The sequence below is a fragment of the Haemorhous mexicanus genome, chromosome 1 (assembly GCF_027477595.1).
Source record: "Haemorhous mexicanus isolate bHaeMex1 chromosome 1, bHaeMex1.pri, whole genome shotgun sequence".
Taxonomy (NCBI): Eukaryota; Metazoa; Chordata; class Aves; order Passeriformes; family Fringillidae; genus Haemorhous; species Haemorhous mexicanus.
In genome coordinates this window covers 99,381,373-99,525,551 of record NC_082341.1, presented here as the reverse complement: position 1 = coordinate 99,525,551, position 144,179 = coordinate 99,381,373, and the positions used below count along the sequence as shown (strand labels likewise).

The 144,179-nt window shown below is 41.8% G+C and overlaps 1 protein-coding gene across 3 annotated transcripts; it reads right to left on the bottom strand.

Moving 5' to 3' along the window:
- Positions 1-29,589: 29,589 nt before the first annotated feature.
- Positions 29,590-131,161, bottom strand: ZNF516 (zinc finger protein 516). Of its 3 annotated transcripts, XM_059857204.1 has the most exons (6): positions 131,025-131,161; positions 86,715-88,732; positions 45,015-46,481; positions 40,036-40,140; positions 39,060-39,127; positions 32,294-32,544 (listed from the first exon to the last, which is right to left on the bottom strand). In XM_059857204.1, the coding sequence occupies exons 2-6, from the start codon at positions 88,609-88,611 to the stop codon at positions 32,485-32,487; spliced, it is 3,597 nt and encodes a 1,198-aa protein (XP_059713187.1). In that variant the 5' UTR covers positions 88,612-88,732; positions 131,025-131,161; the 3' UTR covers positions 32,294-32,484. The 3 variants fall into 3 exon arrangements, with proteins under 3 accessions (XP_059713173.1, XP_059713178.1, XP_059713187.1); XM_059857190.1 differs by lacking the exon at positions 39,060-39,127 and having other exon boundaries at positions 29,590-32,544; XM_059857195.1 differs by lacking the exons at positions 39,060-39,127; positions 131,025-131,161 and adding an exon at positions 130,880-130,896 and having other exon boundaries at positions 29,590-32,544.
- Positions 131,162-144,179: the final 13,018 nt, after the last annotated feature.

Genomic DNA, 144,179 nt, shown 5'->3' with positions numbered 1-144,179 from the left:
TGCCATGCTCAGCAAGGAGAATAAGGCAGCTTAGGGAGGGACTTGATAAGTTTTGGTGCAACCCAAAAGTTTCAGAGTTCTCCAGTGCTCTTTAGGGCTGTACTAAGTGTTGGGGGGTAGGAGGCTGTGAACAAAACAGGGGAGGAAGAAAAGGCAGAGAACAACAAGCCACTGGATTAAGGGAGGAAAATTGGAGAAAGAAGGACTGCTCTACAACCCATAGCCATGGCTCCGGCTCAGGTTACCTAGATATCAGATGTAGATATGGTTATGGGTACTTCAGCTGTGTGTCTCCATTTTGAGCTACTTCTTAGTGTCCTTATAAATAAACTGTGGGTAAAAGCTCGTTCTGTAGTGGTATCAGATTGTCAGCCTAAAGAAAAGAATATTACTCCTCTTGGTACCAAGTGAGAGTTTTTCCTATTGTTTTGTTTGTTTGTTTGCTTGCTTCTGTGGGCAGTAATAGGAACCTCATTAAATTTTAATCAAAATCCATGGAAACTTAGATGGACTTCAGGTAAAAGCTTCAATGACAAAAATAAAGATAGATAGATAGATAGATAGATAGATAGATAGATAGATAGATAGACAGACAGACAGACAGTTATAGACAAAACAGGGGGTTTTATCTGTGTTTTGAACTTCCATTGTAGATGGTACGTACTTCCAGGTTAAACACATACACAAATGTCCTCCCCTCCTCCTTCCTCTGTGCAGCCCTCGGGATAGGGCATTAGCCTAACCTTACTCCAGTTTCTCTGTTTTCATCTGCTGAGGGACAGTGAACAGACCAGGAAGCCTGTTGTTCCAAATTTGAAATTCCAAGTGCATTACTTGTTCAAATTAAGCCATGTGATACTGTTTTAGTTCATTGATTTGACAACTGTGACATTTAAAACAATGTTTCTGATACAGAAACTGCTTAAAAAGCAAATGAAAAATGTCCCAGAAGCAAACTGTTGTGGAAAGTAAGCACAGCTGGACCCTAATTCTTTAATAAATTGGAATGAATATTCCCAGAACAAATTTTCAGTATTTTGCTGTGGTTTTAAATTGGGAGACTTCTGAACTTGCATGACACCTGGAAACCATACCATCCTCCCTCTCTCCACAAACTGAGTATTTCAGGAAATTTTCTTGTCTGTAAAAGGAAAAGCCTCGAAGTTCAAGCTGCTAATTTTTAGGCATAATGTTTAAAGCTACAATACACTGAGCTTTGAAATAATTTAAGCATCTAATGGTACAAATATGTGTTTACTGAGATGTTCAAAACTACCAAAGCTGCTTAAAACACCCAAAAGTATATGGATGTGTCACTTGGGGACATAGTTTAGCAGTGAACATGGTGATGCTGTGTTAGAGATTTATCATACTGATCTTAGAGGTCTTTTCCAACCTTAGCAATTCCACTACTGTATGAAAGTGACTTTAAAAATGTTGTTATCTGCTTGTACCTCTGCTTTCTGCCTTTCCATCTCCTGTCTTCTCTTGTCCCAGTGTCTCCACTGCCAGCCTTTTTTCCCTTACTTTCCTCCAAATGCCAGACTAAAAATACTTTCCTTCTGCTTTCTCCAGCTAGGTCTCAGCATGCTGACCATACCTTTGCCTTGATTCCCAAGACCATTAAAAGCAGTCTGTGAGGGATATTGCTGCACAGCTTGATCATGTAAGCAAAAATGCTCTAGTGTACCTGTAAGATGCAAAGGCACTGTAAAAATAGAGAGGGGAGGAAAGAAAAAAATGTTGTTCTCATTCTTCCCAAATGAAGTAAGAGGTTGTCATGGAAGCAGTTCCATGGAAGCTGTAGCTCTCTCCCTACCCAATTTTTTGGCCAGTCTGCTCCTCCTTCCCCACTCATCCATGAGGAGTTGAAAAGGGCAGAACCAAAAGCAGCACGAAATAGGAGTGAGACTTGTAAAGACAATGAAACAAAATGAATAGACATAAGTAAAATAATCCTAAAACAATGACAGCTCTCTTTATTGTAAAAACCGAGATGATAAAATGGATAGTAAAACTTTTAATCGCCTCTTTACTGCAGTGCAAGACTGCTGCTGTCAGAGTCCTGCAGTCAAGCCGTGGTGAGACTGAGCAGGTTTTTTAGAGTTTCATTCTTCATCTGCAGATTTCAGGAATGAAAGGATTGTTCCTAAGAGAGGAAGTTAAAATTTAAATTGCCCAATTTCTTCCTTAGGCTGGCATATATCAAAGGTATCAATTGAGTTACGCTGGTTGGGAAGAGATGAAAATCTGGTCTGCAATCTTTAAAAGAAAATGCATTTCTATTGCACATTATTAGAAAATTAATTTTTGTTGCCTCTATAAGACACCGATAAGAAAGAGAGGGAAAATAAAATGTTTTAAGCACTGTACTATGTCCCATGGACTCTTTTTGGAGTACCAGTCAATCATCAGTCCCAAAATAAGGTTCTCCAAGGCTGCAAGGGATTCCAGGTATGCAGGAATCCAAAATTTGTGGCCAGAAGCCTAGGGTCCCGACAACTGACCAGGAAAAAAAGGCAGACTTCCACTACAAATCTGTCAAACTTGAAACATTTCCAGGAAGCATTTCAAGTTAAACTAATCACACCTTTTTGAGTTTTGTCCTGGCTTTACTCAAGGGGCTTACAGTTGTGCCAAGTTTCTGTAAGAGAACGGGAAAGCCTGAATATAACCCATTCAGTTTTAGATAACGGTGATCTGCAAAGTCCTGTTCTGAGTCTGGCTTGAGGGATGTTCCAGCTCTTCCTTTACAGTTTATAGTTTTTCCCTTACATTTATTTCAAAACCACAATCTTCTCCTTTAGTCTTGGACTCATTTAATGAACTGAAGGCCATCTGCCACTCCTGATGACTGACTGATGAAGTCTGCTTCTGTTTCTAAAATAAAGCCAGGAGCAGACTAAAGCATGCCTGAGCCAGGCTAGGATGAGAGGGATGCTTGAATGAGTGGTATGGTTGCAGTAGAGAAGGTACAAGTCAGACATTTAGGCTCCGTGTGTCTTCTTGGGCTGGTGATTTAGGACAGACAACTTTGCCTCTTACCAATAAAATAGGAACAAAACTACCACTCTCCCTGCCGTTCTGCTGCTTTATGGCACAGAATGGGAGGAAAGAGAAGAATGTATTTGTTTGGAGCATCCATCCACCATTCAGATCCTGGAACCCACACGCCAGTGTTATGACCTGGCCACACTGCTACATCCCAGGAACATCCCTCCTGGGAGAACAGGGCGCTCCTGGCTGCTGCTGTATGTCTGACAGAGTTGGTAGGCAAACTAAGATGGATTTGAAACTTCTCCTCCTAGCACAGGAGCAAAAAATATTTAAACAAATGGGCAACAGGATGTCTAATGGTGCTAGTACAATCAATGGCAATAGCAGCTGTAATAGAGTCAGCCTTGAAGCGAGCTGCAGAGTGGTGATGTACTTTATTCTTTGTAATGATCATTGTTAACTAATATTTGTCTGCTGAATGCCCACAGGTCTTTGTCAAGGATCAGGCCCCCACTATGGCCGGCCCTGAATACAACCTAATAAAAAGCTGCTGTCCTCCAGAGCTTGAAATTGAGGCACGAGTCAAAAGACAATAAGTGAATTCTGCAAAGAAACAGGTGGACCCCAGGGTAACAATGAGACAAATGTGTCATGACATGGCCTGAAAGTGGCCAAACAGTTACATGCAAGAGCATGAGAAATGCTGCTATTTCTGTTAATTTGAAGAGTCTCTCGGACAGTCTATCTAAGTTAAAGTTGCCAGCTCTTTTGATGCCTTTTCAGAGTTGAAGTCCGCCTCCTGGTAAGCAGCTGTCAGCAAGGCAGGGAAGAGGTAGCCTCTCTCTCTCTCAAGGTGACATGAAGTGAACGTGGGAGCAGCAATGTTGATACCTAAGGCTAATTCTCTGCACACAGCCCATTTGAACTGCATCTTCCAGAAGCCAAACTGGACTTCCCAGGCAGCTAATAAAAGGGATTTGTCTTCTGTACAAACTGGCTGCTTCCAAATGGCCACTGCAGAGTGAGCAGCCAGTCCTTCCCCAGGCTCGCACTCTTCAGAAAATAATGATGGCTTTGCTGTCTCTGCTGACCAACTCTGCACCGAAATGGGAAAGGTTCCATACGTGTAATAGGAGCTCAGAGACCATGGTAATGAGTATGGTGTAAAAAATGATAGATAGGTGAATGGACAGATATCTCTTTATCATTTTTCTGAGCCATCCAATTTCCCCAGGCACAGAGTACACCCCGGAGATTTGGGTTTAAGGCAGAGAAAGCTTTACACGATGGATTGAGTGTTGTGTAAATATGTAAATAAAGAATAGCTCTTTAATTTTTTATGAGGAGTGCATTTTAAAGCCCTGCTTTGGTCTTCTTACTCGGGAAAAATTGCCACCTAACAAAATGGCAGTCATACCTGAACAAACATAATTTTGTTCTGCCCATAAAACACCTGTATTAAAAATTAACTAATGAAAAAATATTTGGATAATATTAAGAAAAGCAAAAAGTTTGTGCATCAGACAAAAGCTTCCTGGGGTATGAAGTGCATTTGGCTATCAAGATGCTCTATGTAGGCCACATGCTGCTTGCTGACATGCTTGAATCCTAAATAAACAGACTCTATACAGGGAAGCTAACAGGGTTCAGGGGCAAGTGGAATGTCACAGCCGCCCTACTGCCATGTGTGACGTGTCTAGAGGCAGTGTGTGCACAGCAGCGTGTAGTGGTGGCACCGTACAGGACTGAGCTGTTCAGCAGAAAGACTGGCACCTGAGCACCCAGAAGATGCCAGGCCCTTAATATGACTCCTGCAGGACTGTCAAGAAAGACTGCAATGGGATTTAAGCACACCAGCTCCCAGCCTGGAAGCTGGCAGAGGGAAGTGGAGGGCTAATCAGTGCCCTCTGCACCGTCTGAGCTAACTGTAGGGTGCTGGGTCCCAGGCAGGCACATCTGCACTCTGTGTCTCAACATACAGCCTGTGCTTCAGCAGCTGTGTCAGCTCAGGAACCCCTGATGCGACCCCAGTTTCTGTGGTTTCCTTTGTCCCCACGCAATCCCTCTGTCGGTGCTGCAGTAAGGAGACCTGCATGGCTCAGTTCCTAGCTGCACACAGGAACTGGCCTGCTCCTGCCTGCCTGCCTTCCCCTGTCCTGGTCTGCCCTTACACACCAAAAACAGGAAGGAATAGGAAGCGAGCCCCCAAAGCAATGCATTGCAAGTGGTTTACATTGAGAATGGCTAAGGCAAATCAATGTGTGCATCTGGGAACAATCCTGAGCTGGTAGGAGCACAGTCAGCACAGTCCAGTCACAATTGCTCTATTCTCCCTCCAGGATCTCCATCAAGATGGGAACAGTTTCAGCAATTGATCACCATCATTCAAAGGAAAAAAATAATTTTCTGGTTCTGCTGGCACGAAAGAAAAAAGTCTTAGAACTGTTTTACTGCTAGAAGTCCAAGTGTAAATATCATGCATGAGAACAGACTCTGCCATTAAAACCATCCTTGCTTTGTTCATACCACCAAAGACACAGTGTTCTGCCTAACTAAAGGTCACAAAACAGCAGAAATTTGAATGCTTCTATCAATGCTTCTAGCAATCCAGGAGATTTCACATAAAGCCTGTAATCCATCCAGTAAGGATATCTACATACATGCATATATACAGATATTTATATACACACACATATACACACAATGAAGGAGGAAATACTCCCTTTAATAGCATGACCTTGTTGTTTTGTACCACTGTTTAAGAAAGGGATTATTAATGAAGCCAGCAGAAGTGCAGAAGTGTTTGTTAAGGCATCAAAAACACCCATTCCTCCTCTTTTCAGCAGAACTGAAACCCTCACATACATCCAGACTCTTGCAGTGTTTAGGTGTAAATAACACCCGGTGTGTACAAAGCTCCCCCTTTCATATTCATTACTGTCATAGCTTTGAAAGGAAAAAAGCAGAGGTCATTTATTAGAGGTTACTTTTCATGCAAAACACCCTGTGGTTGCTGTCATTCAGAACTACTTAGTCTACGCCCTCAGTCATCTATTAGCAGGGCTTCAGGTCATAACCTTTAGTGGCATTTGGAATCCCAGAACCTCTGATTAGTGCAGGATTTACATATCCTTCAGTAAAAAATGCTCAGCTATAGAAATGCATGAAGTGTTGTAAATTTGTTTGGCCTTTTGTCTGGAATACATATGAACTCTGCATTCAAAGTAGGGTGCATTAAACTATATTTGTTTATCGTGTTGTAGCTCCTCTGTTAATGTGGCGTCCATTAACCCATTAAAGACAAACTGTCCTTTCAAAATGGGCTCATAATTGAGCACAAAGAGGAGGTAGACGCCAGTGCAATTAATAGGTTCAGATCCCACAAGCCAAATGTTGGTGCTTCTTTAGGCCTGTTCTGTTTTTCTCAGACAAGTAGCCCTGCCTGTACAAAGTTTGATTTAATGGTCTCTGCTGGGATCCATATCATGAAATTTTACTGGAAGGTGTGAAAGTACTACCGAGTTGCTGCCTTGACAGGTGGTAGCAAGGTGTAACCAATCACACATTTTTGAGCTTCAGTAGTGTAGAAACATCATTCATTTGCAATATAGGATCAATACATGTTGGGGCTTCGTGTTGCTAGAATTTAGAAACAGAGCCAAATTACACTGTTCTTCTAACAGAAATGCCATTAACAAGCATTAGCATGACTAATTGGCTGATTTAGCTCAGCAGAGAGGATTTGTCAAGCAATACTAAAGCCAGTTTCCCAGATATTTGAGTACTTGGGGTGCTCTTCTACATTCTGATGTATTTCAAAGAAGACCTTTTTAAAGGGTATAACATTCATGGCACACAGCTGGAATCAGTCATCTGTTTGTTTGAGAGGACCTCACCTGAACTGAAGTTCTCTAAGTCATACACAGTGAGAGACCAGCTGTGCTTTATTTAGGTTGGTTATGAATCTCTTTGTCTGGATGTGAATCCTAATAATAATAACAAAAGTGGTACCCTCTGCAGTGGGGGCTTCTCTGTATCACCACAGAGCTTCACCTGGACATTACAGCCTTTGAGTCAATGAAATTTCTGCCAGAAGTTCATTTAGCCTGTGATCTTCCTCCTTGGAAAGTTAATTCAGATGTCAGCTCCAGTGAGAGCACAGCAAACAGATTACTTGCCAGTAGTATTTTTAATATATGTATTATGACTTTGTGAGGTTATGTGTCCACTCTAGGTAAAGCTGGAAATATTTTCACCATAAATTTAACAATATAAATATTATTTATAAGTATTATTAATACCTCCTCGCACCAAATGAGTATATGACCTTGCATACAGGCTGGTGGACATCTCTGGCTCCCAGTTTCTTTCCATTTCCAATCCAACTGAGAGGTGACACTTATAGTCTCAAAATTCTTTGTTGAAAGAGCAAGTTCAGCTGCCTCTGCCAGATCCATCCTTATTTCTGCATGTTGTGGTGTTTCATACACTCAGATGTGAGAGGAGCTGCTTCATGCCCTCCAAAATCAATGGGAGCTACAGTCTGAAGGGATGCTCCCTGCATGGATAGAGTTTTGGCAGACTGATCTATGGTCAGCAAAGAAGATATCACCTTTGCATATATGTCACATGTCAACATCCAAATGCTGTCCAGTTCTGTAGCTACTCTTTGGTTTGCCTGCAAGTTGAGAATGTCAGAATGGCCTGGGCCCTGAGTATGAAACTACTTTTGAGGTCATATCTGTGCATTGCTTCATTCAAAGCTGTTATGTCTGGAGGAGTGAGGTCAGGTGTTTAAATGTATCTACTGGTTTAAATTAAACTCAGCGATAAGAGGCAGAGGGACCCCACATTTGGGTGATTTGATGCACTGGCTTGGAAGCAGCCCACCCCCCAGGGGAGCAGAAGGATACAAGCTCACCTTTAAATTGGCAGCAATGGGGAAAGACTGAACCTGTGAGCTGCATCTTGGGTGATTATAGTAAACCTGACTTTTTCCATTCAGGAAAGTATTTCAAGGCATACAGGCTGAAACTGAGAGCACAGATCTAGAAACAGCCCAAGAAGAAAACCTGGCCTTTTGTCTCTTTCTTACCACAGAGAAGCAATACCTTTTAAATTATAAGAGACATCACAAGGTCTATCTGTGACAGACAGAAGGCTAAAATACTTACCTAGAAAATGTCATTTTCCTCCAACGTCAGGTTCTGGCATGTATATCTTCACTGATCAGGCTTTCTAACTCCTCAAGGTTACCAAACTCTTCTGAGTGGAATCATGTGTGCCCATCTTACTTTACCTTTCATATTTCCAGGCAGAACCAGATGAAAGGCAGAGTGCCATTTTCCATTCTGCAGGATCAGAAAAGAGAATGACACAGAGCCTACAATTACGTGAGCTTATGAGCAAAGCTGAGGACGTTTCCTGTGGGAACATGCGGTGGAGAATGATCAACCCCAAGACACACTGAAAATAATATTAAGGATCCAGCCATGTCTTCCATTCATTTTTTTGAAAGCCTGAAACGCTACTGATTCTCCAACAGTCAGAAGTTGTAAGAGGCAGGATACTGCCAGGTGAACATGCCATCTGATACACCTGATTCACACAGAGAGAACCTGAAAAACACAGGAAAAGCTCTCTTACCTAGATGTGCTACAGCTCCAGTGCACATTAATACCTAGAGAAAACAACACATTAAAAAAGTTCACTGGTAGGTGTCAAGGTTGTTCTACAGGGACACACGTGAGAGATGGTTTTCTGAGCTTTCATGGGATTTCAGAAAAAAACTCATCAGTCAGCCCCTGATGACAAAAGGAGCTTCACGCATGGGACAGTGCTCACCACCCACAGAATAAGAGCCCTGGGGGACATATCAAGGGTAAGGAAGGATTAATAATGGGAAACTATGAAAAGTAATAGAGAATGGAAAGTAAGAAGCAATAAAAGAGATCGAGGAATGGGATCAAAGCAGTAAAATCACTTTGAAAGCAAACTTTCTCACATGGTCGGCTGAAAAGAACAGATGGCACATGGACTTAACTTATTACAGCTGCTTGTCAGCACAAGTAAGAAGGCAAGCCTACAGATACCTCTGAGCCCAATGACTTCAGCCTGCCCGTGGCTTGCACATTGATTCGAAGTTAAAATGGTTACAGTAGCACTCTGAAACAGAGATTGTTCTGGTAACATGAAGAAAGAAAACTGGAAACCTCTGTTCTGCAGTGATAAAAAAGAGACCAGCTCCAGCAATTTGTAAGAGAATTTGCTTTTTTCTACTATTTAAGCAGTTAATTTTCATTCATCAACGCTTTTACACCAACTTTTAGGTTGTTGAAAAACAACAGGACTCTAGCCCACCTTTAGTTAAGATGGAACACAAATATTTTGCTGAATTGACATCCAGGGAAACCATTGTTTACACAGAAGTCAGGGAATGCTTTGTGGCTACCTTCAGTGAAAGAAGACTGAATTCCATGTTGCGTGGTTACAAACTGTGTTTTAAAAAATGAGCTTAGAAATCATATCATTAAGATAAATACAATTTTTTCTCAAATAAATCCTCTATCCTTTGTTTTCCTCAAAACCTAATTATGTGAAAGTATAATATTCAAGAAAATATTTGAAGTACTGCTATTGTTTAAAGTGAAGATGATAAATAAATTCAAGTGTTGATCTGTCCCTGCTGCTGGACAGGAGGAGCTGCTGTTGAGGTCAGCACTGAGAAGAGTTGTCAGCAGATCCCTACCATGTCCCATCAGTTACCCATGCACTTTTGATGTACCAGACACCCACTGTGGTTTAGTTAAATTAGATGGGTTTAGCTTCTGTTAGACCTTGAATGTGAATCACATATTCTCTATTAAATAAGGAAATAAAATTAAATACAATTTTGGTCAAGCCTCTACCACAAGTGAAAGTTTTGTGTTTGTATATACAGATGCTTAAATCTCCATACATGAAGACAATTTTTAGTGAATTATTCCAATTGTCTGCCTTACAGATGCATCACATTTGCTGTGTTTAAGAACACTGTGACCTTCCCCTGCATGGGAGACTGTGACTGCAAGAGAAGACACATTCATATGTTCTCCCCTCTGCTTTTCCCTCCTCTGCTTCCATACTCCCCCACATCCTGACACTTGCTCAGACAAGAAGGTCTGATAATTTTCCCACTTCACAGGTTAACTCATTTCATTACTCCACCATTCTTCAAAATTCTCCACCTCTGCCCATGTTCGCAGTGCCTGTGCACTGCAGCACCTCCAAACAGAACTCTCCTCTGTCTTAGGGGCTTGTGCACTGACCTTATCAGCTTCTCTTGGAACAGCAGCCATAAACAGCACTTTAAACACCAGATTTATTTAAAAGCTAAGAGATCAGGAGAGCACAGCACAACCAGAACTCTGGGAATGTGTTTTTTCCTCTGGCTCTCCCACTGACTGGCTATTAAGACTTCAGGCAAGTTACTGAGTTCCTCTGTGCTTCAGTTCAGTGCTCAGACACTTCATGGTCTCAGAGACAAGGCCTGTCTTTTGCTACAGATTTGTAAAATGGCTGGCACAGTAAGGCCTTGTTAGTAACTGGGGTCTGTGGCCATCATGGCAATACCACAGATGCTGTTAACATTTCATAATCCAGTACTGCACTGCAAGTGCATTTAGCACCCAACAGTCAAATAAGGTAATAGGTCCCTGCCAAAATCAAGGTTAGGTTTCACTTAAAACAATAACACTAAAGAATTCATCTGAGTATGGAAACTGCAGCAGACTTGAGATACAGCCTCTGTGACATTTCCCTGGCTTACACAAGCATTTTCTGCCTTCCATCTGAGCTGCCAAGGCCTAACCTGTTTGCTCTTATAAGAGAAGGGGTGGTTGGCATAGGGTTGCAGTGGCCACAGGGCTTTTTGTCAGCCAAGCACGTGGGCAGCATGGGTGCTTCTGCCAGAAAAAGGTGTTGTGTAGATATATCCTTACTCAGGAGATGACTAAGATTGAAGCTGCTCAGCAGAACACAAGGTGAACAAATGGAAATGGAGGGGGGAGGAAATCACCGTGTCCTAAAGGACCCTGCAACATCCTATGCCCAGCCAGGACTCTGCTGTCCCCTCCTGCAAAGAGGAGGTTGCAGTAGCTATGCAAACATCTACTGACCTCACTGGAACACATGGCAGAGATGAAGTAGGTGACAGCAAAATCATGATTTCCTAGACAGCCATATTTATAATTTGTAGGCATACACGCACACACACTGTAGAGCAAAACTGGGACCTAAACAATTTGTGAGCATTGATTTTTGTACTAGACTCAAGCTGTTCAGTTCACCTCTAACATCTTTTGGCAGATTTTTTTTTTTAAACCAGCATGTGACACAAAGTGAAAAATCCCTGTTGAGCTGTCTCCATCACAAGTGTCTTCACCTCACTGAACTTTGCCAGTAAAGCATCCAGAACACACGATGATGCCACTTTTAGTCATTGTCTCATTTTCCAGCTGTTGGTAATGGACACACTGTGGCTTAGCCTGTAATGATAAAACTGAAAACACACTCTGTGTTTTATAGGCCTCTGCTCTTTTGAATTTGTGACATCTATGCTAAAATAGGTCTTTTTTGACTACAACTGGAAAAAGGCACCAATAAGCCGAAACACATCTTATTGCAAAGAGGTGAGAAGAATTATTTTTAAGAAATTTCATAAACAGAATGTTATATTTTTTTGATTTTTAAATACTAAAGATTTATAAAGAAAAACAAAATAACAGTTCTCTATTGGTTTTGTCTTTCTGTATCATAGAGAAAAATCCTTTGAAATGTTTTAGATGTAGATGCTGCTCAATGAAATGTCTCCTAAAGTGGTCAGGTTGAGGATTTTTTGGAGAGGTGCAAAGCCAGCAAATCCAGCCAGAACAATGTATTTATATTCTGTGTGTGAGCAAACCACAGTGAGCTGGGACTGAGACTGTCTGGTGAAAACTAAGAAAAAAGCTGTAGCCTGGAATAGGGACGTTCTCTCTCTGTTCCTGGGAGTCTTGTGCATTGCCATAAATGACCATCTGAAGGCTTTTCCAGAAAGACAAACAGACAGCTGAGGTAGCGGGTGGCATTTTAAAATCAGGGTGTGCTCCAGTCCCAGCTTGAGGGACTCCAGGGACCCCCCTGAGTGAGTGGGTCACACTTGGGACTACATTAAATTACAGCAGTAATGAACCCTCACAATGGGCTAAGATTTGAGGGACCTCAAAAAAATATAATGAAGTGGCCAGTGCTGTGCAGTCTCCTGCCCCAGGCTGCCAAATAGCCCTCAGGCTGGAATTCCCCAGCCAGCCAGAATCGTTTTCAAGGCGTGCTCTGCACCAGAATTACCCCCGTAAACACTGTCCTACATTTATCCCTCCTTCTCCCAGTACCCACAAGAGCAAATGCAATGCATGCAAAGGAAAACTTCCAGCTTCTATTCAGCAGCTACCAGTGATAATATCTAGGAGTTATTCCTTTTGTTTCCCCATTATTGTATGCATCGCAGGGGATAACCAGGAGGCGGGGATGGGAGAAGAGAGACCACCAGATGTTCCCAAAACTCCCAGCTGATCTATCTGGAAGATGTTTCACACCTGGGAGGGAAATTGTTGGTGTGTGAATGGTGGTTACTTAATCCCTGCACCCCTGGAGAACTGGAGGAGGGCACAAAGGCTGAGGAAGTTCTGCTTGTTCCTATAGCCAGCCCCTGTTTTAGCAGCACCATTTCCTCCTGACCTTGCCCCTCTCTCCACTCTCTCACCCCAATTTAAACTGGAAACCCGTCAAATGTTTTCCTTAGGCCTGCAAGTCTAGTTCTCCGTAGGTTTGAGTTCTTGGTTTGTGTTGGAGTTTTTTTCAAATGAAAATGCCTAGTTATGTGTAACGTATGGATTTTATAAAGGTGGCTATGTATTAAAGGTAAAACAGAAAAAGAAAGAACAAAGTTTATTATTTTACACAGTGGAGTAGACACCTCGTATGGCTAATTCTTGATTTAAATGAGTTTTCCAAGAAAATGTTTAGTCTTTCATTGAACAATTATTTTAAATACTCTGCCACCAAGAAGTAAAGCAGTGTAAGTTTTATGAACATATATTTTTTTTTCCTTTCACGGAAACATTTGCTTGACTGATCTCTTATAGTTCCAGAAACAAATACGAGTGCATTTGCTTAAAATAACAAAACCACACACAATACTTAACTCATTAGGGTGATTTAGCAGCGGTTCAGTATTTCTTTTGGCTGAGTGCTCTGGATGAAATCCCATGTACACAGCCTTGTATTTTACGCTAATACTTTTACTTCAGGTTATACAGTAATCTCTGTCAGGCGCTGTGCCCCAAGTACAGTATTAAAAGCTATCTGCTGGTGGAATGTCTCTGTCAAAAGGGCATGTGCAAAATAGATTCTAAAAATTAAACTTGTTTAATGCATTACACTTCATGGGTGTTAGAGTGGAGAATTAACTGAGATAGTAAACCCGTACTCCCCACCACTTAAAAGATAAACACAGTCACTGAGCAAGGGATATATTTGTAACTATGAGAAGAAAAATTGCCTCAGTTCTAGAAAAACTGTCTCAAACTGTCCTCTTTCCTTTTCATGCCTGACACATGTAGAAATTAAACCTGTTAAGTTGTAAATTTAATTAAAAGAAACCTCATAAAATATATTAATACAATCTCTAGGAGCACTCCTCTGTACAAAACTTTTATTGGCTTCTCTTTTTATATGCCAGAATAATCCTTTGTGAAATTTCTCCTTAAATATATTTAATTTATATCTCTCTGGTTGGTGACACTCGCACTTAACATCCCTGCAGTATGGGGGCAGCTGGCTGCACCCTACACAGTGTTTGGAGTGTGTGGCACAAGCTTTTCCAGCTGAAACTTGCCAAATGCTCTCCTGTGACCCCACATTTCACTGCCTGCTGCTCGTGACTATGTCAGTACCAAAAAGTTACTTTGAGGAAGGGTGACAGAATCTTGACCTAAAGAAGACCATGTATTTACAGGCACCATTCTGCCATCCTTCCACAGGTTTTTAATTTTTCTAGTTTCCTGCTGGCTTAATTAGAGCTGCAGGGGAGCTTCTAATTTTTCTGGTCACACTTTATTATCTTCTGATTACTAATCATTAGTCTTCAACTTTCTCAGGGCTTGGGTTTTTTGGATTTTTTTTTTTGTTTTTGGGGGGGTGGTGCTTTAGGGTTTCTTTGCTTTTTTATTTTATTTTTTTTTAACAGCCAGGAATAAGATATATATTGAAAATCAATTTCCTCTTGTCAAAGTAATTGCAAGCTGGGCATGATAATTTCTTTGTTCGGGGCAGATACAGAACTATTGTCTTGGCTTCCTAAATTGGTACGCCCTACCCCATGCTGTCTGCAAGCATGAGTGTGGAGCCATGCACAGTAGATGCTGAATATCCAATATAACGGTGGTGTCCCTGTCTAACAAAAACTAACTCCTTCTCCTTTTTTTCCTTTTTTTTTTTTAATGGAAGAGAAATAATGAGACAACCGCACAGCATTTTAGTCCACATTTCTCTATTTCCTTCTCATAAAAGGTCTCAAAGAAATGCAAAGCACCATTGAAGAGTTCAAAGACATACCTCAGAATGTGACTGCACATTCAAGGCACATTGACATATTCAGACTGGATAGCTCTATTGGAGGGGAAAAAAAAAAAAAAAGGGGAAAGAAAGAGGGAGAGAGAAAATAAAGAAAAAGGCTCAGCATACAAAACACAATACACAATATCTACTTCTACTGTGTGAAACTCACTGCATTCATTTTGCTCACTGAGCAAACTAGGTCCCAGAGTATAACACGCACAATAAATCGAGCCCTTTTTTTTTCCATAGGACCTGATTTCAAGAGAAGCTAAAAATTACCCAGTGTAAATGATGCAGAGGCTGATGCAGCTGAATTTATAAATTGGGTTGAAAAGTTTGACATGCTGAATTAGATTATACTATATAATGCATCACTAAGTAATTGATATGTACATTACATGCAAAGAAAGCCCCGCTAACTCATGTGTAACTTTCTTCTTTTTTTTTCCACATTATTGTGTAACTTGGCCATTGGCTCATTGTCAGTTGAACAAATTTTAAGAAGGTGATTTAGTCCCTTATGAGCTGAATAAAAATTTTGTTACATTCTGGCATTCTAAAAGTAGAATATAGGACAAAGATACATTTTTTTAAGTGGAAAATATATAGGAATGCATCAGAGCATGTAAAGCCTCTTTTGTGGCATTTTTCTATTTTCAGGGAAGTTTTCCTTACATTTGCTCAAGAAATGTAAAAGTCCAGATGAAAGATGTGCTGTACCAGCACCAACTGGAGAGGTCATCAGAAATTTAAGGGAGTGGGGAATATACCATTTCCTCAGCTAAAACCAAACAATGTAACACAGATTTCTGTCTTCTGGGAGTACACTAGAAATCTTTTTTCAAATCAGACCAGAGAGAAATCTCAGTTTGATAGTGGCTGTTCAGTATATTTACAGTCTTCTACTGGTGATCTGCATTTATTTCAAGAAGATGAGAGCATTTCCCCCTGCAATTACTAGCATATCTGCTCTGATCCAATGCTGATTGCAGCACAGGGCCTTAAATCTCTGTAATCTGTCTGAACTGTTATTAAATATTAGATTTCACTGTGATTTGTTTTCTTATCATTTTACTTGTAACTTTACTGCCATTCACCGCCAAGAGACCTTGAACTGGAGGCTATGGCTTTAATCTCAATTTGTTATACTAAAATGCAAAATTAAAGAAGAATGAAAAAAGTTGAATATTACCAAGGAATGTAATTGATAACACTGTGTCAGTTTTGAGTTTTAATATTATAAACTGAATTTTATGATACTCTACCCTAATAGTGACATATTTAACATTTTAAGACTGGATATAATAATTTTATGGGACAAAATGGCTATTGTTAGAAGGTTATACAGTAGTACTTTATCAAGTCCTTGTATATTAAATACCAAAACACTATGATAAAATAATAGTAAGTCTCACTTCTCCTTGGAGAAGAAAATCTGTTTTTAATGTCTCATCTCTGGTTCAAGACCTCCTGGAGGTCTCTGGTCAGGAAGCAGTGCAGGGCAGTATGTGCCACCAGAGCTCTGTGCACAGGGATATGGACAGACAGCATTTACAGAGTTCTGGCACATTTCTTTTGCAAATACAAAGTAGGGACATTTTTATATCCTGACAAATCCTGCTTTGCTTCCAGGAACTCCTAGTTTGGTAGGTGCCCAAAGGACATATACCAAAGGGAACAGGCATGAACATGCTTTCAGACAGTCCAGGAGCAGCCAGAAATGGATGATTTTGTTTTTCCTCCCCTGTTTGACCACTTCGCAAAACAGAAGTTCTCTCTTCCATATCCCCAGCCAGACTCAAACTTCCTTACATCCAAATCCTTCGAATGCACCTATGGCATGCTGATTATGATGCTTGTTGATTTGCATCACATTTTCCTTCCAAACTTCTCTTCCCCTGACCTCCATCTTCCTCCCTCCTAGCCCATCCTTAAACTGTGGAGAACTTGGGATACATATATATAAAAAGAACCATGTAGAAATCCAAATCCATGTTTCAAGTGAGCTACCAGAATGTGGCAGGATGTCATCATTTCTAACACTGGTACACATTTGTCATGGTAAAGAAAGGCAATTTTCTGGACTGGGTAAAGGGAATAATTCCCTCTTACCAGGAATCCGAAATTCAGACGACTTCCAAATGCAAAATAAAACAAAAAAAAAAAAAAAAAAAAAAAAAAATAAAAAAATAAAATTTAAAAAAAAAAAAATTGGTAGAAATATTAGATGTTAAGGCTGCAGTTGGCAGCAGCTCCAGAGATGGGTATCATATGTGAGGGTACAGATGTACAAAGAGGGAGCATAGCACAGGACTTTCAACCATGGAAATATCCAGATCAGGATACTAACCCAGCAGTTCCATTCTGCTTGGTCTGTCTGAATCACCCAAGCAATGTTCCTCCTTAACAGTCTATCCTTAAAGTGCATATAATAAAATGAGGCCACTGAGACTCGTACAGGGCTGGCTCTCTCCACTGATTTCAATTCACTAACTAGAAATGCTGCACAAGGTCAGTTTATGTGGAAAAATCTGTATCAGCAGAGGCTGGCATTGACCCTTCTTTCAGAAGAAAAGGATAGGATTTGAAATTGGGGTTTTATGTAGATTGGGAAAAGTGTCCACTGAAAAAAATGGTGATTGCAATTTTTTACAGACACATATAAAGGTTTTGAAGAGCTGTGCCATGCTTTTGTTAGTTATATGGGGCTCTTTCATGATGCACAAAGATCAAAACAATTGAAAGCTGTCAAGTAAAAGAAGTTTGGGGGCGGGGGAGGTTTCAAGGAGAAGGAAGGAAGTGGCAGAAGGAAGTGGCAGAAGGAAGGGCAGAAGGAAGTGGCGGAAGGAAGGAAGGAAGTGGCGGAAGTGGTGGAAGGAAGTGGCGGAAGGAAGGAAGTGGCGGAAGGAAGGAAGGAAGTGGCGGAAGGAAGGGGCGGAAGGAAGGAAGGAAGGGGTGGAAGGAAGGGGTGGAAGGAAGGGGCGGAAGGAAGGGGCGGAAGGAAGGAAGGAAGTGGCGGAAGGAAGGGGCGGAAGGAAGGAAGGAAGGGGTGGAAGGAAGGGGTGGAAGGAAGGGGTGGAAGGAAGGGGCGGAAGGAAGGGGCGGAAGGAAGGAAGGAAGGGGCGGAAGGAAGGGGCGGAAGGAAGGGGCGGAAGGAAGGAAGGAAGGGAGGGAGGGAGGGAGGGAGGGAGGGAGGGAGGGAGGGAGGGAGGAAGGAAGGAAGGAAGGAAGGAAGGAAGGAAGGAAGGAAGGAAGGAAGGAAGGAAGGAAGGAAGGAAGGAAGGAAGGAAGGAAGGAAGGAAGGAAGGAAGGAAGGAAGGAAGGAAGGAAGGAAGGAAGCTTATACTTTGGATATCACAAAATATGAAAAGACAATCTAGCTACATTTGATGTTCATGAATGGGTTAATATTGGGCTGTGGCTGCTCTGGAAAGTTCTGTCCAACAAGCTCAGGTGTCCCTGATGCAGAGCACCAAGCATAACACTTTATTGCTTATATTTGTCATCTCTTACTGCGACTGCGATTTAGGGACAGATTTAGGGACAGAATTCTTTTCCCAATTCATCCCCACAAAATACAGATCACCAAAGGTCTTGTTAGCTGCTGTAGTTTCATGGTTTGCTTTCAGATTCACATCACAGATGTGAATACCCTAACACTTGCACTGTCTTTGTCTCTCTCCTTCTTTGTGTGCATTTACACACAACATGAAACATTCTTCATTTTAGTCCATCAGAGATATATATTATTTTCAATTTTATTTTTTAATTCTAGCGTATCACAGAATTGGAAAATGTTAAGAGTAAAACAGGGATGGCTATCTATAGCAAGAGAAAGCCTACTAAAATTTTCAAAACCACAAAGGACAACATTCACCCAAAACAGGATCCAGCTAGATTCTGTCTCCATCCATGGACAGTCCTGGAAAGAAAGGTCATGATCATCTTCCCCTTGGAAGAAGATCACAAAATAATTTGTGGGATGTTAGTTTCAAACAGACATCAATCACTCTGCCTGCAACATTATCCCAGGGCTCAGTACAGAAGAGAAACATTTATTTAAACATGCCAGCTGTGTTCAAAGTGAAAGAAAATTCCCCTAAAAATACTTTCAAAACAGAAACGAACATCAATTTTAAAAAAAATTAAAATCAGCCCATATTTATAAAGCAAGAAGTGCACAAGAAAAGAAATAAAACCTTGTCTGATCGCACTGCAGAAGTATGTGCACGTTTTGTAGTACAAAGAAAGGAAGTGAAGCTGTAGCTGATTTTCTCTGAGTTTTGTTTCTTTTTTTTTTTCTCAGAAAAGAAAGAGACAAAAAAAAGTAAATAAAAAGTGAGTTCAAAAATGCACAGGGAAAAGGAAACCCTTGTTTCCATTCCCTCTAATTCCACCTTTGGAGATGTCAGCAAACATAAAAAGCTGTGCCGGCAGTGGGACAAGTCATTAAAAATATGAGGAGCCACATTTTGCACCAGGCTGAAGTCCCAGGGGAACTGTGACACCCAAGCAGGAGCAGCTGGCAACTCCCCCATGGCTTTTGTGCCTGGAGCCAGGAGGGCAGAGCTGGCACTGGAAGGGGCTGGATTGACTGCCCCAGCATCAGGGCACTGCAGCAAAAAGAAGGGCACTCTGTGTGCTTGCACACTGTGGGGTGCTGTTCTAAAAGTGACTCGTCCTGACACATGATTGCTGTGATTTGGCCCACTGCTCTATCAGAATAAAAAACCAAAATAACCCCCAAAACCCAATAAAGAAACAAACAAAACAAAAATTTTTGAAAAACTTTTATATCAACCTTCTAGAAAAATTCTGTTGACGTTCAACCTGTAGGCAAAAGCCGAAACACCCAAAGGCCAATCCCAGAGCCGCAGCACCCCAGCAATAATTAAAGGGAACATTTTTGTTTTATGGCACAATATAGTCATGGTGTTTGGACTTGTCAAAACAAACAAACCATATTCAGGGAAATCTGTGGTACAAAAGAACTAAGCAAATTGTGGGGTAGAGGCAAACATGGCCACACCATCAGCATTCAAGACCTGAAGAAAAGAGTGGAAACTTTCAGGGTCTGAAAGCGGGAGTGGAAAAGCTAATTGAGCACAAATGAAAGGATCTATTACGGCTGAAAGAATAAGTGAGAGTACAGGCAGGACAATACTCTCATTTATGATTCAAATATCCATGGATAGTGCAGTACAGCTTTAAATACAATTTACAGCCTTGATTACAAATGACTATGTGCATCAACTTGGAAGCAATGCAAAGACTGTGAGCGGGAGAAAGAGCCTGCCTTGTCAGAAAGGAAGGAGAAGGGGATAAGTGACGGCAGAGCTGGGCTGGACACTCAGAAGCAATTGGAATGTGCAGAATTATGAAATAGGGCTTTTAAAAACCTGAAGATGAACTGATTAGTGGGCAAGAAGGCTCACATTTAGAATAACTGAATTGCCCACTGATAAGATTATAAAGGGAGATTTATGTTAGATAATCACAGTGAGATCAGGGGCAAAGGAGTATCATTCTGTCCCTGTGTCTTCCAAAAGCAAAATATAAATATATGAATGTGGTAAAAATAATAAGTACTGGAAATGAAGAGCAAGGACAGGCTCTTATTTTTATGGAAAGCAGCAGCAGCTTTTTTTCTCAGCCTGCATGAGACCCAAAACTGACCTGAAACCACCCAAGTTGTGAATTACTTTCTACCCAGAAACTGCCTGTATCCTCACTGCCTTTTTTTTTTTAAGCTATGTTATGTTTTATGAACCAAACATTACTTATATTAAATTTCCAAGAGTTGGAAAAGTCTAAAAATCTTACAAAAAGCATAAAATTATTTGGACTGTGTAGCAACAAAATTAGCACTGAAGGGACATTGGCACCAAAGACAGTGCACCCTGAGGTTCCACAGGCTGTATATTTTCTGTGTATTTCCTCTATTCCACATCCATTCTGAGCTCCAGCCATTGAGTACCACAGCAGCTAACAAAAGTCAGGAAAATGCCATCAACCCTCCATAGGTCCCACTTTCCCAATTCTCCCAGAGCCTGTCTGAAAGCAGAAACTCACTAAAAAGCCAGTGGTGGGAGAAGACCTCAGTGACAAGGAGAAAAGCACAAGCAGAGGCAAACAGCTGGATGAAGGTGTGGCCATCACACCTGCAGGAGGACATCAGTAGCTGAGAGCTCAGCCCTGCCCCACCTTTCACTAGGACTGGCTAAACAACACAGGTTATTTCTTTGCATCTACCTCTTGTCAGAGACCTCATTTTCTTCCAAGTGGAAGTGCCTCACTCAGAGTGATCTGTGCATCCAGGACTGTCAGTCTTAATCATAGGCAGTGCACCATGTTCTCAGGAGTAAACCCCAAATTTAAAAAGCCTCCATGCCTCGTGCAATGTGTAGCAGTCCCTTGACTAAAGCAAATTAAGGGGTGGCTAAATGAAATAAGGAGAGTTATACATATATCCCTGCAACATCCCAACCCATTCCCACTGAACGCTTGTCAGAATCAGTTCTCAAAATGTACAAGTAGTGAGAACAACCAAACATCAGGAATTACCCCTCCCCTCATAACCAAAAGCCACAAACTCTGTAATTATGTGCACGGGAGACTGGAACTGTGTAATGAGTGTACTCTCTGTGTAATGAGGAGGAAGAAAAGGAGAGGCTTCTGGTGGTTGATTCAAGACAATGGAGCCCTCATCTCTGAGCCCAAAGAGAAACCACACAAAGGACAAACCCAAAGTCTTCTGTTTCCCTTGTCATAACCATTCACTGCAGAGCACAATAATGCTGGGGCAACTGTGTGTTATTTAACTTCTTTAGTAAGGGGTCGGGTGGCACCTTTCTTAAGCAAGGCAGCTAGCAGGAGTAGCCCAACACAGCACCCTTTCTCCACATTTTTTAAGGAGAAAAATTATTCATTTTTAAGGACACTGTTTTTGAAACAAAAAGAGAATGAAACTACATGGCATGCACTCCCAGTCTCAGATCAGGAGTGGAAGAAAATAATGGCCACACACTGCTACACAATTAGGTCTGTCTTGGAAAGAAATGATACTGATGTTTTTCTAAGCAATGCCAGGTGGTTTATTCACCAAATAATGAGACACTAAATGAATCTAAAGATTCTTGGCGACTGGTAAATACTTACCTTGGACTCCCTATTCCTCTCTTCAAGAAATGGTTTGCTTTTCCCAAGAGTTTTCTTAAGTAGCTCCTCAGCTGTGATTGAAAGTAAATAACGGTGGTCTGAAGGTTGGTTAACTTACACTTGTTTAATGATACAGCTCAAGGAACTGCAAGTGCACCTCAAATGCCTCGTTGATTTAGTAAACAGCTTCAGCCAACAGAAGACCTTGTTTTTAAAGTCCATAATTCACTTCCAGAAACAAAAAAAAAAATCCCAAACTGTTGTAGTTTACTTTTCTCTATGTGATCACTGCTCAAAATCCTATTAGGAAAAAAAGAAATTAAATCTTCTAAGCTTCATTATTTTTAAGAGCAACAAAAACATGGAATCTTCCCCCTGACACTGCAGAAGGAGGGAACATAAGCTTGGGAGCAGGAGGCGGCCATGTGTGGGCAGCAGCACAGCAAGGACTGGTGATGTCCACTGCCCAGCACAGAGGACCAAAGGAGCCAGGCTGCCTCCAGAGTCAAGCAAAGAATGGGGAGACTGTATGTCAACAGGCTTGTGCAGCCTCTGGGCTCCACATCCACCGTGGAGCAAACCTGCAGACAAAGAAGGACCCGAGTGCACCTGGCTCCAACACTTGCCCAAGTAAAAGCTGGTGGGACAGCCAAGGACCTCAGAGCCAACATAGCAGTAATTCCCAGAGTCATCTTGTGCCCCTGGAACCAGGGGCACAGGATGACCAGCTGAATGATCCCACTGATCACTGGGAAACTCGATGCTCCAACAAGAGCTCTGTCCTGTGATACAATCCCTGCCCTGTGCTGCTCCATCTTTGAGAACTAGACAGGGCTCCAGCTCCAAACAAAAGTGACCTGGGGACAGAGCCCCTCCTGTACAGGTACAAAGCAATTTAAATAAACCTGGGTCTGCTAAGGGCAGGCTTAGGTGCAGGCTGCTCACTTTTCCCCCTGCTGCACAGGCAGGGCTGGACACAGCCCGGTGGGCTGGGGTGGACACCAAGGTGGGCAGAAGCACCGGCACCCAGCAGGTGACAGCCCTGGGATGTCACTCAGGAAAAAGGCTTTAAGGGAACAAGCCATTTCAGAACTATCAGCAGACAGCAAATAGAGCAGCCAATAGATTTTGCTTCCCTTTCTTTTTGTCAATTTAGGGAGAGAAGCATATTATAAAAATATTAATAATGAAAAAAAATGCTGTGAATAATTCTTCGCTTATGGTTTCTCCTCCAGATATTCAGAATTAGTATTGCTTTGACCATCTTTGTCCGAAGATCGCTCCCATTTCAAAAGATGACTGTTCACAGCCAGAGATTCAGAATTTCATTTATGTGAATACAAATTGATATTTATGAAAAATCCTACACCTAAAGTACATCTGCTAGAGTAATTTTCTAGAATATTCCACAAAACTCTAAACATACTGAACATTGCAAGGCTTCCCAAGAAGAACTAATTACAATGCCCAAATTAATATTTGAAGAAAATCTTGAAGCAATGGCTCTGTTCTCATTTAAATATGTGACTACTCTCTTTATAATCTGCAAAGCATTATAATCATTTATATATGGTCGAAGTGATATATTACTGAGTTGAACCTAGATTCCCCTTCTTTTGTTCTGGGTTCATAACCTTGCAGTATTATCTTCCATAACTCTATAGCTTGCTAATGCATAATTCAAGCCTCTCTTATTGACAAAAGGCGGCAGAAAGAAAGAATATTTCAATGCCACTTTCCCACGTAGATAGTATTGCTTTCACTTCAGCTGGTATCATTTCCATACTAAAGCCAAATCTTTTAAAGTACATTAAGTATCATTTTCATAGTTTATTCGCAATTGATTCACTGGGACAACTACATCTGTTTACCTCCATCTTCTGAGATACTTTATTGCAAGTTTTTTGTTGGGTTTTATTGTTTTTTGGGGTTTTTTTTAAGTGGGTTTCTTGCCAAAAGAAGAAACTTTAGTTAAAATATTATGCACTAATGCATGACATCAGCTTCACACTAATCTCTTGATTTAACTAGAGCTTTGCTTTAGGACTGGTGTCACAGCTTCCCCAGATACAAGTGTGGAGCAGAACCATTTTGCCATCATCCTGCAAACCCTGTTCTAATCCCTTCCCTGTGTAAAGTAACTATAAACAGGCAAGTATCACGTTCCCATGCGTTTCTGAGTGGAGGCCACATTTGCCTTACAGTCAGCCATGCATCTATGCAAAAATCCCATGATGTTAGTGCAGTTCCTTCAAACACACACAGGTGGGAAGGAGAAGACAGTCCCATTTGGTTTTTTGCCCATTTTCCATGAGACATAATAATTAAAAACAATTAAAGGCTCCAAGAAATAGCCAAGTATCAACCTTTCCTCATCATTACCTGGGCGGGTTAAGACTGTCAAGTTCTTGTGTCTCCACAGACGCTCAGTTCAATGTCCTCTCATTAGAGCATTCTTTGGAAGCCTAAAAAAGGACACATCTTCCTTTACAGACAGCTGTAGGGCAGCGAGCAGCTACTCTCCCAGCAAAAAGAGATTGTCACCACGCCCTTCCCACAGTCCCTGCTGTGTGTGGCTCAGCACGCTGTGCTGTGCACGGAGCTGTGCGAGGTGAGGCTCCTCTGCAGCCTTCCTCCCTACCTGTGCTTTTACCTGAGCTGTGAAACCCTGCTCCCACCTCATCCAACCTGCCCTGGCAGGCAGCCTGGGCTCAGTCTGCACTGCCTACACATGCAGCATCCACCACGCAGCCACCTTGATTTGTGCCATCTCTTGGCTGCAGCAAGCGCAGTTTCAGGCAGGTCAGTGAATCCAGGAGTGCCAGGGCCCTTCCCCACAGCAGGTAGCACCGTGCATTGCACCTTGCTTCTCCAAGCTGCAACTCGTTTGCCTCACAGGCAGCTTAAAGGCATTCAAGCAGGTAAGTGCCGTGGTCAGAGGGGGAATTTGCCCCCGAGGCTGGTGCAGCATCACTTCTGCATGGCAGCTTTAGCATCAGAAAATGTCTCTTGCCATACAGCGCCCAGCAGAGATGGACACCTACCTAACAGGCCCTTTACATAATGAAGGAAACTGTAATTTTACAAATTATTCTGCCAAAAGTGGCATGAAAAATTATCAGAGGAGGCCCAACAAGGCACCTGGACTCTCTGGAATCATATTTACCAAACCAGCCTCGGGAATAACACCATCTAGCTAGGTTTACAGCTCTGGTGCTTCTCTCTGTGCCACCTCAGCCTGTTTCTTGCAAGTTCAGCTTCCTGAAGCATTCTGGCTACAGTCAAGATGATTTCTCTAAATTTAGGAGCTTGTTTATTTTTTTCTAAAAACTCTCAAAGACTCATTTTCTGCAGAATACTCAGAAAACACAGCTTGAGAAGCAAAATTCAGGTGGGTTTAATGGTGTCTCCAGCTGTGCCTCATTTTAAAGTCACTGTTTATTCAACAGAATGAACGCAAAGCAGAATTAACTTAAGCTACCAAATACTTTAAATGTCATGGTCTGAAAAAGTAGCAGTTTAGGAAAGCAACACTGCTGCCACTTGGACTGTTCCCCTTCTACTTGCCTCACCTTAAAAGCCATGGGATTTCTCATATCATATTCTGTCAGAGAAGACAAAATTACTTCTGTAACTTTGTAGGGAATTCTGTATGTTCCTAACCCTGAAAGCACTAGTACTTTAGGGGTAGGGTAGGAAATGGTGCTGTGACATAAATCAGGAGCCTCGCCAGTAACAAGGAAAAGGCCCATGTCATTTTTGACACTTGCTCACTGCCTGTCCTTCCCCCTGGAATTTCACTTGGGTCTGCCTCAATTTAATTCTAGCACTTGCACTCAACCTAGCTCAGGAAGTTCTGCAGTCCTCACTGAGATGTGAGAGAGCAGAGCAGAGAGCAGAGCTTCCCTTTTGTGGCTGTGAGCTGGGAAGCAAGCAGGTCAGGGGAGGGAGCCCAGGAAGAGCCCTGCACGTGTCACTGCTGGGCAAGCAGCAAGCACAGGTCCCCTTCAGCACCAGAGTGCCAGCCCAGGGCCAGTGGCTGCAGGAAGCCTTGCCCTCTCAAGGCACAGGAATGGTAGGCAACCAGAGACTGAGGACCTGAGCAAATGTCCACGTAATTCTACCTTCTTGTTAGCAAATTTTCAAATATCTGTCTTTGTAAAGAGCCCCTAGAATCTACCACTAGACCTATGGTTTCTACAGATAAAAACTGTGCTTCATGCCACACGTGCACCAAGCTTCCTCCTGTCCTTCTAACAATGCAGTCCAACACTCAATAACAAGGACACTCCAGTCTTGTCAATATTTTAAAAAAAATAATAATCTTGGGAAAAGCCAATCATTCCCATATCCATAGCAGGCTTATGCACACTATCGGGAGCATGGCCACACAACTGATTTGCCATCTGTCAGGACAAGCAGGTAGGAAACCCCAGCAGAGGGGACAGGACTAGGCAAGCTCCTGATGTGGACTTCTTGTAAACAGAAAACTCTTCCCAGCTTTGCAGCTTTTGAGGTGTCACCTCCTGTGTGGTGCAAGCAACCACCCACATCTATGTTCTGTGAAGCAGGAGAGGAACACAAGGAAGAAAAATTTGGGAAAGCAGCAGCCAGTAAACTGGTTATCATTTTATGTCCATGGTCTTCTGTGGGTGAGGCGACTGCTGTGACCTCCCACTGCTGGCTCCCATGGGGAAGAACAGGCCCAGTGTCCCAGCAGCAGCAGCATGACTCTTGTCAGAACTCATGGTAAAAGCAAGAAATGGTTTGGGTTTGTGACCTACCTTCACTAAGGGAAGTCCCTCACAGAAGAACCATGTTTATTGGAGCACTGCTCCAGCACTCTGTAACAACTAGTAGATCTCAGAAACCACCACTGGCTTGTGAATTGTTCCAGGCAAAGCACAACACTGCCCTGTCCCAGATAAGTAAGCTGAATTCTGGGAGTAAGATGAACTGGAGAGTCAGTGTCCCTTTTATTTTATGTCATAACAATGAATATTTAGAAGATACATAAATCATTTTTCTCTGCAGAGAAAAACCTTCTGATGTTCCTGTGGTATTTTGGGTTGATGATGATGAAAGATGACAAGCACAGCTTTTCACTTACAGAAAGGGAACATGGGCAACTCACATTTTCTAACTTCCTCACAAGTAACTCACCTGATGACACAGGAACAAACAAATCAAGCCATCTGCACCAATCTCACCTGAACAACTTGAATTTCAGGTACAAAGGATTTCACAAAGGAAAGAGCCAAGTGTCTGAAACCATTTTAGAGTTGGACATTTTTTCTTAACAGCTTTAAGCATCTCCAGCTCTTTCATCCAACATACTACAAGGCATCTTAAAACATTCTGCATTACAGAATGCTATCTGAACGTACCCTCTAGCATCCTCAAAGGATTGCTCCACTTCAGCATCTGCTTAAAACACTAAGCCTTCTTGCCTGCCTTTTTTTTCCCCCTTCCTGCTTAGGGCTAACCAGTCCACTTGTTTCTCTAGAAGAGCAATATGCTTCTCAGAATGCCTTAGGTACTGGAGAGACCCTTCAGTCCACCCTCAACTACTCATAATTATACTTCTACCTCTGATTCACTCATCAGTCAAGAAAGCAGAGATCAAAAAAGGCATTCCCTTATTTTCTGTCAGAACATCATTCAGCCTAAGAACATTTTTGCAGAATAAGATGATTCACTGAGATTAAATTATGTGCTTATTTTCAGAAGTTTCCAATCCATCTTCCCAGAAGCTGTCTGCACATTCCTCCTCTCTTTCATTTCAACAGAAGTCTTCTGCAATAGGCACACAACTCTTCTGGTTAGGTTTCAGAGTTTCTGCTCTATCTCCAAATTGTTGTCTTTGCCCTTTTTGGCAATATTTTCACTCAATGATGATTCCCCTCTGAACTTCTCGCTCCACTTCTGGCTTCTCCTTGGTCCTGTTCTCAGCTTCAGGCTTCCCCAGAGACTGCTTTCCATCTACTTCAATTTCAGATGGTCCAAACTTAGCCCCATACTGATCTTTAATGGGCTTTCTTCCTCTTTCTTACAGCCCTGTGAGCAACACCCACTGCATTATTCCAACCCACAGAGCTGGAAAGAAAACCAACCCCTGGTCTGTGCCTGCTTCCTACCCACAACATGCCCCTTCCTCTCTCACTAGCAAAAGCAACCCTTACTTTTATCAGTAGCTGGTGGTCACTTTGGAAGTACTTGCTTATAGCCAACATATATGGATTTATTTTTTCCATGTACTATTTACTCTGTGACTAGCAACCTCAAAAAAAGGGCATTTTTTTTCTAGTGTTTTGGGGTGGTTATGGTTTTCTTCCTCCCAAATGCAGTATTAATAAACCCAGGAGGGAAAAAAACCCAAAAATCCAAGCAAAAGTATCTTTGTAACAGCTCCTGTATACTTGGAGATTGCAAATGATGTCATCACATGGGTCCAGTCCCTCTTAAAATGCCAGCATTCCCAGAGTCCCATGGAAAGCAACTAACAGGGGACCATGACTATGCTTTCAATTATATTCAACTGCTTTACTCCACTTGCTGCTCCAGAAACAATTATTTCATAATTTGTAATACACAACTAAAGTGGAATTTTTTTCATGTATCAACACACTCCATTTCATTTGTGATACCCTCTAAACAGTGGGAGGGGCTGGTGTTCCCTACCTGCAAGCTCCCAGTGAATCCACTTGTGCTCTGTCTCTGACACTGGACTGCCCTGAAGTGTGGAGTCCTCAAACACAGCAGAAGAGAAAGGAGAGAGCACAGGTGGAGAAGACTCTGCAATTTGGTGCTTTGCACAGAAGTGCTGGCTTAAAAATAGTGGCTTGCAGGGAGGTTGTCATAAAATGCAACCTTTCCCCCAATAATCCAACATTCTTAAGTATTAAGAATCTAATGAAAAATTACCTCTTGCTTTGTTCCAGGCCTTGTGACACATTGGTTTTTCAAGGACAAATCCCCACCTATGTCAATGAATTCCAGCACTCCTGATGGAGCTGCTGAGATACACTTGAGGTAGCCCAGCATGGGAATACGGCAAGGAAGAACAAAACCAATCACAGGCCTGGTCAGGAACTCTATAGGTGTGAGAAGGAGTGAACAGGAGGGATGCACTCCCACTAGAAAAACAGGATTTTGTCGTTTTGTTGGCTCCAAACATCACCCACGCTCTGATGCCTCCAGTAGGATAAACAACACCACAAAGTTTCCCAAAGCAACACATTTACAGGGATTACCATGAAACCTGCAGGACATCAGTGCCTGGAAATCCCCCTAGGGAGAAATTTGTATCCTACAGTCAATAGCAAACCACTTTTTGCACCTATACCAACAGTATATGCTGTTTTCTAAAGGATAATACTCAAGTTGTTTTCACTAAAGCTCAGTCTTTGATAGGACAGAGCAGCAATTTATGCTAAGGTTTATCACTAAGGACTTTTAAAAGGTTTTAAAATACAAACCTAAAAACTGCCTTGGCCTTCCAAGTGGCTTAACTTTTTGTAGAATGCACCCATTTACACACAGCATTTCTGACAGAAGGAATTTCAAGAATGCAGGATGGTGGCAATGCAGCTGATTAGACCTGTGGAGAAAGTTTCTCCAAGTTGGACTTTTGGTCAGTGTACAACATTCAGGATACAAAAATACTCTGGTGGTCTTTCACTTCAGCCATAGTAAAAGAGATCTCCTACACTTTCGTTAAAATAAACCACACACAAACCAGAGAGAGAGGGAGAGAGAGAGAGAGAGAGAGATGGCAGATACACTGAGAATCTGCAGTGTAGATAATCAAACCCTTTATTGTCTAAGTTACATTAGACTTGCAACACCATAAAAACCTGTTAAGAAGAAGAAACAGTAGATTGGTAGAGGTAGTAGAAAGTCCCTGTAACAGTCATAAAAGGGCTTTACAGGAGTGTGTCATGCCAAAAAAACTTATCACGTTGCTTGAAAGAGCTGATCAAAGCCCATTTGACTAAATAAATAAGAACACAAATCATTTTAAATACTATGGTCTAACTAAAATAACAAATCAATACAATACAATGATAAAGGAAAAAACCTAGAAATCGTGGGGTTCACTTTCAAAACCAGATGGTCCTTAAGGTTGGTTTTCCCCCACCAACTCTTATTTCTTGTTTAATTAAGTGAAAATCTCACTTTTGTGCCATACACAGCATATAATTATTTAAACTGATTTCCCCTACTGTTGTTCTTCATGAAGCTAAATTATGATTGTAAACTTTGCTGATTAGTACCCTGGCAATGGCAGTGACAGTACTAGCTTCTCTGGCAAGAATTCGGGAAGAAAATTCCAGAAAGAAGATTTTGGCTCTAAATATTAACTCAGATTTTCTAGTTCAGCTTGCCAAAAAAACACAATTTAAAAAAAGAGAGAATTTACAAATGTACACTACACTTTTGTGCCATTTTGGGTATAGAAGAGTTTTTAATAACTAAACCACAAACAAACAGGTTAAGCAACTAGCTTTTTTGCATTCCTGAACTGTCACCATTACTTTCTCTCATGGAAAATATGACTCAGAAAAGCAACAAAACAAAAGAAAAAAAAGAAATTTCAAAAAAAAATCAAAAACAAAGAGAAAGCTAGTGCAAACCCAAAATGATAATCATTAAGCAACACAGCAAAATATTTAACTTTTCTTTTCTTTTTTTTTTGGTGTACAATGGAATGTGTCTATGCGACCTCCCTCAAAATGACTCCACAGAATAGTTAATTACAATCACTTTTAAGTACTTGCACAGACATTCCTAACTACACCGAGACTTACAGAGAATTCTGGTTTACATCTCGTGTAATAGCATAAGGAAAATCTAGTTTAAAAAAAAATAAGTAAGAAAGTTAATTTGCATTGTTGCAAGTGTTGCAAAGTAACAAAACTTGTCAAGTAATTCAAAACAAGTTACAAGTAGTATCCAGCCAAAATTACTGAGTAGATTTTTTTTTAAAAAGCAACCCCCCCTGCCCACCTGTTAGAACAGAACTGTTAGAACAGAAAGATCACGTTTTAAGGTTTTTTTCTGCCTTTTTTTTTTTTTTAAACAAATCTTTTGTCAGAAGCCCGTTTCTACAAAAACAGCACTATCCCATTACTGTATTAAGTAAACTGTGGTCTCAACTGTATTAAAGGTTAGCATCATTTCTGTACATGTAAAATTATTGCTTTTTTGAAAAATATATTTAGCATGCTAGTTGTTTTTTAACTCCATTTCCTGCCTTTACAAAATGTTACAATTTTAAAAAAAAAAACAAACTAGTAAAGCTTTTGCAAAATTTTTCACAGAACATTTTCTTTCAAGGCAGCAGTAACTTTTGATAATGCATAAAATTGTATGTGCAAAATCTGAAACTTTCAGAAATATTACTATCACACATAGTGTCACAGCAATAAGAAAAGAAAATATTTATATCTGTGGAATACACTTTAATTGCTTACACTGCATGGTTTAACAACCTGTTATGTGCCACAACCCCACCTTGAAACTTGCAGTTAAAGAGTTACTGTAGAAGAGGTATATAAAGATTTTTTTTTCTTTTTTTTTTTTTCCTAACACCACCAGTGATCACCAAGTACAAGACATGACACATTTATATGAACATTAACCTGCCACCACAAAAGAAGTTCCTCGTCTTTCCAGAACCTCAGTGGGCCCAAGGAGGAGCAGCAGCTGGTCTGCTGAACCAAAGGCAGGAGCAGAGAGCACCTTATGGCCCCAGGGCTGCCTGAATCCATTCAGTGACACCTTTTCTCTTCCAAACAGACAGATCAGCAGTGTTAGACAGCTGAATGCTTTATTTTCTCCTTTTTATTTTTCATTAAGTGAAGACTTCCTTTGTGACCAGGTTGAAGAAAGTAGCCCTGTTACAAAAAAAAGGTCCTGAGAGTAAAACACAGAAGCCTGGTTTTTTTCTTAGTGTTCAACTAGCTTTTCTTTTCCAAAGCAGAATAGAAGCATTTCTCGGGACGTGTTTCAATTTCCATATTCACATACTATTAATGGTGCACAGTCAAGAGCAAGAGCACTAGAAATGCAAGTGGTCCCCAAACTGTAATGAAACAAACCATTGCAGAATGACGGTCTTTCTCTTTAGTCCCTTTAATCCTTCATCAAGCATTGCTTTCTCAGCACCGAATGCCACCTTTTCCCTGCACCCCCCACTCTTCCTCTCACTGTTGTTTTTTTTTAAATTTGCTTTTCAGCATGGCAGGCAGTGGCAGTTTAATTAATTAATACTTCTCCAGCCCTCGAATCCACTGCTGTTTTTCAAATGTATCAAACAGTCATTGTGAGCATCAGGGAGGTTTTTGTTACAGTGCTTAACTTCTTCATGCTGTCCAAATCACATAAAGTTTAATTTTTCCAGTGTCTCAAACTTCTCTTGATTAATATAGATGCCTTGTGCCGCCACAGTGCTTGCCAACTCCACTGTTTATTATAAAGGAAATAAGGAACCATGGGACTGATTAGTACGTCAATTTATATATATCTTGTGTAGCATCTTCATTTGTTTTAAGATGATTAACAGCACGGAGGCACCCCCCTCCTGGCAGAGCGCTGCTCCCAGCCCCGCGCAGCCGCTCCGGGTGCGGCCGTGGCCGGCAGGGGGATGCTCTGGAGCGCGGGGGCTGACGGGGCTCCTCCGCCCGGGATCTAGGTTCCCTTCCGGAGATGCAGCATGTGGGTGACCTCTGCGCTGCCGTGGTCTCTGCCCTGCAAGAAGGACAACACGGGGAAAAGCTCATTCTCAGCCCCGCTCCCAGGCACGACCCTCCAGCAAGTTCTGCCGGCATTCGTTACCCTTTATTAGCATCATGTACATTCATCTTGACCCACCACGTGAGAACACTTTAGGGTTTGTGGTTTTTTTTAATGCATCTCCACCAAGAGCAAAGCGTGTCAGGCCCATATAAAGTCCCATATAAAGATGGACTAGAACAAGAAGTAACAGGACCTGGCGGAGCAGCCTAGAGAAGGCTGAGAACAAGAAGGGAAAGAAGGGGCCTCCAAAAAGTGGAAATTACATGCTAGCCAAAAAGGGATTCACAACTAGATCAGTGTTTCAAAAAAAAGGCTGAAGTTTGAGGTCACAGAGGCAGCTAAATGAAGAAAAACTTAATTCTTGTGCAGGTCTGTCAAATGCTAAGGTGGCTTTTTTTCCCCCTTGTCATCTTCCTTTTATTTTCTTAGACAATTTTCATGAATAATTACCACTTTGAAAAAAAAATAGCAGGGATATTCTAAAATCAAGTGAAATTAAAGATAACATCATGAATAAGTGGGAGCCTGCAGCTCCCAAGAAAAGCTTTAAAGTGACATTTAGAACATCACTGTTGGAACAATGCAGTTTACAATCCTGATCCTAAAACAACATGGCAAGATTAATCTTACATAAATGCATTATCCTTAAGCTAAAGTCTTGATGAAGTGAAACAGACCATTTTAAATTAATGCAACATAAAATACAGCACCCATGTAAAATCCAAGCAAGTTTCAAGCTGTGCCTATGGCAGCCCTTGAAATAGCTAAAGAAAGCCCAGCTCTGGTTGACATAATGTATTAAGTGCATCTCTTTTGTTAATAGATTTAGAAAATTCCTAATTAAACCTGGCCCGAGATTCATGACATTTACCAGTCAAAGTTTGGTTTTAAGTCGGAAAGATTTGCAACAAAATTAAAGAAAAAAAAAGCTGCTGTACAGACTGCAGTATATTTGAAATGTAGGAAACAGTAACTGAATGAGAGATGTGATAAAACTTCCTTAGTTGGATGCTGAATTTCCCGCAGTAAACTAAGAAAGATGCTTTACATTTTTGCGCGGCTGCATCATGCCTGAGAGACACAGCCACAATTCCGGCAGGAGGCATTCATCACCGGAACGCCTCGTGTCGAACCGGCTCCACGTACTCGGGGGAGCGCGGCAGAGCTTCACGGGGCTGGGGAGGAGGGAGGGAAGGGGAAGGGAGGGATGGTAGGGCCCTTGCCCCACTCTCCCTGGGCAGGAACTGAAAAAGGGGTGTAATTAGGGGCCCTCTTCTGGGATGGACAGCCTGCGAGGTGGTGAAGGCGCGCCCTGGATGTCATGGACCACACAGCAGTACAAGGGATCCAGGAGACGGACAATCCATCCTCCCCACACCTGCAAGGACAGCACAGAGGGGCTGGAGATGCTGTGTGGCTGGGCCCCTCTCAGGCACAGCTGTGCTCCCAGTTTCATTGGTGAACAGAACCTGAGCTTCACGCGTGCCAAAATCACGCAGGGGCTCACCCGCCTGTACTCCCACCACCCCAAAGTATGGTCACATTTTGAACCAACTGACACAGAGTTGGATTGAGTTCTTCCTGAAATAAAAAGGCTTTCCCTTTTAAAAAGTAGGCTTTTTTTCAGTGAAAAGCAGCAGATCTCTATGTGAAACCTACAGCTTCCATGACAAAAGCTGCTATCACAGCAACTTCCAGGGCTTTTCCCCAGTTAACAGGAAAAGCCCAGATTGTGTGCAGGTTAATATGCTGGAGACAGATCACGGCATGACATTGAAGTAAACTGCAAGGAGCACAGATACCACTGCAGTTTGCTGGCAAGGGACAATTGCTGGGACAAGAAGCACAGCTCCAAATCCTGTCTCTAATGCTCATAAAGTAACAGACATACAGCACATGCATATTACTCAGATGCCAGTACAGCAGCCTCCATGGTTCCTTGATTGTTTGCATTATAATCTCCATATGTATGAACGAGACAAATTAGGTTGCCATTTATTTGTTCATTATCTATTATTTTGATTAATGGAATTCTTGTTCTCAGAATAACTATTTAAAAATAACATTTGCAATAATGAGGACTGAACTATTAATCATGATCTTTGGAAGAAACTCTGCAAGGAACTGGGGCAAGACATTTCATAGGAACAAATGTCATAAATAGGACTTCTAACAGACAGTATTAGAATTTGAGTGCAAGAAAACCTAAACCAGCCAAACTCAGAAACCCATAGTTTAAATAACTTTTTAGTCTGGGTTATGTTTTTTTGCCTCCTCCCTTTCTCTGTAAAGTCGCTTTAGGACAAGCAGAGCCAGTGTTGCTGGACTATAAAAAAAATTACAGGTAACAGATGTCCCCAGGTTTTCCCCTAAGCTCCTTTACAACACACATATAGACATGTATATAGTGTTTTCTTGATGGATCATATAGTGTTTTCTTGATGGCTCTTTCCAATCTATACCCCAAGCTCCCAAGCTCCAGCTTTTCATATTTATGTGATTTCAAGTATTGAATGCTGCAAGAAATATTTTTAAATACCGGTAGTGGAGAAAATTAAGGTTTATGGACCCCTTAATGAAGGGTCATGCAGTACCCTTGTCACACAGTAGGTACAGGACCTACTGCACACCTATCTTTTCAGTGAATGAGGCCCAAAAAATGGGGTGTACAGAGCTGTTTCACAAAAAAGGCTGATCACAGCCTTCTGGTGTGGGAAAAGCTTCAGCCAGAGAACTCAGGATACCCAAAAACAGTCTGGGTTTTTTCCCTGGGCTGCACCTTCTAACTGATTTTCTGTAAATAAAAGACTGATTTTCTGGAGAGGACAAAGGTTGGAATTTTGGGGATTTTCCTTGTTTCACTCATGCAGAAGATGGAGAACTTGGTGTCTCTGCCTCCAGAGCTGCAAATATGGTTCACGCACATATACACTCAATTAGAGAGAGCTCTCCCTCATTGCTAACGAGGAAATCAGGCCTTTTGAAAACCTGATTTCTTGTCCCTTAAAATTTTTAGAGAGTATTGACTGACACTGAGAGAGCATAAACTACATTCCTAAAGCGGGCCACGTTTTTATACGGCTTTAAAAACGCAGAAGGAGTCAAAACGCACGGCGTACGCGTTAGAAACTGCCACCACTGCTGTCACCACGCTGAAAAAGCAGGCTCCAGACTGACTCCTGTACCTCTGGGAATTGGGCTTCTGGCTGCAGCATCAGGCAGTGCCTCTGAAATGACCCCACGCTTTAGGAGAGCCTTGCTTTGAGATACACACACGTGGTTGCAGGGCCCCTTCTGAAGGGGAGCCAGCTTTTGTCTTGCCGTGTATGTGCAATTGGAGTGTACTCCCCGAATTCATGCCTGCTAAATCGTGTCTCTGGATGTTGCTGAAGAGTATTCCAAATTAAGATACATATTCATTGTGGATAAGCAAGTTAAATTATGTATATACTGGGATATTTAGCATTTATAAAAATATTCAGAATATTCAATATGTTTAATATGGCAGCTTTTCAAGAGAATCTATGTGACTTAGCACAGATTGTATTGACTTGGGGTATGTAATGAGCATTTTTTGTCCTTTAGAAAAAGAGGAGTAGGAAATATTCCAAAGTTCATGGGAAATTAATTTTATGTAAAAATGTCATTTGGTTGGTTTTTTTGTTTAAAGCATTCAGGTAGAAATAAGAAACCACAATAAATAATGTTGTGAATGAACATCTTATTTCCTACATTTCATTTATATTTCATTGGTGCTGATAACAAAGCATGTAACACAGCCCAGTGCTAATAGTAGCAAAACTCTGTGTGTTTGATCTTTTTTTACACGCTCCTCTAGGTAACGTCCTTTTCACAGATGCTGAACACCTGCACCTCCTGTTGGTGGTTCACTACCCTAAAACAGGGTTCTTATTTATACACCTAAATATAGATTTAGCTGGTTCATTTTTGAAAAAGCCTGGCTGTAGAACCTATTTTTAACACGCAGAATTAGAATTATTCTGTGATAAAACCGCAATTCAACATAGCACTGCTATAAGCTACCATGCTGGGGGATTTTAAAAGCCCTACAGAACACTGTTTCCTGAAGGAAACCTTTAGAGATGATCTGGCTGACTAGAGAAGGGAATGGCGGAACCGTGAAATACTAATGTTAATATTTTTACTCTTCAGCAGACTACCCAGGGGAAGCTATTTTACCTGTGAGGTGGAAACATTATGTAAAGTGAATCATTTCCACTTGACATCAAAAAAAAAACCCTCTTCCCTTCTCAAACTACTATATAGGTAACTACTGTTTCTTGCTCCGAGCACGTGCACAGCACTTCTGTAACTTGAACTGACTTTACACCCTAAACTCTCATGAATAGATCTGTCCCCAATTAAGAAATGAAATGAAGACATGGAGTGACAACGTCTATAGTGGGAAATGGTAATGTTAACCGAATGCTGCAGGCGCCGTTCTCACTGAGAGCTCATTTCTGCGCTTCTAAAGGCCCCCACAGCTGCCTGTGGAAATGAGAGTATTCCCTCTGTAACGCCCAGGGACTGTGCAGGTGGAGTCTGCTGGGGCAGCACAATGCCTGCCTGCCAGGAGAGCCAGCGAAACAGCAGACAACTGAATAATCCCCCCGACACAGACGCTGACAAATTGAGACAAAGGTTGGTACAGAGGAGCAAACAAGACAAAAGAAAGGGAACAATCTCCTGCAGGAGTGATCACACTGCAACTTCTGTGGAAAAAATACTGACTGGCACGAGATGAAGCCATTGAAGAAGCTAACCCGGTGCTCTGCTGTACTGAGAGATGCTGTAATTTCATCAAATGCTTCGAAGGCAGACTGGCAGATAGAGAGAGCAAGCTACCTTCGCCATGGAAGACGTTAGTCAATAAATTTTGGCATGACAATAGTTTACAAAGACAAGATTACGAGTCAATTAATTGTGCGGTAATATAACCCAAATTACAAAGAGAGTTCAGATGTGGTCTGAGCTACCACATTTCTTTTTGGACAGATACGGCCATTCCAGAATTTTTTAGAAATGTATTTCCAAATTTGACCTTATATTGTCTTCTAGAAGAAAGCCCAGATGCCTTCACAATGTGATCTCAACAGCACATGAGAGAAAACCATGAGCATGAAAAGATGAAAGAGCATTTTACAAGATGCTTAGGTGTACAAATCTATGTTACTAAACTGATGAGAACCAAAGACTAGCTGGGCGAGTTGGCAGAGCTGCAGTCTGTTACACTGACTGTGTCTGTGTCCCTGTTACTCAGAGCTGTGTCCCTTCACAGCTTCATCAGATAAGCATCATTAGGCAGACACTGCAACATAACTTTATAGCCACTGTCCCAAAAAAGCATAGCAAACACTGCCCACAACAACATCTGAAGTGCTATGCCATCTTGGAAACTTTATCGTTGGCCACTCCATGGCTTGGTGTCAATCCAGACACTCCTGTGACAAAGGCTGGGTTCTCCATGCAGCCTTTGGGCCAGAAAGATGCAAGGGCACAGAGAAGGTGCCAAGAGCCTTCATGAAGGGTGCAACACATGAACTGGGCAGTGCAGTGGTGCCCAGTGAGAATGTTTACTGAGCAAGTAGAAACCAATTCCTAAACTTCATCATGTTGGGGTAGCATGAGATGCATTCTCTAAGCATGGCTAAAAACACCTGCAACAGTTTAGTAAGAGACTGGAGGACAGGGGCTGCTATAGTGAAAATTAAACTAAGAATGAGGATGAAAGGAAAAGTGAGTGATGCTGGAAGCAGTTTCACCATGGAAGAGAAGTGCCCATGAGAAGGTGTGCTCTGAAAGAAACCTGCCAAGCTGCAAATTGAATGGCAAGGTCCAGGCTATGACACTATTCTCCAATGACATAAGATACACAAAACAAATTCAGTTTAATGATTTTCTATATAACAACTTTGTCAGGTATAATTCAGAGCTCTGAGAAGTGTTTGCCAGGACAGGAAACTGTATACTAGAAACAAAAAAGCACACTAACAGAGTCCATGGAAACTGGTGAGTGAGAGCTTTTCAAAGCCAGAAACTGGGTATCAGGGTGCAAATACTCTTCAGAAAAATACAGACTAAACATTAGTTGTCTTGTTGCAGCAGAAAACATGTTGATTGTAAAAGCAAATTTCCAGGAATTCTTCATGTACTATCTCACTATTACACGTCAGTGCACATTACAGAGTTACCCATTACACCCAGTCCCCAAGTAAGCCAGTAACATGTTTATTTAAACACTAACTACCTGCTTTAAAATTAACTGACTCTCTATATATCAGATTCTGATAAAATGCTTTAAAAATTTAAGAGCTAAAAATTAAGCAACACCATTGTTATTTATACACGTTATAAAACAGTCGGTGCTTTAGTGATGAGTATCACTGTGCAATTTTTTCCCAGCTACCACATTAAAAACCAAACACCCAATTAATTGTAAAACATACTTGTTTTGGGGCATCTGCGGAGGTGGTGTGAACTTCAGTACCTCGGAGTCCATTAGACTCAAATACCACTGTGGGAACAAGGGGGCTTGTTAACAGATGAACATTCAAGCTTCGTTAGTGTGTGTACATTATTTGAGACCATTACAGATTAACCACGTTCAAAAAAAGACACCAGCTACTAGCCTGTGGCCGGAAAATACCAATTTACCGTAACACTTACTGTAAGAGAGTGTGCTAATGGCAGCCTAGGGCCACTGCCCTTTTTAATTCAGACTTCAGCGCTGAAGAAAGCAATCACTGACAACATTAATTATCAGTGTATGTGTAAAGGGACCCTCTTCTTGCATTACTTACCATTTGGCTTCTGTCATTTTGCATCAGACTGGCTTATGTATGCATCATTCACACTTTTGAGGAGGAACCTGCTACTGTCACTGTCTCATGCAATGCTCAGGAGGGCTCACGACACTGGTGGCTTCAGCGTCCTCCAGCCTCAACCACAGACCGTGTCAGGTTAAAAAAGGCTGGTAGGGATTTCCCATTTTAGGGCTGACCAATCTGAGGGAAAAATCTCGCTTCCCACAAAAATGTTCCTGTCAAATGCAACGATGAGGCAAAACAAAGCCTTATGTTGTGCTGAAAGGGGTACTTTGATTTCAATTTGTGCTGGTGGCAACAGAATTCATTAGCATATTCATTTCTGAGTACCCTACTCTCTAATTAAAATAAAACATTTGCAAACAGACTTATCTTAAATGCATTTCAATTTTATGGAGTACGGGCAGGGATCAGGTAAGCAATATTTGGAGAACAAGAGCAATAGTCATAAAAATAAAAAACATGTCTATTAGATTTAGGTACTGGAATTACTCAGGTTAACATGGTACGTGAAATGTAATTCTTGGCATTTTGTTAGCTGAATCTGAAAGCAGGCAAGCGGGAAAGGGAGAAAGCAAGATCGAGTGTGAAAAGATACCTGTGTGGGACCTCTGATGAGTCCTGAGGTGGCTGGGTTGGGTAAAGCATTTTCCACATTCTCTGCAGACACAGTCTCCTTGGCGTGTTTGTGTCCTGAGCATCCCTGTAGTCAGAAGAGAGGGAGGGAAGGGGGGGTGGGGGGAGTGGGGGGGAGAGGAGAGAGGAAAGTTGAGAAGAAAACATTATGCCAGAAGAAAACATCATTAGTATGTCTAATGTGTCATTATGTGAGGCTACCTTCAGGCCCTGGATGACAACTGTCAGCCTTCATCTAGGCACTGGCTGACAGGCCAGGCACACACAGGACTGCAAGAATGCATAAATTACATTGAATTAAAAAATGCTCCCCATGATGTGCCCGCACCAGGACTGGCATGTCAGGTGTGCGCTTTTCAGAGCAGCTGGATCCACTTCTCAGCCATCACCCAGCTTTGTCAAGCAGTACATCAGGCAAATCAAAGTGACTCCAGCGTGGCGGAGACAAGTCACATGGATAATAGGAAGTGAGTAGGACCAGAGCCCGACTGTCCCCCGCAGGCGGCAATACCTCAGAGACAAATGCAGAGCGAGCGCAGCCATCGCAGACTGATCAAACCTTTCGCCCCTGCCTACCTGCCTGCCGGTGCTGCTCTGACCCCGGACCTCTGAGGCACAGACGAAAGACATCTGTGAATGAAAGTGTCATTCCGGACATTTTGAGCTGGTAGCAGCACAGCAGCCGTCCCCCAGCCCTGGGTAAACATGTTTTCTAGGCCATTAGCATTTGTGGAAAACCGCTCAAACCTCTCCTTTTTCTCCAAAGGTCAGTTTACAGCATCTGACTTAAAGGGCTGGTCTTTGTCTTTTTGCTGCTGATCAAAAAAGACACATTTGACTTTTATTGGGCTTTTTTATTATTTAAAAAAAATGTTTGAACATCATCTTTTCTATTTTGGTAAAACACCCTCTTTGGAAGAAAAGAGTTGATGTTTCCATTTGCCACTGGAATACTTTGGCTTTTAAAGAAATTCGAGAGGGATGTCAGCAGAAGTGAAGTTTCAGCTTTTCTTTCATATTCCCCCCTCCCCCCAGTTATAGAAGAATTTAAAAAGAATAAAATTGAGAGCAAGAAAGTGGCAACAAAAAACCCCCACATAACTGAAAAAGCAACTGCAGGATGACACAAGATTAATCCAAAATATGGATGCTGCACCTGAAAATTAATGGAGAAGAAGACAGCTGCCATTTACTCTGCTGGTATGACACCAAGCAACCTGGGATGCTTCACCAGACCATATACTGCAAAGAAATGTCTTGCTGCAAAAAAAACTCTAAACATCCCACTCAGAGATTGTTTTCTTCCTTTATAATAGCACCTCCTGCAGATGGCAGCACAGGCTGCATAATGCACCCGAATACTCACTCACAAAATTAAGTTTCTGACCATCAAATACAAGATCATGATTTAGGGAAAAATCCAAATCAGGTATACACAGGGAAAAAAACCCAAACAAACAAACAAACAAACAAACAAACTCTAGAAAAAAAAAAATCTCCACCAAAAAAATTTTAAAAAATCAACTAAGTGTTCTAAACATCAATGAGAACCTTACTCAACTGTAACAGGATGGGTTTGCAGAGTAAGGAAGTCAGGGTTAAAGCCGGATTTCTGAGCTGTTAGGAGCATTGCTCCCCTCACTGCCCAGACTGTAGCTGCAAGCTAGGAAGCAAAGAGGGAAGTGTGTGGAGGAACCAGTTGTGGCCTTTGCAGGAGTGCCATGCTGACTGCTGGACAGGCAGGGACTGGCAGAGACTGGCAGAGCAGCTTTGTAAGGCCCAGGAGAGCTGGGTTCCTCAGGTCATGGTTCTGACACCTCTGGAAAGACATTTAATCCCTCTGTAACCCACATTTCCTTCTGTTGAAGGGGAATACACTTATCTGAGCAGCCATCACCAATCTGATCCACCAGCCTTCATGGAAGCACCTCTCCCACCTATGAGGGAAGGTTGAACATGCTGTTTATATACCAATGTACAAACACCAAGGATGAGTGGGTTAAGACTTCCACCTAAACCCTCCCTATCACTCACTTTATGGGAGTTATTCAATAAGCAGGTGGAAAAAATGGATTGTTTCCAGGTGTATTTGCCATTGTTGCATTTCCCAGGCAGCACCAGAAGGCTTTTGATAGTTCAGAGGTTTGAGCCATGGGCGAGAGTCATCACTCAGGTTATCCTCTAGATGAATAAAAGGGGTGGATGACTACAGGTGTTCGATAATTCAGGTAAAGGAACACCACTGTGTGAATGGGAGCTCCTGTGAAATCCATGCTCAAAGCTGGTCTCAAAGGAGCCCCAAAGAAAGAGTGCATCTGCTGCCATAACCCAGCCTTTCCCAATATATAAATGGCATGAATAAAATAAATAACCTCTATTAAATGTAACAGTAAGATTCTCTCCACAGGCATTTCAGAAGACTGGGAAGTGTGAAACAAACCTAGCCTAGCACAGCAAGCTTCATGTTTGCAGCTGTATCACAGCAGTACGCACAACAACTCTTTTCCAAGGACACACCAGAACAAGTACAAACATCAAAGAAAGGATCCCAAAAACAAATGCAGCCACTCAAAAAGAAGTTGAACGCTGTACTACCACACACTAAAATAATCTAGTGTGATCCAAGATGACATCATATACCAAAAACCCCAAGGAAAGTCTATTGGGAATATTCAACTGAGGGGAAAAACCATGACAAATAGTATACATAATCCAGATTTTTTGATGTCTTTTATGTCATAATTGCCATATTCACATTACAGTATTAAAGCTAAAAAGGATGATGCATACTGACTCAGAGGACTCAGCCTATCTAGAGCCATATGTTATTTCAGATGAAGTTCAATTACCCTCCTCTGTTTGCAGTTGGTAGGATCTCGTTCCTTTTGCCTGAAGCAGCTTTTTATTTGAGTGCTATGAAAAACAGCCATCATGCCAATTGGTTTGGAGAAACATCAGCAACCTGGAAGTTGTATATAAAATGAAGACAAGCTACACTAAAAAAAAAAAAGAGGTTTCAAATTCTGAAAACTTGATTGCTGTAAAACACTTGGAATGAAAGAAGAGGTTTCAAAGCAGAGATGGGCACTAAATAACTTCCAGTTACAGCGTCTCTAGAAATCACTGCCCAGCAAAAACATTTTGGCAATAAAATCCCTCTTTTAAAAGGCAGGTAAACAGAGACCTCTTTAGAAACCCTGCCCCTATTTTACTTTGTTCCAAAAGTCATCATGAATTTTCTGGTCCTTGCCTTTACTAAGTCATCTTCTATTTCCTAGCTTTTACTGTTTTTCTCTTATCCCTCCTAACGTGGCTGGGAGCTCACTGGATCAGTAAGATTTCTCTGAGCAGGCTGACACAATGTACAATTAAATAACATCAAGGAGGGCACCCACGCGAAGGTACCCCAAGTTGGGGGTGGTACAATTAACTGGTACTTAGAGCAGGAAGTGGGCAGAGAGAAACTTTAGACAACAATCCAATGGGATAGTGAAAGCAAAGCCGACTGGACAAAAAAAAAAACCCTAAGGAACACTGAAACTGTAGTTTCAGACACTAAGCATGTCTTCCTCTGCTTCCTTAACAAAACCCAGGAGCCTGATGTTGGTTGCAACCACCATGCAAGCCCTAAGCTCCTGTGAAATGATCTGCTCGATAAATAACGGGCTCCTACGCAGCAGCACCTTCGGAGTGACTGAGCAGAACTCACAATGGAGGTGGCTGAAAGGTGCCACTCACTCAAGGCCCATGTCAGGCAGATTCTGCCTCCTGTCTCCTCCAAAAGGCCCTTCCACCAAGACCTGACTTAACACTCTGGGCTCCTTCCTTGCCTCAACTTGCACACACCTTCTGGGCACTAGACCACAGCTGTCCTTAAGACTAACAGCTTCCAAGGGTCCTGGATTTTGTACCACTTGCAAAAGCTCCACTTCACACATGCTTTTGACAAAACAGAGGGTATTATGTCAAGGGAGGACACCAGAACACTGGCCCAGAATGTGTGCTCTTTTCATGAGGAGTTTATTTGCATGACTTCTGCAAAGAGAAGAGTATAAAATGTAGCATGGTTTACAAGTGGTAAGAGGTGAAACTACGGCTCCAATTCTCCTCCCCTACAGACACACACACATCTCATATGTAAACAGCCAGTGTGATTTTCAGTTTCCACTGAGACAAACTAATTCTGGCAGATCATCAGAAGAGTATGGTTTCAAATGCAAATACGTAGGTGTATTTTTATTTATACGGCCGCTGGAACTTTTTTAGTCCCCAAACTTTTAAACTGGCTATTTGCACAACTGATTTTTCTGCTTATGTGAAATAGCAGGCACATGTTCAGCTCTACCTCTTTTTAATTATAAGCATAAAAAAAGATCAAAAGACTAATTTGAGAAATACTTAGTAGCCTTTGATATGGACAAGGAAAATCTTAAGACTTTTGTCAAGAAAGACAAAGAACACTGACAAGCGATTATCCCTCTGTGTTGCTGAAAGACTTGTTTGCAGACAAAATTGAACAAAACCTCCGAAATAACATCACAGATAAGCCCCAGAGGATGTTTATTTTGCCTGAAGCAAAAAGATGATGATGTGTGCCAGCACCAGCATATCAGGGGGATCTTCCTGTGACAGCACATCTGTGTAACTCTAGCCTGCTTGAAGCAAGAGGACAAAGGAACGGCAGTACTCCAGGTGGAACCAGATACATTTAACCTGCGACAGAAATGTCACACAGTGCACAAGGGGGGATGCTGCAATGTTAAGAGAGCAGTAAACAAACCTATTCAAGCCTATCCAGCAATGATAAAAACAGTGAATTTGTAATCCCAACTGTTAAAGGCAGAGAAGGAAAAAACTGGGAGACAGCATGTCATGGCTGTGAACAAAGAAGGAACAAATAAGCTATGTCCTCAGGAATGGAAGGGCTCATTAAAATCTTACCTGTGTGATCTAGGACAGGGCTGTTGGCACCACAGGTTTGGTACAGTGAAGCAAGGTCCTTTGGAATGTACGTTTTAAAGATATTTAAAATGTCCAAATGTTTCTCATGCCCATCTAATCCCAGATCCTGTTTGCTGGAGTGTAAAGCCGGAGGAACTCCCACAGCACCAGGCTGAGGCTGCAGCACCGGACTGGCTCGCGCTACTGCTGTGCAGTTCGCCAATGTCCTGATCTCATTCCCAGCCTTCATGTGAGGCTCCCTCTGAGGCACGGACGGCTCTTCATGTTTAGGGTACTGCTCGCTCTTACACAGGGGATGGTACTGCAGCGGGGGGCTGTATTTGGCCTTCGTGGAGTCGGATGCACAGTGCTTACCTGGAGAGGCAAAAGGACTTCCTTGGGGAACCACATACTTTTCCACTTGCTTACTGTTGGTGGGCTGCGTGCTAGGCCTGGATATGACTGTCTGAGTAGGTGTTGCGCTTCTGCCGTAGGTTCCCATTTGCGTGAGTTTGGAATTTGCTTCGTATTTGCTTTTTTGTTGGGCTGCTATGCTGTACTGCTCCTGGGAATGGTTTAACTTGGGCTGTCTGTACCCATCCAGGCCTGACACACGTGAAGCACAGTGGCCGAGCGCGTGACTGTCCTTTGAGGGATGCGCACTCCCGGATTTTGCAGCCATGCCGACAGAAAGGGAGCTGGGTTTGGAACCTGGCAACGCACTTGGCACTTGAGTACGTGTAAATCTGGCAATGGGCAAAGGCTGGCACTCCTTACCACCGAGAACAGGAGGGGGGCCGGTGCGCCCGCTCCTCGCCAGAAAGACCAGGTTGGTTTTAATACTCTTGAATCCGTTTTGTTGAACCCACGGGGGTACCATCGAGTTACAGCTGATTTTGTGCAAAATTCTTTTGTGCATCCACAGGACTTCAGGGTAGTAGGTCTTGTGACTGCAGAAAGGACATGGGTAGACAATTAAAGCAGCCTGCAAGGATGTATTCAGATATTTATTGCATGAATTATCCCTTGTTGATTTTTCACTCAAATCGAGTGGAGCTACCTCTAGAGCTTCAGCACCTTTTTCTATCAGAGGATGCTCCCTGTGCAAGTCTAGCAAATTTTCTCTAGAACGACTAGCCTGCACTTCAAGTGACGTTTTCAAGTCCATGACCATGTCTAAAGATGTCTGGCCCACACCCGAAGGAAAGCTAGCAATGTGACTGGAGCAAGGAAGCCCTTGGCTGTGATGAAATACTGGCATCTTTATGTCTGCAGGACCTTGGTATTTTGAAAAGGGTTCCTTGATGACACTCTCCAGTGCTGAGACCAGAGCAGGAATCTCTGGTTTAGATTCCCTGGCTTCATTCTCTCTGGCGTGGCGGCCTCCCAGCTTTGGGAGTTCATCCAACTGAGATGTTATCATTGGGGTTTCCTCTTCAGGGAAGTTGCAGTGGTATGGCTTTCCATCTGAATGGGAGAAACAAAAAAAACCATCATTGTCATTTTACACAGAAAGGAGCCCAAAAGACAAAGAAGAATTCAAGATCAGAAGAGGACAAACTTTGGTATTACTATGGTAATGATGTGCTACAGACCCAATGTACTCTATGAGCAAGAAAATCTTGAAATAAGACACAACAGTTCGATTTACTTTTAAAGATGACTGCGTAGTCTGGATAAACTCTCTAGTACTGCGTGTTCATGACATTTTGAAGAAAAAACAATTCAATAACATACCCATGTTAAAATTCTGGGACTGTGAGAAAAATAAACAAATCTGCAACCATTTAATGCTTTAACAAAAGCAAAGATAATGGAGCCAGATAAAACTGACCTAGTTAAAGGTCTGTCAGCGCTTCCATTACAAGCCCCTATTTTCAAAGGGTTTATAACTCAGCAATAAAAATTGGCTCCACATGGAAACCAACCATATAAGCAGGTATAGCATACAGAATAAATTGACCACTTAAGGGAGACTTTTGCAGTGGCCAAGTATAAAAGATGAGTTATAGAGGATGTAAATTTTGATTTTTCTGTCCTTTAGTTTAAAGCAGATATTTTTCTTCTGGTTTCTTTATTTATATTTTTTTTAGTAACATACATTTATGTTTGAGTCAAACTTTAGGAAAACTTTGTGACTGCTCAATCCATAGGAAGATAAGAATCCAACATTTCAGCCATTTAGATTACAGAATTCAAAACACACTTTTGATTTTCCTCATCTTCTTTTTCACTTCTCAGCTCTCCAGAGTAAATTTATCCACCTAACATATGTCCTGGAAAGGGAGCATACTGGCCAGTAATTAAAACTGTTGAGGGTAAAAGAGAAGAGCAGGAACTGTTTTGCTGGGAGGGTGGCTACATCTGTCTGCTCTCCCGATGCTGACCTCTGAGAGCCACTGATGAAGCCAATGAATCCCTTTAAATCAGTTCACAGATCAATTCCACAGAGATTTTCATCACAGCAGTAATGCTTACTGCACTGAATCCATTTAGCATGTAACTGAATTGAATCATCTGACAAACTTTCAGTTTCAATTAACACGCAGTTAATGAGCCACTGCCAGGCAAGTATAAGGAGAGCGTGCTCCATCTAAAATGCCACCAGTCCAAAGTGATCACACATCCACAGGAGGGGTGAGAAGGGGAAAGGAGTGAACTGCTCTAGAGCTGCACATCTCTCACATCAGCTCAGAAAAGCCAGCCCTTCAGAGAAGCAAGCGCCTTTCGTTAGTGCAGGGCACTGCCACGGGCATTATTCTGCAATGGAAGAGCCATGCTGCTGGCTGGAGCTGCTCTGCACATAAAGCCTACTCAGCCTCACCTTCAATTCAAGCAAAAACATTCTTAAGCTTTTGTTTAATTCGAGGTAATTAGGTTAAAAATAACCCATAGGTTTGCAGCCTCGCAGGGCTGAATGCTCACTCTGCTAAGATCATTTTCCTTTCGAACTCTCCAAGGGGGTATATTCAGGGGGAAAAAAATCCCCACAACCCAGAAACTTGTTTTTCCCGGGTTGCAGGCGACAAGGTTTTGGGAAAGCACATGCCCAGCACCACTAGCCAAATTTACAGTTTGAAACAAAGACACTGCATGCAGCAGTGAAATCTGACACTGCGCATCTGCGTTGTTTTCAAAGTGTATCTGTCAAAGCTCAAAATACTAGTGCTCTTAAATAAGATTTTAAGGCTTCTCTTTATGATCACAAGGACTGGCTGCTTTGATCATTGTAGTAAATAATAAAGCAAAGCAAAACCAAATCCTTTGGTTGCAGCAGTACTCAGTGGAGAGCGAACAGACCTGCTTGCTGTACTGGGCAGAGGAGGGAGGTGGGAAACCACTGCCAGCCCCATTCCAGGGACTACACAGCTGGGAGGCTCTTGGTGCACCTCTGCAGTTGTGATGAAGTGGGCCATCAACAGTATAATATCTGCAAGTCCCAGGTTGCTCTGAGTACCACAGACATTCCTGCATACTTTCTTGCTGTGTCAAAATCTATGTACCAAGCTCTTTCAGCAAGGAGGACAAGTCAGACTGTGGGAGGTGGCACATCTCAGATCCGGCCTTGGCCTTTAGGTCTGGACTGTTCAGTTTAGGTCTGCACCTGAGGAGGGGGGGAGGAGGAGAAAGCAGAGAGACAGCCCACAGTCCCATGTGTCCCACATAAATCCTGGGACTGCAAATTTAGAGGTGGATGCAGGCCTTTTTGCCCTATTTCCTAGTGCATCCATCTATGAAAAAGGGATTTTTTCAGGTGGAAAATGTAACACAGAGCAGGAAAATGATGAAGATGTTTCTGAGGTGTATAGGCCTGCAGTTGCCCCAATGCTGTCAGTGCATTAGATGAAAATTTGTAAGGCTATTACTAAACACAACCATAAGCTTCTAACACCTCTTCATAGTGTCTTGCTAGACTCAATTCCTCGGATGTCTCACAAGAACAGTAATGAACATACCAGGAAGAATTTTAAAGGTTAGATCAGGAGGCTCAATAGCAGTGTTTGTGTTAACTGCTTTTTTTAAAGCTGTACTAAAAAAAAAAAAAAAAAAAAAGACAAGAGAACAACAACAAATGAATGAACAAACAAAAACCCAAACAAACATAAAAAACCCACATCCATACCCTACTTCCCAAGATTTGGACAGAAGAAATTTTCACCTGCAAGCCAACTCGGACTTCCTTATCAGTACAAAGCACAGGCTATGCTCTTCCCTATTCCCATCCTGCCCTCCACCAGGGATCCAACACTACAGTTCTCAACACCCAGACTGCCTTGTGCCATCCTTCCCACCACAGCAGGTGGTCCAGGCCAGGCAGCAAGCAGGTAACAAGTGCCAGGTGGAAAAGGGAATGCAGGCAAGAGCATGGGAAGATGGTAAGCATACTCAAAAATATAGGTAAAGTCTTTTTAGAAAAATAGATTAAATTTATTTCTGCCTGCTCCCAGCTACTTGCCCCAGCTGAAACGGGGTACTAATAATTCTTTTAAGTCACTGGTATAAAATATTGTTCTAACCAGCCCAGTGCAGGCATTACTGTCACCAGAAACTTTTGAAATTTTATTATGGCCAGGTCAAAGCAAAAAGCCATGAATGAGATGCCTTTTGCTTGATCTCCATGGACTATAACTCATATTCCAAATTGACATGGCTAAGCATGCTCTTGCTTTTATCCTACAGTCTCCATCATCTCCTTATATTTTGTCTCAATTCCTTTGTTTCTTACCCAAAACAGGTGTTTTTATCTCTTGTACTTTAGAGTGAGAAAGGTCCTTTTACTACAGGAGAAGAGTTACAAGTTTTCTGCATCACAGATACCTGGGCAACAGCTAAAGCAGAGGAATTTTCCAAGGTGCCTTGCTAGGAGGTGGCTGCTGATGCCACCACCAGTTTCACTGCAGCTTCAAGTATCAACAGCATCACAGGCCACAGGGAAAGCAAAGCAGGAGAGTGCAAAACAACTATATGAAAACCATGGTCTAGAAACACAAGAATATTCAGGGATGTGTGCAGTTCCTCAGAAATACACCTAATGCCCTCACCCGGTTACTCACACACAGATTAAAGCAATTCCCCTTCTCCCCACACACACATATCCCTCTTCTCTCTTTCTCCCCCTCACATGCATAAACTCCACTTGTTTTCTTCCCAGCACTGTTTCTCCACAAAACAGAACTTCAGAATGGGCTGCACAGCTGTTTTAATTCATGAGGCTTCCTATAAAGTAAACCAGGCTACAAGGCTGAGGACAATGAAATCATGATTTCTATTCAGAAGAGCAGAACTGGCTAGAAATTGGCCCCTTTTCTGGCTAGTGTTACAGCACTAGGAGTCTGAGGAAAAGGAGCAGATGTGGTGTGTTTGATTTTCAGTAAACATTTGATAGTGATTTGCACTTTGAGATGAATACTGTGGCTTGATTTGAAAACCAACTGCAAATAAATCATGATAAAAGCAAAGGATAACAAGGGAAGAAGCTGCAATATTGCAAAGACCTGTATTAGGTTCTATTTCACTTGGTATTTTCTTTAATGTTCCAGACGAGATTCTATACAGCGTGCTAACTTAAATCTCCAGGAAATACCACATTTGGAGGAGCTGCAAAAATAATGGGGACAAGGAAATAATGCACAGGGACTCAGAGAGAATAGAAACGCAGTCTGAAAATAATCAAATGAGATTCATTCTGGGGAAGAAAAGCAGGCTAAGACAAGTGAAGGGAAATGATCCCAAAAAATCCATGCAGTGGGAAGCCAAAATCTGGGAAGAAGCAATGTTGGGAAAAATAACTGATGTTACAACAGACAGCAAGTTAAATATGAGTGCACTAGATGAAGTTCTTCAGCTTAGCTTTCAGAGACAAAAGCACACATTATAAAAACAAAAATCAAACTATCCCTCTGAAGAAGACACAATGGCCATGCAGGTCACACTGGGTTTTGAACAGAGAAAATATATTAAAAACATATATGAAAAAAAACCTATATAAATATATACACACCATAATAATAGGCACTATGCAAAAGCCCACAGTAAGCATAATACAGTGGGACCCAGAAGGGGAAAAAAGGCAAAAAGCAGTTTTGCCACAGAAAATTCAGGTCTTTTATTCTGTGAAAGGAAGTTTCAACAAAAACAGTCCATGCCCCTAGAATATCTGTGCAGATCTGCAAATACAGGTAAGTCAGAAGGAGTTCAGAGAACTGCCACAGAAAAGTAACCCCCCCCAGAAAATAAAGTTTCCCCACATAGCTGAGGGAAGACAGAAGGATGACAGGCCAACGTCTGCAGCCTCCCCAGGAGTTCAAGCTCCAAAAGAATTATGTCATCCTGAGCACTGGAGTCTATCAACAACAATCAGATACATTTGCACGCAGAAAAACCCACGATTAACAGAAATACAGAAATTTAAAAAAAATAAAAATACATATTTGCAGCTCAAGGAATAAATGCCAAGGGAAGAAACAAAACACCACTTGGACTGTAAAACCTGCACGGACAAAAACATGGACTATCAACACATAAAAATCCACCTTTTTCACAGGGAGGCAGAAAGCATGAGTTACTCCTCCCCTTCGCTCTCTCAGCACAGCAAAGCAAAACCCCACATTAGCCAGTATCCACACACTGCAACTGTTTCACAGACCAAAAAACTAGCCTTCCTTTCATATTAATTCCAGACACAGCTTAAGAAAGGACTCTTGGAGCATTCAACAGTGAGCCCATGACACTCCTTCTCAGCAGGTTTATCCTCTGAGCCTAGCTCAGCTGTGCAGAGAGACCTGGTGTCTGTTATTCAGAGGAGGATTTGTCTTTGCTGAGCCATGCCCCCTTTTCTAGCTGCCTGTGGGTCAAGTTTTTATACTCCACACGCTGCCCACCACTTCCCCTGCTTTCTGATCCAGTTTTGCCACTGAGGATCGCACGTGGTGGCAACGTGGGCATGAGGTGCGAGCCAACTCCTACAAAACCTCTTAGGTTTTCTTACAGCACAAGGCCACGTGCCACAATGACATACTGGGAAGATAAAGTTATGCTGCTTTGATAGGAGATGCAGCTTCTCCTCTGCAAAGCTCCTCTTGCTTTACATGCTGTTAGATGTTTTGAGGGGCTCCTACATGAGCTCCCCAACAATTCAGAGAAAGATCACAGACTAGACTGGAGCACTCAGCACCACAGGGTGGGGTAGGGTAGCAGCTAAGAAGGTGATACTGAGAGTAGAAAAGCACACAAACAGCTAATATCCCTGCTTTCTCTCCAATAAATTTTAGAATTGACGGTGAGTGGTTTTGGCTGAGGTCTGAGGTTTTTAACAGGGCAGAAGCCCAGCATAGCTCTTGATGCTGGCTGACACAGATGGTTTGTCAGTCAGACAGCACACCCTGTCCCACAGAGGTTTCCCTTCAGCTACACAAGGGGGAAAGAGAGTAATGCTGTCCCACACCACAGGCTAGGAGCACATGGAAAGCAAGTCCCAGGTGCCCTGAGAAGTCCTGTCTTCATCTGGTCATGAGAAAGATGCTTCTGGTTTGTACTGCACTGGTTTCTTTTTATTACTTCAGAGTACTTTTTTCTCTTATTTTTTGTTGTGGCTAGTTGTTGGAGAATTAGTTTTGTAGTTCCACAACATCAGCTATACCATTTCTAGCAACCCTGTACATCCTTAGCAAATAAACCCAGGCCAAGCAGAAGCAGCAGCCCTTTGGGACAGTTTGCAGTGTCTCCCCATTCTCCTTTTCTATATCTAAATTTTAATGATTTCCCACTGACTTTTTAAATTCAGAGCCAGTAATTTCAAGCAAAGCATCCTGATGGGAACTCTTTTCTTTCTATGAAGTATTTATTGGGGAAGGATGATGACTATGAAAACCCATGATGTCACAAGTAGAGAGGTAAGAACTGCTACTTTGTTCTGGTTTTCTTGGGGGGGTATTTTTTTTTTTAGTGTAAATAGTTTCTTTGTCTTATACCTCCTATTATTAATATTGTTTTTGTTTATGTTTGGTTTTTTATCTCATTTCTGTTTCCAGTAAATTGCTCATTTCAGTCTGTGATTTTTTGCTTTTGTGCTTACAATATGAGGGAGAGGAAGAAGTGACCAGCAGCAGCATGATGTTAGTGGGAGCTCCAAACTGAAGAATAATATTTCTAAAGCACAACAGGCGCCCTAGAGTAACAAAATTTAACATTTTTTTCACCATTTACTTCCCAAACAGTACTACTGCTGTTGCCACAATGATTATATGATAATGGTTGGTGTCTTTAATTAATTTTTTTTATGACCAAGTTATTTTTCAGCTAATTTTTCTCTTTTTTTTTTTTTTCAGGCTTCTCTTTATAGAACAACAATGTACTGATTTATTTCAAAATCCCTCCTCCTTCATTTCACTAATTTTACCCTCTGCGATTTCTCACTTTAGCTGCAAGTTACTTTTTACCCTCGCTGTCAAATGCATTGTCCTGCCAAACCTGAAGAGTGCAAACAGCTGAAGGACCCCGTTGCATTGCTCATCTCCTTTCCCCTGCAGAACTGGGGGATGCTGCAAGGGACAAAAGCAGGACAGGCCAGCCTACCCCACCACTTCCAATGCTTCCCAGTCTCCATTTGACTAATCTCTCCAGCGTTGTCCAGTAGGACACCTGCTGCTTATGAAAACAAAACCCACTGAGCTCTTACAATCCAGACAGCAAAAAACGTGAATAGGAGACCATCAGACTTAATAAAGTCTGTTCAGTTCTGGACTACACATGTTGAGTCTTCTGAATTATTTTAGATTATTAGTGTTAGTAACATCAGAAATACTGCATTGGCTTTGCATTTCAGAAAAAATCTGAAATGTCACCAAAGTGAGTGGAAAAAAGCACAAAAATTTTACTTGATTACATTTGAAATTTAACCTTTTAAGATGAGTGAAATCTGAGTCTGAGAACAGTAACAGTACAGCACACAAAAGACTCCTCTCTACAAGGTATTCCCTAGCTCAGTAAAATTACAAATTCCTCCACACAGCAGAAATGCTTTAGAGTTATGTCACACTTCAAGACCACTTTTTTTTTTCCCTAAAGAAAAGGGAGGTCTGAAAGCATCCTCACAGCTACAGATGCAAATGCCAACAAGGTTATTGGAATTTCAAGCATAATCAAGAGAATAGGCACCAACAAAGTAACTAAAAAACTAGGCTGGAAAGGGTATCAGGTCCAGAATCTCTCCAACTGAAGTACTCATTGTTAGGTACTGGAAAAACAAGCCTGAAAGTTCACAGTGAACTTTTTCTTTCCAGCTACAATGTTTTCTTTAAGACTATTTGGCTTTGTTGCTATCTAAGGGACTGATGCTACAAGGCTCTCAAACATCAAGTGGCTGAACCAGCAGCTCTATGTGCAAATTACTCCAATATCTCTTGCACAGTACCTTTTCATCACCCTCAGCTTTGCAGCAGTGCACATCAGGTGCAGAAAGCTTTGTAGTGAACCCCAAAGACAAGCCCTCTTCTAGGGCAGATGCTTTGGGATCGGTCGCCCAGGTATCAGCCCTTCCAGACGCAACACAGACATGGGGCTTATGGAAGGAAAGCATCCACAGCAGGGCACTTAATGAAGTGACAGTGCAAATGTGGGGAAAATGGCTGCTGCTGGCAGTGTGCCACAGACACGACATTTTCAGTGTTCGTCACATTTCTCTGCACCTCCTCAGCGACATTTTTTGGTAAGTCATTCAACACATGGTACACAGGAATTCTGTGCAGTGGCAGAGCTAAAGTGAGTGGCAGAGCTAGTCGTGACTTACCAGTCCTTTCATCCATGTACTCCTCACAGAGGTCTGTGAGCATTTTCTCTGCCCAGCAGCAGGCAAAAAGCCCCACAAAACAACACGTACTTATCTTCAGGTGAAGCTGTAGCTCCTGCTATCACAGCCTAAGTGCCTTTCTCACCCTCCACGCATATTATATCAACCCAAGGGTAGTGAGGACTTCACTGGGGGGCTTTCACTCTTTGAGAATGAAGTTTGTCTTTTATCTAGAGCTGAGGGCAGGGGACACTGGTCTGACCAGTTCTAAGAAGTAAGGCTGCAACTAACACATCTAATCCCCATCCTGATGCCACATCCTGCTCTCATCCCAGGCACAGCCCCTTCTAGGACTTGGGACCGGACTTTCCCGCTCATGGCCCACAGCCCCTCCTTGCCCTCTTCAAGGAGCTTCAAGAGCATCCTGATGTCTTCCTATCTCACAGAGAGGTGTTTCAACTACATTCTGGATCCTGGAAAAAGGTGAAGGAATGGTAAGTACTTACCTAAAAATTGTGGGTAAAATAAAGGGCCAGAGAAATACATACACAAAACCAATACAAAGACATTTGAGGGCACTGCTTGCCAAAATGGAACTGTACAATTTGGCATTGCCTTAAACGTTGCTGCTCATAATACACTTAAAGAAAATTATGGGATATAAAACCCCTGGAAAGCTCTGCAAAATTAGGAAGCGATTAGGCCAGATGATACCAATTTGACTCTTAACACAGCTCTGTCGTAATTTCAGAGTTAACAGCAGTACAGTAGAACTGCTCCAAAACCTAGGCAGAATACCACCAGTATGCTCTGTAGCTGCTGCACATTTCTCTGTGTGTGGCCCTGCCTGTGAAGTTTGGTTCAGGTAGATGGGGTGAAAAAGAAAAGTCTAAGACCATTAACACAGCAGGTTACATAATTAAATTTGAGAGAGTTGGGTTTGGGCAAGGGCTGCTGTGGGTTTTGTGGGTATTGGTTCTTTTCTCTTAATTTAAGGCTCAGGAAGAGAAGCACAATTGGCTTTGATGCATCAAAAATACTTGCACAGGAGATGGAAAATCATGACTCGGATTTTTTTAAGCAAGTGGCAGCTTGCCTGTACAATCCCTCCAAACATAGATTCAAACAGTTGTAAATCTTCTTGGAGACTTTTCCTTTCATTCCAACAGTCAGATTTGCCACAATGTCTGCTCCACAGCATCCTCTTGACCACCACCTGTTCATCTTCCTTCAAGTGCATTAAGGAGGAAAGCTTTCCAGGCCAGGACTGCGGACTGGCAGCCGTCCCATACAGCTTAACATTCCTCATCCAATATTTCATTTCTCCCATCATTTGTTAAGCACGGGTAGCGTACTGCCATACATCATAAAGCCCTTTACTACAGCTACTCAATCTAAAAACAGAGGGTACAGCTGTGCTGTCAGCCAGCATTCTGCAGAAATACCTCAGCTACAGCCGGCAAGCCCAGCGTGGTAACAGAGGCAGCAGCCACAGAAATCAGGAGCTCTGCATGACCTAATTTACCTTGTTTCTCCTGCTGAAGGCCACGCTACCATAGCTGGTGACTCTGCTAACAGACTTAAGGCAGTTGGGAATCTCTACTGTACACGTCCATCACACAAAATACAGGAACACACGACAGAAAGGGGAACTTAGACCTTAAGTATTACACAGATTTAAAGATTTGATAGCTACACAGTGCTTGGACAGAAAATACACTTTCTTGGGCTTATTATTTTTCTGCCTTTCAGAGGAAAGAGGACTTTAAAAAGATAATGGAATGAAATAGGGTTGGAATAGGGCAAGAAGTACCTACAATCAAACCCAAGACATAGTCTGGACAGAACTATGATTCTTTGACCACCACTGGAAACTGGATGCCCTTGGTGAGGTGTGAAACTGCTGGATCACAATTAGCACCATTATGTGGTGCTGCAAACACATGGCAGGAGAGACGAGGAACCAAGCTCTGCAGAGTTTCCTCAAGGTAGAAAAAGGACCTATGCTACTGAAAGATCAAGAGCTGATTTGAAAAGCTCAGCTCTGGATGGACCAAAGGGAACGAAGGCTCCCGAGGAGGATGTGACTGTAGGCACAAGGGCAGCCTTGGCTACTCAGCCAAAGCCACTGACTCAGTGCCCACTGCAGCTGAATTGCACCAGAGGCACTGTACGTGTGACACAAGCTGCAGCCCAGAGCCAAAGGTCTCAAGAGAAAAGGCTGGAGGTGCCAGACCCAGCTTGCCTGTAGCCGCCTCTGGCTTGGCACTGGCAGTGTTTGCCCCTTTTGACTGCACAGGACAGGGGTATTTGCAGGTTGGTTAATTGCTACAAAAGCACCTTCCCCTTCCCCTTCCTTCCACGACCCTCCCTTGGGGTAGCAAGGACAATGGAAGGTACTTCCGGAGAAGTAAATGGTCTTTCAGACCTGGCCTGGAACAACTCCCTGACAGCCTTATGCAGACCACTGAAGACATCAGCCATTTACTGGCAACTTCCATAATCCCCTTGAAGGGCTGACAGACAAAGCAGGCTGGAATCTAGTACCACCACACAGCAGCAGAAAGGGCAGCTGTCTGCAGCAAAATGTGCTCTGAAAGGGATTTGGAGCTCTAGCATTTTTCCTGACTCCATTCCCTTTATCCTGAGGGTTAAATCTGAGAGCTCACAAGAACACCAGAGCTCTGGGTTCACTTACATTATTCCTTTTAAAGTCTTACTATTCTGAAAAAATGAGTAAAGGCAAAAATAACTTTCAGGATGTCATTTAAAAAACAAAACAAATATATACCAATGTCTATTAAACTCTGAGGAGAGGGGACAGAGGAAGTCCTCTGTTTGGGAAAGAAGTCACATGAGAATCATCCCAGGGTGCATCATGTAACTCAAAAAGGTCAGGAGACAAGGGTCTCAAAGATGTCTTGAAAAAAAGAAGAACCAGCTGTAGACTTGTTTTAATGAATCTTTCAAATAATAGAAACTTTGTTATGCTGAAAGATGATGGGGAAGACAAAGCAAATCCATTTGAAAAGTGGCAATAGAAACACATCACTTAAAATAAGCTTCAGAGACAATGAAACAGTAATTCTGCACCTGTGAGCCATGATTATTTATATCACCACCTCATTTTAATAACAGCTGGGTGAAAATGCTAAAATATTATTAAATCTGAAACTAACTACTGCATCTAGCACACAGGAAGCTTCTCCACTTTTTCCAATTAGCACCAAGGCTTAAGCGTTAAAAGCAGCAGAAACAAAAGAAATGCTGAAAAACACTGCCACAGGCTGGCTTAAATTGGAATTTCTCCTTCTCAAAAGGATTAAAAACAGAAAACCCAGCAACCAAATACACACATTCAGAAGGGCAGGAAAGTACTTCAGATTTATTTCCTTCTCCCAGCATTCGTTTTATTGCATTCCTTACAAGTGAGCAGGTAAGTCTATGTAAGGGCCACTTAAAAACTTGGTTTGATAAAAAAGAATTTCTACACATGTACCTGCAGCATTCTGCAGCACCACTCTGGGTGAGAGGCTCCCTCAACCTTGCTGGCATCTCTCACCTCCATATTGAGAGCAAGCCCCAGGAACGAGCCCTGGGCCTGCCACGGGATTAACAGAGGAAGATTTTAAAATGTCAATGATCAGTTATTTATGAGGTGTCCTTAAACAGAAAGATGTCTGACGTTTCAGCACAGAGCTTGTCTGCTCAGACATGCAGACCTGGCAGCATGGAAAAGCATCTCACTGGGAACAAGGAATAAGTGCACCAGCTCCTGGGCAAGGGCTGTGGCATGTATTTTTGTAGGAAGCAGTGTATTTTTGTAGGAAGCGGTACTGACACCTCTCCTCTTGAGGAGTTTAAGTGTTAATTATTCCCCGGTGTTAAGGACTTACAGGGACCTGATTTTTTGGAAGCTCAGGAAGGCCATCTGCTTTCCCAGCAGCACACAATAGGTGAGAACAACTCTGCTGGGGAGTGGATGCACTGGGGAGGGATGAGGGGAAGTGAGGTAACCAAACCACCCTCACCCCACTGCCCCAAACGTGCATCAATTGCAGGGTCTGTTTTTATACACATAACATTCCACGGGGGGAAAAAAAAAAAAAAGATTAAGTAACTAATAAAGAAAGAGTTCCTTGGATCTCCAATATGACTTCCTTATCATATACCCACAGCCTTCTGTTACAAATGGCAGGACACCACCCATCCCAACCACAGCTGGCCCCTTAAGACTGCTACTAGACAGAAATAAAACTTGTCTACAGAAGAATGGGCTTAAGCAATCAATCTGGGTAATTCAGATTCATAAATAATAGAAAATCATACCGAAAAACAGATGTTTGCCCAGATACTTACTAAGAGTGTGCGTCTCTGTGTGTGCGCGTGTGCGCGCTCGTCTTCCCAGGATCACCACATAAAGAAGTACTTAGCACCACAACTCTGACAAAATGCAGATTAAGCCAACGCCGCAAAAATTAAAATGTTTTGAAAACCCTTCTCAAAGTCAGACTAACTTAAAATCTATTAAGAGACATCTAATCCGCAACTTAATCCACCCGCACACCTGACCACACACAAGATCCAGGTGATAACTAGTCCTTATGTACAGACATCGATCACACCGAGCCAATTTCAGCTTCAGTTCCCTAATCAAAAGGAACACACAGCCTCTGGAGGGACTTCAGGCTGTTCTGAGGGAGGTTCCATAGCAAACACAGCACCCATCCCTGGAGTTCAGCCACGCGCTCTCGGCACTGCGGAGCTCACACTGGCACCTTCACCTGCACACAGGTAAAGTGCTCGGCTGAAACCCCAGCCCAGGGACTGACTGCCATGTGCAGCACGTTCAGCCTTCTCCTGCCACCAAGGCACCCACCGCAGCTCCCCAGGAGCCCAGGCACATCCATTTGTACAGGACATCGCCCTGCAAGACAGCTCTGGTATTTTCACTGTCACTACGGGCGCGGTCGCTTTTCCTGCTCGCCGATGTCAGCCCCTGGCTCGGCAGCAAGCAGGCACCGGGCAGCTGCGGGTTGCTGAGCAGGAGAGCAGGCCGGGCAAGAGAAGGAGGAAAGGAGGAGGAGGAGCGGGAGGAAGCGCGGGGAGGTGCTGGTGCTGGCCGTGGCCGCCAGGTGGCGCCGCCGCCCAGCGGATGGTGCCGGTGCCGCTTCCCAAAGGCAGCGCCGCCGCCTCCGGGGTCTCCAGCTGGGACCCGGTCCGGATGCTGCCCGAGTCCCGCTCCAAACCCTACCACGGCCCAACAACCCCCACACAAATAAACAGCAAACAAACAAGAACAGGAAAAATGAAAAAAAAAAAAAAAAAAAAGAACAAAAATCCCCTGCCCGTCCATAACCAGATTCATTCCAAGTCATTCCCCCTCTGTGTAATGGGGACACAAGTCCTTTGGTGACCAAGCGCAGGGCTCCGGACAGAGCTGTGGGGCAAAGTGATGCTCCGTCAAGGGGCAAACGCTCCCTGCAGGACTGAGGTGTGCTGATGACACCCAGCTCACCCTAAGTCAAACTGTCTGCCACTATCAAGAAAATACAGCTGTGGTGAGTCCAGTAACTTGGGGGGTAATTACAGAAGGACCAAGGGTTTTCCATACATTGAATTGTATTATAGAATTTTCTATATATTGAATTGGATTATAGAATTTATTTTTTTTTAACCAAAATTCTCTTTATTTAAATAGTTCCTAACAGGTTAATATAGACGACTTTGCAAGGAAGCACCATGTTTGCAGATGGTGGAAAGGCATCCATTTTAAGGGAGACAAAACCTCCAGCAGTGCTGTTCTGACTTTTGTTCACTGCCCCTACTATGTAAAAAAAATCCCTGTCAAAACAGGCCAAAGTCTGGGTGGTCAGCAGCAGGATGAGGTAATGCCAACCGCTATCCTTCTCTCCAGAGTGTCCTCCTTGATGCATGGTAATCAGTTAGCCCACATGTTCCTTTCCACAGGAAAGGATGCCTTGAACTTTCCTAGCAAAGCCACTGGGGAAAATACAGAAACACGGGAGAAGAGAATACAAAGACCTCACAAATGCAAAAACCTCTGCCTGCCAAGTGCTAATTGAGAGAACATTCTTGCCAATTAAAAAAGTGCTCTGCTAGTGGGAGAAGCTTCACTTAGAGCTAACAGGAAAGTAAACTAATAAGCAGTAACTCGCACAAGAAAACAGGGATCTGTGGAGATGGCAGACGACGTTTGCAACCAGGTCAGTTCTAAACTACTCCAGACTGCTGGTTTGTGGTTACAGGAGGGCAAATTAGGATGTTGCAACAACACATTATTAAATTCAGTATGTTCGGAGTGTGCACGTGAACAAAGACTTCAGATTTTGCCAAACGTAGCAAGGAAGACAAAGAAGTACAATATCGTGTTCTGAATTCAACTTAAGTCAAAGACCAGGAGAAGGATAACTGGAGCCAACTCTATTCTCAGGAAAGAAAAAAAAATCAATTCTTTAGAGGAAGGAGTCCTGAAATGAGGCCTAGGTTTTTTGAAGCAATGAAAGATTTTGGGTACTTGTGTTCTATGACATTAAAATATACTTTGTATGCTTCCATTCACAAGACATAGCTTCCAAAGGACAAGCACACTTCATCATGCTCTGCAGAACGTGCACACTCTCTGCACTGGGCACCCAAGTGCACTTGGGTTCTCTGGCATTTGATTTCACTTCCAGCTTATGAAACAAATAGAGCAAACCACTGACTCTTCCCTGATGCCTCACTTTTCTACTTCACTATCTGGAAAAGAAAGCAACAGCAGCCAAGTCAGAACATGCAGTTTAAGGATGTTTTGCAAAGTTTTATAAAAAGCAGCATTTCTAAAGTAAATTCTCAAAAAAAATTGACTTGGTTTAAAGATTTAAGGTTAATTCACATAATCCCTTCATTATTTCAGAAAGAAAGTTCCCTGAAAAATATAAGAGCATAAATGAGCACTGAGTTTACCAGGGACTTTCCAAGGCTCTGACATAATTTTGTGTATTTGTTGATGAAATACTGGCTTTCCCAAGCTCATTGCTGACAATTCCTCCTTCCCCTTGTCTTTTGTTTTTTCTTCTTGAAGAGCCTTTAAAGTTTTCTTTTGTCTATAATTAAGAAATTTTGCACTATGAGGTACCTCCTTTCATCTTCTTTGGGCTGTGCAAGAAGGCTTCCCATGAGAAGGGAATCCTTGGCATGGTTTCTAGATGAGCCAGGTCTGTATTTAGGGTCACAGGTGTGAAAGCCATCCTTTTCAGCAGCATACAGAGTTCAGCAGCAAGCACTTCCTGCCAACTATGAAGCTGAGTCAACTTTTCAATCTCCTCCACTAAAGGACTTTTCCCCAAAAGTTTTCTCCTTTGCCCTTGCTGTCTAAATCTTCCTGGCTCTCTTTCTGTATTTTTTAGCCTCTGGAAAAGCTCATTACTTAGGTATAATGCCTTTTACCTTTATCACAACTATAAAGATGTCTTCTGGACCTCTTTTCCCCACACCCTTTCAAGTATATTCTGAACACATCCTTCTTGCTAGTCATTTATACTCTTTCTCTGTCTTTTTGTCTTGCTTCGTTCTCTGCTTCACAAGAAAAAAAACTTAAGAGAGTGGATGATTTTGTAGTTAAAGACAACGAAAGACATTCCAAGCCACAGTTTTTGGGTTTACTACATACTTTAGTCCCATAAACAACCATGAGAAAGTTGTTCAATCCCTCTGAGATTAAAGTTCTCTATCCTCTGGAGGAGGAGCACTGCTGCTCAGAAGTGAGAGTGTCTCTGAGCTCCAACTAACTGAGAAGATTTGTCCTCTGCTCGACTCAGCTCTGCACACAGAAGGCTCTATGTTAATTTCAGTTGTGGTTCCTTCATCCCCTGCCCTGGCCACGACAGAAAACTTAATAAGCCGGTACACTTCCAGTTTTGAAGATGTAATACACTGAAAACAACCTTGCTGATCCTAACTCCTCACCACATCTAGTCCTCATCTTTTACTACAATTGAGCATTTACATCGGAGTTTGTAAACTCCTATTCCTTCTTTTGGTTATTCCTTCTTTTAAATCTAGTTAACTAGTTGGAGTGAAGCTCAGAGTAACTATGTAAGGCAAGAAAAGTCACAATCATTATGAAAAAAGGTATATTGAAAATAAACAAACAGCCCTTTACATTGTCCTTGCCTTTCTCCTTGTCCCAACATCTCTGAACCCCACTCTTTAGTTCTTCTCAGTTTTCTTTATACTTTCAGTGCACTGTATTTGCACTCAGGCAAAATTGAAAAAACTTCCTTTAGGCAGAAACTTTTCCTCAAGAAATTCATGCTCCCTTAACCTAAACATAACATTCAGACTTCAATTAAACTACTGTGAATTTCATACAGCTGAGTATTACTGGCACTTGCACTGTGCTAAATGTTTTCTTGCTGCTTAGTAGCTGGACTTCAAAGTGACATAGTTTTACCCTGGAAATCCTCTCAACAGACAAAACATAAAACTTTTAAGATTGTGAAGTACTTTCAATATTGTGATAAAGTACAATCCTCATTTTCAAACAAATCAACAGTGTAAGTGCCACAGCAGCTCTTCTGAAAATCTCTTAATTTGGTTTACCTAAAAAATGTTATTGCAGTGTCATACTCCTGCATTTATGATGAGAAGTGCCTTTAAAATGGAGATGAATTTTTTATGCATATCTTATTTTGGCTAAAAATTGATCTATTGCTACTGATAGTAAATTTAAGCTATAATGTTAAGAACACAAAACCTATATTTTTAATATAAATTGTTTCTATGTAACCTAATTATCCAGGTTACTATCTGAGTCATCTTGTTACTAGGCTGAAAAAAAAACCCCATAAAAACAAAGCAATACTTTGTCTAACATTACTGAATCACAAGAAATTAATTATTTTCTGTGGAAAGCTGTGGTTTTAGTATTATAATATCACACTGCTACAAACAATAATTTCAAAATAAGCATATTTAGATCTCAGACTCATTTTAAGTAGCTTTCATGAATTTTTTCTAACCTTCACTTTAAAATAAAGTATGAGAAATTTAATGAATGAGCTCAGTTAAAGTTGCCTCCAGATTCTGGGCTGACAGGTTCTATAATCCAAGTTGAAAGGCACAAGGAGGGGTAGTGAGGGGTTTCTCTACGCCTCTGCCAGTCTTATTAAACTCAAATCCTTGCCAATTTAGTCTTCTCCGTTCCACAGACTCTCTGTGCAAGAGATGGCTGCAGCCTCAAAATGGAGAGTCACCACTGAACAAGTCTCACCTTTCCTTTAAACTCCCTCTGAGGAGCTTCTCCATTCCCCCAAAGCTGGAAACAGACAAACAGCAGCCCCTTTTTTTACCATGGCTGTCTTGTTGCAGGTGGGTGCCATCCTACCTCTTCTAACCAAGCTCCTTCCTGCATCTAAGAGGATCTAAAAAATCCCTCACTTGATGTGGCCTGTCCTCTAAGACATGAAGACTCGGGGTGATAATGGGTCAGTACAGTCTAAAGATAGATCAGCTTGCTCTAACAGCTTAATAGCTCGTTACAGGCAGCTGTAGCACTTAATGAGGCAAAGAACAACAAACTCTGCTCCTTCGAGGTTCTGCTCCCAACTGCTGGGAGTGGCATTTGCCAACTTGGCCCAAAAAAATTAAAACTACCACACAAAAACAAAACCAAAACAAAAGAAACAAACAAAAACAGACAGAAAGCAAGAAAGAGAAAAACCATCATTTTACTACTCATCACTAAGTTAATCTCAGAGCTGATGACAGTATCTGCATATCCCAGATGCAAAGCCTGTGTCTGTGAGTGATACTGGCCAGAGATAGCATAAATCAAGTCTGCCTACTCACTCACTGAACTGGTATAAGGACAGGCTCTCCAGCAAACTGCTGGAAATGGATGCCACCTCCACCACATTTGATGATCAGTTCAAAGGGAAAACAGGAAAGCAGTTGGACTGGCAGCTCTTTTCCTTTTCCTCTGCTGAACTCCAACACCAGATTAGCAGCCTGGCAGACGGTTACAGGTCTTCACCCATTCTCAACCTACGTGTTCTATCAAGCACTGCCAAGAAAGGGCCCTGACACTACACTGCAGCCTCGGGATACATGGTTTGGATAAACGCAGAAGCTCGACCTTCTTAATTAGTTAATTCCCCAGAAGGAGTTCATTCCACGAACATCTGCTCTGCCAGGGAATGTCAAGCTTTGCTGGAAGAAGCAAAACCAGTAACAGATCCACAGCATTCATAGGGCTGACATTTTTAAATAAAACTTGCACGGCAGTTACTTTAAGGGCCTTTTTCTTTAAGCAACCTTGTCACGAATCATCTGTTTGGGACTCCAGAGGAGAACCACCTACATCACTGAGACATTGGTACTCTTGATACAGCCCATTTGCAGATTTGAAAAATCTGCAGGTTTGTATTCTGCAGGAAAGAAGTAGTAAAGGAGAGGCTACTGCAGTCATATCTAAGAAAAAAAAACAGAAAAATGCTAATACTGTTGGATCATTGCAGTCACTGGGTTCAAACATCTTTCCGTATTGAAAAGTATGATGATATTTTTGACCTGACAGGAAATCACCAAAATTTCTTCAGTGCTTCCCCTCTGAGCCAAACAAGTCAGGAATAAAAATGTATGAGCCAGTGCCCCAAGTACTCCAACGGTACTCTGAGGCTCATCAGACTGTGCTGAGCAGTGAAGCATCCCTGAAGCACTATAAAACTTCAGTTAGAACTTGTAATTCAGAAATCTCCCAGTGACCCCATTATCAGCGTAGCATAGAGAAAACAGGGCTGGTCTTGGTATATGAAGGCAATGACTATTCAGGGAGCTTTAATCAGAAGGAATTTAACTGAACAAACAGCCGTGGCTCCCAGAGAAAGGACGACTACTTTTAAAAATTGAAAGTAGCTGAGCGTATGCTCTAGAACAATAAGATAGAATTATTATACTAAAACCCTTTAATTAATGCATGCGACAGAAGCTGTGATTTTTAAACCCTAATCTCCCTGTCATTTCAGTTTTTAAGAAATAGTAAGAAGCACCCATCTGCTCAAGCTGCCACACGAGGCCCAAAGTTCTGTTCTCACACCAGTTTCATGCCGGATGTCTCAATAAATTTACTGCTTATTTACATCAGCCAAAATGGAGAAGAAAGCTGCTAATCTCCCAAGTTTGGCCTTGTGCTGAAACAAAATATATTTTGCTGTTACACAGAGCATTCTTCCCCCTAAATGCAGGAGTTTGTCTCCCCCTCCCCCCAAAAATGAAAACCCATAGGGCATTTCTAAAACCCTGACAGATGTTTAATTACAGAGGCACTAGCAGGCATTATTTTGAGAAGCTCAAGCACAGAACGACTGTATCTGACGACCAAATGGCTAAAGTGTCTGCAGTACCACTAGCGAAGCAAAAAACTCTGCTAATCCACGTTTTGCTAATTCAAACACCTAATCATTCATATGCAAGCAAAAAGCTGCCAGTAGCACAACACATCTGAATAACCATTTAATAGGAGGAATCTGTGGTGCAATCTCATGTTACCAGGGGTGTATTAGGAAATACAGCAAACAGCAGTCAGAGCTATGTTGTGAAATATCAAACCCAACTCTTACTCTCAGCATCTAAGAACAAAGTACCTTTTGTAATGCAGGTTTCTCCCCCGTTCTGCATTTATTAATTCATTAACTTCATTCATTTAAATAGGTCCTTTAGTCACTGATGTAAATGAACAGGGAACTACAGTACGCCAGTGGGCTGTGTGGCAGGAAGAGAATAGAGATGGCACTGCCTTCTCCACTGTTATTTCCAGCTGTTTCCTACAAATTCCTCACTGATTCCCTGGAATTTCTCACACTAGGTTCCAATTAAAAAACTTTGTTTTATTCGGACAGAAAATCCTAGTTAGGACTATTAAAAAAATAAACAAAACCCCAAAATCCAGTCACACACTAAAATTTCTTGGCTATGCCTCCGAATAGAGTGGAACCTGCACCATCTTTGCTGAGTCAAATTCAGTAGTGAATAATCTTCATCCTTTACCCACCCTCGGAGCTGAGCGAGGCGTACGCGCCTCGCTGTGCTGTAGAATTGTGTACAGAGCACGCAGCAACATGAAATATTGTCCTAACAGATTTAAGCATGCCTCAAAGCACATTGTTCTGACAGCGCCTGGGTCTCCGTCATCACTCTCGTAACTATCAATGATTCTGGTTAATTTTACAATCACAAGAGGTACAAGCCTCCATCTGGTTAGTCTACATATTGCTGTGGAGTTGGAATCACACTGATCAACAAAATATGTTGGCTAGTAAAGCTCTGTTAAGGTGGACTGGTGAGTGCAGAACAGCCCTGCTTTCAGCCACACTGAGGACCCCCAGCAAATACAAGGGAGCAGAGCACGAGGAGTGGTGCTCCCTGGGGAAAGGTGCCTGACACTCTAGGGCTGCTGGGGGAGGCTGGACACACGGATCAGGAGTCAGGTGTGCCAGCAGGTCTGCTTGGTAACCTAACACACCAGGTACAATCTCCTGAGTGCCTGCAATGCATAAAGCAACAGCCTGCCACAGCTCTTTCCCTGGAATGAAGCTGAAGGGAAGAGAGTTCCTGGTTTAATGCCTGTGACTGAAGCAAACTTGCGAGCACAAGTGGCAGGGTTTCCAAGCACTTCTTGTTCCCCCCTTGCTCAAACCCCAAGTACAAGAGCACCCTCACCTGCCAGGGAATCGTGGTGTAGCTGCCACTACAGAGCAAGTCACCACTATCCCTGTCATCCCTCACTAAAAAGCCCTGGCTCACAGATCTTAGGGGGTGTCAATGCATGGATCCTCACACCAAGAGCACCAAGGGCTTACATCCCTGCCAGCAGCCAAAACCAGACATCCACAGGACTGTCAGCATGGATGGAGACACTGTGGCAAGACTGCTATTTGTGCTGTAATAGCCCTTCCTCTACACAAAAGACAGCTGGAAGTGTCACCTGGCTGGCATTGTTGCATCTGCATCTGGGGTCCCCTTTCACCAGACCTACAGGGCTCAGGGGGTAACGCTGCTCTAAGCCTAACACATCTGACACAGACAACTCCGCTGGCAGAACCTGAAACGCAGAGTGCATCTAAGTCTCCTGTGAAACAGGTATTTCTTGCTTATCTTCCAATTCTGGGTTACTTCTGGATGCTGTCACAAACTACGACTGCCCTCTATCCCCTTCTGTCTTCCAGAACAGGAGCCAGCGTTGATTTCTCCCAAGTCTCACTCAACTGTATTCTTACCTTGCAATCAGGCCCCTTCTCCGAACTCCTGCTAAGCAGCATGTTTAAATGAAGAACTGTTTTTACAGGTCTTTACCTACAGCTCTTCTCAAACAAATTTGCAAAAACACAAATTACTGTGCTCATATGCAATGTACTCCACAAGCAAAGAAATTACAAATTCAGGAGCCTTTTCTCATTCTGGACTTCAGAAAACACTTCTCCAGTAAGATCCTGGGTAAACTTATTTAAATGCTCTGAAAACTTCAGCTTAAATTTGCATCTGAGGCTCATCACAGCACAGTATGTGTAATGTAGGATTATACAATGGAACTCCCTTATGCAGCAGTTAAGAAGCAAAACAACTCAACCCTTATATTGTTTTGACCTTCTTTTTGCATTAACCTACAAGGCAAACAGAAGCAGTCCATGAGCAAAGGGCAAGCAACACTTCTTTCTCTCCTTTTGTTGAGAACTCCCCTTCCCATAGCTCTACTCACTTCTACTCACCATCAGGCACAGCCCAGAATCCCCCAACCATCTTTTATTTCATTCATCTAATCCTATTTTAAATATGTACAAGAAGCCTGCTGTGATCCCACTGAAATCCTTGATGCTACAACTAGTAACCTCAAAAGGAAGAGAACTAGTCTGAAGAACATAAATATAAAAACCAGTAAATTCAGACCCTCTCCTAGCTCTGGACAGCTGGAGTTTTTAAAAACACAGTAGCTCCACAGCTTAAGCAATGAAAAACAGGTTACAGAACTCAGCAACAGGAATTAATAAAAATGACCAAGGGTCATCTGTAGTCTATCAATCACTCTATGGTTTACAGTTCATATTACAGTAGAAAGGTATGAATGTTGTCAGTGTTATACACTGGCTACTCAGATCTATCATGAATAATTGATAGAGGTCATCCATCTGAGTCCCAGCCTATTAGTCAAAACTCTAAACCTGCTGTTCATCAACAGTAGTGCACTGCAGATAAAGAATAGAGGGGCACTTACAGGGAACTATTTTCAATGATGCAAGCAGTTATAAAGGAATGCAGATGATCTGAAAACAAAAGCTGAATTTTTCGGAGACCTAAGACACTACTATTTGTGAATCAGCAAAACAGCATTTCATATATATATACCTATATACCTATTTTGTACAATTTATTGCCAAGAATAAAATCCATAAGGCAAATCTGAACTTGAGGTCTCAGTCTTAAATCTCTTAAAAGGCTGGGAAGCCTTAAGAGTGTTTGAGTTAAAGGCTGGGAAGAGCATTCACCTCACAATCCCTTAGATGTTTTGCACTGAGCATCCACTGTGTCTCATCCTGACAAAGTGACTTCGAACTAAAATCAAAGAATAAAAACCTTTGTGTAACAGACCAAAGTTTTGATGTTACTTTTAAAATGAGTAAATAATCAACAAGGAACGGCTATATTTCTGAACACACTGGGTGTTTAAGGAACTAAGACTTGCAACATGACCTACACCCTGACACAGACATTACCCGAGCAACTTACTCCATGACTCTATCAATTCTAATGGTGCAAATGGCAGCACACCTTGGAAATTTGGAGCAAGGTTAATACACCAAATAAGCATCTACTAACTAGTGCCTTGTTTGTTTACTTACAATTCACCATGACTGAACTGAAGAATCACCATGCTGACTCTCTCAGTCCATCCTGCAGGGTGCAGAACATATCATAATTTCATTTTAGCTTTAAGGTCAAGCTCACTGAGCTGCCTTTGTATGGTTTGTAAGGGCAGAATAATCCTTTACAACAGTGACACCTGAGACATGGAATAGGATTGTCTACAAACAGCAGGCCCACTTTTTAATCTTTACAACAGCAGTTCAGCAGTGGCATTTGAAACAGCCATGATATAGTTACATCCTGACAAGCAACACCCAAAATGCCTTCCTAGCTTTGCACACCCTAGGACTCAACAAAAAATTTAACATTTTTTCAAATAAATTAAGAGGCAGGTAGCCAAAGTGCAGTTTTCTCTGCAAATTTACAGATATTAGAGCCTACTTTTAATTCCCTTTGCTGAAATACAAGGCTCTGTCTAGACACCAGCCTTAAGGCACTCTCTTTGCATATAAGGCAGGTCAGGGTATACTGGAAGCATAAGGATTGTCAAAAAACCTGTTTGGGCTTTGGCAAAGTAGTAGTACATATTCTGTAGACAGCACAGTTCTTAAGCTTCTGTCTGACAGAAGCAAAAAGATGCTACAGTATTTTTGACAAACTCAAGCTTTCCTTGCCAAAAGCCATCCTGTCCCCAACTCAGCCTGTTAGGAAACCAGCCTGAAGAAGGGAAACCTCCACCTTTTCTTACCCAGAGATAAGTTTTGTTTATTTTGACTGACTCCTGAAGGCTGAGTACTTCGGACTTGCAGACTCCAAGATCAGTAATACTGGTTCTACACTGGACTTTTTACAACCTGCCACTCATCCTTTCCACCAACTCAGTGGAGCCATATTTTGACCAGAAACTAATTAACATCCTTGCCTGAACACACCAGGAGAGCCTCTTCTCTCACGCTTGCTGTAAACAGCAAAACCCAATCCCACTCCCATCTTCACTTCAAAATGTTTTTCTCACACCAAGCTCTTGTTCAACAGCTTGTGTGTAGTGGTCAGGCTGTAGACACCTTCCACATATACAGTCAGTGGCTGCTTTTGATGGGTCAGACTCTCAGCTATTGCACTCCCAAGGCTTATGAATACAGACTTCCAGGCAAGTCTGGAATTCGGTCTGAAGCACTGGTTTGGAGACAGGGCAGTTGAAGAGACTGCATAGTTTCCACTAAGAAATTTACAGCTGAATTGGCTGAGCGGTTGGTATGGAGGCAGGGTGAGGTGAAAACAAGACAGAGGGAAACAGATTTGATAGCAAACAAGTAATTCATCACTCACTTAACTCTGTTGCTTCCACATAATTTCTCAGCTAGTTAAAATGCCCATGCAATACTTGATATGGACAGGCAAATACAAACAGCAGCATTCAGCAAATCAGTTATTAAGATTAGTTTCGCCTTACAACAGCTGAGCAAAATACAAGACATTAAGCTCAAACAAACTTCATAATGTAGGAAAATAACTAACTGCATTTTAAAGAAAGCCTAGTAAAATTACTACACCATCAGAAGGGAGTAATTTATTAAGTATGTGATGATCATGTATTTCTGTTCTTTTTAGCTAGGCCTGGAGATGAAATATGAGCCTTATATGGAAAGAAGCTTTGATGACAGTCATTTATCTGGGAAAGCTTTTCCAGCCTTTTTGTTTCACACAAATGATTTGAATGTTTAAAGTACTGAAACAGTTTCATACCTAGATATTAATAAAGAGATGTTGTCTTTTCCATCTTTCATATTTTATTAAGCTTTTAGTGAAGATGTGGCTGCTGGCTTATAAGCAATTCAAAAATAATATATATACAAGCAGGCAGCCATTTTCACAGTCTGGCAAGTAACAGATTTCCATAAATAACAAAGAATACAGGGTCATGATATCAGCTGTTCAGAAATTTTAAAAAGTCATATTGCTTCTATTTTTGCAGTAACTATTTGCTGGATTATTTTTATTTATGGCTTGAAACAGAATCTAGAAATGTTTTCCCTGAACTTTATAGACACTATGCTCCTTACTGACTGGCTTTCTCTCTGCTCTTTTTCACTTGACTTCCATGCATCTGTGTCCAGTCTGAGGGCAGGGAATGGCACTGGCTCACAAGCTGGGCCTGCAAAGGTCTTTGAACCTCTGAATATGCTCCTCGTGCTTTTATATGCCCAGACTGCAGAGATATTGGTTTATTTGTTCCCATAGATGGTCAGCTGCCCTGTTACCTGGCTCTTCAGATGCAGCATTAATTGCACTGTACATCAGTTTTAGGTAATTAGACACAGCTGTATGCCTGAAAATGCTAATACACAGTGGGAAGTCCTTCTGGAAGATTTTGGTCATTAACACTTTCACAGTTCTCATATATACCATTATCTACTCCTTAATTCTCTGTTTTGATCCCTGTTTAAAGTTCTCTTTTACTTCTCCCTGGGGACTTTGCCAAGCTTTCCACTTGAAAATGATTCTGCGACATTGTGACTCTGCCTCTTTCTAATAGAAAAAAAAAAATCATATATATAATTCTGTGAAAATGGAAGCTGTGTCCTTAAAAGTTGCAAGGAAAAATAAAAATTAAAAACAAGTATTTTTGATCAGCAGAAGTTGATGAACAAGATTAGGTTGCTGTGTATTTTTGTTTTAAATGACATATGAAATAATGCATTTCACAGACTTCTTCCTCCCTAGAAAAGCTGACCATTTTTCTAGAAAAAGACAGGAAGCGCCTCTTCTGGGAAAAAAAACCCCTAAAAACAACAAACACCAAAATTGTCTCAGATCTGCTCAATTAATTTTCTTCCACAAGCATAGGTTACAAGCCATGTTACTTTAGAACCAGATTTTGACAATCTCATTACGTCATGGTTCAGGTAACTTAAAAAAAAAAAAAAATCTGTGCTACAGTTATTCATCAAAATTATGAGACTATTCTTGTTATTGCTTATCTTATAATATAAAGAAGTTGAGTCTGAGACATCTTGAAAAAATGGCTTGTTTCATTTTGCTGTATTGGGGGGGATGCAAATAAAGTGGGAAGAGATTACACTGGTGATTGTGAAAGCATAGAAACTCAACGGGCAAAAAGGCACACACAGATATAAATACAGCACAAATAAATACAGCAGAATAAAATTAAACGGGTTCATCCAGTCTGACTGCATATCTGGCATCCCAGAATCAGAGTACAGTCTTAGTTAAAGAAAATGATCAAGCAACTTCTTCTTTGTTTTCAGGAGTTCAGACAGAAGAACACTGTAAGAAGAGCAGTGATAACATGCTAACCCCAGAAATTAGAGAAGTGTATATTGCTTTAATTTTGATTCATGAGCAAGGATTTCTTTTCTTCCCTTTTTTCCCCTAACTGCCACTAACTGTATTTCTGCTGTTCTGCTTCAAGGGAGCACCAAGCTACTAGGGGATTTCCTAAGTGGGATTACCCTGTTTCTTCAGTTCCTGCTGGCTGCTTACAGAAGGCACCTGCGACAACTTAACCAAGCTGGCTGTCAACGACCTGCAACCAAACACGAAGATTTAAGCTCTCTCAGAAACAAAGCACATGGATGAAACGTAACCTCAGGGTGGGATTTCTTCTCTTGGCTGAAATCAGTAAGGACTTCTAAGTCCTAAGGAAGAACGGAAAATCTAAGCTCGCCTAAAAACTTCCGCCTTTTTGTCAGGAGTCTTGTTTCTCCATTCAGCTTTTGCTGAGGTGTAGTCACTGTGCAGATTAACTCTTGAGTAAGAGAGGAATGGGAAAACAGTTTCCCTTCTCAGGAAAAGCCTTTTGGGGTGGGAGGGTGGGTGTCAAAACAGAAAAGCGCCAAAGCTTAAAGTAAAGAGAGGCACAGTTTAGCTTCCATACAACATCTGTATCACATTTACACATGCACTCACTTCCAGGGAAGTGACAGACATCAAAACTAATGGAGAACATCCCGACTCTCCAAATGCAGGAAGAACACTGCAGCTTTCCCAGCTGTGATCTTGGGACTGTAAAACAAGAAACTGGCAAATGAACCTATTTTTTATTGCTTTTACTATTGGTTTTGGCCAGGTAGTGTAACAAAGTTCTTAAACAGAGTTATCCTACTGCACTACAAGAGTTAGGTAAACCAGGACTACTGGAAAACAATAGCTGCAGAATAAGCCTCATCATCCTCTGAATGTTATGCACAGTAATTGGTTCCAGGGTCAACACTGTGATGCTACAACAAAGAGCTGTAGCTTAAGGGTAAAGAATAAACAGCAGGAGCTAATGGAAATTCTGTTAATATATAAATGCCCCCCAAAATGAAAGGAAGACAGAAAATAAAATATTCTGTATAAACAAAACTGATTATGAATCCAACATGCAACCTAAGGTCTCAACAAGATGCTAATTTCATTAAAGAAACAAAGCAAGTATTTCAAGTCACTGTAACAAGAAAGCAACACATTAAGATTTTGAAGCCAGTTTGAAAAACACTGCTTGCCATGGGTGCCAATTTATTTATGTATAAAATACAAAGAAAGGTGTCTGAAATTACAGTATTATTCACAAAATACCATTATTAGGGTATAGGCAACTTTGTTCAAAACACCACGTGCGATTGCTCCACTGAATCTAAACATCTGGGGCAAGTTATCCATCTGGCTTTAGTGCCTTTGAAATGACATGCTACATTTAAGCTAAGAGGTCCAGTCACACCAGTTTTAAGTAATCATGTTTTCATAGTCCAGCACTTCATCATTTTGAATCTTTCATTCAATAACACTTCTGATAAAAATACTTTTAATCCTTTTCCCCACACAGCAGGAAAGTGAAACAGATTTAGAGGCACAAATGTTTTCTTTCTAAGTATTTCTGCAAATATAACAATTATCTCCTGCCACTCAAGCACTCGGATGAAAAGGAACAAAGGAACATCATTATCTTTGTGATTTGCCAGGTGAAACACTAAAATGCAACACATCAAAATGGAATCCCTCAATAGTATGTTTCCCTATCACTTCTCCTTCCCTTTTCCATTTCCACTGTTCTCAGGACTTGAAAGAAACTTTTACCTGCTTTTCTTTCACCTGCTCTGCTGCTGTGCACAGCCTCAGATGCTGGGATTGATCATGCAGGGCTGCAGCCGGGGCACTGTGTGTCCTCCTTCCCCAGTTCACTCCCACCTCCTAACATCAGAAGGATGACACTGAGTTACAGCACCTTCTTCTTTGGTGCTCCACCTTTTCTCTGGGGTCACTCATTTCCTTCCTTTGAACAATACTCTGTTCCCAAATGCCAGCTGTGCCCACACAGGATGAGTTCCCACAGCGTGCCAACCCCCCGGCCACGTGCTGCTCCAGGCCTTGGCTATCCTTATGGATCTCCTCCCATTAGTAAGCCAACACTGTGACACCATTTATGCAAACACAGCATGCTTTTACCTCCAGCTTACTTCCTTGTGCCATTGATTCAGCTCTTTCCCAAGGCTGCTCCTAAGGCTCCCACTCCTACATAAACCACCTCCAGACCCTTCAATAGGACAAACTCTACATAAACCACCTCCAGACCCTTCAACAGGACAAACTCTCCTATCACTTCCTTCAGGTCACAAATCCAACAGAGGAAAATACAAAGGAAAACACCCCCAGCCAGGCCCCATCCATCACCCAGCTCTCGGCAGCACCAGCCTCAGAGCCTGGTTTGCCCACAGCAACACCTGGACACATCAGAACATGGCACTTTGGCTCACTCCCAGTTGGGACCCTCAACAGAACAAATATGGATTGGTAATCCTACAGTGTATATGCTGTGAGATAACCTTGATCAGATCAAACATGTGCATGTCAGAAAGCAAATTCACAGATAGGGCAGTTACTGCGGAAAACCACATTTCTGGCTTGTGCTTTAGCATGGCTCTCACTCCCCACTACAACAGGGATCTCTGGAGAGCTGTCAGCAACAGAGACCTGCTTGGAAGTATCAATGACCTTCCAGAAGCAGCTGTTTACATCATCTGGATGCAGCTCTAATAGGAACACATCATGCCTTTACCATGTCGATCTATTTATCTGTACTTGTTACATAAACCCATATACTTTCTGAATTTCTGTCCTTCTCAAACCTTTTTCTGCTTGATGGACTTTTTAATTACATTATGGTTTTGGCCCTTTCCAACCTTCCTTTCTTCCCTAGGTTTCAGGTTTCTTTCCTTTCAGCTTCTAAAGGCCTCAAAGAAAGTTGCAAAACTGGAATTTGAGTAAATACTTTATGAAGAGTACTTTCCATGATGCCTTGGTTGAGTGAAGTCAGTATTTCAACTTACTGAATATATGCTAAGATACTTTTTTTAAACACAATCTTGCTCTAATATAATTGACCAAGAAATGTCAGTATAGCAGAAAATTTTACTTGGCACATAAAAACCTCATTATGAATTAATAGCATTTCATTTCCATTATGAGCCTTACTATTAGACATTTGCATACTGATAACACCTAAGATAAAAAATCCTAATAACTTGAAAAATTATATTATTATGTTTGAATTGTAACTAATGTGTCATGTCTGTGTGCATTAAACTAAAAAAAGCACAACACTCCCTACTTCCACAAAAATAACAGCATTGAGGCTTCCTTGTCAAATATATTTAGCATTACAGTAGCAAGTAAGTGATCCTCACTTATGTGCACCCATTTTGTTGTCCCAGAACAATCCAAGTAAAGATTAATTTTTTCCTGTTACAAATTTACTTGTCATTCTGTGTTTGGATATTTTTTAAGGCTTCTCCAGGCTTCAACAGTACTTAAGGTTAAGACATTTCTGGGAAATTGCTGTGCATATGGATACAGATATGTGCAAGGACAAGAAACTTCTGCAAAGTATTATAAGGGGTTTAGGATTAATATGTTCCATGTGCAGTGTAAGCTGTACTTCCTGAATTCTCTTTTAAGGGAAGAGACAGATCTGTTTGCTTCATTATCTAGCAAAAAAAAAAGAAAAGGCTTTACTACCTACTGAATAAAGGCTAAATCACAGAAAACTGATCATACCCTTGGTTCAGTAGTGCTACGCACCTACCAAAACATGCAAAAGGCAACAGGGAAACACAACATCTGCTCCACTACCTTGGGGTACAGCAGACATAGGAAGAGATGCAGTCTTTTATATCCCATTATCATCCTGAGTCATGGCATTCAGTCCTTCACCATCATGACACTGGTGAAAGACCTCTACTGTCAAAACACCCAGAAAATGTTTCACAGGAGAGAGGTGAGAGAAGAAGAAAACAAAAAGCCCTTTAGACCTGAGGTTCACATTTCCCAAAGAACCCATATATTTCCCTTGTGGTTATGCTTTTTTTTTCTCCTCCCCCCCAAATATTTAGGTTTTGCTGACAACAGCTTGCCTCAAATGCTATTTAAGCAGTAAGACATCACAAGACATATGCTGCTATCCTAAGATAACACACACCTCTGAAGTGCTGTTAGGTGTAGCTGATGCCTTCGACTGCCTGATGAATTTGTTATCTCAAAGAAACACAAGGTTTGGGAGTGCCTTATATCACAAACTAACCCTAAATTTAGTCTTTAAATAAATAAATAAAATCTGTGATTTTGCATCCTGTAATAAAAAAAAAAAAAAAAAGAGATCTGACTTGGAGTAAATCCTAACTTCTGGCTCCCATTATATCTGTGATATGACAGAAACAATCATTTTAATGGCTATTTCTTTTTCTGTTATTTGAAGTAACAGAGATAATTAAGTAATAACTGAGGTTTGAGATTACCAACTTGGAAAACAAAATTCTGAAAGCAGGAGGCAAATCTTTCCCCGTGGGTCCTGTACAAGGATGAGTATCTCAATGCTCTAAATCCATGTTAAGTAGGCACCCGTATCAAAGCTACAATACTCATCAATTGAGTACTTTTGCCTTTCAGGTGGACACTTCCTCAATAGAGATTCTGCACTTTAAAAGGATGAAGGGTTGGATTTTTGCCCTCAGCATTGCTAAAGCCTAACCAAAGCCATCAAGAGAGTATCCACAAAAGACAATTCTGAGACTTGTTCCTCCCCTAGTCTTATCCCCTGTAAAGTCTGCATGCTACGGTACATTTCAGGATATACAATTTACACTGGCATTGATTAGAAAAAAGAAAGATTTCCCTATTCTTCTTTAATCTCAGGCCATTAGGTGCCAAGTGGTTCAACAAAGCAGTTAACAATGATTCCAATCTTACTGCTCTATGCTTAAAATCAAGCCAGCAGTTATAACTATTGCTGTATCAGGGCCAAAGTATTCTGCAATTTTCCAGTCCAAACCCATGCTGTCTATAAACAAGAAAAACAAATTCACCATGCAAGTAAGTTCCCTACACATTTACAAAACCATTCATGGCACTGAAAATAATGTCTATCTGTCAGTTACAAAATATGGGAGAGTAGCAATCACACACCAAGTACAAAGATCCAAAGGTCTCCTTCAAGGCCTAAGGCACTGAAAATGGTAACATAAAATTCAATGTTTTCCTCCACAGATTCAATAGAATTCACTATATGCTTTTCATGTCCCTAAAAAATACAGGCTTGCTGATGATAAATCTTGTAGGCAATGAAAAGAAAACTGAGAATAAATAAGCTATCAACGCTCCCATCACAAAGGGTTCCCTTAACTGCAGCAAAGTTGCTCTTGACTTTTACTGGTACGACTGGTACCACAGTCAGGCCCTTTCACAGTAAAGTAATCCAGTGCCTGAATGAGACTACTGGGCTAAAAAGTAATAAAGTGAAGTCAAGTGAGACCTAGTAAAACTTGTATTTGTAAAACACACCTGCAGAAAACAAATTATCTACCAAGGCTAGGCCCAACCACACATTAGCTTTATATGCTGTGCAGCCCTGGGACTCCCCAACATTTCAGCTCCTGCAGAATTCAGCCCATCCCATCCACTGAGAGTACCTACTGCCAAACCTAATGCACTAAAAAAGAAAATCTGACTCTTGATCGAGGGCAAACTGTGAACCATAATGTTAAGAACGGCAAAAAGATTTAACATTAAAAACATTTATACAAGCCCCTCGTTAGCAGTCACTTACAGACCAGCAGAATCCCACGAAGCACAGTCATGGAGCTACCAAAGTATTTGAGAATCAGATTAAAACACTTCCATCACAGTTTGCATTGCCTGAATCTTGTTTTACTAGCTGGGGCGAGGCAGTCCTCACTCACTGATCAGAAACTGCTTGAAAATAAAAGCACTACACAGTGTGATCTTTTGACTATAAATGTCACAAAGCAGTATTTCACACGCTACAGTTTGATGTAGTAGAAACATCCAGTACAAAGAATTACCAGAGATGCTAAACTGACGTTTACAAGGCAGCAAGGTCAGAGCAGGTGTCAGGAAGTGAGGGATTCGTTAAAACCGAGGTTCTATGCAGCAGGATTTCCAAGTGAACATCTCTATATGCAGACATTTATCGTATTTACTGAGGAAGAGCTAAAAGCCCAGTATCAACACTGGAACCCCTGTGCAACTGACTCAGACATAAAGGGGTATTTTTGAATGCACAGACTGAAACCAAGATAGGCCAGTATCTTTCCACACCCTTGGAAATATATATTTTTTTAAATGCTAGTGTATGGTACGTGCTGAATGGTGACTGACAGCTCAGAAAGGAATAAACAAAGACATAAGCAATCCTTTGAAGCAGCTCTTGGGGCAACATTTCCAAAAACTGTGGAAGTAGTAGTATGAAGAAATAATCTTGGGCATTTTCTATAAGCTTCAAGGCAAAGCTTATCTTACTATGACCTACCTTTAAGAAATCACACTTCCTTACCTCCTAAGAGATAAAATAAAGGCTGGGTAAACCTATCTCTCTCTCAGCATCTTGTACAATTTTTCTTCCAAGCTGAGCTGTTTTTGCTTATATCACAGAAGCACAGCTACAATGAACTGCCTAAATAATACTTCTGTCTCACTGTGTCACTTGTAATTGCATATGGTAACCTGCAAAAAAGGAACACTAACAATTAAAGCTAAATACAGCAGAAGTATCCTTGACATGCATGAAGTTCTTCTGCACTTAACACCCTCACTGAAATATTTACAAGGAATAAAAGTAGTGCTACAGCTGGTCTAATAACTTCAAAACGCTGCATAAGAAATTGTCTCTGAGCAGCAGTAAAGGCAATCTCTGTCACGACAAGCCATTCATCTACTGAAGTATCCCAAGCTCAGCCAGCAATCTTTAGTTCTGACTTGAGCTGACTGTGTGTTATCTGTTCCTCATCACCATGCCCCATTTCAAGAGGAACTTGAATTGCTGTTTAACACTCTTGCTGGCCACCCACATTACATGGGACTGGGTAAAAGAGGCCTTGGTAATGCAGAGCAAAGTGTGGTCGTCAGGAACACAGTGGAATTTACCTAAGGTTCCTACAGAGCAATCCTTGCATGTTCCTTAGTCAGTATGGTGTCAGGTTAATTATAATGGATAGCATTAAAGGGTGCAGACTGCTTTATGCCAAACATTGCTGCCCTGTTCCAGTCAAACACTTCTTGCATGGATTTGTTGAAGCACAGCTCCCACCACCAGCCTAAAATACAGAAGGAGCAAGCAATTTCATGTGTGTGAGGTGTACCTGGCAAGGGAGGTTTTAACCACTTTCTAGATGTCCCATGGCTTTTCTCTCTTCCTCTCCTCTCAGTACACACTGCATTGATCCTGGCTGCCAAAATTTTTCTTGCTATCCATTTTCTTGGGACAATCAGCATAATTTCTATTTTGTTCTGTTTCCTTGGTAGGCATTCCCATTAAGATCAACCCATAGTTAAAGACAAATAGAATAAAAAAAATACTGCTGAGGGCAACACCACAGGAATGAGTACACTCTCAGGAGATATCATCTGCAGTCCTGAGGAGAGTACAAGAGTCCAAAGGGGAGGGAAAAGTAACAAATGCTGCTGTGGAGATAGATATACATAGGCCTGTACTGGTCAAAAATGATGGGTCAATCTGCAGTGTTCTGCAGAGAAACCCCAGATCATGAGGAAGTACCACACTGCACATGCCTTTGCTAACATGCATCATGACTGGACTATTGTTACAGTCCAGTACATTGGACTTGCATTACAGCAAGGCAGATAGAAAAGAGAAATTTCTAAATGGTATTATTAGATGTGTTCAAACTAGGTAACAAACTAGGTAACAGGTCTAGTCCACATTTGCTTTAAGGAACAGTTCAACTCTGCTAAGCCCAAACCAACATCTAATGGATCTCTTACTGCTAGCACAGGGTCTTTGCCTCTGCCCAACTTCCCCTATGATTTGAAGCATCAATTTGCTTGTAATTCCAAGTCCCAGAGTTTCACTTGGGATCTCACTGGAGTTAAGAATCCAAACAACTAGTTTGAGTTGTAAAGCTGAAAGGGTTTATATTCCAACAAGCACCCCTCACCAATGCCCAAATTAACTAGTGAATGTGCAATCACAGCATAACACTCTTATCTTCACAGTTCTGAGACACTGCTCCTCCTTGAAACTGCCTTATTTCTTGGAAGCCTGGGGCAATAGTTACCAATTGTCCAGCACTGAAACATTCTCCAGTTTGTTATATACTCCTTCAGCAAACTAAATATGTTAAATAACTCAAACATACTTTAGACTGTACATATAGAACAAGATCTCATTTGGTGTAGAATGCCCCAAGAGCACTGCCCTTAGCAGCACAATACTGTGGGATTTACAGTGAGAGTCTGGCATGAGAAGCATCTGAAGTGTAATTAATCAAGATATGTAATAAAAATGTTTGATTTTTACATAGTGGAGAAACCTCCCCTTGCACACAGAGAAACACTTTTTCCTGTAAGAACAATGAAGTCCTGGTACTGGATACTGTCAGCTGTTCCATATACTCATACTAGCAACAGAAAACATTTACTACATCTAGCTCTGTTCTCTGGAATCACTATACATTTTTATTTTTATAATTTAATTTGTTTAGCTGTTTTATTCTTATTGTTGCTTTCCTCCCAAAAATTACAGCCTTGCTGCTTTACTAAAATATTAAAGCAATTCTAAACAACTTTTACTTTTGAATTATTTTACATCAAAAGATTTCTGAAAAGATGCATTTTTCAATAAAGTTCCAGCTCCTAGACTTATTATAATTCATATCTGAGCAAAACAAAGTCCAAATTTATGCTTCATAAATCTCTCCAATACTTCTTCCTCAGAACTTGCTAATGTTATGTTTCTATTCAATCATTCCAGTTTATATATAGAATTTTCATGTAACAGGCCTGGGATAAATGGTATGTGTTACATTTCAAGACTGTATAACCTGTAAGCAATTCATAGGCAGCTGTCTCTTCTTCAGTTTACTAAAAAAAAAAAGATACTGAATCAGTCTCTGGCCATGCTCTTCTAAGAGTTTTTGAAATGTAATAAACACAAAGAAAGAGGTCCAAACCTTCTGGTTTTCACATGGAAATCCTCTTGGAGTGACCCACCTGAGCACAGCACATCATGAACCTTTACAGCGTCAGTGCAAGCCACCCACTGCCTTGGAGGGCCAGTACTCCAGTGCCATTGCACACCTCTCTTCAGCCCCCCATCCCCCCTGAAACCTCATCACATGGCTCAGCTCCCTTCACCAAGGTCCCACTTCTCTCCACCTTCCCCCATTCTCCTTTCTCTCCACCTGCACCTTACTTCCATCTCATCCCACTCCTTCATGGTGCTCATGTTCTAAGCAGGTCTCACCTCACCACCAGTGATGCCTGATGTAAACCAAGCACAGCCACACACCACTGTTTTGTATTCACTGTAGGATTTTTTCTTTAATATATATTCTGCACAGCCTTGTGCCCCCCTCAGTCAGGTGACGAGCTTCTCGGGCAGGAAGCAGCACTGGTACAGAGCCCAGCACAACAGCCCCCACTCGCAGTCAGCCCCTTCCTGCACTGGCCAGCAGTAAAAACAACGTGTGTGCAATACAGGTGAATCAGACTCTCCTTAAAGCACTTCAAAAAATCAGAGGAGTACCACAAAAGGGAAAAAAAGGCAAAGAGAAGGGAGAGCAGAGGCAGGAGATAAAGGAAATAGAATACACAAGATGGTTTTCACTGGAAGCAGCATTCCAAGGTGATACATCCTCTCCTTTCCCTGATGTCCTTCCTTGACATGGCCACGCTAGAAGCAGCACTCCTCTCCTTTATTCCTAAATAATACTCTTTTTCTTTTTTTTCTTTTATTTTCCTTGTTTTCCCCTCCTAGATTAATTTTAACATTTACTTCCAGCCCAGACTGACAATTGCATGCAAGAAGAAGTACCACCTGTATGGCACTTCCTCACTGGCTGGGCTATCTCATGCTGTGCTTTTACTCCATGCTTGCCAAGAACCAAGAGGTATTTAAATTCTTTTCACTTCTTTTCTTCACCTTTCCACCTGCCAACAGCAGTCACAGCCTCAAAAATTATTCTTCCTTCTTCATTTCAGGACTGACATACAGCCTAATGTAACAAACCAAACACCTTTGCTGCTAAAACCACCATGGCAATGAAGGGGCTCATGCCTTAAAAATACTAACCACCAAATTACTTTCATATATCTAAAACTACACTTTAGGTGAGAAGATGAAAGATTATAAAAACAGTGCTTTACTTTCACTTTTATCAACACATATATAATCCTCACTACTCTCTCAGTCATATCTCTGGGGTTCTTCTGAGAGAAAAATGAAAATCGTTAAAAAAACCCAGCCAGAAACCTCGATCTGGGGAAGAGGTGAGCAACAATCTACAGATGGTTCACACAGCTTTGGATGCAACTCGGTGAACATTCAGGTACAGTTTTGCAAGTGGCTTGAATGATAAATAAAAATGAAGAATCATCTGGGGCAGGAGTACCTCAAAAACATCCAAAGTCTGGTCTCAAGGAAGCAAAAGAGCTCTGAGCCACCTCTTCCCACATGGCTGTCACACAAAGCACAAAGATTTCACGTGTGATCTCTGCATGACAGGTATCACACAGTACACTATATGTAGCTCTACAAAACTCCTATTTACCCTCCCTCCAACCAGATGAGCACACTTTGTAGTCAGCCCAGCAGCTGATAAACTGAGTTTGCAACACTACACCCCAGTGCCTGAGAAATCATGATGTTACTCAACAAAGGCAGCAGAGGCAAATTCCTGTTCAAAGGAGTGCCTGCCCTGGAGCCTCTCAACCCCAATTCTTGCCCTTCTCCCAGTGAGCCCTGTCAATAATCCTGGCTCCTGCCACCCTCAGCCCCGACACCTGCTGGCCCTAAGTGACCACAGAGGTGCCCTGCCAGCTTCCCTGCTGCAAGACCCCGTGCGTCAACAGCGCTCCTCAGATTATTAAGAATTAAATGCACAAAGAAATACTTTCAGCTGAGTCAAGGCCACAGCATTCAAGACTTGGCAGTCCCAAGGTCCTTTTCTGACACAGGATAACACAGTAATGCATGAAAGGGGGAAACAGAGAGTAAAGATAGGAAAGTTAAAAAAAAAAAAAAAAAGCCCAACAGATATTGTATAACCTTTTGAGTAGCAAAAGATTTTCCTGATTATGGTTTGAGCAAAAATAATGCTGTAGAAATAATTTCAGGAACAGGAACTGAGAACCCTGCTTGTCAGCCTCCACTGGGGAGGAAGCCTGTCCATGGGGCTGGAGGTCTATTCTTGATGGAAAATCTTCACCTGGAAGAGCAACTAAAAAAAGCTGCAGCAAAGGATAGCAAACTACAGCAGTTCTAGGACAAAATGTGCTTCAAGGCCATACCAGAACACCTCATTTTTGCAGGCATATACATGAGGGCAGAATATGGCCTATATTCCATACACCTTAAGTTATTGCTCATAGGGGAGGGGAAAAAAACCCTCCTGGGTTATAGCAGAATCTGCAAAAGAATTAAATTAATCTTACAGCTTGCTGGACAGAAGAATTCCAGTTCCTTAGAACACAATACCAGGGCAGTACTAATAAACCACCATATCAAAAAGATACAATTGGGAAACCTTAGTCCTGAACATTTACCTATGAAAACTCCTTTTATATATAACAAAACAAATAAGCAAAAAAACCTTCAACTATCTTTCAAATTAAAAAAAACCCCGTATCATTCGTAAAACATCTTCCCTTCATTGAGACAGTGATTTGAGTTAAATAACCTCTAGTAATAGGCAGCATTTCTCTTGCACTGAAACATTTCTCATTAGGCAATTAAATACTTGATTAGCTCTTCAGCTGTGATATTAGCAAATATAAAATGCAGCAGTCACCCTCCCAGCCCATCATTGCAAATATATCCCTTTTCCAAAATGTGCCTTTATTCTGGCCCATCAGTTTGCTGCTTCTTTACAGTTAAAACAAACAAGGATCAATTTGATACCCAAGGAAGTGAGTTTCCAGTTGCTGGCATCAGTTAAGCCAGTAACTTTAATTCCTATGAGAGCAAAGTGCTGTGTGACCACCTCTCCCCTTTCAGTCCTGCAGCAAGGGCTCAAAGCCTGAGTTGAGGCAAGGAGAAGAACAGGCAAAGATATAAGACAACTCCTCTTGTTAGAAATAAAATATGGAGAGCATATAAGGAAGGTTTTCCTATTTGAACATCATACAAAGAAGTGTTGCAGTGTTTTCAGCCCATGTCCAGAGAGATGGTTTTCCATCCCAGCCGTTCTGATTGCAGCACTGAACATTTCACTGGTGCAACATGGCAGCCCCATTTAACTCTAGACAAAACCGCAGTTTTATCACCACACCTTGTGTCAGCTGTACCAAAGTATCTCAGGTGGCAGCTGATGGACTTGCACACAAAGTAGGCATGTACCCAAAAAGAAATTTAAGTGTTCAAGAATCCAACAGCACACGGGAAAGCCAAATTCTGAGTCTTTTAAACGTGCAAGTCATCATACCGCACATATTTAAGAATCTGTAGGAATCTAGCTTGTCAGTAGACTTTCTGGAGTTGTTTTTTTACAGAAAGGTGGAAAAGCATAAGAAAATTGGTGGTCTTGTAATAATTTAAATATATCCACCATTGCTTCAAAATTTATAAGAAACATGTAACAATTCACAATTCTGGAAAATGTCGCTTTGTTGCTATGGGGTCTGAAGCCAGGAGAAAAGGCAACATTATATAATATCCTGAAAGAGCAAGGTAATTGAATAAACCCACTCTCTTCCACAATGGTGCCGATTACTTCATCCACGATGGTCTTGAAAATGAGTTTAACTCTATAGATAACTATGTTCTTCACAACAAAAGGAATGAAAATGAGAGGAAACCGTTATTGTTCACCAAACAGAAAACAAACAAAAACCAGCAGAAGGGCTAGTGAGGAAAGAATGGTTAATCTCGCATTTCTAAAAGGGTATTATAAACAAAGCATGGTGAACAACAAAAATAAAGGATTAAAAAAAAAAGATACGAAAGTGCTTAATGGTGTTCTTTTAAATATTTACTTTGCTGCTATTTGGAGAATAATTTGTTCCATTTAGTAGCATTGGGCTCAAAGGACTGCTTTAATCCAGAGAGATTAATTATAGCCTTTGGAGTTATAAACACAATTTGGGAAGTGAAGCAGAGAAGAGGAGAGAGACTCCTCTCATGCTGGTGTTTTAACAAGTTTATGTGCTTTGGGGCTACGCTACACAGGCTACACCTGTACACTGCAGGCAGAACACTGCACAGGATGCCCATGAATTGTGGAAAAACAGCCCCCAAGACATCAAGGGGGCTATCCTGAATATGCTACAGTGTTGCTATAGGCAACTAAAATACTCCTCAGATGTCCTTCCTCAAAATACAAGTTCACCGGCACATTACAAAAACGTCATCTCCCTTTTATTACCTGCACCAGAAAGGAGCCGCTGCACTGAGACAGGCAGCAGACATGGGGTCTCTAAGACCTCTCACATGCTTTCACACAGCTCTGGTCATCGCTGTGTCCCAGACCAGGAGATCCGGGGACCGGCAACAACTACTAGGGCAAAGCTGGGAGCGATCTTACCTAGTGAGGGATTGGCTGCTCCCTCCTCCGAGCTCTCCTCAGCCCCCTCTTCTCCCAAGCCAGAGGTGGCCGAGTCCTCCGGGGCGGACGCAGAGCCAGGGGTGCTGGGCCCGCTGACGGAGCCCGAGTCCCCTTCCTCGCTGCTGGAGCCGTAGCGGTCGGGCTGGGCGGCCGTCCCGCCCTCGCTGCAGCTCCGCCGCTCCTTGCGGTGCACCCGCGAGTGCAGCACCATTTGGTGGTAGGTGCGGAAGATCTTCCCGCACTCGAAGCACTCCGTGGACTTGTTCTGGGCGGCCCGCCGGCTCTGCCGCGAGGCAGGGCGATAGTCCAGATCCCCTGGGGCAAGCGGGCAGCTCTCCCCCGCTGGGACACTGCCACTTTTCTCCAGGCGCCCACTGGTGCAGCTCTTCTTCTTGGGGTTGCTGGGTGAGTCCTGGTCTCGCTTGCGCTTCTCCTGGTTGACAAGGATATACTCCCTCTTATCCTTGTCGTAAGTCACGTCTGCATCTGCCAGAGCCTCATCCCATCCCACATACTTCACATATTCTGAGGGCTCTACTACTTTTCCTTTGGTGGCCAGCTGCCAAGCTTGGTAGCTACTGACCGGATCCAGCTCAGCTACTCTTTTCCCAGGCTCTCCTCTCGTAACTCTATCCAGCCCTACAGATGGCCGTAGATTGAGACACTGCAAGAAAAACTGCTTGGTTACCGAGGAGCTCAGGCTCCCATCAGTCAAGCCCTCAGCTTTATCCCCGGTGCTGCCCGGCTGCACACGGTAGTGAACAGCATTATGCACTTTCAGGCTTTCCATATTTGTAAACAGATTTCCACACTTGGTGCAAACTTCATACAGAGATAGGCCGGTCACAATTGTCTCCTCTTGTATCACATCATTGATAGTGGCAATCAGCTCCAAATCATTTTTTGGTTTGTTTTTGCTCCCAGACCTGGGGCCATGCGACTTCATGTGGTTTTTGAGAAACCAGGGCTCCTTGAATCTCCTGCCACAAATATGGCACCCGTGATCAAATGACCCCCTGTGCTTTTTCATGTGAGCTTTCAGGAACCAGGTTTGACTAAAGGTCTGACCACAGACTTCGCACGGGAACTCGCCCACGTTCAGCTCGCTCTTGCAGTTCTCGGTGTAGCTCTCCCCGTTGGGGACCTGAGCTGTTATATGGTCTTTCTCTATGTGGTTTAACAGCGTCTCCTCCCTCAGCGTCATGTAGCTGCACAACCTGCACTTGAACGGTTTGTGGACCTGGTGCAGGTGCTGCTCCAGGTCCTTCTTCCTTTCGAACTTGTTTTTGCAGAAGGTGCACTGGTAAGAGGTCAGCTTGTCATCCTCCTCAGCTGGTGCCATCTCTGTGACCTCCTTCTTGCTGCTTCTCAACAAGATCTTGCCGCTATCGACCCGAGCAGTACCATTCAAGATCTTGTTGCAGGCAGACGTACTTTTAGTGGGGCTGGTGCACCCGCCAAGGCCCTCCGAAACGCCCATCTCCCCCAGCTGCGCCTCTCCCATCTCTGCCTCGTGCCCTTGACTTAAAGTGCCTGTCCTGTGACTGCGGATGTGAATCTTCAGGTTGCCCTTTTGGGAAGCTCTGTGATCACAGTAAGGGCATTTGTAGGGCTTCTCACCTGTGTGCTTCCTCATGTGCTGCGACAGGGAGCTCTGAAAAGGGAAACTTTTACCGCAGATGCAACAGCTGTGGCACATGGTCTTGTCAGCATCCATGTCGTTCTTGCTTAGCTTGCCAGGGCTCGAGGATCTCCGTAACTCCATTTCTGCCTCTCTGCTACGATCCATCTGTATTACTGCAGCAGGGGGGAAGCGGGGCAGGAGGACAAAAGCATGTCCGGCAGCAGAGGAGGGCTGGACCGCGTTCTCAATCATACGGTTCTGCAGAGAGGTGTTCTATCGCTTCATTCTCAGCGTAACGCTTCCTTCTCTGCTCCACAGAGTCTACAGCACCAATTTATTTCTGTGTGCTTTGTAAGCAGAAGGCATAGATCACCTGAAACAAGAACAAAATCACACAAATGTACAGATTCTTACATATATTCAAACCTGTTCATGTTTTGAATTCAACAGCTTCCATCACTCACTCCACACTCAGAAGCACACCATATGACAATCTATTGCACCAAAAGGCAGTAGTTTCTCTTTCTGCTGATATTCTAGACTTCAATGACAAGCATAATTACTAAATAAGTAAAATCCATAAAAGAGCAAATACTCATTCCCATACGCTGACATCAGTGTCTTGAAACAAGGGCAAGCTTTAAAAATATTTTTTGTTTTAAAACCAGGCAGAAGTGGCTAAAAATACACCTTAAATGAGGAGAACATTTCTTGCGGGGGTTATTACGCTTTAAATCTGTGGCTTTACCATCATGTGTAATTTCATGTAAAATACTTACTTGCCAAAGATAAAAGGCTTTCCTAGAGACTTTAGTAAGTATCATATTCCTGCTGGCAACTGCATTACTTTGTGTCTCAGACAGCTCGGCTGTGCTTGAAGTGGCAGGCACAGAAAAGCGCAAAGGCTGAGGACGCTCAGTACTTTGATTACAGAGCAAACAAGAAAGCAGAGCCTGACAAAGCACTCATGAAAACTAAAAGTTATTTCCTGCTGGACATTGAACTAAAAAGACCCTCCAAGTATAAATTTCAGTCTCAAACTAACAAAGCGAAGTGATAATGTAGCTATCAAATTACCTCAAATGTGAGTGATTTATGTCAACATGACACACAGGAAATGACACCACCACCCCACTCAATGGAACAGAATTTTAACTATAAACAAACAAACAAAACAAGAAAAAACTCTGATTAACAGAGCAGATTAATGAAAGTTTAAATATTTTTGTATCTCTTCATGAATAAATGCTAGGGTCAGTATCTTAGTGCAAGATGAAACACACCAGCACCTTGTATACAGCAAAAAACAATGATCAAAATCCACATAGGCTCTTTCTTTTCCAATTACTACACTGTAAAACAAAATCTTCCCCCCCTCCTACCCTCATTAAGGACTACAAACACCACATGACTAAGATCAAAGAACACAGCATTCTCTAATGAAGAGAACTGATCTATTGCCACATTAAGAAAACATCAGCTTCTTAAAATGTAGCTAAAAATATGCAGAGCACTAATGAGACCATATATTCCCACATCCATCACTTGACATCTATGACTCAACAAAGAGCTACAGATCTACAGCTGCAAATTTTAAGATTTCTCACTGTATTCACCTCTGAGTCTCTTCAATACGTAAATAAGCAGTCTAACCACATCACCAGCAGGAGCTAAACAAAAAGCAAGACTGTCACAATGCTCATCTCAGTTATGGGCTGCAGAAGAATTTCATTACATTTAATTTGATCTAGCCGTCTTATTTGCTACAAGACATTCATTTCTGGGCTGGATTTTCTGCATATCTAGTATCCATTTAGCATGTTAGGGAGTTCTCAAACAACATCAAACCCAAACTACCTTTTCCTCAGAGAGCTGACAATAACATTTAAGGGATGAGTTACAAAAGCAATTTCATTTCTTGAATGAAGCATTCTTTTATTATTAAAAAAAAAAAAAATAGGTATCTCAAATTCAGAAGTCCATTTGAGCAGGAAGTTTACAAATTGCAGAATCTAAACTAATCTTTGAAATTAGTCATTTAAATCAAACAGAGACAGCCTCAGAAGAAACTTCCTGGGTGAATAAAGGAAGTCAGCCACTGAAATTGTGGCTGCACCAGAAGGTACAAACACACCACACAGAAAATACAAGTTTATATTGCCCATCAGTGGAAGAAACAACTTCGAGTAATATCTTATTTATCTGACCCACAACCTAAAACTGCCAAGTAACAACCCATGTTGTCTTATAATCAAAGATTTAACCTGAAAGTCACTAAAACATAAAAAGAAACACCAGGTTCAAGTACACTATGCTAAATCCAAGCAACAGCTTCTTCTGAAATGTCCCACACTGTTTCAGGAAAAAAAAAAAAAATAAAGCTTTGGGAACAAATTTTTTCCACGTGTTTTATACATTGTTTTCTACACTTTTAATTTTCTACAGCTTACACCAGTGAAGAAATTGCTTTTATTGCCAGGCTGATTTTTAGACTAACAACTTTTTCCTTTTTTTTTTTATAATGTAGGGCCCATTTTAACTCAACTTTCTGCAGTGTTTCCTGTCTGAAAGTTCAAAAGAGCTTTAAGAGCCAAGCTTAGACAAGAAAGCTGTACGCAGCAGTCCAAGCACATGTAGATCCAAAGCTTCAGAGTCCCTTTGTTTACTTGGCCACAGATTCCCTGGGCTTAGTCTTGACATATTTCACTTTAATTATTTATAGCATTTTCATTAATGAAACTTAGTTATGAAAATGAGGCTATGAAGAAAGCATTACTTATAAGAAGGGTATTAGCCACTCACAGGAGATCCCCCTAGTCCTGTATTCAATTAGGCCTGAGGGGGAAAAATGTCAGACTTAAAAACTACTGAATAATTTTATTAGTCTAAAATACTTAATGGAAGTGTTATTGTCTTCTCAAAAAATATTCTGAGAATTTTCGTTTCATCTTTATTAGTTAATCTTGCCCAATGCACTGCTATCTGTGACTTAGAAGCTGAAATAAAGTATTCCTAGACCTGAATTATTTGAATTCATGCACACGTAAGACGCACAACATTTCAAGTCTGATATTCCACAGACAAAATTCTAGGGGAATGAAGGGTGTTCACCAAACTGAGCTTGCTTTACACACTACATGGAGGTCAATCTTTGGCTTTGGTAAAATATATAAACAACTCACTTCTTCCTCCTCCTATCATCTGAGTGGCTACTCAGAAGTAATTCTTCCAGAGAGGTCTCTCTGCAGAACAGCAAAGCTGGTTCATTGGAAAGTGGTAAATAAAATTACAACTTTGAAGAAAAGCTTCAATTTAGAAAACTGAACTTTAAAAAAAAAAGGGAAAAAACACTGGTAAAGAATCCTAATAATAGAAAATAACACTCTGGCTTAATAATTTTTACCTTGGTATTAAATACTAAACATCAAAAATAGCACAATGGATGGAAGACAACTGGTAAATCAAACACCACCAGTCACTGTTTCATTAGGAATAAAATTTTGCCATAGTTATCTTTGTTTCTTTCTGGCTGACTGTGATGATTTAAAAAGTTGTATTTTGAAATCATTTCAGAATTTTTAAGTGTTCTGAAATAATTGTCTGTCAGCACACATGGAATGCAGCCACCTCCAGCTACCCTCAGCCTGCTAAAAGTGTTTCAGGTGATAACCAGCAGCCCTTCACTGCTTTGGTCCAAGCTCACCCTGCAGTTCCACAGCACTGGCTCATCACACAGAATCCACAGCAGTCACACCCAGCCTGCAGATTCCTCCCAGACTGTCACAGCACAGAAACACCCACCAGCAGAGAGGCAAGCCATAAGAAAACACAAGTGAATGTAAACTATAAATTTACATATAGTATTTAAAAATATTTTGTGTGTCTCAATGGCACTGCAGTCTACACCAAATGCCATCCAGCTACTTGGGGGAGCTGGGATACTCTAAGGGGCATAGGAACTAGATTCAGTTTATTTTGTTGAACTAGGAATCAGCAGCTCAGTTCATGTAAGAAGCAGCTGGCCAGTATCCATGAGGCATTTTCAGCTCCTTTAAAATACACTTATCATCACTGTTTACACACAAGTTTGGTACATAAAGCAAGATGGAAGAGAAAAATGAACAAAGACCCAAAACCAGGAGGGGTGGTGTGCTGCGAAATAAATGCCTTTTCACAGCCAAATATTTTAGTTATAAAGTTTCTTCCTGCACCATTGCCTCACTAGATTCTCTGCCTTGACCCACATGGGAACAAATAAAAACAAACTTTGTTTTACTCCCCTGGTGCCCCCGAAGGGAAAACAAGCTTGCCTACACACTTAAAGCAAGTACTTGTCAGAATCCACTCTATTTCAAACATTTAGGCATCAAAACTCCTTTGGTCTTTAAAACTAACTTGGACAGAGTTGTTTCCTTTCAGAGAAATCACATTTGACCAAAGTGACTTGCTCTCATCACAGAGTCCCAGCATCTTTTCCATCACCATCCATGGCTTTCCCAGGGAGACTGTGGGAGACTGTCCCTGCTGGTAGCTCAGCAGGTACCTTGGTGCATCACCCTCACAACTTCTGCAAGACCCTCATTTAGCCTTGCAATGAACAGAAGTACAGGGAAAGAACACTTTGTGTAACATAGGAGCACTCTGAAATAAATATTACTCTCCTCTTCATCCCACCTTCATACTCTGTAAGAAGACCAGGTATTGAGGACTGCCCACAAGACCTCAAAGGAAAGAAACAGCCTCCTAAGGACTTTTTGTGCCTCTTGGAAAACAATTAATAAAAAGAGAAATTGAAAATAAACAACACAGGAAAACTGGGGGGGGGGGGGGGGGGGGGAGAGGAAGAATAAATTAAGACAAAAATAATTTAAAAGATACTACACTGGAAAAGTAATTGTAAATTCATTTCTTACATACAAATATGCTGTGGAGTGCAGACAGAGAAAAACATAGAAAATTATTCCTGTTCCAACACAGAACAAGCAAACTATGTATTTCTTTATAAATTTCTCCTCAATTAAACATGATTTTTAAAATCATATTGCATGATCTATAGTGGCAAGAAGGGAAAACTCTTCAGTAAGTAATAAAGAAAATACAATTTGGGAAGCTACACAGACCTACTAAAATAGCACAGTGTATCTTTTAAAACAAACTGCTTTCAGTCTGGGTGTATTTCAAGTTCCATCTGAAAGATAAATGCACCGGAGAAATAATCGCTCTTCTAATCTCCAAGAGGTTTGAACATACACTGCAATCGCACCACCATGTTCCTCTGCCAAGAGCAACAAGGACTTTAAACAAAATTTAAAAAAAAAAGAAAAAAAAAAAGAAAACCTATGGGAGGCATGATCATGTTGAAAAATATCTTACTGAAATTCCTTCTAGATGATGAAATGATAGGACACAGCATGTAAATATCTAAGTGAATTTGAGGAAGTTGTGTTTTTGAAGAACAGCAACCTGGAGTGGAGAGAGGCTCTCTGCTGGTTTTTTTGAAGGCTCAGGTCACCTCAGAGCCAAACAGGCTTTGCCATTCAGGGCAAAGACGCCAGACGAGAGCCAAGTGCAGGAAGAGAGGGGACAAAAGGCACAACATCGTACAGCTGTCCCACCAGCCCTGGAGCTCACTGAACCACAGAGACCTTTCCCCCCCTCCGTGTCTTCTCCCAGGGCTACAGACTCCGTCCTCCACACACACCAGCCTTGCTCTATCTGGTCGCACTCCTCCTCACTTGGTGAGGGGACATGGCTTCTTCTGAACAGCCACATCCCACAGGGCTCATCAGTCCACTGCCCTGACCAAAGGCTCAGTCCTGCCATCCTTATCTACACACGAGTCCTACCCAAATGCCTCTTGCAGCCCATGTCACCAGACTATGGACCACAGACCACACCAGAGCACAGAACAACGAGCTTATCTTTAAACAGGAAGCCTATACCTGAATTTGCAGGAAATTCTGGCACTGCACAGCCTACAAAGGTAAAGGCAGCATAGTTCTAAATAGATTTTTTTACAGTAATCCAAACGAACCCAGTAAAAACCTATCCAAAAATCCCAAGCCAGTTGCAGAAGACTGGCAAATTTTCCAAATGCATTCAGTTATCAGAAGTAGCAATCTGGACAACAGACCTCCTGAAGTCTGTTGAAGCCTGCCAAAATTGACACAGGACTGAAAAAGAAAAATGAAAAGCTTCTGGAAAAACAAACAAGAAATTTCTATTAATCTATTTCCACTCAGGCTTTTAAAATCCTTGGGCAGCATTTTGCAAAATGTTTTTTGTTTAATTATTTTCAACCCGCCTTCCCCTGCAGCTGGTGAAGCTCTTCCCATTTGCAAAGTTTGCTGTCTGAACCCTGAGATTTTATTTTGAGCTTCTCCAAATACATCATGTGTTTCTCTGTCTTTCTCCCTCCATGAGCTAATGACATTTTGCAGCAGGCTTCCGAGCAGCAGCCAGGAAAGCAGAGTCAGGCCTTTCCCAACTGCTGCCGCACCCTTAGCAGAGGAAGGAATTCATGAAATAAAGGTAAAAACACCAATGCTGAAAAAGCTGGAGGTACGAATTTGCAATGAAGTGATTGCTCTCAAAATGAAGTCAGCAAAACCTCTGTAACCCAGATATTTTTGTGGGTCGTCAGGAATCAGTTCAGGAGCAAGGCTGGGTTGGGGGGGGGGGGGAGTTTGTTTTCACACTGCTACAGGGTATGTTGAGAAACACAGAGCTGTCACCCACTCAGTACATACTTTGTGTTTTAGTGTACTGTGCGTGTTTGTCTTCTGAGAGACAAAGAAATGTACTTTACTAGTTACACTGTAGTATTCTAGGCAATGAATTGAAATGTATCATTAACATCCAGGACAAGCTTTATCTTGCTACCAAAACAAAGGGACCATTCTTTGAACAAATTGAGGGGGAAAATCCCATAATGACAATGAAGAGTTCCTCTCCCTAAAAACTGTGCTGCACATGAGTAACAATTACGGGCTTATATTCTACAGACTGAGGTTGCGAATGGCTGCATGAAGCGATGCATTCACTATTGGGAGAGTAAGTACCATTGATGACAAGGCCTTGGGGCTTCTGCTGTTCGCAGACCAATCAATAATCCATTATGAACAAACTACATTTCCCCCTAATATGAAGAAATGAATAAAAGGGAACCACTAACACTAGTACTTTCATGGAAAAAAAACCCAACAATGCAGAAATCACAAAATGCCATCACAAGACTTAAAACTATTGGTGATGTCTAACACTGACAGAACTACCCACAATAATCCTTTATTTTACAGCAGTTGCTGGAGACCATTACATTATATTAAAAAAAAAAAAAGAAAAAGAAAAAAAAAGCTTATTTTAACAGTAATATTTTTTTCAAGGCTACTTATTCTGGCTGCAGGACAAAACAAGAAGCAACATTAATCTTTCAAGGCAAGGAGGACAAAATGAACTAACTTCACCCAAACATCTACCAGCTTGCTTCAAACTATTTTCTAATGCAACGTAAATAAGAACTCCTAATTAGAAATAACTGTCCAAATGTGACTGGTCAACCATAACAAGACTTTATTGCAGCAGCTGCGTTACCATCCAGACACGAGGCCCAGAAACTGTTGTTCTCCCACTGTCATTGTCAGATGCTACAATACAATCAAGAGAGGATCCATTTAAATAGCACAACCATAGCAAACCTTAGCATCCCGAGTCTAGTTTCTACCCAGACCTCTCAGCACAGCACCAGAAGGCAGAAGAGAAAAGCTCTCCTGAAAAATTACAGATAAATAAATTTTAAAAAAACAAAAAGTTACTGATTTTGATGGGAAACAGTAAATTAGATACAAAGGAAACACTGAGACTGATACTAGTAACGCAAAAGGCAGCCTATGTCCTCTTTCTGAAATGTAAAGACTTAGTAGTTAAAGTTGACCCTGCAGGGTGGGGGGCTAGCGGGAATGAATACACAATGTGATTATTGATCAGCCCTAGAAAAGCCAAGAACTGTACCAGTGAAGAAGTGATTTTTCTTTTCCTAGGGTCATTACTGATATATATTGGCAAGTCAAAAGCTCTATTTTGACATGCTGTAACTATCATTAATTCTGAAAATCAGCATCAACTTAGGTTACCCAAAAAAAAAAAAACCACAACACTATAAAAAAACCCAATTACAACAACAAAGAATCCCTCCATTTTACTTCAGGGTAACAGTAATGTTTTCCTATTTGGCCACACCCACCAAGGGAGTTACTTTAGTGGCTTATTATTCCCAAAATCTAAGATTTTTTTAAAAGTTGAAGAAACATTTACAGTTCTGATAGTTTCAAATAAAAAGTAAGTCAGTTACAAGCAAAGTCACCTCAATGCTGTGTACCACCTCCTTATTCAAATCGATGGCATTGATGCTGTCTATTCATGCATGTCTATGGAGATGCATATATATATGGGCAGCACAGTATTTTCCCAGCATCCAATAGTGCTTTTATATTTAATGATCTCGTTAGGGTTTCCACTGCAGACCAATTTACACGGAGTTGTAACATGGCCATTTTAATCTTTCAGTGTAGGGGCTGATTTGAAACTGTATGGGCAGGGTATTTAATATGCTCTGTTCCAGGCTCAGCTTCTGTGTTACAACAGCAAAAAAATTTATAAGTACCTATTTTTATTTACAGTGACATGACAAGGACATACTTAGGTTTTTTGCAATTTTTACATTATGTGTATAGAAGACTGGATCATCAGCTGGCAGAAAATGCAGGAGTGCAGTACATGGCACACACAGACACATATCCACCCCTTCTTGCTGCCTCTTTCGTTTGCCCCATCAGTGCAAGCTACACACAAACCACATCCTCAGCTGCCGTAAGTGCACACAGGGCCATGAAATCAATTTGTATCAATTCAGAAGCTGCGCCGCTAACTAGAACTGGAATGCCTTTGTGCTGTGTACATCAAGACCTGAATGCAAGAAAAACATGAGCACAATTGAAGGTAAACGTTTTGAATTGTTGATTTCCTACCCCAGCAAAAGTTACACGAAGCAACCTTGCCCTAAGTGCCCACCCAAATTCCACTCTGTCCCAACAAACAATTGCACCAGAAAGGAACAAACTTCAGTGCTTTAGTAGACTCACGCAGCGCTGTAACTTGTCCACAGCAGACCTCAAATGCGAAAAGCCGTGTGTTTAATACCAAACAAGTTTACTAGCTACAGACATGTGTTCACCAGGACAATGTAAAGTAAATATTATTTCTATGGGCCATTGCTGCAAGATAAGCTGTGTGAATAATTAAGAAATTCAAGGTAATAAATTAATTTCACTTATACCTAATACATCCTACTGCTCAAACTGCAACAGTAAAATCATTACCTTATAAATAGAAGCGTTGCCAAGCGTTAACCTCTTAACAGACTGAGAATTGCAGCACTGTGCTTTGATTAACTACTAATGTCTTACTGAAACAAAAATTATTTCTAAAGTAACACCACCAATTTGTTTGCTTACTTCTTCCCCCTCCACAGTATTATAAAGAAATTATAAAGCAGTGAAACCAAAGGAAAAAGAGTGCATTGAAAAAAAAAAATTGGGGGGAGGGAAGAAGGAGTGAGACGGAAATGGCAGAGGGGAAAGGGAGAGGAATTGTGCCCTGAAATACAAGGAGGAATAATCATATGCAATAAACCATAAAAGCATTCTGTTAAACATTACCTTCTGAGATAGCACTGAGAAGCAACACAAAATTCACAAAACACACAGCTGGCAAAACCTCATTTGCAGATGTGGGCTACTTTTTTTTTCTCTGTGTGTGTAGAGATATGTATGTGTATATAAAGTATTTCTCTATAAACTCTTGTAAAGCACAAACAGCATGGACAACCTCTATTTCAGGAAGCTTTTTTTAACTTCTTAATAACTTAAGCAGGTAATTCATTAAGACTTTCAATCACAGTTTTTCCATTCTCTGCACTTCTGAATGTCAAGTATGCAGACTACGCCCAGGCCCAGATGAAGACAATGCACTTCAGAGATCTCTCACCACCCCAGCTGAAGGTTGCTCTACATCAGCTGAGACTCAGGACCTACTGTGCCACTTAAATCGCACACAGCTTTGGCTCCACAACACCACCGGTCCCAAGCTGGCAGAGGACAGTTTGTGGATAGCCAGTGCCTTAGAAATACCTTCATTTCACCTTCTTTACACTGAAGTACACAGTACCCCTGAAGATCAGTCCATCTACAAGTGTAATTTGGGATGATGAGTTTATCTTACAGGTAGCAGTAAGACGGATGACTGCTAGCAGTCCTTTAAAAGAAGGATCAAAAGTTCCTAAGTTCACCAGTAGTTTTAAAGATGAGATGTCAGCTGCTGCTTCATTACTCCAACAGTTCATTTTAGAGTTTTCTGCAATTATCATCATTAAAAGCCACTTCCAATACATATGTGATAAATCCAACTTTGAAATACACCGAATCTTGTACTGGCCTGTCCCTGCCAGCACAGAAAAGCAAACATGCATAGCCAGTACAGTAAAAGTGGCATAACCATAAAACATGAGTTGATTTGCACAGTGAAGTAACGACTTTTCTCCTCTTTTCATTACTTTATTTCTTTAAATACAAAGGGAAGAAAATAATTGTCTGGTATGTCAAGTGAATACAAAGCACAAGATAACTTTTTCTGGATTTCAAACCTTCCAGTCAGGAGAAAAGAAACTAAACCTGAAATCAAATCTTTCAGCTGTCTGTTTGTCTGGCTTATTTTGGTATGAAGTGCTGAACTATCTCTGTGGAACATCGCTGCAGTGTATCACCTAAAAGAGACAAACATCCCATCCACTCCTTATAAATACAATTTCAAAGCTTATTTTACCAGCCCTGTCACCTTTGCTCTCATAACAGCACAATGAAAAGCATGCTTCAGAATTTGGCAGGTCAGGACATTGTGGAATCACAAGATGAACCCCGATAACTCTGTTCAGAACTGCTCCGTACACGTACTTCTCCTCTCCTTGCAATTTAATCAAAGACTTGGAACCTTTGGGCCAGTCCTTTACCTGCAGTGTACAAGGCACTTTCCTAGAACTCCAAAGATAGACAGAAATTTACCCAAATGCAGGAAATGATTCTGTGTTAGATAGTCTGTGAAAAATAAGAGCCTGGGTGGACATGTCCAAAGCCATTCCTGAGCTCACTGCTTGCCTTTAGTACAGGAAGGTAGAGTTAAGAGTATAAAAAAAAGTAAAGGAACAAACCCCACCCCTACTCAGATACTCTGGTAACAGCCTCAACATTCAAATGCTGAGCAACTACTTCAAAACAAACCAAAACCTCTGAAATTATCACTCACAGGATAGCAAGCAGGCAAGTCTGCAAGGAAGAAAGAAAGGTCTGATGTCACAGGCTGCTGCCAGTTTATTTATTTTTCCATACACAACTATAACTTGCAATCTATCAACTGGTAAGAAAAACATGAATGACATACACCAAGAACACCAACCTGTTTGCATGACAAAATATTAGTTAGACTTTATTACTGCTTTCAAAAAATGGGTGTATGTACCACATACTATAATACCCTTTTTTTTTTTTTTTTTGTGCTTTCTCTGGTTTTGGATATTGTATTTAATTAACTTCTTGATTCTAAATGTTAGTTGAATGAATCACACTTGAATAATCAAGCACCGTCTCCTCTCACCACTCTTCACAACAGAGACCTCAACACTCCACTACTGCCACACATGCCACTGCACTTCTACCAGAGCCCACATCCCTTTCCATCCCACACCACTTCTGTGGCACTGCTACCCTCTGACCTGGCTCCACCCCACCACTGCCACCACCATGCCTCCTACCCCCAGCTATCCACACACACTGCCCGCCTGTCAAGATTCCTCCTGGACCACCTGGGGCCAGCTGCCAGGCTCACACTCCCTTCCTGGCCACTGCCATCCCACAGATGTACCTTAAAGGCCACGTCTTTTCCCCACTCTCCCTTGTCTGCCTGCCCTCCAGCCCTTTCTCAGTTGTCCCGAACAGTTCGGCTTCTTCCAGGAGCACTTTCACTTCCTTGTGTCTCCCAAACCTGTTTGGGCCCTTCATGACAAATTCTTCCATTTGGGCTCTCCCTCATTAGTACAGGCTCAGTCCCTGCTCACTGGCTTGTTGTTTGCCAGGACATTCCAGCACACACTCACATGCCTCCTGACTGCCCCTTCTGTCCTCTTCCCCAGAAGGTGCCCACTCTCCAGGCTTTTATATCCTCAGTTACAACAGAACCACCTCCAGCCTTCAAGCCTGTAACTTGTCCCCCTCTGTCTGTTCAGTAACTGCTGCTGTCCCAAAAATCAAAGGATGCCAACACCCAAATGCCTTGTGTGTGAGGTTCAAGTGCCATTCTTCTTCTTCAAGGACCTACACAGTTCCACCCTACTCTCTTTTGTGTGGGCAGTGACTCACCCTCCCTAATACAGCTTTTATATTGGTTTCCCACTTACGACCTTGTGTTCTGACACTGCATTTAGAACTGGTTTTTCATTATATTTTCATTCATTCTTAAATTATATTTTCCACAAATGACTCAAAACTATTTTCTAAAATTAAATCCGTCACTCCGTTTTGTATAGTTTTTTTCCCCTAATGCATAATACGTGTACTACATATTGCTATGTTCTAATTGGTATGTATATTCCTCAAGGCAGGAACTTGAGATCTTTTGTATGTGCTCTTTTATGCACTTTTATACAGTGCCAAATGTTCCAACTTCAAATAATTTCTAAGAGCAAATTATCATTATAAAGTCAAGATTCACCTTTTCAAAGAGTCAAAGTCCCTCATTTCATCAGAGGTACAGAGAGAAGTTGAGAAATAGCTTCTTTCCCATGAGCTCCAAAAGTAAACTAACCCTGGCTACCCAGAGCTCATCTCTTAAATTAACCAAAAGGACCATCAAATAAATGGTAAAGGGAAGCTAGTAAAGAAGCTAACAAGGCAGAAATCACACGTCACTAACCTCTAGCCTGTCTGCCTATTTGAAACATACACTCCCAGCCAAGGTTACGTATTTACATTTAATAACAAACAAGAAGCACAATGACAAATAGAATTCAAGTGCTGCACTTCTCTCTTCATTTCTTCATAAGCAACTGGAAAAAAAGTAGGTTATGCAGAACATCAAATTAAAGGGTAGGATCCTTAGAGATGATGCTCACTTCAGTGACCTATTCTTACTCCTGTTAGTCTCTTTCTACACCTGGGACTTTAAGTATGATTTGAAAGCTTTTCAAACTCACTTTCCTCCAGCATGAGCATGCTGCTTTATATCACACATTTTCCCATCCTGCAAATAGAAATATACTCCTTCACCCCTCAGAGCAATGTTGAAGCAAGTAGATTTTCCACCAGAGAAGCACAACATCACTGTGACTCTTTAACTCCAAGAGCAGAATTTGAGCCACACTGCTAAATCCTTAAACCTGTTACACAACAAATAAGCATGGATTACAGCGTGGCTGGTTCATTATGGGATGTTTTGTGATGCTATTCCTAACACACAAATGCCATTTGTCTTGGCCACATACATAAAGACTGTTCTCCTATTTTAGGTTATCCATCTTTATCACCGCTTTCACTTCTCTGCATCTCCCCCATTTATTACTCATTTACTCCCTATTTAATATATTTCTACACCATAAACAGTGTTAAATAATCACGATGTAACAGCACAGTATAATATTTGCTCTAGATATAAATAACTGCTACAATACACTTACCTGACACTTCTTACTACCAAAACAAACCATTTATAACTATATATCACCTTTAGTACTCCATGCCTACTCTACTTGCAGCACTAAACAAAGAGCACACAAATAAAAAGAAGCAATCTACACCAGGGAGGCTTATATTTCAGCAGAAATAACAAGCGTAAGTTGTAGAAAATGCCTGACTAAAAGCACATTTTTAGGCAGGTGTAATCTAATTTTGGCAGGTTTACAAGAGTCAGCTACAATATTTGCTAATACTTTAGAGGATTTGGGATTTTATTTTTTTAACAGTTTTAGATAAGCACACCTGTATTCACTTCCTTTAGTAATGGGTACATTTACCAAAGCTACTGTTTATAATCTGAAGAGATGAGTTTCTCACAAGTAAAAACTTGCCATATATGGAAGAAAAAAACAGCCTCAATTTGACCAACAGCAAAAAAACCACAATCATTAAAGAAAAACACACGCGTTATTACTACTGTGTACAGGGTCAAAAGTACACCATCTTATCTATAAGCAAGTATTTTGTAAAAAATAAGGAAATTTTTTCCTTAAACCCTTGTATCAGGTTTCTATTCAAACTCCTTTCAAGATTACAACTTTAAAAATACAGGTTTACAATTAAAAGTATTGTCCTTCCTTCTGTCACACTTTTTTTTTTCACAGGCTTTCAAGTACCTCCTGAACTTGATTAATTCAAGCATGATTCATTCAACTAACATTTAAAATCAAGAAGTCAATTAAATACAACATCCAAAACCAGGTTATGGATAAAACTTGCAGAGAAAGCACAATAAAAATGGGTATTATAGTACTGTCAGCTCAGAGCACTAAGCCTCATGGGTCAAGCACTCCAATATCATGGTACATCCATCAGCTTAGGTGAGGTTTTTGACCAAAACTTGCCTGTGGATTCTCTTATTTGTCTTTTGAGCTTTTATAGTACACTCAGTCATATCTCAAGCTTCTTCCAATAACCACGACAAGGTTAAGGAACCTTGTCAAGGAACCTTCTGTTCTCACAGGCTTACATCTTCTCTTTTGGAACTGCTGGACTTCAGAAAAAGGGGCTTTGGGCTACCTTCTCCACCGACTAAACTCTAAGTGGGAAAACCATAACTGAAGCAAATAGATGTAGTATTCTTTTGCTCTGCTGCTTCAATTATAAAATACCCTCAGAAAGTTACAACAGCTTACCTACAAACATCTCATACAGGGGGCCAGAACAATCCCATCTGCATTCAGTGGATGGATGGTCAAATGCACAGAGCATGCATAGTCTTCACTTACTCCATGGGATTTAGAGGTAATCAAAAAATTAGGCAAAGATCTTCTGCCAGAATGCTTTTGGTATTACCCTGAATATAAGTAGAATAGATGGTGACAACATCATTTTAAGACAAGATAGCTCTGAAGGAGTTGAGAAACCTCAGTGTCTCACTGGGTTTGTCATTTGAAAAACTATCTGTCTTGGGTACAGCTAAAGACAGTTACAGCATCTGCTCACAAACCAGTAAGAGGTTGTTTCAGCCCAAATTGTTAGGTATCCCATAAAGAAGAATTCAACAGACCAACCATCTGAGACACAGCAATAATCCTAGAAAATGAAGTCCAGAAAATCCTCTGTTTCATCACTTATTCTCTAGCGTACTATCAACTTGGAACTTGTGAAAACAACGTTCCTTCATCTGCTTCAGATAACAAACCAAAGGTGCAAAGGGTGGTCTCATGCTGTTACCTAGCTGACTGGACCAAGAGAAGCTGGTCCAGCCTCTGAAGTGGTGTTCTGCCATCAACAGGCCCTGTCTGGTCAACGTGGTACCTCTTGCACGGCAACTGCTCTTTGGGAACCCCATTGTGGCAGCTGGATAGAGCTGACTTAAGAAGTTTCTCTCATCTCAGGGCTTGCAGAAAAACTGCCAGCATACAAGAGGTTTACACCCACTCAAGGCTTTGGTTACAGACTGAGGGCCAAATTCTAGCCTGAGTCAGACACGTGTCCCTCCTGACATACTGCAATGACTTTAGCACTCGCTGCACACTTATACCCATTCAAGAAGGGAGACCCCAGCCCTTCAGTTTTTGGTTTGAAGTCCAAGGCTGACATTTACCTTTCTTACATATTTAGAAATACTTCCTTTTGCACTGGAATTCTTTTTAAACCCTGCCTGAGCCTACAAGGTGCACATCAGCTGGAAACCAAGACACCAAAATTTAAGTTCCCAGTTTGCCTAGCACACCTCACCACTATCTAATCCATTTACATAAGGCTTAATATTTGCAAATGGACAAACTCCAGACAGAAAAGCCCATCCAGACTAAGAAACCAAAAATACTCAGATATGACCTCTAGCTTAGTCACTGAACCGCAAACTGGTCAAACTGGGAGAGTTACCCAAGAGGCTTCTGAAGCTCCAAGCACTATCAGAGGAAAGATAGGGGAAGGAGCACATGAATCTTCAGCCTGACCCAGTTCAGACCCTCTTACCTCCCCATGACTATCGGTAATAAATCCAAAGCCATCTGCTGCTGTATGAGAAAAGGGTGAAGGCCTCCCTGCATTCAGATCTTACAGCCCAGCCACCTCCAGTCAAAGGGTGGGGAGTCACTTTTAGGTGGCCACAGAATTCCAGGGCAATGCTTATCTTTCATGGCAATCTGCAAAACAGCTGGCACTGCAGCCACCCAGAGCACAGCCACCATCTCTGGCACAGCAGTAGGAATACTGCTTGGCAAGGTAAAGAGGACTCCCTTCCCTGCCTTTTTATGAACATATGCATGAGGTCAACAGCATCCAAAAGAGCTAACAACACAACTTTCAAACTTGGAAGCCAAATAGTGCTTATTCCCTGGAACAAAATTTAAAAAAAAAAAAAAAAAGCTCTGAAAACACAAAACACACAAAACACACACATCTCCCACTCTGCTACCTGCTCTGTTTGTGTGTCACTACTTCCATCTGCACAGGACAGCAGGAAGACAGACACCTCCCTTACTGCAAACCAGACACTGCCATGGCTGCCTACAAGAGGCTTCAGACATCCTCCTTGTGCCTCCATCAAATGAACTTGAGTGACAAAGGGAAGGGAAAAAAAAAAAATCAAGTTAATAAACTTTGGTAACTAATGACAGATATTTTTTAGATCTTAAACAATGATATATAAAAAAGATGCCAGTAAGATTTAAAGGGCATTCAGTACACATATTTTTTTGAGTAAAGGGCATGCTACTACAAAGAGACGACACTATCAGTGTATTTGCATTCACACCAAACTTCACAGCTCTCACTGCAAAACCAGTAGTTTCTCTGAAACAGTGAAGCTCATCTGTAGAAATTTTGCAGCTAACAAGCATTAGATTTCACTTTCCAGCAACAATACCGCCATCATATTACAAATACCATCAAATAAAATTTTAATTATTTTACTAAGAATTAGTTGGTAGCTATTAATAAAGGCAAACTGTTCGGGAAATCCTGCCAAAAGAAAGTAATGACCAGATGTGTACCAGTGCAGCAAGGTCTAACTTAACTGAATAACTCTTAAAAACATTAAAAAGAGTTGGACTCATCTATTATCACCTTCCTCCCAACATTTATTTTAAAGTATTTCTCCTAACCCAGAATCTATATAAGCCCTTGACCAAAGCAGTTTAGAACTCATGAAATATATGGTAATGTCTAAATAAGAGAAAGAGCAGTAACTTTACAGGCTTTCACATTTAAATCTCAAATTCTTCTGAGTAACTTCCATTAATCTCTCTTTACAGCTTTTTCAGAGTTCATAATGCTTCCTGCAGCCTGAAATAAAACAAACTGCAGAGATGTCAGAAAGCTATAGATGCACGCTTTAATTACCCTATATTAATAATGTTTGTCATCTACATTAACATTGTAAACGAAAACAACACATGCAGATCCAGAGATGTGCTTGCAAGAGTTTGTACCCTGGGCCACCACGCCTGTGCGGCAGCAGCTAATTACGGGGGTGAGCTATGCCAATATGGAGCTCGCGCTTGTATTGCAAAAAAAGAGCAATTCCTAGCCCAGCTTAGGTTTAACTGCACAGCGTGGGGCTTGGGGAAAAGAGCCACATTTTGTACTGATATTATTAGAGTGGTCTTTTTCACAAAACTGAGGAGAACTGTGTTTCCATATACATCAAATAAACCAAAAGCGCAACTGAACCAACACCTCTTGAATCATGCTGCATTTCCTTATAAGGGAGCTGCAACCCAAAATATTTAAACTACTCTGATAACCCCCTGACAGGAACGTATTAAACTCCAAGGCATAATCTTTAGCACAGCATAGAAATATCAAATTTAAAAGCTATTTCATTTGTAAATGCATCCTTATTAGAAGAATGCTTATTGCTTCACTGGTTCATATTCCCAAGTCTCTGGCCTGTTGAGCAAGTAAGTGAAACAACATCTATGCATTTTATAATTAAGTTATCTCCACGTTATTGTTCTTGTTCTGCACTGATGAAAGCACTAAAGGAAGAAATGCAGCTGCTGAGCACCGAAGGTGCTCCTCATTTAAAGTACCTTACAGAACAAAAGCTGAAGTCAAAAGCTGGTAACATCCATTCAGCACAGTAAAACCTTTCCAGAATTGCCACAATCATCAATCATAAAATGTGCAAAAAAATTGCAGTTTTTCACCCTTCAATTCCAGCATCCATAGGTAGGTTTTCTACTAGTGTTACAGTTACTTTTATCTAAAATCATTTGAATCAATTCTCTAAAGAAACACAACCAACAGCTGAAAATCTACATGTACAGCTTTAATTATTCTCTTCATGTCTTGCCATGAAGTTTGCTCTAACAATTTTCCAGCTGGCCAAGAAAAGGAAACATGTGTCAAGGTCAGAGAGAAATAGTTGGGTTCTTGCTTCATTTGAATTCCAGTTCTGGGCAACAAAAAAATTCAGCAATTTAAACAGGAAACTGGCTTAATAGTTCTGAATTCATCTTTTCCATGAATGGAGAAGCAACATGCAGCAAGCCTGTCTGCTTCTGCTTGTTTCATCAATGAGGGAATGAAAAAAAACTTTAAAAGCCTCAGATTTGGTCTTGCTGAAGCAGATCGGAAGCGGTGGCTGATTTAATAAAGCAAATCTTCAGTGAAGCACATGATACGTAAATTGCAGACCACAGTAGTGTGTAGCTTTCCTAAAACTAGAGTTTTGGTTTCTAAGATGAATTAGAACCTCTTGTACAAAACTTCTGAGGATGATCAAGTGCAAGTGCTGCCATCACCATTCCTTGTCATACAATTTAGTGTCATTTCAGAGACATTGCAAGCACTCTTTGAGCTTAACTGCTGCAATGTTAGTTGGTTTGGTTTTTTTTAATCATTTTTATATTAAAGAACTCCCCTTTCTGACAGACACTGTTCATATTTGGTATCAAAATAACAGAGCATACATAATCATGAGGACATTTCCTTAAAATCTGAGCCACTGTAGCAGTGATTCAGATTAAAAAAATACTTTTTCTAAAGCCAGCGCCATCCTTCATCTTAAGAAAAGCAGTAAGAGATGCGACCAGTACCCCAAATTCAGAGGGCACAAAGTGATTTAGAAGTAGGCGAGAGCATCCTTCTTGGAAAACATGTCTTCTTGACCTCATGCTTTGAGCAGCCCTCTTATGCCAAAAGTCATATGTCATAACCTCTCTATTAGCTAGCCTGAGCTGTAATGTTTTACTCTGATAATATCTTGGTATAGTGAGTTCCACAGGTCAAATGTCTTGGAGAGGTCACCTCATTCTGGCACCCAACCACTTGAAGAAGTTTCTTTTCACTCAAGCCTCACTCCAACTCCACAGACTGGGACCAGGCAATGCTGGGTTTGAATAGAAGTTCAATGTAGAATATTGGTGAAATAAACTGAGCCTAAAGCAATTTTTCCTCAATGACTACATTTAATTTGATATTTAGCCAGTTTTACCATACAGTACATTTTCTATACTTACACGTGCACAGATGCACAATACAGGCAGACAGTGGAAGAGGCATCAACTGAAAGTTTCAAAGCAGCTGAAGAGTCATAGAAATGGTGTTATGGAGGTTCCTTTGAAAACTCTGGCTACGCTTTTTGTACGTCTCTTCACTGGCTTTTTAATGTAAGAGTCAATCAGATAACTTAGTGGTAAGTACTCAAGAATGCATAGCTAGAAAGGAAAAAAAAGGCTCTAGCATACAGAAGGAAATGGGGAAAACAGAGGGAGGAAGGTTATAGTGTTTTTGAGGGAAGTACTTTTTGGTCTATCCTTTAGTGCACGTGAGTTCAGCAGGCTTTAACTGCTACTTTGAAAAAGCCCCAATTTGTCTGCAGAGCAAACTAAAAGGTGTCTGAAACCATTAAACTTCCAGGTATTACCCAGAACAACTACATGAAAGGACACAGTGAATCCAGCTTAAAATTTAGTAACAAGAAGTATTTTATATTGTCTTAGGAAATCTAGGATGTCCTGAGCTTCACAGCATGTCCATACTGGATGGAACTATTTCAGGATGTATTTAGAACTGCTCATTCAGGAATACACTTTCCTAAAATATGTAGTCTTATCATTTCCATACTTTGTTGTATATTACTAGAACAAAATTATCTGTTGCACATTATTCACAATGTCCTAAAAAGGCCTGCATTTGAGAAAGCCTCATCTGACTTCTCATTCCACACAAAACCATTAAACTGCTCCGAATGGTAAAGTCATCATTTTGTAATTATAACTCTAAATTAAGGCTTTTGTGTTGTTAATTCTCCAGGAAAACTTGTACCTATGTTTTACAATGAAAGGAAAAATACCAAAATACATCTTACTAAAGGTTTATGAATGAATCCATTGTATCACTGATGAAACATGCATAAAGCCAAAATCCGTTCTATTTCCACATCAATTTTTTTCCTTCTACATGAACAGAAGTTGACCTAAAATGCTTTTCCTTTCTGAAACCAAATGCAGAGAGTGAGCTGTGCTGTAAATATAGGCATTTCAGGCATCTTAAAAATAAAGTTATTAGGAATGGAAGAAAAATAAATTTAAGCCACTAACTGAAACTTTACAGAACCCCCAGTTCTGCAAACACTTATGCAACTGAGTAACTTCACACACATAAATAATCTGCTTAAGTCCAGTGAGACTATTATTATTTTCAAAACCACTCATACCTTTTGAATGTGAATAGAATCATAACACAGTACATTTAACAAAATACAAAATCAGAGATTTCACTGTGAAACTTAAACATTCCTTCCAAAAAAACCCAGCACTTAAAATACATAATCAAATTCTACTCATCTGCTCCAAGTAAAAATACCAACAAGATTCAGAATTATTTAAAATTAAACCTGAAATTTCTCAAATGATGTGCAAACATTTTTCAAACACTTCACTGGCTCTGGAGATACTAACTAGGTTACTAATTTAGGTAAAGAATTTTCATGTCTCGAGTATCTCTACAAACCATCATGTTTAAGTGCTTAACAAGGAAAGCTTGCTTTTCAAAGTGCTTATTATAGCATTTACCGTTGACTGCAATGGGATTTCCAAGTACTGAGCTTTTCTGAGTTAGGGAATACTTAATAACAGGACACAGGAGTGCAAATTAGGAAATCTATAATTAGGTCATCCAGATTTTACAGTTTTTACCTGAATAACTAATTTGTACATTGTACTAGAGATGACAAGCTATCACACACACAAAAAAAAACAAACAAAAAAAAACAAACAAAAACAAACCCCCAGAAATTGTGACACAGTTAAATACAAAGCATACGCCCTTGCTATGAGAGAATGCCAATAAAAGACTGGAGCTTTGATCTTATTTTCAACAGTCACTCATACAATGGCAGAAATATCCTTAATCCTCCAAAATATATTCAGCCAAGACTACAAGATGCCAGTGCTTTCTCCATAAGCATTAAATAGAGGATGACTTCACCTGAGAAGTCCTTTAATCCTTCCCGTATTACTTAGTTTTGAAAAACCCCTCCTGTCGTACCTCTGCATGTTCTCTACAACCTGGATGCAATAGGCTGCAGTTCATTTTTCAAGTGTGGAATCAATACTGCTAAGAGGGAATCTGGGTGGGTTTTCCTCCCCTCGTATGAATGCTTGTAACCATTATTGAATCATTTCTCATCTGCTATCTTGCATAACATCAGCATTTGCTCTTTCACCTTTGTTTCTGCTGCATCTCCACTTTCAGAACCTGCTTCCAGACTCATTTTGGAGGCACTTAGTCACAGCAAGGTTGGTGAGATCATTTCTTTGGGATGCTCATTTCGTGCTATGTTAAACAAACAAACAAACAAAAGCACACCAAACATACTAAAAAAAAAAAAAGTCACTTCCTGATACTTTCATTGGTTTTTCTCCTCCTAAACTTTAGGGTGTTAGTGACTCAGATCCCAAATGAAACTGATGCTGGAAAGCTGTCAGGAAACTATATTTATCTGGCAAGTTATTAGGTGTTGCAAATGTTTATGTTGTAATTTAGAGAAATTATCTGTTACCAATACTTCAACCGTCTCAATCACTGATTTCCTAACATTACACGCCCATAACCAAAAGATGGATCAATTCTCATCTGATAATCACCAAACATAAAGTGCCCCTTTTACAGTATTGATCAGCAGCTTTTTCTACACGTGCAGTAGTTCGAGGGAGTAACAGGCACTTGGCAGTATCAACACTGCGCTGACAGAAAGAGAAACTGGCTGGCACTCGCGCAACATCGTGTCAGTAGATACCACGTCCATCAAACGCTGACAGTTTGGCAGATCAGAGGCTCTCTGCCATAATGTCATAATGACTTCAATTTACTTCTCCGCAGCACCCAAAGGCTGCGATTTTATGAGCTATCCAAGTCTCTTCTCTTCAAGAACGAGACTCTCTTGCTTTTGCAGTCTTGACAGCTTCATATATTTCCTTAAAGTTTCCTAGTAGGCATAACCAGAACAGTAAGAAACACAAAGCTGTTAACTGATTCCCTCGTTATTTATGCAAATAACTAAAGTTTTATTTAGCAATTAGAATTTCACTCTCAGAATTCAAACAGTGGCAAGTTTTAGTTACTGAGAAACAAACAGAAGCAGAAGAAGGAAACCCCTAAAACCCAATAGGATAGTGACTTTCTCAAGCCCAAGGTAAACAGGGCTGCCTTCACTTCTAACTGAAGAGTAACATGCCAGCATTCAACATTCAGGAATGTGTTTCCATGCACCAAGAGGAGGCAACAAACGTCTCAATCAAGAATAGGCAGCAGCACAGAGATGAAGCCTAGTGCTCGCTTCTGTCCACTGTGGATGGAAGAAAGCCTTGGCAGCAACATGTGTTCAGGCACCAGTGGGAGAAAACACACATCAGTGCATGAGGTCACCAGGACACCACCAGCAACCAGGAGATACTGAGGTATTTCCTCACAGTTATTCAGATGCTGCAACAGGGGCAATGATTGTGTCAGTCAACAGCTGAAATGAAACTTCTGTTTGAGTTTTGGCAGAAAAATGCTACCCGTTCCTTAATCTGCACTGGCACTTCTAATTGAACAGGTTCTTTTGTCTTCTCTGCCTTTCTACCTCCCAGCTCCCCAAGGTCTTCTCTGCTGGCCAAGACAATGACTCAAATATTTTAAATAGTCTTGAAAAGTAAAATTTGAATACTTTCCTTTAAATCTTAACAAGTTGAACAAAAAAAAACATTCTTTTGTAAGAACAGAGAGACTCAGAATTGAGAAATCAAACCTGGGTTTCTGCATGCAATTTCTGTTTGACACAGGAAACATTCTGTTCTTGTAAAGCACAGGCAGCTAAACCTACACTTCTGGTAAAGTGTAGGTAGAAAACCTACCCACCTGAAAGAGAAGACAGGGGTGAGGAGGAAGGCTTTCCACCAGAGGACTTCAAAGCACTCCCCAACTGAAACAAAAATGTATCAACGATTCCATGGAGGTGAGCCAACACCTCAGGCTATATCCCTGCCCTCCTGTCTCCACCTCTTCCACCCCTACCCCTCCACCAGGGCTCTGCCCTCCACTGCACAGCCACTATCACAAAGATAGATACCATGACACACGAGACAGGAGCTCTTTCTCATGGCATTCAGCTGCTCAAGAAGTCTAGTCCACTGGCCTTGAAAGAAGAAGAAACCCACACAGCACAAGGTAGAACTTCCACATTGTTGAATCTACATAAAGCAACAACACCTTTGCTGCAATTTGCACCACTGTAGTGGTTACATCCTATGTGCAGGGGGAAAAAAAAAGCTTGATCTTACTTTCAAATTTTATTTAAAAGAAAAACAAACCAACTTTTCATTCACAGTAACAAAAACAATGCTAAAGAAAAGTTTATATAAGCTACCTCACTTACACCACAAGTGATTGTTGTATAAATACAGAGTAATTGCATCTTAAACCCCTGCTTTAAGAGACAGATTTTGTTGATCTGAAGTAGGATGCAAACTCTTTTTTTACGCTGTGCAACCACCCCAGATTATTAGATCTGTAAGATCAGGTATTGTATGACCTAGCTCAAACATGCAGATGCCTGCTGCACTGCAGGATGTTACCTGTCAGTAACTACAGGAAGAGTAACTAAGCACAGGACAATCAAATCTGACTGCACCCTGGTGACTGCATCCACTTGATCTTACCACACTTCAGCACAATTGCTAATTGCTACATCCCAACCAAATCCCTTCCTCCTCACCCTGGAAAAGTTACACAGGACATCTAGTGTGTTAATGATGGTTCTCAGCAGACCTGGTTTTCACCTATGTCAGTGTCAAAACCACCAAACTAAAACCAAACCAAAAAAAAAAAAGGCATATGGATCAAATCCAAAAAGAAATCCAAAGAACCACACCTCTCAATACTGAATCAGCCACTCCATACCAAACCTTTCCTCTGAAGGAAGGGGTAGTAAGGCTGAGGAACCCACTCAGGCCAGTATCTCTTGTCAAGGGCACCACTCCACAAGCAGTAACAATGAAGGGTAATCTCTGTCCCCAGGTGCATATACTGATGTGCTTAAAATATTTTGAAAAAAAAAAACAACATTAAAAACCAAAAAAGGTTTTTACCTGAAACCTTTTATACTTGCAATACCATGTCCTGGATCTGGATTGTTCGAAACCAAATTTTTCATATCAAAACTAATCATCTCCTCCCAAATATATCAAATGTTGATATACCTTTTTGTTAAATTCATGCAATTTTAATGAGGAAGTGTTAGGTTTTGGGTTTTTTCAAAGAAGATTAAGTAATTCTCGCTGACTTCTTTGCCTTGCACACGCGAGAAGAGTTGTCTTTGCACTGACACCTGCAGTGACTCCCTCTAAGCACATATGCAAGCAGGCAGTGTCAAAACAAGCTTCCTAAAGTGATGCCTGAGAGAAGTTTTTGGCCAGAAGACACCCATATAGGAGTTGCAACATGAAAACTTGCAGAGGGGAGCAGATACGTGCTCCCCTGCTCAACCGCCCCAGCTGTCACAACAGGGCATGTGGAGCAACCGGGCAACAAGATCTCACCTTTGCTATGTCAGCACTGCATTTATTAAGCTGTTTTCCATTTATGCAAGTTGGTATTTTAGCCTTTCTAAACCTTCTTTCATATTCTCCTCACTGCTTAGAGAAAAATCCAGAGACACAACCGTTCCTGCCTGCTCCTTCTCCTTCTGTTTCTGAGTTTGCTCCTGCGGCTCGGCCATCCTTCAGGTACCTGGGCAGAAGCATCAGCTGGGGCCAGAGCCCTCGACCTGCAGCAGGGCTATCCTGCACACTGATATTGCATCATATGCCCAACGAGGCTTTTTAATCATCCTGATGATGACAGCTTCCCTTAGGGTAACTTCAACGGGCTGCCTCAGTCCTCTCTGACTGAGCATAAATCACAGCTGACTTGGAAAGAGTACCAAGCTCCTTCAAGGTCCTGAAAAACACAGCCAGTGGGGAGCTGTAAAGGATGAAGACACTTTATAGATCTGGAAACTACATCTGAGCATCAAATGCTAAATCTAGTGCTCAGGGGCACTGTGGATCCCTGACACTTCCAGGAGGACACCAAATGCATAAACCTGTGGATGGATTACACACATTAATTACACTGACACATAAACACAGCGGTTTCATGCAGCAGACAAACTGTTTCTGCTGCCATTTAACATAAACTACCTGCTCTTACACCCTAGTTAGGAACACTTCAAAAAGAAGCACTGATAGCAAAGCAATTATTTGAGCTCTAAAATTAGGCAATAGTGAATCATTGTCTCTGAAACTAAACCCCACATTGTACAGACTGACCCACATGATCAAACCTTTGCAGTCAGTTCAACAGACTTCCAAGTGGCCACCAGCATCTGCCTGCAGGGATCAGCTTGCCAGACCAAGAAGGAGCGTTAAATTACAAGCTTTGTAATCATGGCAAGCATGTTGATTAAATAAGTAAATAAATAAAGATCCATTTTATTCACGGCAGCATGAAAGCCCCATGCAAAAACTTCAAAACCTCTTTTCATTCTGAGCTCACTCTAATATTAGTTAAAAAAATATCAAATCATCAGCGTCTTTTAATGTTTAACCAAACAGCTACCCTCGTCCCTGGTTAAACTCTGCCACAATGGAAAAGAACCAGAGATTAATTTAATTGAATGAATTTGGCTTTTAACCTAGACAATAAAATTTACTAGTATAAAAGCTTAAATCCCGACTGGCAATGTAAGGATGCCTTAGGGTACACTCTGCTTCTTGCCAACACCACATATCCACCTTTAAAGTTTTAAAATAAATCTCTGACTTTTGTTTCCACATGTATAGGCATATACTACATTTATACTAACAAAATCAACTGACTTGCAAGGGTTAATAATATGATGCTTGCTAATATATAAACTCAAAGCTATAGCAAACTACAGATAACCTTCTGTAAAACTGCAAGGAGGAGAAGGAATAAAAATCTGCTCTTTAGCAAGACAGAAAAAGCTACAAAGAAGCAGAAATACTGAATGACAACAGGATTTTGAAGTCACTCTATTGAACTGCATTGTAATCTTTGGCATTAAGTTCATCATACACTTACTATTATTCAAACAAGCACCTTTTTTAACAATACTTAGCTAGGTGTCTTCTGTCATACTTGAGGAACTACAGGAAACAATCTTTGTTTCTACAGCCATCATCATGACAATACTGCCTTTATTTTCCCACTAACAGGCAAGGCATGTACCATTTTCTGTTAACAGGTGACCTGTTGTTTAAACAAATACATTCAGAGCACGCAGGTCTGTGTCCTATATAAACAGAGAACCAAATCAGCCCAGCCTACACCCCTGAACTCTCCATATCAGTGGGTGGAGATGGCAAAGAGTTGAGGAGAATCCAGACCACAATGTCACAACGGAGGCTGGAGGACAGAACCATGTCATGTTGCACTGCCATAAACACAAAATGTTCCACATCATTATGTGCAGCCAAGGAGGCACTTTTACCTACAGGGCTGCACGTAATTCTGTCTGCTTGACTTTAAACACCATCAACAACACACAAGAAACTAACAGTTCCTTTTTTTTTCTTAATCCTGGCCAGGTAACACCAAGAACTTTTTTTTTTCTTTATTTGGGTTTTTCTTTGTGCATGTGTGTGTATATGCCCATGCCTATGTAATGCCAAACTTAGGGTAACTCAGTCATACCATCACCCTCTGGGGCCAGGCTGGGCCACCGTTGCTAACACCGGCAAACTCCTACTCACAAGAAAGTGCCTCTCAAGTCAGCGAGGCTCCTCAGATGAGTAAGAAGCACTCACTGATGTCAGTGAAGATTACCCAGTGAGGGCTTTGAAGTTGCTATTTTGTAGTGGGGGAGTGTGTGTGTGCACATGCACAGGAGCAGACATGACTCCCTAAAAGCCATGAATTCATCATCAACCTACAAGGCAGTATGGCTTGCAGTCAGAAAGTGAGATAATGACCCTATGCCATGACCTCAAGGTAGAAATAAACTGGGCGTAGGCAGTACCTACCGATACCAGGATTAACATGACTCAGGGAATACAGGGCTGAAATAAAGTATTCAAGAGGCACAAAACAGATGCCATAAGCACATCTCCTTCTGCCAGCCCAGTTCCCTGTCATCCTGCTCTTTCTATGCCACAGTGCATATTCAGCACACCTAATACCAAGCTCTAGTCTAACGTATGCTGATGCGAATTTAAACTAACATGACCAAAGTAACTGGACAAACACCAAAATGCACAGTAACTGAGCAAGGTTTAGCCTCTGGTGTCAAATTGATGGAATGTCCTAAAGTGATGGAATATGTATCATTTTCTGACCACTGTCTAGAAGAAATTACAATGCCACTTAAATGTGCAGGGGATGTGGCACCACTTCACTTCCAGTTGCTCTGCTCAGGAAATACATAAAAGTAAGCTTCCTATCTGTGAACATTTACTATGCCACACAGCTCTTACTAACAGGTTGAATTACCAAAACCAGAAAGTTGCTGCTGCTGCTTGCAAAAGGAAAGTATCTTTGCAATGAAAGAGAATTCCATACTCAATACTCCTCCTCAGGGAAGACAGCTGTACTCACATAAGTATACCCATGCTATATGGCATGCTAAACCTTTTCCTCCTTGGTCACTGATCTCTTATGTGACTTTTCCCAACTACCAAAGAGAGAGGGCTAATGAACCATCCTAATATTTTTCAGGTAGCTGACAGGTTAATTTCTAGAATGACCCAGGGACACTGGCATTGACCACATTTCTAGGCACCTATGGTGTGATACAGAACTAGAGGCCCATGGGGCAGTTCTTCTGCAAGACTGTGGCAGGACCAGTTTCTGCACAGAAACCAGCTGAGTCTGGAGGAGAGCAGAGGACATTTCTACCCCATCACCACAGGCAGCCTTCAGTTCCAGGAAGACTGTGGCCAAATTTTTGCCTTGCATTATGCATACACACTCAAATGCCAGATGAGGATCAAGCACCACAGTCGGCTTCCCCCCACTGTAGTAAAATGCACAGTAAATTCAATTCTAATAACTTATTATTGTGAAGAGGACTGTGATAATTAACAGACATTTATTAGCATTTAATTTGACAGCAGATATGCTTTGGAGAACTTTAATGACCCCTTAATGGATCCATACAACCACATGTACACAGAGGAGATACAATCAAGTCCTGGAACTTATTCTTACTGTGTGTTTGTACACATCCCAGAACAGCAGCAACAGATCATCATTGCTACTGGGTGCCACCATATGACAACAGCTTATAATTATACTCTCTTGATAAATCATCATCTTCTGTAAGCCTAAACCGCTGACTCTGTGTCAGATAAAAACAGATGCCTGGTGTGTTCCCACGCACCTTTACCTGACCATCATGTTGTGGTTTGATGTAGAGGATGATTGTTACCATAAGGAACTGATCAGAGCTACAGAAGCCTGGAAAAGGGAACTGCTGCAAGTCCTCATTTTATCTCCTTTATTATACTAAAAACATAAAGCTACTACTTCTTTTTAAGAGAGCAGAAACATTATACCCAGCACATTCTTTGCAAAAGTCATCAGAGTTAAGGCTGTAGCAGTAAAAGTCAAGTCTAGAAAATGTGTTTTCAAGACAGATTCATGACAGTATTCACAGAAAAGAGAGAGGATGAACAGACTTCCCAAGTGCTTTTTCTTTTCATGGCTGTTTTTGCTGACATGCATCTTTCACAAACCCAGCTAGTCCTAACAAATTCTATTCATTAACAGCAATTTCTTTTTTAAGGAAGTTTGCTACCAGTGCTAAAAATTAATCAGTCTTAGGTGGCTGTTAGCGTTGTGCCTGACAACCTCCCAACCCTTCTGTGCCAACAGCCTGGTTTCTCAGCATACCTCAATCCTTCTCACGGGCCCCTTGCAACACCTGGATCACTCCTGTTTTCATTCTGAACACAAACCTGCCCCACTTCATAACCCTCCTCCAAAAACTCTCATGCTCAGCATGCCACATCCACCCACTCATCCCGAGTCTCTGCCACCTTCAAGTTTTGAGTGCTGACACCAGCTCAAGTTCAGAAGTGCGCAACAGCCAGGAAAAAGGGACTGCAGACCAAAGTACGCCTGGGGGACAAGAGACAGGAAAGGAGCCTACAATAATCAGTGATTTGTGCAGTAGAACCAAGTCCTAAGCCCCTTCAAGAAACTACATAGAAGAAAAATTCAGTTACCTCACACACATGCAAACACATGTGCTCAGCCAACCTCCTCCTCTTCTGTTTAACATCTCCTCTCTATAACCACCAGCACCCTAATTTCTCCCAGGGCTCCTTGTGATGAAACAGGACTGCACAAGCTAGGCACCAGACAGCACACCAGGCATCTCCCATATCCTGCTTCTACACAGTTCTGCACGCATTCCATCTCATTCTGGTGCTACTGCAGGATGGCAGAGACCACCCAGCAGAGCGGTGCCACAGGAAACAAAACAAATCTCAGTCAGACCCTGTTAACGCATCCCAGACAGCAACATCCAGCAACACCGGACAGGGACATGACAACCAGGGGAGTTCCAGCCACCACCTCAACTTCAGCACTCATGAAGAAAAGCATCACCAAAGGGCAATGATTCTTTTACTACCTTAACGCAGATAACTACAGATTCCTGCCGTGGTGATTTCTGATGAAAGACAGACACCCACCTACAGAAACTCAATGTTCCTAGGTAGGGGGAAAAGCAGTTCTCCACCTTTAACAGTCTTCCTGGACACCCACAGCTCCTCCAAACACCCATGTCCTCCTCCTTTTTTCTGTATGATCTTGTTACAGTCTTTTTTCCTTTAAGGCTGTGCTCAGCTCAACACACCCTATTTTCCTCTCCTCCAGCTTTCGCTGTGCCTGCTGCTTGCACCAGCTCTTCATCACTTCTGAGCAAAGAGACCGACACTGATGCCAGACGTGAAACGGCTGAGAGATCTTTACAAGTGAACCAGCTCACACTGGCACAGCTCCGCTAATGCCCAACACAAGGTGTAATTACCTCACTTGTGGGTGGAATTACACAAGGAGTAATTCTGGTTGCCTGGTCTTCAATAAACTTCACAGAGCTGCTGTAAAATTCCACAAGAATTGAGTTATGATAGGCAAAATCCATTAGACCCTAACAGCATGGGAGGAAAACAGGGAGGACTGTATGAAGAGCATTTTTATTATTCATCTGCAAAATTATTTTCCTACATTCTCATACTGCTATACCTACATAGATATTTTCTTTTTAAAATAAGATTCAAGTTCAAAATTTCATTTTGCATATTAGAATGAGAAACTGAGACTTTAGCCCTTCAAAGACTGTTATCTTCTTCAAAGTGTAAAATACAATGAATAAAGCAGAATAAACTGTGTGTTTAAGAAAACAAAAATCTGTCTCATGTCTAGCATCTTCTTAGCTGACAGACTCTCAACTCTCATCATCTTGTCCTTTTTCTTACATGTTGAAGAGAGTTTAGTTTAAGAGAGTGTTCCTCTTCCATGGGGATCACAGATGACAGACTGTACCAAGTGATGAGGTTTTTTTTCCCGCTCAGAGGAAGGACCAACTCAGAGGGCAGCATTCCCAATCCCACTGAGCCAGCAGGACAGCTTTAGGCTCCCTACACACTCCAGAGTAACCTGTGCCAGTGTGCTAACTGAACTGCAGGAGAAAATACTTAAGCCAAAATTCAGACAAATTTCTTGACCTTGTCACTCCTCTGGGCTGCTCATCCTTCATCAAGTCTATTATGCTCTCTCTCCCATACTCTAGGAGCACAAAACTCACAGGAGAGTCATATTAAGCAGGTAACTACCTGTCTTCCTCTCCAGTCTGTTGATACAAGTCTTGATCCTTGGATATCAGTCTTAGAACCTGCAGGAAGCTTGTACAAGCTTTCTGCAAGGACAGAAGAAAACCTGGTTTTTAAAAGGGTAAGGAATTAGCTTGATCTCTTACATCTCGAGGTCCCCTTTTCCTTCCCTTCTGCCAGCCTGCCCGATCAGCCAGCCCCCGGAGGATTCTTTTTAAGCTTGCATCTTCCACTCCTCTAACCAAGTCAGCATTTCTCTTCTTGAACTTCTTGTTCTCTCCCTTATCTTCTGTCAGAGCCAAGGACACAATAACAATTACAGCTCTCTCCACCTATCTTGTGCAGTGCTCCACATCTAGCTAAAAAGTTTCAGAAATGTTCACCTGCTATTTCACTGCATTTGACTTAGCAAGTATTGAAAAGACAAATAAATGTCACTATGTTATCTCAAACTGTACATCAGGACAAGGTATCAAAGAGCCCTGAATTCACAGCATCTCCTGAAATAGACAGAAGATAAGAGTAATATCTAAAGAGTTCCATCATGGGTGCCATCTTTTTACCCCTCAGACGGGATGCCCTGGTTTGAAACTCTATCCCTAGCTGAGAGGTGTATGTGTGATCTGCAATAAACAGGTGGCAGTTAAAGGATTTTGTTCTACAGAGGTACACAGCTTGTCTGCAGGTTAGAACAGGACACACAAAAGCCATCGGTCTATTGCATAGACTACACATCATAAATATTGCTGCAAATAAGAAAAGCCCTGGGTTCTGCACTGAAACAGGGAACACAACAGTAGGCACTTCAGCAGGAGGCATTTAAAATTTTCTTAGTGGCCTGCAGATTACTGTTTTCTACCATTTTGCGAACTTTTAACAATCAAAACCACCCCTTTGCAATACCCAGCCTCCCTAGACATCTACTTCAGAATATAAAAATCCGAGAGGAAAGGCTGCCCGCAATCTAGAAACCACTTCTGAGCTCCAGACACACTCCTTCTAAGTGCATGAAACTTTGAAGCAAAATATTAGCAATCCTCGCCTTTTGCACTGCTTACTTTTGTGATGGCAACCTATAATCCCTAATCAACCTAGAAAATAAATGACCGATAAACCAATCTGCTTGTAACCCCATTAACAGATTCTGGCTTCAGTATCAACAGGGTAATTTGCTGAGACTATTTTTAATCCCAACTGCTAAACCATTAATCCCACAATTTCCACACAGTATTTCCACCGCCCCTCAAATTTACTCAAGGTTACCGAAAATTCTGCAACTCATTAAAAAGCAGATAAATAAATAAATAAATAAATAAATAAATAACATTTGCAAATACACACCTCCTGGCACGGGAGAACTGACAGACTCCGATTACTCGGTTGATCCCGTTAAAGCCATTACTTTCTAATTGGAAAGAGTCATTCAGAAGCAAAGCTGTGTGTCTGGCATGTCACTTGACACCTGGTATGTACCGCTCATGATAAGATGAACTCTCCAATATGCTTGCCACAATGAAAAGGAGTGGGTTCTTTCATCATACCACTGATAGTCACAGCTCTCTACTAAAATCTGTTCTAATTTAATGGGACCAAGTTTATCAACATAAATTGCCATGTTTTCTCAAACTGGCATTAAAATATTCCCCAACTATCATTATTAATGTCAATATAAATTACGCATTGAAGATCACAGCATTCATTACTGAGGTAAAATTTATCTGCAGGGAAAGAAAAGAGACAAACAGAGCAAATCTACTTTAAGCAAGTATTCATAGATTTCATACAGCTTTTCTCTTTAGTGATGAAAACACTCTTTCAAAAAAGGTCTTAAAATAAGGATTCACAGAGCCATCAAAAACAGTACCAAGAAAGCATTGTGTTAATCAGTTAAAGGTACAGATATACACAGGATGTTGCAAAGGGACTGATGTGATAATACACGAGCCTAGTATTTTATCCAAGGATGTATCAAGGTGCTAACACAACAATCTGGAAGACAGACCCTTGGTTTCACGTAAGCAGCTACACACAGGAGGAAAAGCCGTATTTAGTGTTGGAAGGGTGGTGTTTAATGCTCCTTTCAACTTCTATAAATTACAGTGTCAGCCATTCCTAATTGGTATACATTAGTATTGAAACACCACGTTGAAATTAGAAGCTTAGCAGTTTTTCGGTACACTTACAGACTCTTCACACAAACACATGAATAACCTTGTTGAAATATTTTTGAGTCCCAAGGTTAAAAGAAATTACTTTAAGAGACAGATGGTGAGCAACTGGTACCTCAGTGAGGAGTGCCACCGACTTTTGAAAGTTCTCACGCAACACACCACATGGGGCTCACTCCTATTTACTGCACACTTCGGGACTTTGCAGGAGAGCCTCAGCTCCTGAAACTCCCAAGATGTGCATAGACAGCATGGCACAGGGGAAAGAAAGCCTAAAAATACAACTCCCAGGGAAATCCAAATCCAAAGGGAAAATAAGATATCTTATTTCCCTAATTGCATAGTTTAAGTCAGTCCTTAAGTTGCCTGATTCATAGTTTTATCATACTTGTGGCTGCCAATACTGCTACCAGCTCACCAATGCAGGTGCCTCACAGTCTACCACAAAGGAAGCCAGAATGCATCCATTAAAACAGACAACTAATCAACCCCTGTGTAAAGACTGGTGGACGAGGGTGGGGGGAGAGAAAGACTTTGCAAGCACATACTCAACCATCAAAACAGGAGCTCTAGTTTCAGCCAGCAGAGACTGTAACACCTCGCCCCGCAATCCTTTACAACACACCGTGTCACTGGCTATTGTTCATAACTCTTCCCGCAAACCATTTCAACATTCAGAGAACGACTATTTCTTAAGGAAATTATTTCAGAAGGGAAAAATATTGCTTACTCATGAACCCGGTATCATTTCAGCAATGAGGCAAAACAGCTACAGACAATTACATTGCACAATCATAAATGCATCTTTTATTGTACTAGATTTCAGAAAAAGAACATTCTGAAACACTGAAATAAATCAGAGAATAAATGTGACTTGTTGTCAGTTAATACAATATGGGTTAAACGCTACCATATGGTGAGTGCACACACGTTACCCTTTCAAAAACAAAGAACATGGCTAATTTCATTCCCAAATCTATTTTTAAATAAGTAAACGTGACCATTTTAAAATTAGGCTACAATTGTGACTAGAACACCTCAATTTCCACCACCTTCCCTCCCTCTTTCTTTACTGAAACTAATACCACTTCCCTGCTCACCATGTTTTTAAAAAAGACAAGGAAAATTTACTATTCAGTCAGCTTTATCCCCATAATAAGCCAAAACAAGCATTTCTATGCAGTGTAAAAATAGTGACGAGCCAACTCACCATTCTTCCTTTATTATACCTGCCGGAAAAGCAAAGCATGTGTGCGTGTGTGTCTGTGTGTGTGTGTGCAGTACATTAAAACTCACTGATACACAATCCAGTTTTCAGCAAGCACTCACAACAGGACCTGCCCGACAGACAGAGCTCTTGTTTTCTCTGCACCCCCCAGCATGTAATGAGACACACTGTTTCGGTACACTCCCAGCCAAAAAAACACAAAAAAAAAACCACAAAAAAAAAAAAAAAAAAAAAAAAAAGGAAACACATATGAAATACACACAGGGTAGCTGAAGTGGATGCTGGTGGTTTGAAAATTGTCTGTCTAGCTGCTATGCTATTTATTTTTATCATTACACTATAAATGAAACATGTAAGGAGTCTAAAAATAGCTACAAATTGTAATTACATACGCTTTGTAGTTTTTATTTTACTTTGAAAAGAAGATTAAAAGCTAGGTAATTTTAGAAACTGGCCTTATAGATTTAGGGAGCCACAAAATTCTTCTACTTTGCAATTTGAAGTACACTGCTGGAAAGCATTTCCTTTGGGACATAAATACGACAGCCCCAACATGGAGAAGCAAGCTCCCAACACCACACAGTGAGATGGCAAGAAGGAAAAGGGAGAAGGACAGACAAAGGAAAAAGTAATTTCTTAGAGATCCTAAGAGTGCCCTGATTATGGATGTAATACTATAAGCTTTAATTAGGTGCTAAGTGCTGTGTGCTAAATTCATCCCCACATCCAGTGCTGTAAATTCAGAGCCACCCTACTAAAGTTACCTTGGGTTTACCACAACAGTACAACAGTAATGCCAGGCCTACAGCTTCTGCAACAGTCCATAATGAAACGTGGATTTTGTTGAACAAGCGTTAAGCAACACAATATCCTGCTGATAAAAATTTAATTCTTCTCCATAAGCAATCACTGAAATGAAAGATTAGCAAAAATGAATTTTAAGTAGTCCTTAGAAGATAAGCAGTCTTGAACCCACAGAAAAGAGCCTCTGTTCTTCCATGACTTGAAACAGTTTATAGACCAATGTCCAGCAGCCTGTCCCAGTATCCCTGCCATGGACACCATGTGCAGCGCTAGCTCACAACTTGGGGGTGGTAAATAAACAGCTTATCTTACAGAAGATGTGTGCTACTGCTATGAGACCTGCTAGAACTTATTAGGCAATAAATAGTTTGGTAGCAACTTGAGAGATGCAAGTTCTGTCCATCCGTGCACGAATTTGATCTCGGAACACACGCTCAATGCCCCACGTTCCTTTGCACAAGCACTGCTGCAGTTTCAGGAATGTGAGGAGAAACTGCTAACACCAAGTGTGTAACAACGATGGGCGTCTGCAGATAACCAAGATGTAAACAACATCAAAAAATGAACAACCAGCATTGAGTAATCATCACACCAAAAAGAAGAGAGCTCGCTGGCTTCAAATGGCAAAGCAGGTTCAGCAGATTAAGAGACTAAACATTTGCTGACTAACAGTTAGGTAATGAAAGTAAACATTTGTAATGAAGTCATCATCCTAATGAAAGCCTAAGTGGCAGCATTAACTACCTGGACCATAATCGACTCGCAAGTTTTAACGTGGGCTCACTAACATAATATTTACTAGAATCGTTCCTGCTGGAAAAGGCGAGGAAGTTCCACTTACTTTTAACATAGAAGTGACAACCAGGAAATATTGCTATCTGTTAAGTCATTCTAACGCCCAAGTACTCTACAGTTTCTGTGCAGTTACAGTGGGTAACTGAAAAACAGAATTTTGCCTTCAGTGTCTGAGTCAGAACAGCTTTATCCTAGCACTGAAGTGTATAAATATTTGCAGCATGTAAGATGTCTGCTTTGAAAAAGCAACATTGCACCAAGTTTCAAATATTTATATTGCAGATATCTAATCAAATAAATGTGACTTTTTTCCTTTTTTTTTTTTTTTCTTTGGCCAGGCTTTGATTAGGTATCTGGATTAAGCTTATGGCTAGAGGAAAAAAAAAACTGACCGTAACAAGTTTAAGCTGATTAACTGCCAATATAATTAAGGATTTCAGATATGCATATAGAAACTGGAAGTCCACCCAGAACCACCCTCATGCAAATCCCAGTAGTCAATGGGAGTGGAAAGGGTGCTTATTATGGGTCAGCAGTGGATTCACAAGCAACAAGTCAATTTTTAGGATGGTTGTACATGGATCCAACTAAAGAACACCACATGGTTGTGAAAAACAGCAGTAGGTCCATTTCTCCTTTCCGTGCAGAAATCCAATGCCCATTCAGTCTTAAAAGGTATGTATCTACAAATTCATACTTGTGTCTCAAAAACTTAGGCACTTTTCTTGTGAAATTTGCAAGCTTGGACAAGTTGCTTCCTGCAATATGCAATCACTTTGCATTTCAGCTTTCTATTTTGATGACTTTATGAAACAGCATAGTCAAACCCAGATTTCCAGTTTAAGTACACATATGCAGACTTCATCACTGGTCTCAAAGAAAGCTTTTGCACTGGATCATTCTGCATACTGCATGTAATCCAAAGAAGTCCTGGAGGTTCTTGGCACAAATTGAAGTCTTCACAGACGTTAGGCCTTTCAAAACTGACAGGTTTTGGATCTTACTAAATATAAGTACCTTTCATTAGATGGGACCTCAGAACAGAACTCATCAGATCTCAATCACAGAGAACTACAGATAGGAAACTATAGATAACTACAAATATAGATAACTATAGACAGATAATACTGATCGGTTATTATAACTATATATATATATAAAAATAAAAGACAATAGAGGTAATTAAAGGTAACTGTTGAGGTCACCTGCAAACAAAGACCTTAGCAAAAAAATCCACATAAACAGACTGCCCAAAGTTCTCCAAAGTTGGTGAGTACACCATTTCAATGAGGATACTCTTTCCCTCTGGTGTAAGCACCCACAGCAGGATGGATTTTAAAAGTTATGCATTTTTCAGTTAACTGAAGCCAACAGCACAGCTTCTGAAGATAAACTGTAAGATGTTAAGACATAAGCATCCACCTTTGCAAAAATGACGATCAATTCAACAGGCAGAGATTCAGAACAACGGCAGAATCGTTTCCAACCCCTTCAATGAACACTTCTGTACTGATAATTGCTATTATTAAATCTTGGTGACAGCATGATACTATGACCAATTATAAAATCATACAATGAACCTATTTTTTAAAGTAAATACATTAGTCACAGCCACAGGAAAACTTTAATCTACAAAATGTTGCTGCATTCTAGGCAGATAGAGTTATTGGGGCCACTTGCAAGTAACAGTAGGTAGATTTCACCCTAGCGACGTAAACTCTCTTCTATGAGGCATAGAGAAATAGTCGTTCACATTCATGGAGGGACTAATACACATTTTGTCTGGTACAGTTTAGAAGGTTGTGCTAAGCTTAGATAGGTGCTGTGCTAACAAAGACCACCCCTCTCTTTAAACATATTTTAGATCATTCCTTAGGACAATGTTATTTTCACTGATGCTTTATTTTTTCTCTCTTTTCTTAAAGCGTTATCTTTGTATATTAATCTAACAGTTTAGAGGGACAGCTATAATGCCCTATTGTTCACACAGACTGCACAGTACTTATCACTAACTAGATGTCACTTCAACACCACTCAGCTTCATAGGAACTAAAGGCTTGAAAACAAACCCCAGGCAAGAATTTCTAGAGATAGCTAAAAACTACTTTACACCAGGAGCTAGTAAAGGTGTGCTTGTGCCAGTAACACAGAGCCCCACACAAATGACTTTATTATACAGAGTTCACTCAAAATGGCAATGGCAGCTGCTCTTGTGAAACTGAAGATGTCTCCTGGAATATCTGCACCTTGATACACCACAGGTGCTCCTATGCAACTTCAGCTTCCAGTTTCAGCAGAGGAGAGCTCCAAAAACCACTGTGCCCACCCTGGTGGGACAAAGCTGGGGTGCACAGAGTAGCAGATGACCAGGCTGAGATGGTGGGTTTGCTGTGACAGAAGTGAAAGACACTTTGGCAGAGAAACAAAGCAACAACATTCACTGACATGCAACTCCTCCGGCCAGCTGCCACGGACAAAAACTTCTGGAGCAAAACTACCAACATACTCCCCACCGAGATGAAACTTTTGCTCTCATCACCAACGCCCCTCCCTGGCACTGCTCCCCTGTAAAACAGCCAACACCCCTGTTATTTTCGGCCACTGGCAGCAGCCAGCCCGGGGGGTAAGCACATGGGGGCCCCACTAGAGAAGCTCAGGCTGCACTACTTCCCCACACCTGCCCACGGGACACTGCCACAAACACGGGGACATGAACACACATACACAGACCCATGTCAATGAAGCATTCCCTCACCCCGCAGCCCCATGAGCAGAATTCTGCCGTGCATACACATCCCCAGCAGCACCGACAGGCACACACATCTGGCTCCCATGCAGCAATGCAACATACCCCATCCCTGCCCTGCATGTGTGCGCACACACTCCTGTCCACCTGCCGCAACGCCCCTCCGGGCCCTGCACACCTGCCTGGCATGCAGCACGCAGCTCCCCAGCATGTACACCTACACACTCCCCCAGCCCCATCCACACATCCCTCACAGGGCTCGGGGGGGGCAGCTGAAGGTCACTGCCCTGCCACAGGGTCAGCATCCTCCTGCTTGGTCTGGGACACACAGAGCCTTAAAAGACCATTGGGAAGCAGTGGTCAATAATCAGGACACACAGCACAACTCACAAAATAAAACTCTCAGCTATCATCCCACCCACACACAATGCCCAGGGATGGGGGCACAAGGGAAATCTGACAGAAGATTTTGAAAAAGACTCCCCCTCCCATGGGGGAGTCAAATCAACCCATGTTAAGCCACTCAGTTTTTGCTTAAAATCACGCTTGGTTTTTTTTTGGGGGGGGGGAATATTGGTGGGGGGAGAAGCCGACGAAATACACGGTTGCCAAGTCGAGTTAATGAAAAACCCTTTGGCTGTTAACTCATTTAGTGCAGCAAGCATGAAATAAAGTCCGTGGCATGGGGCCAAAGCGCAGCGGCCCTTTGCCGGGCGGGCTTCTGGGACCTCTCCCCGGCCGCCGAGGAGCCGGCCCTGAGCACGGCGCCCAGCCACCAGTTTTGGGGAGACACTCTCCAGAAACCGCTGAACCCGCCTCAAAATAATACAAATATTAAAAAAAAAAAAAAACACAAAAAAAAATCAAAATATCAATGGCCCCTCCAGGCCCGACGAGCTTTTCCATAAAGGCACTTTTACCCCCCACTTCCAAAAAAAAGCCGGGTCCCAGCGCTCCGGGGGGAACGGGGAGGGGACAGCAGGAACGGGGCGGGGCCGGGCCGGGGGGGCGCTTAGGGCAGGGCAGGGCAGGGCAGGGCAGGGCAGGGGGAAGGCAGCGTCACGGCGGCTCCCCGTCCCACCTCGCCGCGCCCCGACACCCCGGGGCCGAGCGGAGCGGGGCTGGGCCGGCCGGGCGGTGGCGGGGGGCGGGCCCGCGGGATAGGGCCGCCCCGGCGAGGCGGGGCCGCCGGCGGGCGGGGGCTCGGCTCGGCGTCCGTCCGGCCCCATTCCCCAACCCCCCCCCCTTACCGCGGCACCCCCGTGTCCCTCCCCGCCGAGGAAACTTCTCCGCTCGCTGGGAGAGTTCGCCTCCTCAGCCGGGGGAGACGCTGGGTGCGAGCGGGGAAGCAGCGGGGAGCGCCCGGCGATGGGGAGCGAGGGGAGGAGGAAGAGAAGGAGGCGGCGAGAGAGTTGCGCCTCTCCCGAAAAAGGGACTTTGACCCGCACCGCTCTCCGGCGGACCGCGAATTACATATTTTTGTCACAGGTCGGATCCTAACGCACGTCGACACAGCGTCTAATTTATGAACTCATCAGCCTAATTTCATTATTTAATCATGCGCCCAGCAATCGTGTTTCCTTAAGAAAGGACTGACCTATTTTTGGCTGGAGATAAACGATCATGTTAACAGATGTTAATCTTGTAATCTGTTTTTCCTGTAAGCACTTCGCATACCCGCGTTTCAGACATTAAAAAAAAAATTTTAAAAATCTTGCCCAAACGACTTGACGTCACGATTCAGTTCTTATTAAAAAAAAATCTCGCAGTGGTTTCAAAGACATTAAATCTTTTTCACTTTATAAATGCTGATTTGTTCTGCCTCAACTCCCACAGGCTTTTATTTGCATTTCAAATTCCACAGGTTACACCAGTCGCCTTTTCAGAAAATGTACACCCAACAATAAGGCAGCAAATGCGGGGGGGGGGGCGGGGGAGGGGAACCCTGCATCTGGATTAAATAAAGAACAGAATTAATGTTTCGAAAATAGTCCGAGCAAAATTATATTTGCACGTCCAGTGCCCGAGCGCCTCCGTATCTATAGGGGTAATGTAAAGGATAAGCTGTGGGCACACACAATGCGCATTCCCCAGAAGATCCCTGTCTGCTGATGGGAGCTTATTAACGCTCCTAATAAATGGTGCTGACTCCAAACCGACACTTTTCGGCTTAAAACACAGGGTTTGTCTCCAGCAGTTAATTGCAGAGGTTAGCTGGTTTGAGGGGAAAAAACAACGGCCGGCTGTCATGCTCCACACGCCTCCCCACACGTACTGCCAGTTTTGGCACCCCACCTTCTTCCCTCATAGCAAAGTTTACCCATCCAAACTTTCCTCAACTTGCCCAAGTGCTTAATTCGCATTAGGATCGCGACTCGGCGCTATGCTAATGATCACCGAAGATAGTAATGGGGGGAGGGAGGGAGGGACGAGGAGGAGGAAAGCTTTTATAGCACAAAATGTCTGGAACTGCATTATTTCTATTCTTCTTTTCTCTCCTTCCCTCCCTCTCCATCTCTGTCCCCTTCCTTCCCTCCTCTCGACCCCCCCACTTTTTTTTTTTTTAACATGTATGTTAAACTCCCTGCCTCCCTCCCCCACCCCACCCGCATCAAACGGGCTATTTTTCCTCTTCTGGAAATAATCGCTACGGAGACATTGTCCTCCGAGTCCTCCTCGCTGTCTATATGTGAATAATTGTTTTCTCTGCCCGCCCACCCCCAACTTCCTTTGATAAACTGTGTACTTCTCTAACGGGGATCACGCAGCGACCGACTCGCCACGGAACCGAGAGCGACTCGCAAACAACGGGGGGGACACACACGGGCACAGCCCCACATCGGGCATTTCACGCACACGCTGGATCAATATTAGCGGGGGTGGGGGGAGAAAGAGGGGGGAACAACCCACTATTAATAATTGAAGTGGCTACTCGGGGCTCGACGACCCATCACCCACCTTCTTCAGCCGAAGCTTTTTACTTTAAAGTGCGGCAATTTGTTCTTTGTCTCTTAATGGATTAATATCGCAATCCGCCTCCCCTCAACGCCCCTGACGGAGCGTACAAAGCCAAAAGGCTGCCGGAGCCCGCAGGGCTCCCCCACCCCCCGGCACCACCACTGCAGCAAACCCGACCTCCTCGCGGAACAGCGCAAAGTTACCATTTTGGAGCTGCTCCGATGACCGGGGGGGACAGTCCCCATACCCGGGGGGAGGCGCGAAGTTGAGGGGTTTTTTTCCCTCCCAGGGGCACAGCCCGAGGACCCCCCGCCCCCCGGGCCATTCCCCCGCCCCGCCGCCCCTCACCTCCTGCGCGGCCGGCGGCGGCAGCATTCGGGGAAGGGCGCGCCGAGCCGCTCTGAAGGTGAAACCACGCGCCGCATGCGAGCGGCGCCGCGCTGCACATGATCCGCCGAGCGGCTCCACTGGCGCGGGCGGGGGCGGCCCCGCCGGCCCCCGCCGCGCCCCGCGCCCGCGCACCGCCCCCGCCGCGCCCGCGCCCCGCCCGCCCTGCCGCCGCTGCCGCCACCGCCACCGCGCGTCCCCCGGCGGCCGCGCTGGTGTGCCCGGTGCCGAGCCCCCACGCACACGCCGGGGACCATTGTCTGCGCGGGGCAAAGTTGGGGCGCGGGTGCCGCCGCCCCCGGGCGCTGCGGGAGAGCGGGGGGGAAGAAGGCGGGCGCCGCGTTGTGCGGACGCGGAGTGGCGCTTCTGCCCACCGCCGCCCCGGTTCCCACGTACCTCCTCCGCTGCGAAAGGTGCGGGCTGGAGATGCCCCAGATGCATTTCTATGAGAAACTTTCTCTTTTTTTTCCTTTTTATTCTTTTTTTTTTTTTTTTTTGGCGAATTCCACTGGTAAAATATTTATAGATCTATTGAAATGCGCAGAAACAACAACATTAAAGTCCTCAATCAAGATCAAAGAGGAATACTGTTCAACAGCCACGCTGGGGAAGTTGAAAGACCTCCGAACAAATCAATCTGCCATATGGCTTTAGAAAGAAAAAAAAAAATAAGCAACCAAAAAGCCCCCCTGGTCCCGTCCCCCCCCCCACGCCTATAGCTGAAAAGTTCAATTCTTGTTTTCCTGCCTGTTTGCGAAGCCCTGTTTAATCACGCCAAATCTGTGTGTGCCACAGGCGAGGGGAGTGTGTTTAGTCTATGGCTGGGAAGCCTAATTTAACGCTCGGTACTAGACATTAAGGGTGGGGATGGAGCCTTTTTTTTTTTTTTCCTCTCTCTCTTTTTTTTTTTTTTTTTCTTTCTTTCTTTGTCTCATAATGTGCGATGACGTACAATTGACACGGAGCGCTTTTGACGGAGGGACGGTGTTATCTTGACGCCCCCGGGCCGGCAGAACCCCATGGCCCCCGGGCACCCCTGCTCTGAGCTCCCCGCCGGAGTCGCCCCCCGCCCCCGGCCCGGCCCTTCCTGGGCGCATCGGCCCCGCACCGCCCTCCTCCGTCTTGCACTTGAGACGCGAACTGCTCCGGCAATGAGAAGAAAACAAAATTGGGGCGGGGGCAGGTTTTAAATCCTGCCCTTTCCAGTGCTTATTGCAAGAACCCTCGGAATAAAGGGAAGCGGTGGGGGTAGGGGGCAGCGAGCGAGAGGGGAAAGTTGGTAATGAAGGATACACGAATCATAAAATGTAAGCTATGTGTGATTAATGATCTGCACTAATTTGTATAGCAGGCGTGTTAAAGGTCATTGACAATTGTTGCTGCTTTCAGCATGAATGCCTGAGTGGGATGTATTTGGGACAATCAAATTTAATTATAATTTACTGAAAAAAATAACTAGACGTGCGCAGCAGCTGGTCAAAATATAGAGAGGACGCACTTTAAAAAATGCGCCTTGCCTTTTCTTCAAAAGCAGCTTCATTACATTAATGTGGTGTCTTTAAGTGCCTCAATAGTAAATAACGCATCTGGAATGTCTGGATTTTGTCCTTTATGCATCAGCATCTTTCCTGCACACTTTTTCAATTGCTGGCTAAATTGGGTTCCCAGTTACTCCAGAAGTGCAGCGTTTTGTGGGAATTCCAAGTTCACTGGTGCCAGGTTTACCTGTGAGTGGACCAGGGCAGATGTCACCTCCCTGAGCCTGAAGAATCCACCCCAGGCACACGCCTGTAACACAAGTGTGTAGATTCTCTAATCACAGTTTATATAGTACTTTAGCATTTCTTTACACAAAGAGTAAGAAATCCATTATAAATCAGCATTCCTGGGCAGTATTTAGAGCTACAGTATTAAGCTAACAATTTCCATATGGCGAAAATTGACAAGTCAGAGCAATGAAAGGTGCATGAGACTTCTCAACTCCTCTACCTAAAAATGTGATTTTTATGACCTACTCCTTTTCTCTCAGAGTCTGTACAGATTCTTTTCCTTAGACAGTAAAACATGAGAATACAGAACACAGTGCTTGCTCTGTTACTTGACAGACTAATGCTTAAAATGCTTAATATTTTCCATCTTTGCTTCCATAGGGCCCAGTCTTACACTCCTTGTTCCCGTAAGAAAATAGGAGGCTACAGGAGTGAAAGGACTGGAGAACCCATCTCAAGCTGAGTACACGAGGGGTATTCCACTTTAATGGAAAGGCAATTAAAAATTCAGAAGATGCAGAGACCTTAAAAACAATCAAGCGGTATATTAATTTCACGGAAAGTCACCAGCAGAGTTCCTCTGTCCATGTAATTTTAAATAGGAGATTTTCTCACATTTCTTCTGCTGAGCCCAGCACTTCTGGGTTTTAAAAGCAAAACTGAAACAGTGTAAGAATTTATAGACTCAAAAGATATGCAGGATATATTTGCATAATATCATCAATGTCATTGGAAATTTCAGGTAGAGATTATGTTCTTAATGTTTAATTCGTTAGTAGTGTACCATTTCCATGGGTGAATAATTTGTTTGCAGACAATTTGCTCATTTTATCTTTGCCAGAAATCTTCCAGGAGATGTCCTCCAGTTTCAAATTCTTTAAATTACAGTATTTTGTATGAGGATGTCAGCGATATTAATGGCTCAATACGTGTTTTACTATTTATAGACTTGCATGTATAATAATTCTGGCTAATGAAATATTTGGAGCAGGAAAGCATTTATTTACTTTTGCTATGGTCAAATAAATTATTTGTTCAGCGTTTGGGACCAGGCTTCCTCAAGTTAGGGAAAATGGCAGTTTGATGAAATTCTGTGCGATGACTTGTCTGCATAACTTAGCCTTAGGAGTGATTGGTGGAAGTTTAGATAAGAAAAGGTTCCCAGGAAACACTGTGGTAGAGTAGTGAGGAAAAAGGCCATCTCTGTAAAAGCAAGGCTGAAAGCATAGATAAATACTTCAAGACAGGCAAACAAGCCAAGTTTGGATTACATTTCATATATATGTGTGTGCATATGTGTGTGTGTACATGTCACATACACAAATACAGTCTGTGAAATGTAATCTAGGGAAGTGAGTCTCTTTTTCTGTGTGCTTGCTCAGAGTTACTCAGGTTTTGTGCCAATTAATATTTTCAGTTATTACAAATCTGTCTGAAATTCTGTTTAAATGTAAGACAGAGATTTTGCTCTCAAACTGTGCTTGGTCAGAAAAAAAGAGCACACAAACTGATGACAAATCATCTTTACATTCTAAACCAGAATTTTCTTGGTGTATCTGGAGATCCAAAACACACGTGCAGAAGTTACAAACTGGAAGGCACAGGCAGCTCTAATACCCATCTATGTCTGCAGATCACCACACAGAAGCGTTCCCACTAATGCTTTTAAAATGAATCTCACATTTCTGACTCCAGTGAAAATGGACCATTCTAACACTGCTGTGCTTCCAGAGTTTCTGTGGGTGGCACAAATTCCACTCCGAAACAAAACGGTTTCAATTAATAACAAGCTTATACACTTGGATTAAATGCATTGGCTTCTGATGAGCGCCACAACAATCTTTCTTTCCTCTCTAATCATGCCTCAGTAGCTGTGTGGTGTGAGGGTGCTTCCAGAGTTTGTACCATGAAAACACACCCCCATCCACCAAAGTTTTGCACAGCAGCGTACCCCAGGTTTGCGTGGATTAAGGTCAAGCTCTTGCACCCTGTTAATTTAGGCAGACATAAATCTAGTGAAAGGATTTGAAAATATTTTTCCATTTGGAGAGGTGCACATATTTCATGATCCGACACGTCTATTAATGTGTAACAGCAATAAGCAACTTGGTCATATCTGTTGACAAATTGTATCAGGTGTGAGGATGTGGTCATAACCTCTTTACTTTCTACTCATACAAGTTGTCCCCTTGCTATTGATGTAATTGCACCAATGATAAAAGATAACTGGTGTTTGTTTCCATCATCTCATGTATGGCATGTAATGAACTTTTCCTTATGGCTGAAATAATCTGGAGACCTTTCTTGAAGAATCAACATTCTAAACTCTAATGTCTTTCATATTTGCCCCTACTGCCAACAGAGTTGCTAGGATATAGTCTGATTTTGATTTTTTGTGCTTTGATCCTCTCAAACCCACATTTTTTTTTAAACCAAATTATCCAATCTTGCTTTTACAATGACAATGAGGAAGAGAGCAGAAAAAGTTAATATTGTAAATAAGTACAGCTTCAGTGTACACAGCTATTTTAGGTTCATGGTAAATGTACCAACTTTTCCAGCCCTGGCAGTCAGATTTTCTCACCCATATGTAATTTTATAAACTACATCACGGCTTCACAGCAGGTAGGGAGCCCACAAACCTGTTCTTAATTTCAGTTTAACTGAAAGAATCTCAGCAGCAGCTGGTTTCAGAGTAGTTGATCAGACTTCCACAGATGTGGCCCATAATAGGTTCAGAAGTAAAAAAGAACTAGGCCACAAAGTAGAATTAATTTCAAGGAAGACAAATTCAATAAGGATGCAACTTCTAAGATTTTTTTTTTTTTTTTTTTTTGCTTTGCGACAGAGATCATTGGGAGGGCATATTTCTGTGGCTTGGGTTTTTCCATTCTGTCTACTGATAGTAATACCGCAGTACACTGATTTTCTGGCAGGCTGGACCTGGCTGTTAGCGGGCTGTGCTCTCCCAAAGCAGAAAAACGGGGTATTTCTGAGTTTGTGTCGGCTTCTCTCCCCTCCCCCTCGTCCTTCTTATGTTCCTCCAAGCATAACTGATAGTACTGGAGTGCTTGTGCACTTTTCTGACTGGACCAGACAAAGACGTACAATAGCTAAAAATGACCTGTGATGTTACAGCAAACGCAACGCTTGCTAAAACTGGGGAAATTGGTTGCCAGCTTTAAACAGTGCATTATCTGGGGCTGTTGCACAAATTTTAAATAAAGGACTACAGAAAAAAAAAATAGTTTCACAAATATTCATTTCTGCAGTTTAGCGAGGAGAAGAATTTAATTGATTTATGGAACGGCATGGCAAATATGTCATTGTACTATCTTCTGCTGAGTGAAAAATACCTCAAAAGTAAAAGTGGAACAGTCACTTGTCCTCGCTATCAAAATTTCCCTTGACATTCTGTGCAGTGGTCTAAAGTGGTTGAATAATCTTAGTTTATATGGTCTTTCAGCTCAGGCATGCGAGGAAAAAGGAACTTCAAAAAGAGAATATTTTACCTGATGTGTACTATTTTAAGGCTTCAGTAATTAGAGAACTGCAAAGGTCAAAACAGCCATCAATATCACAAGCAGCAGAGTAGAAGTAACATGTTTGAGAGGAAGTTAGTTGGTTGGCTGTAACATAATACGCCATAAGCACTCGGATGTGGATCTGCAATGACGAGCAGCAGAAGGAACAGTAAAAGTTAACCAGCATCAGATATTTACTTGGCTGAAAGCACACAGAAACTTGCAGATGAGAAATAGAGATGCTTTAGAGTCTAAATCCCAGAGTTTATTGCCTCACTGCAGAGATGCTGCAACTTACACCAAAGTCCATCCACACAGATCCATTCACAAGCTGGAGTAAAAGTTTGCCAGAGCTTTCTAACCTTTCAGCGAGCCAGACAAAAACTCAGCATTCAGAAGCTCCCAAACCTTTTTTCTACCTTCTGGATCTCATTCAAATCAGAAATGTGTGTCATTAGCCTAGTTTTAGCATACTACTGCCCACATCCTAAAGTAAAATCAGGAAATGCTAGATTGGGGTGGGTAGCTGAGATGTTGCTGTGCGTCTGCTACTCCTGAAACTGTGTGTGTCAGCCTGTATTTCTGAACTGGCATAAATTGAAAATTAGTAGAAGTACAACGATTACATCTGAAGCTGCAGTAGTTTGCAACAGTATAAGTCATAATAAATGTGCAGAATTTTGGGGAAAATTATTTTGAGAACAGGAACTCTTCCAAAAACTTTCCACTATTTCTTTCATTGCTGATTTTTCTTCCCTGCACAATTTTATGCCAAATTGGCTACTTTTCTAATTTCCCCATAAATCACACAAAATTCATTATTCCTTTTTTCACATTTGGATCCACAAATCAACCAACAGAATTTGTTCTAGTGAGACAAAGAGGCTGAAACAAACACTCAGGATCATTAGCATAAAATTATCAGCATAAAATTATCCTGACTTATAACAACAAGTTGCAGGCGGCATCTCATTTGTTGCTTTCATAGGGTTTGAAAGACAGAAGTGAGTTAGGGAAGTTGGTCCACTACAGATTTTGTGAGGCATTTGCCTTTTTTCCCTCCTTAAACTCCAAAGCTAATAAACCCGGAGCATTCAGTAACAAGCAAGGCACTCATGTCAACAAAGACCTTACTTAGAGACAGCAAGGTTTTGAGAAACTTCTTTAGTAAGGATTTGAAGATATTTTAGTCATATGCAGTGCACTTTTGCTTCTCTGTTTCCTACAGTATAATCCCCCTTTGCTTTCCCCCCTCTGTGTTTTAAAAGGAGCGCAGAAAAGGCTGAGTGTTAAACTACACTATTCAATTGTCTGGTAAGTACACAAATTCTGTTCAAATCAGAACAAACTTTCAAGTAGACAGAAAGGGGTATTTGGATTTCTATTTGGATTTCTGTTTTATCCTGGAAACCCTGCTGAACACCAGTGTGATAGGGAATATAGCCATATCAGACCAACAAAAGGCTCCTAATGTAGTGAAGACCTCCTCCCCCCTCCTCTCCAAGGAAGCCGGCTGGCAGGGCTTTTGCTATCGGAATTGTTTGCAGAATAACCAAACTAAAGCAGCTCCCTATGTGGGTGCCTCATTCAGGAATAAGCAGCACTTTTATTCTAAAACACTTATCTAGCTTCCTGAAGAGAACAGGCTATTTGGAAGATACTTCTTTGTTTTGAATGTTCTTGTGGAGCAATACCTTATCTGGTTTTTTTTTTTTCCCTTCTATTTACATTTTCATTTGCTTCTCTGACAAAAGCAGAGATGTACTCACTCAATAAAGCAGTTATCACATACACCAGCAACTCTTAGATTCCTTCTGCTGTTCAAAAGATTCCCGAGAACTGTTTTTATTGCAAAGGATCCCATTAATATCAGTGGTGCAAACATCCTGTTTGCTCCTAGGGGTTTTATAAAGTCAAATGCAATAGATCTGCATTTCATATCACTAGTATGGCAATGTTCTTGCAATTCAAGATGTACTACCACTCATACTTTTATTGCTGTGAAGAATGTTGCTCTGTAAATACTCCACCTATTTTTCCCTGAGACATAAGAACATTTCATGCCAAATCCCTCTATCATCTAAGGAGTCCAGGACCCTATTTATTTTGATGGAAGTTGGGGTAATAAAAAGAATAGATTGCAAAATAACTGCGGTAACAACACTGCCAAAAATGCTCGCAGAATGATGCTGTTAGTATTGTCCAAGCCAATGTTTTCTCCAGAGAAGAAGGATCCATGTGAGTGTGTGCTGTCAACTCCATTTGGTGTTACTAAGGCTAAAGTGTGTTTTGTTTTGTTTGTTTACTTGTGTTACAGAATTTTAGAGAGTTGGGTTCACCATTTGGTGCTTAACTCCCTGAATGCTCCTCCAGGTAGAACTGACATAAGTATCTACATCTGTAGTCCACGGGAGAGACACCATGAGGCACAAGTGGGAAGAAGGGCTCAATGGGCTGTGAAGAGAGGGTGGGAGCCCTCGGGAAGGGCTCTCCTCCTGCCTTGTAACCCCAGTGAATGTTGTGGTGGTTCCAGTGCCAAGTCTGTGAGAGGCCAGCAACCAGAGGCTGGTGTGAACAGCTGAACAAGAGCTGCTGCCCTAAGCTGCAGGAACCAAAGAGGGGTGGCTGTAGAGGTCACAGCCAGGAGCTCTGCTGTGGGACCCGGGCCAAAGCCAGTAGTTCTGGCTACCCACTGCCTGGCTCTACACCTGCTCCTGGAGCCTTCTGTGTTCTCACCCTTGCTTTTTTGGAGCAAGCTACTTGCCAGAGCATTAACACTACCTCTGTACACTCCTTACTTCATTCAGAAGTGCTTCTGCAAGGAATCTATAACTACCTTAAGTTTATGTTCAAGAGTTTTCTACTAAGTTCATACCATTCTACTGTAAGGCAGGCATCGTATCCATAATCTGGTTATTAAAAAAGTGCTGGTGAATGGAATATTTGCATGAATGACCTCATTTTTCACTCGCTCACTAGAACATTTTTAAAAGGAAGAATTTGCTTGGTTGGTAGCCAAGTGTTTTCTCCTTGACTACCAAATGTGTTTAGTCCATATTAAGGGTAAAATTCTCTCCAAAGTTCATTGGTAATTTCCAGACCCTGCAAGATTTGCACGCAAGAGACTGACAGGAACATTCTTATTTAATCATTTCCCACCATATTTCAAAAAAATGTGGTTTTCCAGATGCTCCTGACTTCTAAAGTGGAAAATGTCCAAAAAAGGCATTACTTCATCTAATGTCATTTATTTAGCACACAATCCTTCTGTCCTTCTTCTGCTTTATTAAAAGCAAGGGGATGTGTGACTAGTTTGTATAACTTAAATTTCTTATCTGGACTTGCATAAGTGCATTCAGCAGCTTCCTCAGATGTACAGTTAATGGGAAATTCCATGAGTTTTACACTTAAACTTAATCAGAGATATGAATGGAAGAATGTAACCATCAAAGCTGTTGCAGAGTCCTTCACTCCCTGACCTTAGGGCCCATAAACCCATGAATAAGTTACATTCATCCACGTACTAACGCCTTTTTTTTCATCACTAATGCAAAACGGGTTTAGAACTCCAGCTGTTAATCCAAGTTGAATTTCACTCAAACCGCTCACAAGTGGATGCTTAGTCCTTACCAAGGGTTTGTAGGACTCATCCTCTCTTCCCCATGCAGCGCAGGTAAGCGAGGAGAGGGGAAGGACTGCACCACTGAGCAGAGCTGATGTGGCTGCTCTCAATCCCAGGCAATTACTGGCTGCCTATGGCTGCATCTGCACCTCCCTGTCAGCAGGGTGATGTGTGCCATGGTCCCCTCTCCCTGGGTATCCTGTAGCTGCCACAGCAGGGGATGCAGGAATAAGACATCTCTGCCCTGCTCCCAAAGCACCTTGCTGGGTCTGGTCCCCATTGCAGCTGTATATACTGGGTTTGAGGAGGTCTCTCCACTCACTGCATAAGCCAGTTTTAATTCTCTATGAGCCTCATTTTCCTTTAGCTGCAAAATGGGTCAGTACTTTCAGAGAGCTGTGCTCACTACTGCTGTAATGAAATACCCTGAGACCTTTGCTGACCCTGGCCGAGCAAACTGTGGCACAGTCATGCTTGGTACCTGTGCTTGGAATTGTGTTTTGGCATTTGTATCTCACATAGCAAGGGTTTTATCCATTCAGCAATCTCTGCAGAAAGCAGTTTTGCACCTTCTTTGAGTTGGCTGCCTAACCAGAGTCAGTCACCCAGCTAAAAGAGAATAAATATACTGTGAATAGAACAGAAACTCTGTCCCAAACATGCACCAGAGGAAAAAAAACAATGTGTCTTCTGCACATCCAGTGCAGATTTTCTTGCAGTGTTCCAAGATGGTAGATCAGGAAAGCATAAGAAGAACCCACTCAGATAAAGATCTCTAACATAAAAATATCTCTGTCAACACAAACTGAATATTAACAAAATGATTCAAGGGAGTGAAAAGTAAAATGTTTGCTTGTGTTCAGATTTGGGAAGTGAACAAAAAAATATAAATATCAATAAAATAATATCATTTTTAAAAAAATAGTCTTCATCCCAGCTTTGGTTGATAAATACTTTTTTTGTTAAAAAAAGAAAAAGTACCATCCAGACACACCTGTGAATGGGCCAATGGCGCAATTTGATACAGGTGAGATATTAAACCCTGAAGACCAAGTTAACAATGGAAACAGTGACAGACAGTTAACAGTAGTGAAGGGTGCTAGCTGCCATTATCCTCGTAAGTTACACGCTTTTCACAGCATAGAGGGACAGCTGATAAATGCTGAACCTGCCTTGCTGCCTTTAGTTTGCCTGTCGTTTTTTTTCCAGGAATGACCTTGTGTTTACTGATAAATTCTGCAACTCACTTAATGGGGAATTAGAACAACTAGAAATTTTTTAATATCAAGAGCATTTTGCCTCATTTCTTCAGTCTTTGTAATTTAAATATCCTGTTGTGTGAGCCCAAAGGCAGGAAGTGAGCTATACAAACCCTTACAATAACAGTATTAGGTTGCAGATAAGCCCATGTGCTCAGTGGTGTTGGGTAATTTTTTTTTTTCCCCAAGGTAATACAAGTTCTGCCAATACTGGAAGAAATGCTAGAATGCTTTAACACATTTAAATTTTTCAAAATTAGCTTAATCTGTTACACACACACACACCCAAAAAAAATACTCTCCCTATATCAAGAAATTACTTTGGCCCATTATGCCAGGCTTTAATTATTTATCTTCTCTCTGTATTTGTGTTTCTGCCGTGAAACCCAAACCTTTTCAGCAGGCATAGAGATGGTGGTGGGGTAGGTGCCTACCTGTCCTCTGTTCCATTCTTTTCCCTCCAACTCAGCAGTGTTTTAATGCAAATCAAACCCTTGGTGCGTACATAGCCAGCACAGATATCCTTACACTTCATGCACCTGGCAGTCAGCTTTCCTGCCGAGGCTGCTGCTGAACTGGATTGCTTCCTCTTGTGGTGATTACACTTGGCTCTCTGCAATAAAAGACAACAAGAACTTCTTACAGATGATAAACACAAGCCTTCTTTTTTAATACATACCTGGATTTATAGGCCTAAGGGAGAAAATTCTGTTAATGGTAAAATTTAGAATTTTGCAAATGAATCAAATCATTTTTGCAAGCCAGACACACAACGAGCATTTCAAACCGTGTGCAAGCCATGTAACCTAGCAGTGCTGCATTTAACAAAAGTAGGACATGATTTCTGCATCTATTCTCCTTTAATAAGATTATGATCCTGACTGTCCTGTTCTGACTGCAGTCGGAGGTAGTGTTGCTGCTGAGTGGCTCACGAGCAGCAGGCTTGTGTGCTTGCGTAACTGATCCCGAATTACACACGGTGACTATCTATAGGTGCTAATCTTGAACATGACAAAACATTTGATCTCTCTGTGTATATTTGCACAAGCACATTTCCAACTGCGTGCAAATACACACACGCAGTCGTATCAAACGCACAGCATTATGTGTAATGAGATTATTACACGTTTGTGTAGGTGCACTGTGAAAAGGAAAAATTGCCTGACACTCTACCTTTATAAGCCTGTCTTCACAGACAGCTAAATTGTATTAGTTTAGCCATTTCTGCTGTCATTCTGTGCAGCATCTAATTTAGGCCCAAATGCTAATGACAATTTCAGCCAAAACTGTTTGACTGTTTCTGAAACAGAAAGCAGGTTGTTTTGCTTATCAGTAAACAGTCTGAATTGTTCTAGCACCTTCACAATCTGAAGCCAGAGTCTGAAAAAGTCTCCCTATGCTAGGGCTTTGCCTTTTGCTATTCTTGTTACACATTTGGCTGTGTTATAAGTCTGTGAAAAATCACAGTTTGCACATGCTCCATCACTACCTCTTCAATTGGAGTCGCTGAATTCTAAGATTCTGCTGTAACTGAGGATGCTCAGGTTTCTCACAGCTGGTAGCGCCGACTGAACCACATATGCCACGTCCTCAGCTATAGACTACAGTGTCCCACTATTGCATGCTCGAATATATTATTCTAGGGTAGATTACATGGGCAAAGCCAAAATTTCACTATACTACAAACTCAGAGCAGTAACGGTGGGATGAGTTCCAACAGCAACTGCCAAGAGGGAGATAAATTAATTTATGTTCATGAAGCATTCAGATACTGCAGAACTGGTCACCACAGAAAAGCTCACGAGGAATTTGATTATTTCTTTTTGAGAGAAGCATTTGAATAAAGTTATTATGTGGCTGTGCAATTAAAGATGATACCCTAAAGCACACATATAAGGGGCTGAGTAAACAGACCGAGTATTGGAAACAGACCGAATATCCTCACTATTGGAATTTTCTACATTAGTTTGTCTACATGACTTAAGAACACAGTGAAGAGCCTAGTTCTTTTAATTGATACAGTCACACATCCACTTGTCTATAAGTAGCTTGCCTCCTGTTCGAAATAATAAAATAATGGTGGACAAGGGGTTAATACTTGATTGCATTTAACAATATAAAAAAGGCAGGAATAGCTTATCTGAAGTTATTGGAGACAATGATTTACTAGACATTATGGACAACCCACAGTGTAGAGCTTTCAGCTATCCTCCCTGGGATATTAAAATCTGTGATATCAGTGAAGTACAGAGTAAGGGGCTTTTTGGAGTTTCCATTCATGTCTCAGCAGGCTTTTAACAGAACAACCAGGGGGAACTGTCTACAATAAACTTCTCTTTGTCTTCACCTCTTCCAGCTTCAGTATGCAAGCAGCTCCATTTTCAGCTATGGAAATGAACCATTTCATTTTTATGAGATCTAATTTCAGTAGCCTACTTTGAATAATAAACAACAATTAACTTTCAGAGCACAGAAGATGTATCATTTTTAAGGCACATCCTGTTTCAAGGACTTCAGGATATAAACTACCTAAGAGCAAGGAATTGTAGAAATAAATGACTGAGAACCCTGTTCCCAGTACAGTGAGGCTGTCAGTCTTTCTGTACTCCTGCCCTTATAACTGTATGTATTGGGCCTGCTTCCCTGACTTTATTTGACACTTCTTGGGAGAAAACCAAAGTAACATACTGTGGGATCGTGTTCTTCTCCCAACATTTGTTTTTTGGAGGGCCAGTCTAGTGTAGAGCTTAAAAGCTTCACATGAACTGCACAGAGGTTGCATGATTTCTTTTGGTTTTTCTGAAAAGGTGAGTACAGTAGAGCTTGTGCAGCGTTTTTTTTTCCTGAGAGCCTATTTAAGCGGGTTTTAGTGTTAACTTCAACTTCTTAACAAGCTTAAGTACAGCATCACATTTGATTTGGTTTTGCAAATGTCTGGAACT

Bases quoted from the DNA above. Each gene is read 5' to 3' on its own strand.
- ZNF516 (XM_059857190.1), bottom strand. From the start codon at position 88,611: ATGATTGAGAACGCGGTCCAGCCCTCCTCTGCTGCCGGACATGCTTTT. The intron at 46,482-86,714 runs GTAAGATCGCTC...TCTCCCATTCAG, and splicing joins AGCAGCCAATCCCTCACTAG to ATGGAAAGCCATACCACTGC. The intron at 40,141-45,014 runs GTAAGATTTTAA...TTCTGACTACAG, and splicing joins CCCTGTCCTAGATCACACAG to GGATGCTCAGGACACAAACA.